The sequence below is a fragment of the Canis lupus genome, chromosome 17, assembly GCF_003254725.2.
Source record: "Canis lupus dingo isolate Sandy chromosome 17, ASM325472v2, whole genome shotgun sequence".
Lineage (NCBI taxonomy): Eukaryota > Metazoa > Chordata > Mammalia > Carnivora > Canidae > Canis > Canis lupus.
The window spans coordinates 54,368,350-54,490,245 of record NC_064259.1 but is presented as its reverse complement, the minus strand read 5'-3'; the positions used below and the strand labels follow the sequence as shown (position 1 = coordinate 54,490,245).

Below are 121,896 nucleotides of genomic sequence, written 5' to 3'. Positions count from 1 at the left end.
TAGAACAAACCACAACACTTTGATGGCTTGCAACAGTCAACATCTATTTTTGTTCACAGACTTGTGAGTCACCTATCCCAGCTGGATGGTCTAGAACAGCCTTGGCTGTCCCTTCTAATGGGCTAGCCCAAGCTGGTTTTCATGATGAGGTTAGGAGTCCAAAAGAACTAGTAGAAACACAACAGCACTTTTTAAAGCTTCTACTTTTATCATGGTGCTAACATCCCATAGATCAAAGCAAGTCACATGACCAAGTCCAAATGCAAGAGACGGGTTAAGAGGCTCCATCTTTTTAGTGAGGGGAACAGCAAAGTTACAGGGCAAAAAGGACTAGAGCTACCGATGAAGCCAATGTGCTGCTGCATGCACTGAAAAGAGAATTATTTTAGAAATGAGCATTGACCACGGAGATGATCATTGCCAATAATTCATAGTATCGGTATTCCTGAAATACATTCCACCAAATAAATGCTATACAACTTCTCATTTCTAGCTATTGCCAATTTTTCCCCTCTTTCTATTTTAGTGGCTCCATTTCTGCAGAATTAACATTGACAGAGTGATGTCGCTTCTTTTCTGGAGGGAAGGAAAAAAAAGCAGCTTTCTGTTGTCAAGGGGGAAAAAAGAAGAAAGATAAAGCCAGAGAGAGTGTTGTTCTATTACCTTGGGAATCACTGCACTGTAATTGTATCAGCCGAAAAGAATGTAAAAACGCACTTCCTGAGTCAGACGGAGAGAGAGAGCCAGGAACAGACAAAGCAACACAGGAATGTACTAACGGAAAAAAATTATTTTCCAGTTCCTGGAAGATTAATAAAAAGAAGTGGTTTTTGTTGTTGTTGTTATTTTCAGATTTGACATGCACAAATATTCCACAAAATCACAGAAATCTCGGGTACTGTGGCCTCCTGTCTGAAGCATGCAGGCCCCAAACTATTTCATCAGGGACTTTTTACCTGTCAGGCTCCATACAAGACACTTTCACATACATGGTTTTATGGAAGGGCTCACATCACCATGTGACAGGTATTACGAATCCCATTTTACAGATGAGGAAACAGGCTCAGAGGAATCAACTGACCTGGCCAAGGCGGTATGGCTAGGAAATGGCTGCCTTCTTCCTCTTGGTTCAGTGTCTTTTGTTTTGTTTTGTTTTTAATTCTAAATTCCAGTATAGTTAACATACAAGTGTTAATATTAATTTCAGGTATATAATATAGCAATTCAGTAATTCTATACATCACCCAGTGCTTACCATGACAAGCGCACTCCTTAATCTCCATCATCACCTATTTAATCCAATCCCCCAACCACCTCCCCTTTGGTGATCATCAGTGTCATATGATTTGAATCATACCAGATCCCCCAAACACCTACTTAAGAGTTAAGGATCTGTTTCTTGGTTTGTCTCTTTTCCCTCCTTTATTTTGTTTCTTAAATTCCACACAAGTGCAATCTTATGGTATTTGTCTTCCTCTGATTTATTTTGCTGAGGATTATACCCTCTAAAGCCATCCATGCGGTTGCAAATGGCAAGACTTTTCTTTATGGCTGAGTAATATTGTGTGGTGCGTGTGTATATATATATATATACCCATTCATCTGTCGATGGATAGATGGGCACTTGGGCTGCTTCCATAATCTGGCTATTGTAAATAATGCTGCAATAAACAGGAGTGCATAGATCTTTTTGAACTAGTGTTTTCATATTCTTGGGGTAAATACCCAGTAGTAGAATTACTAGACTGTGTTGCAAATTCTGTTTTTACCTTTTTGAGGAACCTCTATACTGTTCTCCACAGCAACTGCACCAGTTTGCATTCCCACCAACAGTGCAAGAGGGTTCCCCTTTCTCCACATCTTCACCAACATCTGTTGTTTCTTGTGTTGTTGGTTTAGCCATTGTAACAGGTGTGAGATGATCATACTCTTTCCATTGTATCTTCTAGCTTGCCATTCATGATTTCAGAAGGCAGAATGTGTGTGGGATAGTGTGTGTGACTGGAGGATGGAAAAGAAAAACCCCAAGGGATCAGCAGGAAGCTAGTCATGATTCTGTTTGAGCTCTTACAATTCAGGTTAAATTGAGGGTCACTCCACCCTCACCTTGGCAAGTGTTAAACTGGCCAAGATATAAGAAACCCGGGAACTGACCTACATTCTTGGAACATCATGTAGTGACCCCACAGGAAGGGATCACAGTGACCTCAGTCAACACCCTCGTGAAACAGAGGAAGAAACCGGTCCTGAGCAGGCCCAGCTGCGACCTGGCCCCAAGCTGGAGAATGATACCTAGGTCTCTTCCCACTTGCCCGGTTCCACTGGAAGCTGCCAATTAATCTAGGCTGAAGAGCTTTTCAAGGTGCATGGCACCTCCTATCTGCGGGGAAAAGCCTCAACTGGGCTTCTGTGGGCAGAGGCAAAAGCCAGCGTGTTGGGTGGGGGCGGGCTTGGGGGAAGAAGATGGGGAAATAGGGGGTGGTAGCAGAAGAGAAAAAGCAACAGAAAGTAAGGGATTCCTAGGCCATCTGCTTAGCTACTCCCTTGGCAAGGGCTAGTCCTTAAATTTCCTATCAGGGATTAAGTGAGAGCCAGCTCTGACTTTTAAAAAAAGGAGTGGGGGGCACCTGGCTGACTCAGTTGAAAGAGCATGTGACTCTTGATCTCAGGGTTTTGAGGTCAAGCCCCATGTTGCAGGTAGAGATGAAGTCCCAAGGAGAGGAAAAAGGGAGGAGGAGAGACAGGAGGCTGGCTTTGCCTGGGTCTTGGGTTCCTCCTATTCCCTTAGATACAGATGCCCATAGAGAAGCTCAGGTGCCTCCCACCCTACTAAATGGCCACATTTTCACCCTAGTTCCCAACTACCTTGTCTTTGCTCCTCTCTTCAAATTTCTGGTGGTTTCCCAGTGTCCTGTGTTCTGTTTAATTTCCTAACTCACTATCACTTCAGCCCACTGCAACCTGGCTTGGCTGCACACAAACATCCCCCCCAGATGTCACAATAGTAGACACTGCTCAGTTCTTCCCTCCGCTTGGTCTTTTGTGGCACCAGGTATGTGCACCCACTGGCAAACCTGCTTAGAACTCTTTCCCTCCTCCTCTGATTGCACTCTGTCCAGGATCTTTCCTCAGCACCCTGGGCCCCTTCTTACTGGATCCTCCTTTCAGCCCATCACTGACCCCTGGTCTTTTCCTGGGCTCTCATCAGCCCTTTGCTCTTCATGCTGCTCTCATGCCCCACCTGTATGCTGACAATCACAGATATACTACAACCCCACCTTCTCCCTTAAGTGCCACACTAACCACCTAGTGGGTGTAGAGCATCTGCACTTGAAAGTCCTCCGGGAAATGCAAATTGGAGTCCGATGCTGAAATCCTTGTCTTCTCTTTCATTGGTGGTGTCCATCGTGGTGGGATGCACCAATGACCACCCAGACCCATGCTTGACCTCCACACTCCACATCCACTTATAAAGTCCCATCAGTTCTTCCTCAAATCTTCTATGGACTCATCCTACCTTTTGCTGTTACTACTGAGGGCCTCAATTCTTCTGCTGGCCTAACGTGGTTCAATTCCTCTTCCGGCCTTGCCTGCACACCCTGCTTCCTGCTACCGGGATGATCTAACATGTCAACACAGCCATGGATTCTCCTGATTCAAATGTTTCAGTGGCTCCCCAGAAATTCCTAGATCAAGTCCAAACTTGTTGACTCAACCTTTATGAGCTGGCCCTGGCAAACTCTCCCACCACCTCACCCTTTAGACATGGAACCACTTGTACTTTTGCTGTGCTTTACCATCATTTCCAACCTTAACTGTGCAAATGCTATCCCTTCTGCTTAGAGCCTTGTCCCCTCCCTCCCTGGTAAACGCCTATTTATTTAAGGAATTTAAAATCTAGGCTTGCAAATTGTATAATTTTTATGTGATAACATGAATTATTTATGTGCCTCCCTCTCCTCCAAGACCATAAATTTCATAATGATGGGGTCCAGTGCTTACTCATCTTTCTATCTATTCAACAAATACTTGCTGAATGCCTAAAATGTACAGGCACTGTGGCTGGTGTACTGATTTAGAGCATGTACAGTGGTCTCCCCTTCCCCACAGCTTCACTTTGTGCAGTCAACCATGGCCTTTTGGAAGTAGGTGATCTTCCTGTCATGTCATCATGAGGTCAAGAGTAGCCTAATGCTAAGTCACGATGTTAACAGCATTCACAGTGCTTCACCTCATTGCGTAGGTGTGGTACCATCTCACGTCATCACAGGAAGGGTGAGTACAGGACAGTAAAATATTGAGAGAGAGAGAGAGAGAGAGAGAACCTTTGCTAATTTTATTATTGCATATTGTTTAAATTGTTTTATTTTATTAGTTATCATTGTTAACCTCTCACTGTGCCTAATTTTTATAAGCTAAAACTGCATAGGAACATATAGGAAAAAAACATAGTAAATATAGGGTCTGGTCCTATCCGGGGTTTCAGGCCTCCTCTGGGGTCCTCTGCAGGTAAGGGGGGGGCACTAATATACAGACTTTGGAGTCAGAAAGGTCTGGGTTCAAATCTTGCTTCATTTGGGCAAATTAATGTCGGTTCTAATCTCCTTATCTCTGAAAATGGGAGCTGTAACAGGAGGAACTCCATCATCTGAGATAATTAGAGCTGTTAATCAACTCACAGAAAATGTCAGGTGTAGTCGAGAACTGGAGAAAGATTCCTATGGATCTTACACAGCGTATTCTCACCTCAACTAACAGACTTGCTCACCAATCTCTGGACATAAGCCCAGAGTGACTGAACATGTCAACGCAGCCATTCATTCTCCTGATTCAAATGTTTCAGTGGCTCCCCAGAAATGTCTAGATCAAATCCAAACTCTTTCCTTTAGGTAAGGAATCTGCTGTCTGGAGCTTCCTGTCCCTTCCCTGCATAAACCAGACCTATCATACCTTGTCTAAAAGAGACTTGTTACTCACACATCCCCTCAGCAGGGGTGAGGGCAATGAGCTGGGGTAAGGGTTGCCCTCCACACCAGGTCACAAGTGAGCAGGAGACAGAGAGCAGAGTGGCAAGCACCTATTACCTTTAAGGAGCCTGGGGTAGAGGTCACTAACTTTTCTAGGGCTTGACCCCAAGTGGTTACTGTAAATGGTACCCAGGGAAAAGCAAAGCAGGAACTTATGGCAGGATTCCTAAACTCAAGTCCTTAGCTAAGTGTCTAAATTCTGGGTGTGAGCAGCACTGTCGCCCGGAAAAATGCCCAGGCATCATCACCTCATAATCCCGACAGCTCCTTCCTTGGCATTCACATTTCGTTGGTTTACATACCGTGGCCCAAATTTATGAAATCACAGGAAGTGGTACTGGTGGCGAACACACAGATCAGATGGCACACTCAGGAGAACGCCCCTCAATAGGTGGGGCTCCGGTGCCTGAGCAGTCTACAAGCCCTGTGAGGCCAGTGTATTGATCATGTCGTTCTTTCCTGTCTTTTAAGGCTTTGCTATGGTAGGGCCTCATGGATCCTGAAGACTGCCCCTGCAGGAGCCAGCCACTTCCTAGAGGGAGGGACTGATTCACTGAGAGCATGCCTTCCATGCACAGAGCCACCGATCCAGGCCCCACGTCCCTGCCACCTTCTCCATCGGTGCTCACACCCAGGACCACTGTCCCCTGCCCTACTCACCCCAGGACCAGGTGACTAGGGATAGCTCCTGTACCCCAGAGCCCACTGGAATTATCCAAAGAATCATCCTGAAGCCTGTGGACCATGACTTGCCTGTTCCTTCCCTTGAAAACCACCTTAGAGGCTGCTGTCCAGGCTTCTCCCTCCCTCTGCCTTCTGATGGGCTCTTGCCTTTCTGGTGTGGCCTCCCAGACTGTGGCAGGGCATGCCCCCTCCTCTTGGGATTTGGGACAATGCACTATCATTTCAATGGCAGTCATCTCTTGTTCCGCTGTCCCTGTTATTACCGAATAATGACAAAACCCGTGTTTTAAAAAACAGGGCACCACACACACTGGTCTATGGGCCAGAGGAAATGAGTAGCTTCTTTCTGGAAGACCTAGTTACATGGAGAGCAGTTAAGAGAGCTTTTGCTGTAGCCACCTTGGGATGACTTGAGGCACTGAACCTGGGGCATGGCACATTGTAATAATCCCAGTGCTAGCTATTCCCATAATTAGCCCCCTGGGGCAGGGGGTGCAGAGCAGTGAATGGTCCCCGATCTCATGCTTTCAGGCTTCCAGAGCATTTGTCAGGGGACCTTCCCCAGCCTAGAAGGGCAAAACAAAAATGCTTCCTGGGCCCTGAAACAGAGGTACAAGCCAGGCAGGTAGGAGAGGTTTCCAGGCAAGCGAACAGTATGTGCCACAGCCTGCAGAAACAAGTGAGTGGCAAGGTCCCTGCACTAACCAGCACAATGCCTGGGCACCCAGTAGGTGTATAAGCAAATTTCTGACTTGTTTTTCACATAAACTGAGGAGGGACAGTTTCAGTAGTCAGCAGAGGCCTGCTCAAACCCAGCTCTGACTGTCACATTCTGAAGTGAGCAGAATCCTTCCAGTTCACCCAGAAGCTCGCGGCGATGGGTGTGCCCACAGGAGAGCATTCACTGTGCATTTCTAAACTGCATGCACCTTCTCTGTGTCCAGAATCGCCAACCTCCAGGCAAGGTGAATAAACAGGACACAGACCTGGCCCCTGAAGACCTCACAGTGACAGATGCTCCCTGCCCGGGGCACAAGCCGGGGTTCACAGGGGGCAGAGTGGCAGTGCCGGGGGACAGGGTGCTGCTGGTAGGGGGTGGAGAAGGGAGACCAGCAGGGAATTGGGGCTCTCACTGTTCCCTCCTGTCCATCTGGGCTTCTCCGGAAGCCAGCAGCTGGGAGAGGAACACTGCTTTTCTATCACAGGAGTTGGTACTCTCTGGACCTGTTTGGCTTCAGACAGGGTCATGAGTCAGAAGAGCCGCTGTGTTCCAGTCACGATAGGGTCATAGAACCTCATGTTTGTTTCCTCATCCACAGAGAGGAACAACACCTAGCTTCCCCCTTTCACGACGAGGGACCCATAAGGTCATGAGAATATTCACCAAAGAACTAGGAAGCCCTACTAGGCAACAGGACCCTGGCCTCCGCTTTCCACTCGGCGGGGACCCGGTACTGATCCTGCTAAATCCACTTCTTTTGTCTTTAGTGAAAATATCCAGCACTATCACAGTATTCAGAGAGACCGGAAGGTGCTAGAGATGCACCTGGAATTCAGCTGCAGTCCCTCATGCAGAGGAAATGAAAGGGTACAGAGACCAAGATCAAGTTGCTCACACAACTTCAATTTAAATTAAACTTCCTTTAATGAAATAAAAAACAAATGGTGCATTGCATAATATTTGTGGTCACAGTATAAAACAATACAATTAGTTCATATAACATCAGAGATGGACAAAAATACACAAGACCCTTTCTCTGCCTATGTGAAATCGGCAGATCCTTATGTGCCACGCTAAGAAAGACAAAGTCAAACTTTTTTCTCCTAGTGATCTGCGCACAACTATTTATCACTGAGAATTTGGTCAAACAACAGAGGAGAACTTACCCAAAATCCTAGTCCCCTTCTTCCTCTGTTGTCATCGGTGAAGCTAAAAAAAAAAGTTCTCTGAAAGTAGCAAGTTGTGTAGTATTGCTTAATATTCCTGCCAAAAAAGGCTCAGTCTTTGGCTCACAGATGTCAGTGACAAAATCATGGCTGCAGGCAGTCTGCAAAGCAAGAAGCAAGAGCCACCGGGGAAAACAGACAAGGGTCTGGGCAGGAGGGGGCATCCTTTGCCAGGATCTTAGGGGAAAACCACATGGGTAGGGAGGGAAACACACAAATAAATACATTTCTAAATTAAGATGTAAATCCAGTTGGTGAGTCAGAGTTCCACCGTCCCATGAAAAATCTGAAAAGTTGTTAAAAAGTCAGAGTTTGCATTTTTTTTCTTTTTTTAAAAAGTGAAAAGTGTATGCATGTAAACATTACAAAGTAAACAATTTAAAGTAATTTCGAGGCTTCTGTCTGAACATTGCTCAGGCTCTTTCTGGGGATATTTTTATAATTAGGAAAAAAAAAAAACCCAAACTTTTTATAAAGTTTCTTTTTCACTAAGAAGTGCAATTTCATCTGTGTGAACTGTGGCTAGCTGCTTCTTCCATTCATACCAGTGCTTCTGGCGGGAACCCCTCCCGGAAGAGCACTTTGTGGGGAGCCCTATTTGGTACAGCAAAAGAGTGCATCTCACACTTTTAAAAGGACACACATCCCAGGCCAGTTTTGGTCTCTGGGAGGATTGTGGTCCCTGGTAGAAGACCCTGGGATTTCTTCCTCCTCCATACAAGGCCCAAGGCGACTTGGAATTTGGCCCAATGATCAGAGGCTGGGGTCGGGGTCAGTGCCTGAACCTCCCTAGTCTTGAGCTACAGTGGCAGTTTGCAAGGAGAAGGTACAGCATGTGAGCACACGTTACTCTTCTTACTGCCAAGTGTCCGGTGTGATCCATCCATGGTTTTATGTCATACCCAGGGCCACCTGGTCACACCCACAGCTAAGTACCCTCTCCTCTTACCAAGAAGGGCCTGCACACACTACGACAATCCTGAATTTTCATTAAAAAGCGATTAACTGTGTGGGTTCAAAGGGCACTGGTGTCACTAACATAGCACCTATATATATGTTCTCAGTTTCCTTCCTGTAAATATAATCACCTGTGACCCACCTCCTCTGAAACAGCATGGATAAGAAAGGACTGGTAGGAAAGACCCAAATCTAGTGTTCTCCAGGCCTCCTCGTCTTCCTCTGGTCACCCGCGCTCTGGTGGGGCAGACATGGGGCCTGAAGCGCATCTGTGCTGCTACTGTTAGTGCAGTGTCTACCACAAGTGGTCCCCCTAGGTGGGTGGGACACAAAGGGGAAGCTGGGTGGCAATCTGCCCCTCCCCGGGGCACAGAGATTGAGTGTGTGTGTGGGGGGAGACTCGGTGACAAGCGGGCAGCACAAGCAAGGGAGGTGGAGGGGACGATGGCGAGCCAGGGGTGGGGGAGTGTGGCTCGTCCGGCCCATTATGACAAAGAGCCGCACATGAATGGCCATCATTTTGTATGACTTTATTGCTCAAAACAAATGAATCTTTTTTCCCTTCGGAAGACAGAGCAGTGTTAGATCCGTCAGAGCCGGGATAAAAGCGCAGAGGATTGCAATGCAGGGCATGAGTCACCAGTGAGCCTCAGAAAACCCCACTGGGATGCTTCCGAAAGGCCAGTGCTATGCAGGGGCACATGCCTTGGGGAGCAGAGGATCTCTTTTGGTCCGCGTCCTACTCCGGGTATGAGCAATTGGGCAGAATGGATTGCTCTCAGATCTACTTTGTAGGCTGTTCACACGGCAGGTAAATTGCTGGTTTCCTTCGTGTTCCTAACAGGAAAGCAAACATACCACAAAGCATACCCTTTCTCACTAACCCCCTGCAGGGGATCTTACAAAGACCTGAAGGGCTGAAAAGGTCACGGAAAATGCATGGTCTTCATCCAGGCAATTTCTGATTCTGTGAAGTCAGGCAGTCTCGCAAGCAGCAGCAAGCCTTCAGGAGACGGAGCCCGCGCAGCCCGTGAAGGACGTGGGGCGTCTGCAGGTGCCGCCGCCAGTCCCCGGTGGCCAAAGCCTCTGCCACTCACCGAGGGCAAGGGATGGGGACGAGGTGGCTTTGTCCTCCAGATGCCATCCCCGGGAGCCACAGCCTCTCTGCAGCTCGCGTGAACTACGGACATTTAGCTCCTAGGACCCCCTTGTGTCTGCTTTCCCTGGGGCCCCATGACCTCAGCACCACTGGAGGGAGGGCCCACTCCTTCCCTTGTCCCCAGTCTCCTCCTCCCTGAGGCCCTCTTTACTGCCCTGGACAGAGAAGGCGGTGTATTTTTCTTCATATTCATGTTCATTCTTAAGGCTAAGGTGGCAAGATAAGGTGCTTGGTGGAGAGCCAAATTCTAGATTCCAGGGCCATGTCAGCACACTCACATAAAAGCAAATATAAAAGAAATGGAAAGGGGGCAAAGTAGCAAAAAAAGAAAAAAAAAAAAAAAGCCTTTGGGCTCAGTAAGAAGTTAGATACTGCAAGTTTAGATTTCAAATGTGGTCTAAACCCCTGAAAATACGGGGATGGGTAGGGTGGTCAAAGCCACCAGTTTAGCCTTCAGCACAGGTCTATGCAGGCCAGGGGGTTGCAGCCGGCGGCACTCCCGACAGGCAGCTCTGCTCTCCCCACCTCCCCAAGACCAAGAACTCTGAGAGCCATCATCCTCCCTCCCCGCAACCCCTCAAAACCAAACATACTAACGCACACAGGTCAGAGATCTATAAACCGGTAGGAGAAAAAAATTAGACAAAGGGTAACCATTAAAAAGCCGCAGCTGGGAAGACACACACGTGATTGTTCTACCAGAAAGTGCCGTGGGAAGAAGAGCCATGTGCTGGTAAACGTGTCCGCGCTCAGGACTGGACATGCAGAGGAGAGAGAGCGCCAGGTCCCACCTGAGATTAGAGAGGACTGGGTTTTAGTGTCACACACTTCGCATGAAAAGCTTGCTGTCCTCTTCCTGCCCATACCGCTCCTGCGCCGCCTCGGTGGCCGCTCCCCCCGCTGTGGTCCTAGTCCATCTCCATGGACATGAGCCGGCGGCGCTCGCGCCTCGTCTCCTGCACCTCCTTCTTGCAGCACCAGTGGGAGCTGCAGTACCCGATGAGGCAGGACAGGAGCCCGATGACAGTGGACAGGCCCACGCCGATCAGCAGCGGGTACTTGAAGGCGTTCAGCACTGGGAGGGAGCGACAGAGGGATGCCAGGTTAGGCCTCGGGAAGCCCACCGCCTAGCCTCACCTCCACATCCCATCTTGTCTCCCCCAGGGGGCAGCTCGGGCTCAGGCTGTATCTAGCACCTAGTGCGGTGCTAGAGACAGGAGCCCTCTGAGCCGTCCACAAAGTGAGCAGATGACACCGGACCCCGATCCGTGGGGGAGAAAACAAAAAAAAAAAGGAAAAAGGATTTCATTTGATGTCTGCGAGTGTTGGCTTGCTTTTTAGGGTTTTGGCAGGAAATGGATCTTTAAAAGTCAGTATAAGGGCACCGTGCGTTCGACAGCAGATGCATCCTTAAAAAAAAAAAAAAACTGTTCATAAATCAATTCTGTGCATCAAATAACTGAAGTGTGTTGAGGGGAGCTATTTTAAGTAACACTGTAGTAAATTATCTAGCAAAGTGAATAATCGCTCCCTTGTATGGGAAATCTGGGTTTTCATATGGAGCTACTTCAAGCAAGGAACTTCTAAGATGCAAATAGGGTATAAATGACGAAGTGTCAGGAATGCACAAACACTACACAGATTGCACACATTCAAATCCCAAATCCCTTCTCCCAGAAGCACCAGTTCTCCTTGGGCGGTGGCTGGCATGCTGGCTGGTGCCTGACATTTAATGTGGCTCACCTTTCAAAACAGCCCTATGAGAGACTGTTACCCCACTGCATGAGAGAGGAAACAAAGGATCACAAGGCTAAGTCATCTGTGGACAAGCTGGGTTCCCATTCCAGTCTCCTCCAAACTGACATCTCAACAGGGAAACACACTCAAAGGCTCTCCTGATCCTCAGAGGTACTGGGGCTTTTATTCTCTCCATGGAATCTCCCCATTCTCATTTATTCTGAAGCTTTTTGCAGAGAAGACATATTTCTCATTAGTCAAGGAACAACTGCCCCCACTCTGGGATGCTTGGGGAACAGGCGGGTGGGGAGGGGACCCTCTGAGCACCTAGTTAGAATGACTCTGGTGGTCAGCGTGAGCTAACAAAGCAGAGAGCCCCATTCCTATCCCCAGGTTCCTGAAAGATCCCCCTCCATGCTAATGACACCAGGTGTAGCCTCCCTTCTCAAGAAGCAAAACCAAGAGCGGGGCGGGAGTGGCAGGAGCCCACTCACTGCTCTCTGGGGGGACCAGAGCCCATTCTCTTGATGACGTTCTCTGCCTCTGCCTAGCAGTCCATGCTGACCCCATACCAAGGAACATGGGTTTGCACAGGATTTGCAGAAAGCATCAAAAATCTTTCCAGGGAGTCTTGAGAATCATTCCCTGGTGGTGGCTCCAGCACTGGACATCATACCTGGGGAGGCCTGTTTGCGCTCCTTCTGGGTACAGGCCCAGGCCAGGTCTAGAGCGAGCAGGCTGTGCTGTGGCACATTCCTCAAATGGTAGCAACCTGAATCCATCAGTAGCAGCATGGCACAGACACTCAAACAGCATGTCATTCTTACCATCCATCTTCACAGTCACGAAGATGGGCTTGGAGTAGATCTCTGCCTCCTTCTGCCAGGAGCCTGTCGGGGACTTTACCCACGGAGTCACAGAGCAGTAGTAGTTGCCAAAGTCCTGGTCCTCAGAGCCATGCACCTGCAGCAAGAATTCTAACACGCTCACACGCTCCAGGCTGAGCTCACTCTTCCAGTCTCTCTCGGCTGTGGTCACGATGCCCTTTCGATCCAGGGATGATAGGAGGACAGGAGCCTTGTCCAGACCGAAGGAGTGCACGGCAAACCAGGACACGTCAAAGGCCATGTCATCTGTGGATTGATTGCAGACCAGGCCGAAAGCCTGGGTCAGTGCAACGGGCAGAAATCCCACCTATGGCTAACACGCATGCACCTCTCCAGGGGCCAGCAGCTGCCCCCCATGCCTTAATCTCTCAGATTCCTCCCAACCCCACAATGAAGGTACTACCACGTGCCCTGCCTACCCTGTTCGAGGTCACAGGGCCAGGAGCAGCGCACACAGCTTCACCCAGGGAGTGCAGCTCCACAGTCCACCCTCTCAACTGTGCCGCCGCCACCACCCAGCCCATGGAATGCCCAAAACCATCCCCCGCAGGGGACACGGGACACAGAGCTGGCAGGCGGCAACACTTCAGGCTCTGCCTCCCAAAGCAGGGCCCTCTGATGTTTCAAGCAGAAGAGCCCAAGACCAGGAGGACGCTAACATAGTCTAGGACAAAGGGTACCTCAAGGGGAACCATACAAAATCGAGTTATAAGGAGGTTAGGTTTCAATGTTCGCTGTGGTTTTTCCCCTACAGATGTGCTGAAGTCCAAAACAACAGGAAAGACATGTCCAGCTGAGAAAGTGGAAAACAGGTGAACAGTCCCAGAGAGGACGCTGCTGAATCTCAAGGCACTCTGCAAAATTAAGGTTCTCAGGGCCTTGAATAAATTAATGTGGGCACAGGAAAAAAAGATGACTCTGGCACAAGTGGTAACTCTCACAGAACGTAAAGATAAGAGTATAGGTCATAAGCCCCTGGCTTCTTCTGGCAAGTCCCTAGTGACACCAGCTGTGGCAGGCCTGGGGCACACCCAGCAGGCCAGGAAGGACTATATGGCCACAAATACTTTTTATTTTCCATGCACTTGACAAGGCTTTCTTTATAAACATTAAATAGCACCATTTTCATTAAATAAAAAGTAACATCTACTCATTTAATGAAAATATACTAATAACCTTTGTCTGAAGGCAAATCATACCTGCTTATGTACTAAAAAGGAACATGAACAAAATGAAAAGCAAGACTTTCTATAAAATTATACAATGATGTTTCCTTCCCAACTCACTTGGAAATGTCAAGGGCCCATGCAAACCTCGATCCCACCTACAGGATGACAGCTCGCCACTCTAAGGCTCAAAGTACCTTCTTTCCCTGCCTGTGGGCCCACTGTGACCCTTGAGCAGAAAATCTGATGGTTGCCAGTGTTACGGGTCACCTCTGACCAAGAAGCGTGGCTTCCCGGGGGCAGAGGGAGTGCTGTCAACGCCCTCCCACCCTCAGGGTGCGGGAGCAGAGTGGGTCCCTAGACCCCGATTGTATGCTCATCGAAAACTCCAGCTCAGTGCTGTTGTGACCTGCAGGCGCTGGGTTGTTACTGGAGGCAAAAAGTTACTTGGGAGTAGAATCTAGCCCCAGTCTGGCCGTGCCTCATGGAGCTGTGGACAGCCTGTAGGGCCAGGCTACAGCACTAGACTCCCAGCACCGGTACTTGCTAGCCATGTGGCCTGGAGGAGTGACTTAATGCTCAGTGCCTCAGTTTCCTCAGCTGTAAAATGAATACTGCAATTTCATGCAATGAAATTTAGAATAGCACCTGCCTGGCACATAGTAGGTGCTCATGACCTGCCCACAATGAACGTCCTGACTCCACACTACGACATACACAGTCTAGGAATGGATGCTGCTAACAGGGAGGGCCTCACTGCCTGTAGCGGAGCCTCTTCGGGCCCGCCCTGGCCAGCTGCTGATGGTGTGGGCTGCTAACATTCTCACCCCTGTACCCTCTTCCGGAGGATAGGCTTCAGCTGATGGAAGCCGCCTCCTGAAGGTTCAAAAACACCCTTGCTCCCATATCATTCAGCCTATGGGTGGTGACTCACCAATGGCAGGGATCTAGAAGGCCAGTCCCTTTACTCTGTGGTACCACCCACGCCCCAGAGCTTCCCGGCAGTGGTGGTGGATAGTTAGACTTGTTCTGAATTCACATCGTTGCCTGGCTTCTTTCCCTGCTCTGTCTTGACTCCCTTGCTCCCTGGAAGCACACCCTTAATTAGTCACTTGCACGCTGGTCTCAGGCTTTGCATCTCAAGAACCTGACCTAAGACACTGACCTGCCCTGTCCCTCCCGTCCTGGCACAGAAGTGCCTGCCTGGGTGCTTGGCCCACTCAGACGGTATGTCCTTTCCAAAAGAAAATTCCTTCACAGCCCATCAGATGAGTGAGGAAATACTAAATTACAGTGTGTGCTTAATTACTCAGAATCTTCCACCCACACAGTCCAACAGTGCAAAGTTCTGGAAAACTGTGATCTGCATGATAACAGCCACCTATAGCTTCTGTAATTACACTGGAGGAAAAAGACTTTTACATGAAGGGCACACATGCTGACCCATTAATTTGCTGAGAAAGAACATTTCTTTCTTCTTTTTTTTTTTTTTTTCCTGAGAAAGAACATTTAAATAAGTTGTGTATACAGCTTACATGAGCTTCAACTGTAAACATGGTAACGTTCTGGACGGGAATCCCTGCCTGTTTCCTCTCCACTTTCACTTTCGTTTTCCCTTCTGAATCCCTCTCTGTGTCCCTGATCCTCTGCACCTCGGCTTACTCAGAACTGAGGCTCCCCACCCTGTGCCCTTGAGAACACAGCCAACCAACTGGATGGATTCTTTTCCTTTTCTTCCATCTTCTGCCAATACTTCTTTTTCCTACCTCTGCAGCTCAACCAGGTCCAGGTTCCCTGTGAGAGCCAATTTGGTATCCGTGAGCTAGTCCAGGGGTCAGTGGCCTACAGCCCACAGGCCAAATCCAGCCCACCACCTGTTTTTGTAAGCAAAGCTTCCCTGGAACAGGGTGGAGCCCATTTGCTCACATGCTGTGTACGGCTGCTTTTACACTACTGCGACAGAGCTGAGTAGTTGCTGCAGAGACCATCTGGCCCACAAGGCCAAAAATACTTCCTCCCAGGGCCCTTTCCAGAAAACAACTGCTGACCCTGAACTAGTTACCACCTGCACCCTCGACCAGAGGTCCTGGAGGAGCTGGATCTCAGCTGGTAGCCAGCTCAGCCTCCGCTCAACACAAGCTCTGCCCAGGCCCCTGCTCATGCTGTCCACTCCGGTTCCACTGCAGGCCCTCCACGCTTTGCTTATGACCTGCCCTTACTACAGAAGGCGAACCTGCTTCCAGATTCCACCCCGGAACTGCAGGTCCAGTGGTCTCCACAGAACTCTGAGTCTTGTACAATTTGGCCTTTTCAAGGGGCCAATAACAGAGAGGCCATGGCTCTGCTTGTGATGGGGCGGGTGATACAAAGCTGCCCAAGGACAGAGCGGCCCCCCAGGCAGTGAAGAAGGTTCTCCAGTCTCATTAGAAGAACGTGGTGGTGGGTACAGTCACACTCGGCAACAGACACCTTATGTGCTTTCAGTTGTTTTAAACCCCGAGGGTCTAAGAGTGAGGCAGGGACACTATCTGGTCACTGAAGCAAAAGCGTAAAACTGATGGCCCACGGCTCTACGGCATCCAGTTGGCAACACATATTTTTTTTGCAAAGAAATTGGTATATAGGGATCCCTGGGTGGCGCAGGGGTTTGGCGCCTGCCTTTGGCCCAGGGCGCGATCCTGGAGACCCGGGATCGAATCCCACATCGGGCTTCCGGTGCATGGAGCCTGCTTCTCCCTCTGCCTGTGTCTCTGCCTCTCTCTCTTTCTCTCTCTGTGACTATCATAAATAAATAAACATTTAAAAAAATTAAAAAAAAAAAAAAGAAATTGGTATATAAAGATTTCCCAGGAACTTAAACTATGACAGCACCGCCTGGTCACTTGCTACCTGTTTACTCCACTCTGTGCCTAATCACAGAGGTAACACTACCTGATACTGTATATAAGAGGACTGCTTTCTTGTCTGTCTCCTTAACCCGGCCACAAGCTCCATGACGACAGACGTGGACTGTTTTCATCCTTTCCCTATTCCCAGTACCTGCTAACAGAAGCAGCTCAATAAATCATCTGCGTGAATAAATGCATCAAAGACAAAGTAAAGGAGTGGGACTCTGCCAGCAGGTTTTAAACCAGCTTGAGCTTGAATCGGCCCTGGAAGTGGCCCACCGACCACCTTGGCAATTCCGAGCCCAAGGTCTGGATGTGTTTCCAAATCATCCAACAGATGGATGCATCCATTAACAGTATTTCTTAAGCTCCCCCTGAGTACCCAGTACAGAGTGAGGCAGTTTGGGGATTCACGCAGCCCAAGCCCTGACCTCCACGTCTGTGTCATGGTGACATGAGATGCATTTATAGAAAGCAACAAGGGGGGGATCCCTGGGTGGCTCAGTGGTTTAATGCCTGCCTTCAGCTCAGGGCATGATCCTGGAGTCCTGGGATCAAGTCCTGCATCGGGCTCCCTGCATGGAGCCTGCTTCTCCCTCTGCCTGTGTCTCTGCCTCTCTCTCTCTGTGTGTCTCGAATGAATGAATGAATGAATGAATGAATCAATCAATCAATCAATCTTAAAAAAAAAATAGGGCAGCCCGGGTGGCTCAGTGGTTTAGCACTGCCTTCAGCTCAGAGCATGATCCTAGAGACCCAGGATCGAGTCCCGCATCAGGCTCCCTGCATGGAGACTGCTTCTCCCTTTGCCCCTCTTTCTCTCTCTCTCTCTCTCTCTCTGTGTCTCTCTCAGAAATAAATAAAATATTTAAAAAACAATAAAATTAAATTAAAAAAGAAAAAAGAAAGCAGCACGGGGTAGGGGAAGGAGAGAAGATGAAATACCTGGATCCAGTGCTCCTTCAACAGTGATGATACAAAACAATCTGATCAGATCTCCCCGGATGACTGACGGTGTGTCCGAATGCACGGAGGCGTTAAATATAGGCCCTGGAAGAGAGTGAGAGCACCGCATTATTCCCACTCAGGCTGTTGTTTATATTCCATTCCTGGCACTCAAATGGGCATCCGCGTGTGGCCCATCTTCCCTGGAACTGGGCTGGGTGGTGCTCTCAGGTTGCTATTCTCCTCCTCAGACACGTGCATCAGGCCATCCAAATAAGCATCCTCTTTAATTACAACCACAACAGAACTCTTGCTACAGGACTACTTTTGCAGGACACCGGTGGCTCGGTGGTTGAGCATCTGCCTGTGGCTCAGGTCATGATCATGGGGTCCTGGGATCGAGTCCCACATTGGGCTCCCTGCATGGAGCCTGCTTCTCCCTCTGCCTGTGTCTCTGCTTTTCTCTCTGGGTCTCTCATGAATAAATAAATAAAATCTTAAAAAAAATTACTTTTGCTTCTGGCTTTTCCTTTCCCTCTTCTCTGATGTCCCCTTTGAAGGCCACCCCCACCTACTATCCTGATGCAGCCCAGGTGGCTTCTGGTTCTACGTGGTTCACTTTCTGACAGAGGTGGTGGGAGATCAGAGGGAACAGGACTGAAATAGTCCCACTCTGGGCCCGATGGAGTGAGTGGCCTCGCTGTGCTGGGGACAGGGGCTCTGCCATTAGGAGGCTGCAACGCTGTCAGCTGACAGACATGCCTACAATGACGACACTCCATAGGGGACAATGGGAGCACCAGAGGCATGGCTCCAGTCTGTCAGGGGAAACCGAGGCAGCACACGGGTATTGCTTCAAAACACTACCCAGACAGGATTGGTTTCACACACCTTCCTGAGAACACCCCCTTAATATTCAGTTTGCTTTGAAAGATTCTTTCCTTCTTCCAGAGGCCAAAAGATGTGTCTACCCAAACTGTGCAAGGCAAAGATGTGCCAAGGTTCTGAGTTGTAAGCATAAAAATGGCTACAAAATATGAAGTATAAAGACTAAACACATGGAGATAATTTAGTGCTAGCATTTAATAATATTTACCACAGAGTCAGTTGGATGCATTTGACTGTAGGTACAATTATTATGCTATTTGATTACGAGGCATAAATAAGTGAGTTTTGAATAAAAAAAAAAAAGTATGCTTTACATGGAAGGAATCTGGCTCCTATCCCCTTCTTAGAGAGAGGGGCAATGTACTGCATTTTTTTTTTTAAAACCCTTTACTCTTCAGTTTTAGGTGACAGTGTTACACAGCTTTAAGCCCATCTGATCCTAAGAGCCTGATATTTACCTTATTCTAATAAGAACAGGCAAACCTAAAGAAGGTTCCAGAACACCAGTGCCGTGGGATTTCCCTGGCTTTCCTGGGAAGCAAAAAGAGACAGCCCTGGACACTGATTCTGAAACTCATCAGAAGCTAAGAACACAAGTGTTACTACTTTTAAATCAGATCACCAAAAAGGAAAAAGTGCTTTAACATCCAAAAGAAATGACTGAGAAGTGTGTAAAGGTCACACAAACCAATGAGGCAAAGAGCTAAAAAAAGCTGTATTTTCACTTCACCATGAGTGGAAGACAAACTCCTCGGACTGCTTTCCTCATGCCAAGTCCTGGAATAGTTGGTGTTCTGCTGGGAAAAAGGTAACAGGCAGGTGCAGGACCCAGCAACCCAGGGAGGCGGGGCAGCCCTGAGCAGGTGGCGGTGAGAGTTCAGATTAACCAGAGAGCAGCAGAAGGGCATCGACTCCGGGAGTAGGGGAGAATGTAACAGAATGGTGGTCACAGGGCATAGGGAAAGGGATGAGAGCAGAGAGGACGAGGAAACCTGACCTACTTGTGAGCAGCCTGCCCTTTGATCAACTCCTCTCCCAGCCATGGTTCCCACAGGTCCTGACCACCTTGGATTTGCTCTGTTTATTGCAGCGAGGTGGGACAGGATCAAGCCAGTGGCTCCGCCTTGGCTCGGTGTTCATGCCTGGGGGGCACTTCCATACCTGGCCACTTGGGAGTACAGGTTAGTAGCAACCAAGGTGAGCAATGAGGACGTTTTTTTCTCTGACTAGAAATTTCATGGTAAGAAACCACAAAATGATAAAACGTAAAGACCCTCAAAATGGATTTAGGTTTCTAAATTGGAAACAGCAAAGACAGACTTACCAATTTGGACAAATCTCACTTTCTTTTCTTTACATTTCCAAAGAAAACCCAAAATGCCTTCTAGGTCACAAGTTACGGTTCTCATTTCCCCTATTGGCTGTGGATGTGGGAACAACAGAATATTTGTGCTAAGGCTCACCATGCAGACATGGATCGGGGAAAAGGCCTTCATTGTAAAATATTCACAGCAGTGGATTTCCAACAACTCACTGTTAATGTGGGTCATTATCCCAGGCTGGGAAATATTTTTATTATGGTCAATTTCTGTGGTAATGCTGTTTTTGTGAGGGATTTTGTCTGGTTAACTTCACAGATGACAGACTCCGGCACGGAGAATTTAAGTGAACAACCAGAGTCACTAGATGTCCCCCGACTCCTAGTCTGCAGAGAGTACATGGGTCACACTGAGCTTTTAAATACAAACATTGACAGAATCATGTGCTAACCCCACCCCCTAAAAAGTGCTGTACACAGTATTTTTGTGAAAGCCAAAATTGCCGACCATCTGCATGTCCATCAATAGGGTAATGGCTAACTAAATTCTAGGAGGTATCGTTAAAGTTGTTATTTACCTAGAATTTGTTTTAACATGAAAACTGCTTATTTTAGAAGGTTAAGGGGGGAAAGCAGATCACAAAACTGTATACCCAGCCTGATCTCAGAGTCATGAAGAAAACACACATTGGGAAGTTTTCCAGGGAGACAAACACCACAAATGAACAGTGTCTGGTTGGTTATGGGTAACTCTTTTCCTTCTACTTTATTGTATTTCCAAGTTTTCTCTATTCAGGAGAAAAACTTTGTTGTTATCCTTTTGTAATGGTAAACGCCTTGAACACGGTAACATTTATTCTGTATTCTCCCTGACACTTTGGGTCAGTGAAATTCACGACTCAGCAGCATCCCTTGGAAACACAGTCCTCACAACCAAGAAGCAAGCACCCCATAGCCAGCGGATAGAAAGGTGGACACCAGGAAGGACCTCTTTCTTATGTGTATCTTATGGTGTGCTGTTGATTTTTCGGAAGTGAAGACTCTTCAGTATCAAGTCAGTATTTACTGGGAGCCATTTGGGGCAAGGGACCTGTGCTACGTGGATCTGATGGCAACTTCTCCTAATTAAATTGTCAACTGGCCATGACAACTCCGTGGACTAAATAAAATAAAAATCTTAGCCAGTCTATTCAGCCTGGAAGCTACAGTCATTTTTGTTTTAAAGATTTTATTTATTTATTCATGAGAGAGACAGAGAGAGAGGTAGAGACACAGACAGAGGGAGAAGCAGGCTCCATGCAGGGAGCCTGATGTGGGACTCAATCCCTGGACTAGGATCATACCCTGAGCCGCAGGCAGGAAGCCACAGTCATTTTATCTGTTATGCAGAGATTTAAAGAATTGAAAAATAGATGCAATACCTATTCCTCACTCAGAAATACAAAAGATTTTATGTCTCCCCGGTTTCCCATAACAATTCTAGAGAAACATCAAATAACAAATGTAAAACAAGATGGAATAAACTCCTACAGAGAGTAAAACAGATACACAAATAAAAGACAAAAACCACATAATCATCTTAATCTCACTAGACACAGAAAAAGCATTTGACAACATTCAGCATCTCTTCATGGTAAAAACACTCAACAAACGGTAATAAATGGGAAACTTCCCCAACTTAATAAAGGGCATCTATGAAAAACTCAGTTATGATGACTTTTAATGGTAAAGGACTGAAAACTTTCCCCGTAAGATCAGGAACAAGACAAGGATGTCCACTTGTACGCTACTATTCAACAACATTATTCTAGAGGTGCCAGCCGGGGCCATTAGGCAAGAAAAAGAATTGGAAGGTATTCAGTTTGGAAAGGAAAAAGTAGAATTGTCTTTATTCACAGATGCCGTTTTATTGTATTTAAAACATCCTAAGGAGGGGCACCTGGATGGCTCGGTGGTTGAGTGTGTCTGCCTTTGGCTCAGGTCCTGGGGTCGAGTCCCGAAATGGGCTCTCCACTGGGAGGCTGCTTCTCCCTCTGCCTGTGTCTCTGCCTCTCTCTGTGCATCTCTCATGAATAAATAAATAAAATCTTAAAAAATAAATAAAACATCCTAAGGAATCAACCAAAAAGCAATTAAAACTAATAAGTCTAGCAAGGTTGCAGAATCCAATAACAATACATAAAAAATCAGCTCTGTTTCTCTATACTTGCAAGGAATAAATGGAAAAGGAAATTGAGAGCAATTCTATTTACAATAGCATCAAAAAATAAAATACTTAGGATATATTTAATGAAAGAAGTTCAAGATTTGTACATTGACAACTACAAACACTATGGACAGAAATTAAAGACCCAAATAAAAAGAAAGATGCTCCATGTTGATGGACTGGAAGGCAATAATGTTAAATGGCAATACTCTCCAAACTGATCTACAGATTCAACACAATTCCTACCAAAGTCCCAGATGTCATTTTTGCAGAAATCAATGGGTAATCCTAAAATTCATACAGAAATGCAAGAAACCCAGAATAGCTAAAACAATCTTGAAAAAGAACAAAGGGTCATAGTTCTTGATTTGAAAACTTACTACAAAGCTACAGTGATCAATGTGGTACTGGTATAGGAAAAGACAAATGGGGCAACACCATAGGACTGGGAGTCTAGAAAAATCCTTAAATTCATGTTTGAATGATTCTTGACAAGTGTGCCAAGACAAGTCAAGGGGAAAGGAAGAGGCTATTCAACAAGTGGTGTAAGAATGGCTGGGTGTTCACATGCAAAAGAATAAAACTGAATCCCACCCTCTGCTACACACAAAAATCAGGGCTTCTGGGTGGCTCAGTCAGTTAAACATCTGCCTTCAGCTCAGATCACGATCTCAGAGCCCTGAGATTGAGCCCTGTGTTGGGCTCCCTGCTCAGTGGGGAGCCTGCTTCTCCCTATTCCCCAGCTGGTGTGTGCATGCACACATGCTCTCTCTCAAACAAATAAAATCTTTTAAAAATTTTTATTTAGAACAGATCATAGCACTAAGTATAAGAGCCGAAATTGAAAAACTCCTTAGAAGGAAACAGAGGCATGTTCTTATAGCATAAAAACATTTTACTTAACCAAAAACAAAGTCAATTCAGGATAGACACAAAAATGCCCTTTTTTTAGTTAACCTTGCCGTACACGACTACCACCAATAACTATTAATGAACTGGTTGACAGATATATTCATCCATACCACCACAGCTCTGGCAACTCAACTAGTTGATGGGAAATCTTTTTCTAGTCCCAAAGCAAGGTGAGGCATAGGCTGGGATACTCATTTCCTGCGTGGAAATACTGGTCTATGAGCCAAGCCAAACACAGTACCCAGCACCTTCAGTCCTAGGGACCCCTAAGAGCGAAAGCCAGGGGCCTGATGCAACTGGGGTCTTGGCTCTGAACCGTACACATTTGGCAAGTTATGTAACCCTTCTGGAGACTCCGTGCCCTCTTTAATTATACTCCACCGTGTTCTCTAAGGGAGCTAAAATAGCTGGGTTTTGGTTTATCCATTAAAAATAAGAAATAAGCATTGTAGGTACACCCAAAAATTTGTACACAAAAATTCATAGGATCATTCCTAATAGTCCAAGAACTGGAAACACGCAAATGGCCACTAGGTGATAAATGGATAAAACAAAATGCAGTGAAGTATCATTCAGTCACAGAAAGGTACTGACACATGCTACAACATGGATGATCCTCGAAATAAGACCAAAAAAAGAGAGAAAACAGTATGCTACAGGGAAAGAAAACAGACATGAAGAGCATATGTTATATTCCATTAATGTAACATAGATGTCCAGAACAGACGAGTTTACAGAGATAGGAAAATAGATTCGTGGTTGCTAGAGGGCTGGGAATGGAAGGGTGTCAGCTAAGGGATACAGGATTTCTTTGGGGTACAATGAAAATACCCTACAGTTGACTGTGGTGACAGTTGCACAACTCTGAATATACTGAAAGCCATCGAAGGATACCCTTTAAATGAGTAAGGTATATGGCATGTGAATCACATCTCAAAGAGGAAAAGTGCTTAAGAAAAAACAGCCATTGGATCAAAATCCTAGGGTCGCTCTCTGGTTCAGTCTGTGGTTCAATAGGGTCCCTCGCTCACCTGCAGTTTGGAAGTCAATCTCAATAGGATTGGAGAGGCTGGTGGCTGCTTCTCGCCACAGGCTGCCCCTGACAGGAGACCAGGCTGTCACCATGCAGCGGTATAGCCCTGCATCCGAGACCTGAGTCTGGTACATTCGGTAGCGAAATTCATCTTCCTGCACTTTCTCCAACACGACGCCGTCCACCCGGGATGCGTCTGTCCAATTCTCCAGCTTCACCACAGAATCCTGGTCCAGGGAAATGATGTACTTGGTTTCGTTGGGGCTGGTGAGGTCCCCCACAGGCTTCTCAGCAGTGATGAGAACAGAGTAGCGAGGCGACTTAATATTCTTGGAAGACACTTTGCAAGTCATCTCAAATGTATTCCCTGCAGCAAAGAAAGGCTTTGGCTGCCTTGCCTTCACCACGAGCACAGAATCTAGAATGAAGTACCAGAAAGAGGTGATTGCCAACAGGACAAGTGAAAACAGATATGTGTCTGAAATGACAAGGAAATTGGACTTTATGTGCAAATTGCTGTGCGATAGCACTTGAGGAAATCAGAAGGAAAATCATGAGTGTCTGTAAGCAGGCTACAAACCACCAGGCTGGATAAAGCAGAACAGTCTGATGTGATTTAATGGGAGACTACTGGTGCCCTCAAGGATGTGAGGCAGAGCTCACTCTTCGTTGTGAAGAGGAAGAGACATAGCGGAACACAACACCCAGGTCAAGGCCGTAGGCCACGCCAGGTGCCTCCTCTCCCCTGAGGTTCTGCTGTGTGCAGGGAAAGTCTCCTGGGAAGAGCAGAGCAAAGGAGATATGGGCTCTTTCTGTTTGAATCATATGATGGTCACAGTACAGAACAGATTATTACTCGGGCAACTGGAACACATGCTCCTCAATCTAGTGATTTCCACAGAGATACTGTTTTACCATTTTGAGCAAGTGTCCATGGCTACACTCACTTTAGGTTTAAGCACATTACTCCCTGCTTCTCTGTGAAAAGAGAAATCCCGAAGCATACATACTTTAGAAGTCATCTCTATTATAACTGCTCAATGTCAGGCACTTGGAAGGTACTTAAATATTTGTTGAATGGAAGAATAAATGAAACACATTCTTTTTATCCTTTAATAAGACTATTAATTCTATAATCTGTCTGATTATACAATGAAAGTTTTATGTTGGGGTTTGTGGGAAGAGCTGTTCCACCTATTAAGCAGAACACGCGTGTTATAGCATCTTTGGTATCACTGATTCCTAAGGCTCTAGTGAGCCACCCGCACACTCTCCTGTGGGGTTGGTAACCCATTCACTCCTTCAGCGAGTACTCAAGGAGAGCCTCCCATACCGCAGTCACTGGGAATATGCTGCAGTAGACAAAGGATACAGAAATCCCTCCCCTTATGTGCTAGTGAAGGACGATGAACAAAATAAATAAGTAAAATACATGGTATGATACTGAAAGGTGTTTGACAGAGGATAAACCAGGGAAAGAGGAGAAAAAGTGTGTGTTGGGGGGTGGTGCTGGGGAGTGGCAGACAAGACAACACAATGTGAGACAGAGTGGCCAGGGATGGCATCCCTGATGAGGCACCAAGGAGCTGAGAAGGTGAGGGAATGAGCCTTGTACCCACGTGGGGAACAGCATTCCAGGCAGAGGGAAGAGGCAGCAGATGGCCAAAAGGCAGAGGCAGGTCTGGTGTGTTGGAGGAACCACGGGAAAGGCAGAGGGGATGAAGTGGAGTGACCACTGGGAAGGGTTATAGGTGAGGTCAGAAGGTAATGGGGGCCAGTTACCATAGGGCATTCAAGGGTACCAACAGGACTCTGGGCTTTGCTTTCAGTGAGACAGTAAACCTTTGAAGGTTAGGGCAGAGGAGTTTCACGATCTGACTGACATTTTAATAAGACTGCTCCAGCTGCCGAGTGCAAGGGCAGAAGCAAGGAGTGCGGTCAGGCGAGCAGTGATATAATCTAGGCAGGAGACAGTTGGTGGCTGGCTAACGGGGGAGCATGGCAGTGGCAAGACTCTATCTTGAAGAATGAGGAATTAAGGATGAAGGTTTTGGACTGAACTCACAATGAAGGTGCTGGAGAAGGCAAAAAGGGGACCAGAAGCACCATTCAGGACAGAAGTTTGAGATGCTCATTAGACAAGTGAAGGTGTCAACAAAGCAAAAGAGTGTTCAATCGGGCATTCTGGAAAGAGATCTGGGGTAGAAATGTAAATGTGGGAATTACTGGTGTGTTAAGTGTATTTCAACCCATGAAGTTAGAAGACATCACCAAGGGGGTGGGGAGAAGACATCACTAAGGGAGGGGAAGTCAACTAAAGAAGTCTGAGGACTATATCCTGAGACAGTCTCATGTCTGAGGGTCAGGGAAATGAAGAAGATCCAGCAAAGGAGACAGAGAAAGGAGTTGCTGTGAGGTGGGAGGAAGGCCCAGAGAGGGTGGCATCCTACAGCCAAGGGAAATCCAAGGTATTTCTGGGAGTGGGGGAGTGACCACCTGCATTACATCCTGCTATGTCCTGTAAGGCAACGAACAACTGGATTTTGCAGGACGTCAATCACTACCAATCTTAACACAAGGTCTAGGGGACAAGTCTGATAGGAAGCAGGTGCCAGAGAGAACAGGAAGAGAGAGAGCGGAAACACGGAATACAGACATTTCAAACACTTTGGCTATAAAAGGAAAGGAAGAGTAAAGGGAGAGGGTAGAGGGGCTTGGCAAAGGGAAAGACAGAGGGAGAAGCCAGATAAAAATTACTTTATAAAATATAAAAACGGGAACAGGAGGTCTAGCCATGTTTATATGTCAACAGAAAAGGTGCAGAAAAGAAAGGAATATTGACGACATAAGAGGGAGAGGGGCTGGCCTTTGCTAGGACACAGGCTGCGGGCTGAGCATGTGGAAGTTCTCTTCTGATTATTTCTGTTGCTTTAGGGAAGGAGAGAGTGGGACCAAGAGCTGAGAGTAAGGCTGGGAGAGGAGGTATGCAGAGAGAAGGTGGTATGTATGCCATTATCGTTTTGGAGAGGAGAGAAGTAAACAGATTATGGAAATGTAGAATGATTGCCAGGCAGTGTTGAGAGCCCCGTTGACATAAATGATCACCGATTTAAAGTGAAGCCAGTCAACACATTTAAATGTTTTCATCCAGCTACAAATGGAGGTAGGCAAGTAGCAGAGCGTTGGCTCTGAACTGGCTTGTGGTTTGGCCGGAGCGCAGAGCCCAACAAGAGCAGGACAAGGAGACTCAGGGTGCAAGGGAGCGTTATAGCTGGCTAGGACTGTGAGTGGGGTGACTGCCCATCTTACCCTCCCTTCTGCCCCTGGACATATCCAAGGATGGGAGAGGGTGCTGTTAGAAATGACACAGGGCAACAGGTGCAGACTGGACCACCCTGGACAACTGGTCCTACCAAGAGAGAGAAACGGAGGTGTTAGCAAGGCGGCAGGGCTCATGGTCTGCCAGCCTTGGGGGGTTGAATGAGTGATGCTGGAGGAGTGGAGGAAGTGATCTAGAAAGACAGAAGGTATGTTTGGAGAAGAGGATGCCTGGATGTGAGAGCACGGAGGGTTTTCAGTTGTCACAACCAAGATGATCTAGTGCAGGGTGTGAGCACAGGAGGAAATGACAGAACCAGACGGAGGACACAAGAACTCCAGAGGAGGGCTGAGGACTGAGAAAGAAAGGCTTATCTTCACCAGGGTTCCCAACCCTGGCTGTGCAGGAGAACCAGCTTAAAAATTCCATTGCCCAGGGGCGCCTGTGTGGCTCAGTCGGTTTCCACTCAGGTCTTGGCTGGAGTCTGCTGGAGATTCTCTCCCTCTCCCCATTCGTGTGTGTGCATGCGTGCTCTCTCTTAAATAAATAAAATCTTAAAAAGAAAAAATTCCAATGCCCAGATTGCATATATACCCTCACACCAACCACGATTGGACCTCTGCTGGGGCTCAAGCATCACTGTTTGCTTTAAAGCTCCTCAGGTGATCATGCTGCCTGGTCCAAGTGCGGGCCAGCATTGTACGTGGAGAGAAGCTACAAGTCAGTAGGAGTACTTGAGGGCGTGGCTATGAAACCAAAAGTTAACTGCTTCCCCGAGGGCACGAGAGGACCCAGGAGTGCAATGAGAGGAGGGGGCATGAGCTGACCGACAGGCCCCACTGTGTGAGGAGCGTGGAAAGCAAACACCTCCACTCAGGAGACCCCAGGGCAAACAGTGGGCTCAGTGGGGAGTGAGGTTGGTCACATTCAATGTGGGAAAGAGAAAGGAACATTCCAAGCAGAGCGTCAGGCAACAGGAAATTGTGCTGAGTCTGAGGGGGCCCTGTTTGGCATTGGGGGAGAGCGGGGGGTAATCAGCCAACTGAGGTGTTTCGAGGGACATGTGGTACTGCACATCTGGGTACAAGGGGGACCTCAGAGGCCTGGGCTTCCTGCAGCGATGGACCTGATGAGTCTGATACTCCAGGGCAGATAGTGCTCTGAGCATTGAGAGGAGACGTAGCAAAGAAATTGTTTCCCTCAGGTTCTTGTCACCCCTCCCCAAAACAACCTCTCTGAAGGGATGACCGGCACCTCAGGGGCAGGTGCAACAGTCTGTGGCTGCCCCCGTTTGTGGCACCACATCCAGCAGGAACTCAAAGACATGAACACACCCCAACGGCCTAAGACCACCCAGCAGAGCAATAGTGTCAAGGGCTGCCCCCCCACACACTGCGGGCACCTAGGAGACGACTGTCTACCACCCACTAAGCCCCAGCTCTCTCACTGCGATGGACCCCCCCCCCCCCCCCCAGCATCAGTATCTTAAAGAGGTTCATGCTGTTGGTAAGAGCAGCAGGCATTTGAGCTTGCAGTGTCTCGGATTCCTCGCAGGGAGACCCAGCATCTAAAAATGTGCAGTGGGACGATGTGGGCCAAAACAGAACACCAAAATGTCAATGAAGAACAAAGCACCTACCTTCAGATGCCCAAAATATGTTGACAGGTTTGGAGAAGACATCCTTGCTCTTCACCCAGCTGTCATTGCGCTGTTTGGTCCACGCAGACACAACACAGTAATAATTGCCTCTGTCTTCCTCCGTAGTCCTTTGGATCCGGAAACTGAACGTGTCCGTGTGCTCCTTAGAAAAAATAAAGTCTCCGTCCTGGGCTCGCTGCTTGCTCCTGTCTCCATACTTCAGAGTCCAGTCCCCGTTCATGACCGCAAGCAGCTCACTGGCCACCGCATCATCACTGCGCCGGTTCACCCTGTAGTACCAGGATACTGTGAAACGGACACTGGCCTCAGAGCTCTTCATGTCCACTATCCGGCACTCCAGCTCCGTGAGGTCGTCTGAAAACTCGGGGACCTTTGAAGCATTCAGGTACACCTGGTAGTCTGGTTCTGAATGAGAGACAGGGGCCAGGATTTAGAAAAAAAAAAAAAAAAATCAGATAGCAACATACTAAGAATTAGCAAGAAGAACGAGACAAGCACTACTCTTGTCCTGACAATCAGAGCCTGCCAACTACATGGATGGAAATGAAAGTCTTTGCCCTGGATTGGAAGGATCCAGAAAGAGTCTGTTACTGCAAAACTTGTTACAACAATGCTGCCACCACTATGGTCCCCAGGAAAGCTTTCAAGGCCAGAAGCCAAAGGCCTGCAGTCCCAGTCTTGACCTTTCCATGGTGGAGTGGGGGCACGGGGGTTGTCATCATGTCATCAGTTTCCCCAGGGAGTTTAGTCTTTAAGAAGGATCTGAGAAGCTCGGCGCCCACACTCTGCCAAGGTTTTGCATGGAATGCCAAGAGGTGCCTATGGACCTCGATAGTGCCTGCGGGAGCAGCACAGGAAAACCCCACACCAGAGAATATTCTAGCACTTGAGGCCAATCCCCACAGTGGCCTGGGTTCCTGCCATCCTTGGCCGCACTCTAAATGCAAGGCCCTCGGGTCATCGCTCCCCCTAACAATTCTCATTCTCGCTTTCCTGATCCTCTGACCTTTTCTGCTCAATCTGTGTCCAATGGTCAATAAACACCTGTCTTCACGCTCCCCAGATGACATTCATTTGGGAGCCACACGTTAACTGTCCCAGCCAATTCAGCCCGCTCCCTTAGGACCGCTCCACTCCCCTGCCAGATACAAACTGTGACAGGTGAGGGAGGATAGCCAGCCCCCTCCTGGCATCCCCTACCACCCGTCGCAGCCCTCCCAGTCTCCATTTGTGTGGACACCCCTCCTCCCTCTGATGTTCACTGCACCCACTTCATCCGCTTTTGCAGCTCTGCATTTCTGTCCTCACTGACCCCAAGGCCATCATCCTCCATACCTGCCAAGAACTGGTATTGGAACCTCTTCCTCGCCTTCGTCCCTCTGTCCCCAACTCTCCTCAGGTCATTCCCAATGCTTATTCCCAATTACCTGAGGATCTCCAGCCCCCACAACGTGTCACACCACTGTGGTCACCTGCTGGCAGTGGCCTTCTCCTGTTGACCGCCCTGCCAACTTCCACTCATTCTTCAATGTAACCTCCTCTGTGGTCCCCTCCTGGGTCCCCAGAATGTGGTACCCTTTCTCCATACTTCCAGAAGCTGTGGAGGGACACCTGTTCAGTAGCAGCCCCTCCTGTTATCACGCCCTGTTGAAGATCTCCTCCCCAAGCTCCAAAGACCCAGCCTTGTATGCAGGAGGCACTCAGTTACTGTATGCCGCCTGGCTTGTAGAAAAGGCCACATTTTTCTCCTGTGGTGACTGGTCTGCGAGGAGGAAACCAATTCCCCCTAAACAGAACTTTCCATCTGCCACCACTGTCTTTATTCCCATTACCTCAATCAAACAGTTTAGTTTTATTTAATGTTGCTCTTATTTACGACTCATTCAGATTATAAACTGCTGAGGTTGAGGGACCTGTTCTTTTGTGATTTATGCTTCTAATAAAACGGGTAGCATTGTGACTTTTCCAAGAATGATTCAGTGGCCAGGAAATGGAAAGAACTCAAAATCCTCATTCCTTCAAATGTCAGCTTCACAAGCATTTAACTGCAAGTGAGTGTGGACCCCATGGCATACAGGGTTAAACCGACGGGACCCGGCCGGCAAACAGGAACACGCCGTGTCTGTACAGAGACACCACAGCCGCCAGAATGTCACCCTGTCTCTTGCTCCACATAGGCGAGTGTGCTAGGGTTGTAGAGCTTGGGGGTGTCCTGCCTCCTGGGCAGAGGGCTAGCACTCCACATTGCCTCTGCCGTAACCCCGACTGTGGAGGAAATACCATCAAAATGCCCTTACACCGTCTGGTGAGTAAGACAAGGTGTTCCCAAATGACCTTGCATCCCAGGCTTCAGACCCTTTCCGCCTGTTGGACTTTGCCAGAGCAGCCCAGGTGCAGACAGGACAACCAGGTTCCTCTCACGTGGCAAGGACAGCCACGGACTGGCTGTGCACCTGGCATGATCGCATCCCTCTGTTGGGCTGCCCAGGAAGGCTGCACCATTGAGAGTGCTCAGGACACGGCAGCAGTGGCCACTGCCCCTCACAGAGCCCACCTCCCTGGGGGGGCATAACACGAAGACCCTTCACCTATTTCCCTGTTCCCCCAAACAACAAACCAAGGCAGTGAAGAGCAATGGTGAAGAGCCAGGGATCTGGAGGCAGACTGTTGGGATCCTGGCTCTGCCACCTACTCGTTGTACACTTGCGTACATTTCTTAACCTGTCTGGTGCCTCCCTTGTAAAAACAGAGACAGCAATAGTAACTAGCTCACAATGTGGCTGTGAGGATTAAGAGTTAACATATACAGGGGCACCTGGCTGGCTCAGTCAGCAGAGTATGTGCCTCTTAATCTCAGGTTGTTAAGTTCAAGCTCCAGGTTGGGTGTAGAAATTATTTAAAAATAAGATATATTTTATATACTTATATATATATAAATATGTATTTAAAATATATATGAAATGCTTAAACTGGTGCCTAACATGTGCGTATGTATATGTACACATACGTATTAATACACATATACACACACACACATATGTAGGTATTTGTGAACTACTCTTCACCATTTAGAGATTTAAAGAGGTCGGTAACATGCCCGTACAGCTCAAAAGTGGCAGACAGGAATCCGGTGCCCTATCTCTGCTACCTTTGAAGTACATCCTCACCTCTCAGATGAACCAAGCTCTCTGACTTCTTTATTTTTTTTAAGATTTGTATTTATTTGAGTGAAAGAGAGCAAGCGAGCGAGTGTATGCATGCACAAGCGGGGGGGAGGGGCAGAGGGAGAAGCAGGCTCTTTGCTGAGCCGGAAGCCTGACACGGGGCTTGACTGCAAGACCCTGGGATCATGACCTGAGCCCAAGGCAGACGCTTAACCAATTGGGCCAGCCAGGTGCCCCCAAGCTCCCTGTCCTCTAAACTCTGTATTTTCTCACTACCACTGACTGGCTAATGACCTGTAGCAACATGGAATGCCACAACTGGCAACAACACTGCCACGGTACCACCACCAGGAATCTGACCCAGGAAGACAACTCCCCACGGGTCATCACCTCAGCCTGGATGACTAGCACAATCCAAATGGCCAAAGGCAATCTGTTGGATTTCTCTTCTGTCTCCTTATCAGTTACCAGCTCCTAAAAGTAAATCCTTCAGTCCTTCATGGTTTACCTCCTTCCTCTGAGCATATTCCTTCAAAGTGGTACTTTGAAAATAAAGGCTGTCAAAGTTAGAATGAAAGACGGCAGAGAACTGGTGACATATGTGGTCAGAACCCTGGGATACATGGAAAAGGTGGGCACTAGCTCCCACACCAACCACCTGAGCAGCTCTCTCCCTCTCCTTCTACACTCTGGCCTGGCCAAACCCAGGGTCAAGGCCCTGGGAACCTTGGATCAGAATCCAGCTGCTCCCCTGGGTTCTTCCTTAAGCTAGGACCCTAACATGGGCACAGAGTGGGCTTCTAGGCATCTTGGTTTCATGCTTCCATGGCATCACCATATAGCACATCTGTACCCTAATCACCTCACTTCCCACCTCCCTCTGCCAGTGCACTTGCATGCACACACACACATGCAAGCATACATGCACAATCCCACATTCAGACACACATACACCACACTCATACATGTACACATGCAAGACAACACAAGCACACATTCATACACACGCACACCTATGAACACATGCACGTATACATACATACTCTTATATCCACACACACATAAGCACACATTCATACACATACACACATATGCATGCATGCAAATATATACATCCATGCACACAGATAAGCACACATTCATACACATGCACACCTATGCAGCATGCATGCACATACACACTCTTATATCTATGCATATGCACAAGCACACATTCATACACATGCACACCTATGCACACATGCATACATACAGACTCTTATATCCACACACACATTAGCACACATTCATACACATGCACATATACACACACATGCAATACACACATACTTTATCCATACACACACAAGCACACATTCATACACCTGCACACACTTACATCCATGCACACATATAAGCACACATTCATATATATGCATACCTATGCACACATGTACACACATACACACTCATATCCACACACGCAAGCACACATTCATACACACGCATATATATACATGCATGCACATACACACTCATACATGCACGTGCATAAACACACATTCATACACGTGCATACCTATACACACATGCATGCACACACTCTTATGTCCACGCACACACAAGCACACATTCATACACATACACACATATGTATGCATGCACACACATACATATATGCATACACATATATCCATGCACACATACACACACATAGAAGCACATATCCATCCATACACATACATATATACACACATGTGCATGCAGCTGACTCCCACTCTAAACAGACATGGCTATTCTTCCTCCTAACTTCTCAATTATTATTCCTGCTGCCACACCGACCATTCACTCTCCTGAGTCACCTCCACCAGAATTGTGTGCCATCTCTGACTGTCCACTCTGAGGGTCCCTAACTCTCACACGGCTCCCATTCTGGGACTTGCACACAGTACATGCTCTATAAATATTTGTGAACAAAAGTGAAACCTCATGTACACCACCCTCATCTGGGCTCCCTTTGCCTCTGGCCAAGACAACAAGGATAACCTCCAAACCACCTCCAAGCAGAAGATATGGCTTTACCATGTCAGAATGTCAGGAGTACAGGTGGGTTCTGTGTTTTAGTGTACAAAAATTTCCCTTTATTGCTATTTTACAATTATAAATATCGTTGGCAGAGACTGTGCCTATTCTTTGAAATCCATCGTGCACACACGTCTTCTATCTAGCCTTTCCTACTAACGGAGAATGCCTACTTTGAACTCACCTGTCACACCTCGACTTCGTGTTCAACAAGCCTTCACAGAGACCCTACCTCCCACCAGGCTTATGGCTCTCCAAGGATTTTATCTCAATGCTGCCTTGATCTTTGATTATTATTGTATGTATGCCTTATGGACCTTCTCTAGGACTCTGCCCAGGGTCAGGGACTACCTACGTAATTCATCTGCATGTACTATGCCTGCAGTGCCTTGTACATAAAAGATATTAATACACTTGCTCAACTGGAATAAATTTAATACTTTGCATAAAAGTGCTCATTTCTGGGGATCCCTGGGCAGCTCAGCAGTTTGGCGCCTGCCTTCGGACCCAGGCGTGGTCCTGGAGTCCCGGGATCGAGTCCCTCATTGGGCTCCCTGCATGGAGCCTGCTTCTCCCTCTGTCTGTGTCTCTGCCTCTGTGTGTGTGTGTCTCTCTCTCATGAATAAATAAATAAAATCTTTAATAAAAAAAATGCTCATTTCTGGCCTAAGCATTTCACTACTGATTAGCACTATATCCTGCTTGATCTCATCAAGAAATCAGCTAAGAATGCAATGGTGGTTATGTTGCAAAAATGCTTATCAGTTAAGGATGCATGCTAAAGCACTTAATGTCAAAATGACATGTGTCTAGGATAGGTTTTAAATTCTTCCAGAAAAAAAAGTGTGTGTGTGTTTGCATGCATGCACGTGCACAACTGCAGGAGAGAGGAGAGATGAAATAAGATTAGCCAAATACTGGTAATTATGGAAGCTGGTACCTCTTTCTAATTCTGTGTTAAGTTTTTTTAAATTTGTATTTTGAAAAGTTAAAAAAAAAATTAACAACAGCCCACCCGCATTGTAAGCCCTTTCACCAAATACTGAGGCCAGTCTAACCATGACAGCAATACTTCTATTCTTAGAAGTAAGGACCTGCCCCCTAATCTAGCTCCAGGATGCTATCTGCTCCTATGCACACCATCTCCTAAAGCTACGGCCACCAACACTGCAACCCCTTCCCCACCCCCTGCCCAAAGCAAGACTTGGGTTTTTTTTTGGTTTTTTTTTTTTTAATACAGGTCATTAAACTCCCATGTTACCACTTTCAAAAATGGTGAAAAGCTGTCAGAATCCTTGGCTAATTTATTAAAGGAAATTCTCTGAACCTACTGTGTGCATGGACCAGCACTGAAGGTTTTCACATAGATTGCCTCCTTTTTCTTTTCTTTTTTTCTTTTTTTTCAGGTGGTATTTATTTATTCATGAGAGACACAGAGAGAGAGGCAGAGATATGGGCAGAGGAAGACACAGAATTCAGGACGTGATCCCAGGACCCCAAGACGATCTGAGCCAAAGGCAGACATTCAACCACTGAGCCACCCAGGTGTCCTGACTGCCTCTCTCACAATAATTCCGTAAAGATGGTATTATCATCATCCCTGTTTTACAATGACAGTCACAGCAGCTGGCACGGATTGAGGGCTTCTTATATGCCAGGGGCCGAGCTGTACTCTTTCCTTGCATTTTCGATTAAGCCTAACAACCTTATGACAGGTACAATTTTCATGTATGTTTTCCAAATGGAATAAAGAAAAAACAAAGCCAAACAAAACTCAAAGCCCAGACAAGTTGGGTTGGGAGCCTAAGGTCTTGCGCGACATGTGTGAGCAGAATTATGGCCGGGCTCCCACCAGGACCAAACTGCACAGCCTTCTCACACACCTGGTTATTAATGCTTTCTTGAAGCCCACTACGTCCCAAAAGGCAAGAGTGGTAATCATAGCTGAGGCACTAATCCTGAACTGTGTACAACAGGGCCCTGTTCTAATACCCATGTTGAAGCTTCGTTAGCTTGGGAGAGCTAATCAGAGGAGCAAGCTGCCTGCATGAGTTACAGGGAACAGGAGAAGGCGGGCCCTTGTCTTTGTTGATGCAGAGTTCTAGTTTCTTGAACTGGGCAGGTACTCCACCGAGGTAGAGCAAGTTGACGGTCAGAGTTGCTACTCTTGTCATTTGCATAACAATTAAATGTTCCCTAATTTTTTTTAAATGATTTTATTTATTTATTCATGAGAGACACACAGAGACAGAGGCAGAGACAAGGCAGAGGGAGAAGCAGGCTCCATGCGGGGGGCCTGATGTGGGACTCGATCCTGGGACTCCAGGATCAGGCCCTGGGTCAATGGCAGGTGCTCAACCACTGAGCACCCAAGCATCCCTGTTCCCTAACGTTTAAACAGACAAGGCTACAAAAAGTCTGTTGTGTTGGGGAGACACTTGACCCTTCCTTAGTAGAACCTTTATTATGAGGTTGTTTCTAGCATTAGCCTATTTTGGAAAAAATAGTAGTATCCTTTGGATGACCCTTATGCAGTTTTTCTATCTTCATCCTTACTTGCTGCTCCCAGAGGCAGAAGAGTGAATTACCAGATTTGGGAGCAGGGGCAGGAAGGGGCCTGGGTGTGGTCATCTCAACCCCTTCTTGGGAGCAGCAGCTTCCAGGACACACATCCCTAGCCCCTCCATGCCCTGAGACAGACTTGTATGCCTTAGTTAGGTAAGAACTTGGTGCAGGGGCACCTGGGTGGCTCAGTAGTTGAGCGTCTGCCTTCGGCTTAGGGCATGATCCCAGGGTCCTATAAGCACTATAAGTGCTATAAGCACTTCGTGCACATTATTCCACGAAACCAAGAAAAGCAAAGCAACACACCCAACACAACAGGGCTAGAAGATGGTGGAGCAGGACTCCGGGATTGGCCCACATGCTATTCTGTCTTCAGAGGTAACCGTGGACAGAGAGCTGATAATAGCGGCCCCTAATGTTCTGCAGATCTGAATCTTATCTCCCGTGGATGGCACAGAACTCTGAAGTCTCTACCAAGTACTTAGCAGATTAGCAGCTCCTTTTAAAGAAAAATAATTACCTTCCTTGCTGGCACACTGCTGGAAGAGGGGACAGTCCTCTAGTGGGGAAGAATGCAAATCAGGTTTTTAAGACTAAAAAGCCCAACTCAGCTCTGCCTCCTCCTGCTCTTGTAGCTGAAACCCACAAAACCTCCTCCAATTAACACCGCAGAAGTCTGGTACTTTGGGCAGAGACCTCAACCATAAACTGATTAGTATCCAATCCGTGCCAAAGGCTCATTTGAGACATCTGATTGCAGAGAGAGATGGCCTACTATGCAGATTAACTAGCCATTCCTCCACAGATCCTCCAGTTCTAGCCATAAACTAAATTGGATCGACACAAAGCAACGTTTGTCCTCTACGGTAACTCAGCTTCTTACAGAAACTCCTTCACACACTTAAGATTTACGCTCTCAGCTTTTATAGAGAGTGGAGACGAGAAACATCCATTTAAACAATCACTCAGCCTTTCATAAAAGAACAGTTGAAAGCACTGTCCATTATGTTATCCAATGCCCTTACCTAAAAAGGCGCATGATAAATTCAGTGTCAACAAAAAGTTTGGCTCTCCGTTTCCCTTCATCAGAGGTGAACTGTGCAATCACAGTTCTCTTTGCCCCAACTCTTCAAAACTTCAGAGGCAAATTCAGTGCTTGAGTGCAGCTAACTAATGCATCCCAACCACCTTGCGATATCTATCCTGATTTGTTTTTACCCTTTTTCATCTTGATTCTATATCTTACTTTATTTTTTTAAAGATTTTATTTATTTAGCTGACAGAGAGAGCAAGAGAGCACAAGCAAGGGGCACAGCAGAGGAAGAAGGAGAAGCAGGCTCCCCGATGAGGAGAGAGCCTGACGCAGGGCTCGATCCCAGGACCCTGAGATCATGACCTGAGCTGAAGGCAGACACTTAACGGACTGAGCCACCCAGATTCCCCATATCCCTTACTTTAAATTGGGCTTAATTTTGCAGGCCAACTTTGTGTGTGGGTTTTTTTTTCCCTCCTTCAAAAGTAGGACATAAATCCTAGTAAAAGAGGCTTTTTCTTGCCCTCTACAAAATCACCACAGCCACCCAGCTGCTGCAAGTACTCCTGGACTCGCTGGACCCATGCACAGCACTGCCCTGATCTCCATGGAACATATGAGAAGACCCAAATCAGCTTCAACTCCCTCATCTGCTCTGTGCACTAACCCCAAGCAAATAAAGACAAGAATGGCCCAGCTTTTAGGACTCAACGCTCTAGGGTTTCAGGAATAAAGCGGATTCCCAGAGCCAAAATGTTTCCACATAAGATGACAATATTTGGGACATACTTGTCTTGGAACATAATTCTCTGTAAGTCATTCTAAACATTTCTTTTGAAATAAAAGAAACAAGCCTTCACCATTCGGTAGATTCTATTTTCCAAAGACGTCTACAGTAATGTTTCCCATCTTCCATGCCCTTTTGCTGTGTGACCTTGTTACTCTAAGAGATGGGGTCTCTGGGGCGCCTGGGAGGCTCAGTGGTTGAGCATCTGCCTTTGGCTCAGGTTGTGATCCTGGGGTCGTGGGATCCAGGATCACACCCTGCAGGGAGCTTGCTTCTCCCTCTGTCTATGTTTCTGCCTCTCTCTCTCTGTCTCTCATGAATAAATAAATAAAATCTTTTTTTTTTTTTTAAGAGACATGAGGTCTCTTTCTCTCTGTCCCTTTGAAGCTGAACAGACTCTGTGATGGCCATGACCCATAGAAAGCAGCCAAAGTGACACTGTGCCAAGGCCAGGGCCAGCTTTCAACTGGCTGGGAACATGTACTTCCTGCCTCTTGGAAGCCAGTCACCATGTAAGAAGTGTGACTGTCCCAAGAAGAACATGTTATGAGAAACCCAAGCCACATGCAAAGGGCCTGGGTGAGATGCCACGTGGAGATAGGGAGGGCCAGGAGAACAGTGTCATGCACACAAGAAAGCCATATGGAAGGGGATCCCCATCTCTAGTCGTCCCAGCTGTCCCTGTGTGCATGAGTGATGAACCCTGATGTGTCCTTCCTTAAATCCTGATCCTCAGAATCATAAGCAAAATAAAGATCAGTGATTTTCAGATGGGAATAGTGGCCAGTATCTCACTCACAAGGTTATATGGAAGTCAGATATTTAATGCACATAAAGCCCTTGGACCAGTGCCCAATTTCTAGTAACCGTTTGATAAACAGTAATGATTATTTTTATCGAGCAACAAAACTCAAAGTTCTGTGTTAACACCCACATAAGGAACCAACTTCCTCAAGAACTCTTTTGTGACAATATCCCATAATCACATAACCTAGGATGGCCTACATAAACAGAGTCCTTGACGGGTCACCTGTCTTCCTGTCTTTTTTGGACACTCCTCCATCACCTCCAACAGGCCCCAAGATGCACGCGGTCAGGTATCCACATGCGTGCACCTACAGGTTGTGTATCCAGAGACAACAATCCTATGGCATCAGGCCAGGCCCATCCATCTCTGGAGGTCCTAGGGAAAGGTCTGCAGCTGTACTCCTGCCCAACTCGCCTCCTGAATGAGTGTCCAAGCAGCTGTAATGGTGTGAGTCATAGGCAGGGTTAGGAGGAGATTCAAGAGGAAGAAAGAAGAATGCAAGCGGTTTTTCTACCATTTACGCTCCCAGAAGGTTTACCCATGTGCACATATCTCTGCATATTCTCTAAGTTAATTGTCACTGCTTTCTTTGCAATTCTTGTTTTCCTGTGCACATACTTGAGCACAGCCAAGAGCTCAATTCAGCCAATGTTTACTGAGTGTGCCCTTCATGTGCAAAACGACGTGCAAGGTGCGGGTCCTGCATACCTCCCATGGGTCAGCATAAAGCAGGCTGGTGACTTTCAGGACAGTGGTTTTACTGGCACTCTGCAGGAAAACAAACAACTGGATCCCCAGGATAATAATGGAGCCTTTTCCCACAATTTAATCTCTTCATTTCTTCTCACCCTCTGGAGAACATCACCACCAACAAACCCCTTCCAGTTAAAAGAGCCCATTCCCTCCCGGAGCAACCCTCCTGCTTTCTGACACTCCCACTCCCCACCCCCACCCACGTCTCCCCCAGGCACATCTCCCCCAGGCAATGCTGGGATCAGAACGACAGCACTTCAAAGAGGCCCTCACACTGGAGTGCAGACCAGGCTTTCAAAAAAAAAAAAAAAAAAAAAAAACCAGCACCAGAGCTGATTCTAAGTTGGAGGGGGAGGGGGTACTGGGAGTCAGCGCAGGGATTTGACAGCAGCACACAATGCACGGAGGATCAGAGCCGTGAGACAAATTCAGCTCCAGAGATGAAAAATCTTCTTTTCGGTGCTGACAACATCTGTTTTATTTTGAAGGTTGCTAAGGAGAGTTCTAGCTGGGCCAACATTGTTCCAGTTCAGTACTTCCTAGCGAGAGTCTCGCACAGGGTTCAGACGGCAGGAATAAAAAGCTCGCCAGATAAAGCCTGTGCCTTTTACTGTGCAGATATCAAAGAATCACTTTGCTACCAGGGATGATTAACACCCTGCCTGGTCTCACTCTGAATTGGCCAAGCTTCTGCTCACTCTCTTCTTCCACTTCACCCTGCCCCCTCGGTCCCCACTTGCCAACTCCCCCACTTTGCCAAATAAAGGCCCAAATAAAGGCGTAATAGGGAGAAACAGACAGTGAATGTGCCACTAACCCAGGAGATTTTGATGCAGAGACCAGGAAGAGCACAGCGTGAGATGCGGGTCATGGTGGGAGGATGCTCAGTATCAGACAACAGGGGAAATGATTTCTTGGCCTTTAAAGATCTGGTTCGCCCACTAACGTCAGAGGGATGCCAAATAGCCACAGGACAGCAGAGAGATCGAGCTCAAGACAGCAGGGTAGGCTCATCTCCACCTTTGGACGAGGTAGGAAGGGAAACACCCCATCCTCCAATCAACCCTGTCCTGCTTAAGGCTTAACCAGTAATTAATCACAAGATAGTGATAAAAATGAAGAACGTTGGGCCTGCAGGGCAAGCATTTAGTGAAACGAGGGGCAGGGAAGATGACAGTGGTAAAAAAGAAAGGTATGACAATTTCACATATATGGCAAGCAGTTATAAAGTGAGGACCTGGTGGCCCACAGTTGAGAGCCACTCTGCTCCTCCACTGGGGACTTGTAGCGGGTGCAAGAGCCTGGGGAAACAGGAAGGCCATGCTATTTACCTGGTATCTACAAATAAAATCATTGTGGGATTCCAGGGCATGGGGGGGGGGGGGTGCAAAAAAAACCCAAGCACATTCCGTTAGCTCAAGGAATTCTTTCTGCTCTGGACTTTAGGAAACCACCACCTCCTGCCAGAGAGCACCTCAGAGTCTAGGAAAAGGAAAGGAAGAATGGCAGTGTTCTGGCTCCAACAAAGATCCATTTCAAAGAGCCATTCAGCAGGGCCGACCCTGCAAATCTTGACAACAAAAGGAAACTATATCCTCTCAAATGAGGGTATTGAGACAACTAAGGCCACATTATCTAAACATTTCCCTTGCCTGCCAGATTCTGTTTCAGCCTTCTTTGCTCTCCTCCCCACCCCCAGCTTGGGATCTGTCCAGGCTCAAGTACGCTCACCCTGATGTAAAGAACGCCAAGATAACGCAAAAGGCACAGTGCACTGACTCATCCTCATCTCCCAGGGAAGGGAGCAAGCCAGAGAGGCTAAGAGCCATCTTCCCAACCACTCACCTAGCCTGGTCACGTCCACACTGGCAGGGGCAGACCTGGCTTCGGCCACCTTGTGCCAGCTCCTGTTGTGTCCGGGTGCCCAGAGTGCCACGTGGCAGAAATAGTAGCCAGAGTTTTCTTTGCTAACATCTCGAACCAGTAAATGGTAGGAGCGTGCATCCACATGACTCAAAGCAACGTGGGGAGAGCTCTGCACCAGGGAATCCCGGTCCAGCCGTGCCAACATGAGGGAGCCAGGCAAAGTGCCATCCGGTGTCCTGCTAAAGTACCATGTCACCTCAGGTCGGACGTCATCTGCTCGGTCTGTTGTGATGTTGCAGGTCAGATCCAGCTCCTTTCCCTCAGCCACAGACATACTCCTGGCCACGGCCGCTCGTAGAACTTAAAAAATGAAAAAAAAAAAAAATCTAGATAATCTGTGTTATGTGTGCCCCTCCTCCCCTTTAGATCATCTCCTTTTATGTTCTTATTTATGGCATTAAAGTTAGAAGGTTTTGTACCAAAACTGTAAGCGCTTGAGAAGTATTTACTGAATAAATAAAGGAAACCATAACGTATTTCTTTTCATTCCATGAAAACACTAAGAATGGGAAACACTTACATACACTTACAATATGCCAGGCACTGTTCTGAGTGCCTTGGAAATGTTAACCTTCAAAACGGCCCTAGGAGGTAACTACTATTTTTATCTTCATTTTACTGATAAGGAAACTGAAGGGCAGAGAAGTTAAGTAACTTGCCCAAGGTCACACAGGTAAAACACAGCTGAGTTGGGATTTAAAAGTAGGCTGTCTGCCTCCAGGGACCCTGCTCTTAACCGTTAACACTTGTTTGAAAAGAAGATGGACTTCACAAAACTAAAATTGTACTTTCTCCATGTGCATGATAAGACTTGGGTGATTTTACAGAGAAAGGACAGTTCAGTTCTGACTTGGGGACCAGGGATTTGGCATTGGAGGCTGGAGTGCAGGAGGTGAGGGTACAACCATCTTCTGGGTAAAAGAGTTGAAAATCCTAAACAGAAGGACCAGGAAAATGAAACCAGACAAAAATGCCTTATGAGTCAAGCCTTCAAAATGCAATGCAATGGAATAGACGTAGAGCATCATTTATTCTATTAGGCATATCTGCCTTAAAGTCAAACATAAAGCATATTCTAAAACCAAAACACAATGACTCTTGGATTATCCACGCTGCTGCCTTCTCACACGAGTGTGGATAATTAAAAGTAGACTATATTTAGATGAAGCACTGAAGTATCTAGTGTCACAGTCTCAAGGCAGATCTGGTTTCAGCATTCCCCTGTCAAAGCTTTTTACATGGAAACATTTTACGTTACTGAAGTTGTTTTTTTTTTTTTTTTTTTTTAAGAAGCCGAACATCTGTAATCAGAGTAGAAAAACATTCGACTTGTGCTAATGCTCTGGGAACAACCCCTTCGATGAGAAATAGCTAACACTTCCCAGGGGATTCAAGTGGAGGCACAGCCCTGGTCTTCATCAGTGGCTCTCCTGAGTAAGCTCAGCAACAAAGGCTGGTGGCAGGTTCAGAAAAGGCCGAACCCCACAGGCCTTGTTGCCCTTCAGAGCGGACTGCTTTCCTATGCCTATTTCCAAAGCCTGACAACATTTCCCACAAGCCCTTCAGGCCAAGTTCAAGACCCACTTTGACAAATACAGAAAATGAGATGGGTAGAGTATTTATAAAAGGAAATTTAAAAGTCTGATTTCTCACCTTCACCCACCCTCCAAATTCTTCCTCCTCCTTCACCTCCTTAAAGGGGCTAAAGGTAATTTGAGGGCATCTTTTGAGAGGAGTCCGTATGGAAACCACTGCTCCGAGCCTGCACTGTGGTTCTGACAGTCCCATGTACAATGCTTACGGTTAGGGCTGCTGGAATACTGCTGGAGTCCCTCTGTGCCAGCCGGAGGCAAAAGGTGGCTCAGGAGGGAAGGAGGTGAGTGAAGAAGGGCTAGACATGCAGCTGTGGATTGTGCATATGGAGAAACCAGATTCTTAGGTTTAGGAATATCGGCAGAAATGTCTCTTCAGTGGAAGAATTCACTTTGCAATCTTCTCTCTGCAAGTTGCTAAATAGCTTGCCACGTAACTGACCATTGTTCCCCGTATGTTCTGGATTGGGAGGGGTTCATGGTTGGGAGACAGGATGGAGAAGGCAGAAGAAAAAAAAAAGATTTCTAAGGACTCATAATGCAAGGGGGCACCCCAGACAAAGCCTGTGGTGGTGAAGATTTCTCCTATTGGATATAACTGCGTCCATAAATTAGACACCAAGATCTGGGCGTGAACCAGACCACTCCTGACATTGGGGCGGGGGGGGGGGGGGTGGTTAATCCCACATACGTAACACAGCCCCACTGTTTAGGTAGCTTTGGGCTGTTTATCATAACAGTGCTATAAGATTTTTAAGAAGCTAGCTATGGATATTGCAGGTGTTGACAAAGAGAGAAAAGCCAGCACTCTAGTGTGGTGGTTCCTAACCTGGGTCCAAGATGACAATTTAGCAAGTCTGTGACCCAGGCGGAAAAACATCTTATCGTTGTTTTGACTAATCTCTACCTGAAATATAGCATCTGCTCTCACTACGAAACTAAGTGAAAAACCACTAATGGTATTATCTGTCCCTGGAACTCTGGCCCAACAGAAATCATAAATTGTTTCAAGTTACATTGCAATTGTTGCAAATAATATCTTAAAGAATCATTTGCATTCATTGCTACTTGGGAAATTACAGTGGTTGTTAAACCTGCCACTATATATTACTTAAGGCATTAACAAAGCCCAATATTATTACTATATAAAAAAATTTGTCTTAAAATATTTTGATACCTATTCCAATACAATCATTTTCCTTTGTCATCTTATAGACAATTTACTGAACTAAAACACGTTAATTCTGAAGAGGTCTGTGGGCTTCAAAAGACTGTCAACAAGCCCATGGGACTGGACACGCCAGGGTGGCTCAGTGGTTGAGCGTCTGCCTTTGGCCCAGGTCGTGATCCCGGGGTCCTGGGATACCGTTCCACCTCAGGCTCCCTGCATGGAGCCTGCTTCTCCCTCTGCCTCTGTCTCTGCCTCTTTCTCTCTTTCTCTTTCTCTCATGAATAAATAAATAAAATCTTAAAAAAAAAAAAAAAAAAAAAAAGGCAGCAGCAGCAGCCCATGGCATAAAATGGTTACAAAACCCAGGCTCAAATGACAGCCAGATGCTATTAGGTGCCTAAGAGGTTCAGAGTTGTCAAGTCTTACACTCAATATTATGGGTTTTATGGCCTATTTGAAATAAAATATACCTTTACAATTGAAATAGCACATAAAAAGATAACTTGTTGCAAATCTGTGTTTTTTTTTTTTTAAAGATTGATTGATTGATTGATTCATTAGAGACACACACAGAGAGAGGTGGAGACATAGGCAGAGAGAGAAGCAGGCTCCATACAGGGAGCCTAACTAAGGTGGGACTCAATCCCAGGACCTTGGGATCATGACCTGGGCCGAAGGCAGGCACTCAACCACTGAGCCACCCAGGCGTCCCACTTGTTGCAAATATGAAACTCTTAACCCTTCTGACCCCGGAGAACAGTTGTGTGATGCAAGGTAAATATCCCAGTTTCTTAGGACAGATTGATCACTTCCTTAAGGGAAGGTGACCTGAGTCCACTAAGAAAGTGATTTCTTTTTTTTTTTTTTTTAAGATTTTATTTATTTATTCATGAGACACACACACACACACACACACACGGGGGCGGGGGGGAGGCACAGACACAGGCAGAGGGAGAGCAGGCTCCACGCAGGGAGCCTGACATGGGACTTGATCCTGGGTCTCCAGGATCACACCCTGGGCTGAAAGCGGCGCTAAACCACTGAGCCACCCGGGCTGCCCAGAAAGTGATTTCTGTAACCAGTAGAACCAAGACTGACCATGACGGGTAGTCCCTTTCCTCGGCAAGAGCACCTCCCACCTCACTGCTGGCTGCAGTCACCCAGGAACCCCAGTCCTGCTTTTGACAAAATCTAATTCCTGTGCAGTGGTATACCCGCAGAGTGAAGTGCTCAGGACCATGTAGCCCACAGAGGAAAAATACTCCTCACGAGTACTATCTCCTGCTTCCCTTCTCATCTGAGCTACAGAGCGGCCACATGTTCACATTTATATGCAAGAAATGAGTCTGCCCATGGTCTTCCCAGTTGACAAAGCAGGAGGACACAGCGACAGATCTGGAGATGTCAGACTCCGGGAAAACCAGGGACAACCATCCATCCACAGCAATGACCTCATCCTGACATGGTCTCTTTATGCTGTCTCTGCCAAAGCTGGAGGAGGCTCTAAGAGGCCTGGGGACATTCCTCAAGCACTTCTGACCCCGGGGCGCAGACAGAGCTGATCACCCAGTATAGGTTCTTTATTAATGCTTATTGGACACTAGGTCAATAATAACTTTTCTTTTTACGGATTTTCTAAAATGTATCTTGTATTTTCTTACTTTCTAGCAGGACTAAGAAAGTGTGTGTGTGTTTCTTCAAAAACAAAGCTTGGTTCACAGGTGAGAGGACACAGGACTTCTTGCAGGGAGACAGACCCCAGGGCTATATGCACGCTCCTGGGATAAGTGTCATACACAAAACAAGAAGAGGCCCAGCTTGAGAGAAGTCTCACCTAGCTGGGATGGCACATCTGAGGAGACTTGAAAGGCACATCTAGAGGACTGAAGGAAGACCAGACATGTGGGGTGAGCCAGTTGCACATCCAGAAATTCAGGAAACACTCCATTAAGACAAAACAAGACAAAGGGAGCAGAGTGGGGGAAGCTCTGCCCCAAAGCCCCCTCTGAACACCAGGTCAGACCTCATTGTGGCACTTAAAGGGCCTTCATCTGTCAGCCAACAACCGTCTTACAGGCGAGCGTCCCAGGAGTACGAATCCAGACAGAGGCAGCTGTAAAGCAAAGCTTAGGGCCTCGGCACCACAAATGCACCCTGGCCAAACTCACCACCATCCGACCTGGCCCCCCCCCCCCCCCCCCCCCCCCCCCCCGGCCCCTGGACGCGAGGCCTCACCCGACCTGCACAAACCTGGCCAGCAAGGCCCACGGGCCCGCCTGGGTCGTTCCCCCGCCACCCGCCAGAAACCAGGGGAGCGCGCTCGGCCCGACGGTTGCAGAGGCTCACCCGTGGGCTGGATCAGCACGGTGGCCACTTCCACGGCCTTCTCTTGAATCTCCTGCCAGCCGCCCTGCTCTCCGATCCACTCGCTGACCACGCACCGGTAGGAGCCCTGGTCCGAGGCCAGCGCGCGCGCCACCGACAGGCGGTAGCCGTCGCCGCCCACGGTGTCCAGGCGCACGTCGCCCGCGCGGTAGCGCTGCTCGTAGCCGGGCCCCGGGCGGAAGCGGCCGTCGTGGCTCAGGCCCAGCACGCTCCTCCGGGCCGCGCCGCGCCGCAGCTCCCACAGCAGCGCCAGGTGCGTGTGCAGCGGGGACGCCGTGGACGCCGCGCAGCGCAGCTCGAACGGCTCGCCCAGGCGCAGGCTCAGGTCCGGGGCGGGCGGCGGGCCGGCACCCACGCGCAGGGCATCGGCCAGCACTGCGGGGAGGAAGCACAGCCATCAGCCGCCTCGCCCCCTGCCCTGCCCCTGCCCCTGCCCCTCCCGCCTCCGTGGGCTCCTGCCCCCTCCAGGGCCCTCTGCGCCCTGGCCCTGTTCTGATGCCCACGGAACAAGGGAGGGGGGGACACGCTCTCCCACTGTAATTCGGGTGTAATCTCAGCTGACTTTCTGATCTGAACAAGGAAAAAACAAACGAAAAAGGGGGAAAAAAGAACAAGGAAGGGGAGAAAAGGAAAAAGAGGCACTAAAAGGACCCTTACTCCCACCAGCACTGGGCGGAGCACCCTCCCCCTTTTGGGAGCTATGCCTTGGGTATGTGTTTCTGCCACCCCTGAGCAAGCTACTTTACTCCCCTCTGCCTCAGTTTCCCCAGCTCTACAAAGGGATGACGACTGGACCGGTCTGGGGGGAGGGCAGTGGGGTGGGGGGAGGAGGATGACAGCTGGAGTGAGAAGCTGAGGTGCTTGGCACTCAGCAATAGTGGTAAAATAACTGGCTGGTACCGTCCAACACTCCTGTGGCAGGGCACCTGGCTACAGCAGGGAGCCTGAAGAATCGTCTACCAGCTAAAGCAACATGATCCCAAGAGGGCAAAAGCACAGCCAAGAGCTGCCTGTGGCCTGAGGCCTGGGAAATGCATTAAGAATAACTAGGGTAGGGCAGCCCCGGTGGCTCAGCGGTTTAGCACCGCCTTCAACCCAGGGTGTGATCTTGGAGACCAGGGATCGAGTTCCATGTCAGGCTCCCAGCATGGAGCCTGCTTCTCTCTCTCTCTGTATCTTAAATAAATAAATAAATAAATAAATAAATAAATAAATAAATAAATAAATAAATAAATAAATAAAAGAATAACTAGGGTGAGCAGAAAGTATGTGCAGGATAGGAACCAGTCAAAGGAAGCAGAACCCTCAACTGGGTACCCTGTATTAGGGCCATTTGGGAAAAGCCTGGCTCTTTAGAGTCTAGAATAAGGGGGCCAGAAATCAAGAAAGTATTGGTGGGGGAAAAAAAACTAAAGTAGGGATCCCTGGGTGGCTCAGTGGTTTAGCACCTGCCTTTGGCCCAGGGCGCGATCCTGGAGACCGGGGATCAAGTCCCACATCAGGCTCCCTGCATGGAGCCTGCTTCTCCCTCTGCCTGTGTCTCTGCCTCTCTCCCTCTCTGTGTCTCTCATGAATAAATAAATAAAATCTTAAAAAAAAAAAAAAAAAAACTAAAGTATTGGTGAGTGCTACTGAGGAAAGGGAAGAGATAATCAAGATAACCAGAGAGGAGGCTCTACCAAGGCTCTACACTCTTAGGCTCCTCTATGAGCTGGATAAAAGAATCCTCAAACGCTACTATTCGTTAGGTCTTTGGTTTTTCTTGAAATTCCACTTAGAAACGAATTTGTGTCCTTGAGGAAAAGAACTGCTTCATTTTTAGAAAGGCCTAACCCAAAGACAATTGTCTACTGCAAAATGAATATAATGACCTAGTATATCCGTCAGTCTGCGAGTCCAGTTAACATGACTCCGTTCTCGTAGTCAGATATCTGTCAACACATGGCTGAATGGTTTCAAGACCCACAGAGCTGACGGCCAGACAGACCGTGGGCCACGCGTGGCAGCCACCAGAGGCCCTACCTGGGCAGCCAGCCAGTCTCATTCATGGCCATCTAACTGCTTTCCTCACCCAAGAAAAGCTGCTTCTTTGCTCCTTCCTTCCTAAGACTGGAGAAGAAACAGGAAGACACTGGGGGACAGGGTCCCAGCGAATTCTCCTGCTGCCCCCTACTCCTCAGGATGAGAATTACAGGGGAGACAGGTGTGCATCTGACCTAACAGAGGTACAGTATGTGTGTGATAACTAAAAACACACATTATTTACCTGCAATGCAAGAATGTCTCACGAGACTTTTTCTAACAAAACAGCTTTAGGATTTTCTATAAGGAAGAGGTGAGGAAAGAGGTAGATTCCATGTTTTAATACCTCCATAATGGATATGGTTGTTTTACTCCCTCATGGGTCGAATGTGGGGAACAGCACCTGAGACATGGCAGGGTTCTGTACATCATTACAGAGGGGATGAATACCTGGATCAGCCCCTTCTTCTTAGATCATCACGTACATCTTCTCCTTTCCCGATCGTTACCTACACTCCCTACTCTGATATAAATACTTTTTGGAATAAGGCAGGCTACAAATAAATGTGTAATTAAGTAATAATAACAATAATCAGCTTTCTATGTTGTTGGCCCCAAACATCTTTCTATGTTCTTGCTCATTTGCCAATCAGCTGTATGATTTTTGGGCAAGTAATTAACCTCTCTATGCTCTTCCATTTCCTCATATGTAAATCAGGGAAATATCCTGCCTGATATTCTACATGGGGTTCAGAGAATTGAATGTGGGAAAAAATCTAATAGGATTTGGAAAATGGAAAAACACAAAACAAAACCCAAAAAACCCTAAACCTTCCAGATACATAAGGTTTGATTCTCTGCAGAATGAGAACAAAAAGTTAGTAGGGTTCCATCATAAGGTAGCAGTGACTACATCGTTCTTTCTCTACATACAACCCACCCAAATTCCAGAACGAGTGGGCACTTATTTTTAAGATTTTTTATTTATTTATTCATGAGAGACACAGAGAGAGAGGCAGAGACACAGGCAGAGGGAGAAGCAGGCTCCTTGCAGAGAGCCTGACGTGGGACTCGATCCCGGGTCTCCAGGATCACCAGGATCACGCCCTAGGCTGCAGGCGGCGCTAAACCGCTGCACCACCAGGGCTGCCCACAAGTGGTCACTTAAATCATGAAGGACACAAACAAAGACATGAGCTTTGAAGTATCTGATATTCCCATCAAAGTGAATGTCATCATAACCATCACCTTCTCACTGCAAACCTTAGGAATGCTGACTCTGGAATTGCTCTGAGGCCTGATACATGCTAACTCACCTCGTCCTCACAACGGTTAAGGGAAGCACTGTTTTGTAGAGGAGGAGAACGGGCCACATGGGCCATGCCATGCCCACGGCCACACAGCTGACAAATGGTAGAGCCAGCCATTGGACCGAGTGCAGGCTACCCGGCAGAGAGCTGGGCCCTGCCACTGTACCAGCCACGGGTGGTTCAGAATCGTGATGAAGAGAAAGGGCCCTCACGGGTGGCCTGGCCTAGCCTCTGCTTTGAATCAGTCAAGTAAGAGACCTCTGTACCTTGGCCAGGGGCGGGGGAGGGGGCAGAGTCCCAGAGGAGTTAAGTTTCTCAACAAAGCAGAGTGGCAGAGAAAAGTCTGGCCCCAGACAGGATGAGTGAGGACATACCTTTAACCTGTACCGTGTCCTCATAGTTGCCTTGGACGGTGGCGTCTGTGCTGGGGGTCGAACACTTGTAGTGGCCCTGGTCTGAGGGCTGAACGTTCTTTATGTGCAGCTCCACAGCATCATTGGCGGTCCTTCTCAACGCGATCTCACCCCTCTGCAGGCGCTCCCGGTACAGCTGGGCTGGGAAGCCCACCTCCCAGGTGCTGGCCAGCTCCACAAAGCCGGTCCCCGAAGACGAGAAGCTCCAGTCAAAGTTCTGCTCACTGGGGCCGTCGTAGTCGCTGACGTTGCAGGGGATGACCAGCTCGGTGCCCACCACCCGCACCAGGCTCCCCGTGGGGACTCTCACCACACGCCCTCCGCAGAGTGCTGCAACGACAAGAGAGGAGAGTCACAGGAGGTCATCCCAGTCATTTTAGTGCTCCTGCTCCCAGGCTCATGGCAAAAATGGGACACCTGGCCAGCTGGGAGAAATGGTGTGCTGCTAGGGCCTGAGCAGACAGGAGATGAATAAGCCCATTCCTAGACCCGTGAGCCAGGAATACCACCCCGAAACAAGTGCCTCGCCCAAAACAGTTTCCTAGGATTGATAGGGAAGAAGACAAGTATTAAAAGTAGGCTAACCATATAAACCTGAATAGCTTCTTACCTCCCGTAACTATTTAACATACCATTGTCACTCAATGTGATGCAGAAATATTTTAGGGTTGGTGTGAAAGAAAAGGACACAGCTAATCAAGTATTTACATTTCTGCCCACCCTGGATCAACCCTCATCCTTAGAGACCATTCCCTAGGGCTCCTGAGACCTGATTTACAATGATGGATGCCAATTTTCAAACCCTAGAGCAGCCTGCTGATAAAAAGATTTAACTCTGGTGATCTGACATTGCCTATAAATTAATATTAAAATATGACGACTCCACCAAGTATTAATTTTCTATTTTCTGGCTCATTTCCTTCTCTCTCTACTCTTCACCCTGATCTAAATTCAGAATGAGGGTAGGGAAGCACAAAGGGAGACAGTGCTTTGCCTGGCTGGTTGCTGGGCGTTGTTAGGAATGCAGCAGCTTGCTGGGGATGATGAGTTCAGTGGACAAAGCCAAGTGTTTACTGGTACTCCCTGCCCCAAGGGCACATACCTCCCAGGACTCATAGGACCCTAGGGACCCTAACACCTGCAGGTCCTTTAAGAGGTCATCTTTGCTGTGAACTTCAGTGTGATTTTGTAGTGCATTTCTTATCTGTGCAGAGCATTTCAATTTGGACCATTTTCTATGAACAGGTACAGCGCTAAGGCAAACGGGAAACCATGGGCTCTGAACTCCAGGAGACCTAAGTTCGTTTATTTATTTATTTTTAAAGCTTTTATTTATTTATTCATGAGAGACAGAGACACACAGAGAGAGAGAGAGAGAGAGAGAGAAAGGCAGAGACATAGGCAGAGGGAGAAGCAGGCTCCATGCAGGGAGCCCGACGTGGGACTTGATCCCGAGATTCCAGGGTGATGCCCTGGGCCGAAGGCAGGCACCAAACTGCTGAGCCATCCAGGGATCCCCATTTATTTATTTTTCTTAATTCAAAATTTCCTTTATTTTGTATTCCAGTGACATAACACAAAACAAAACACCTGCATTCCGCACATATTCCTCATGCTGGGATAAGGGCACATTCGTTAAGTCTCTCTAACTTCTTCAATATTAACATCAGGCATAGCTACTATGTTACTGAGAAACATCACTCAGGGCACCTGGGTGGCTCAGTCAATTGAGCTTCTGACTCTTGATTTCAGTAGTCTCAGGACTGCGAGATCCAGCCCCACCTTGGCCCTGCACTCCCCTTGGACTTGGTTTGAAGTTCTCTCTCCCTCTCCTCCTGCTCGAGTTCTCTAAAATAAATACATAAAATATTATTTGTTTTTAAAAAATCACTCAAGGGGTGCCTGTGTTTGGCTCAGGTCGTGATCCTGGGGTCCTGGGATTGGGCTCCCCGCGGGGAACCTGCTTCTCCCTCTGCCTGTGTCTCTGCCTCTCTGTGTGTCTCTCGTGAATAAACAAAATCTTAAAAAAAAAAAAATCACTCAAAAAGTATAAGAATTTTGAAAAGGATACTCAGTTTTAAAAAAATGGAATAAAATCAACACTATACTAACAATTATAATGGAAAGAAAAAGCATGAAGTCGTTAGAACTATCAGAAAGAGCTCATTCCTGATACAAATAGATTATATTTTTATAAAGGAAACAGTTATGTTTTATACAGAAATCACACACAAAATTGAGTAATTATCCCAAAAAAGCTTAGTTCCAAGAGCAACTACCACACCAGACTTACCCTCACATATAAACTCTGAAGGAGACCTAAGTTTAAATCTGAGAGACTGACCTCTCTCACCATTGGCTTCCTCAACTATGAAATAGGGCAAGAAAGATTTATTGAATTTGTGCAATAAAATGCCTGGCTGAGAGTCTGCCATATAATAAGAGCTCAATGAGATGGGAACTTCTATGATGTCTTTTCAGTTTTGTATTTTTATAATTTATTGCAGATGGAGTTATGCTTCCCCCAACAAAACTCCTATGATGAACCCTAGCTCCCAGGACCTCAACAAGTGATCTTATTTGGGAATGGGGTCACTGCAGATGTTTTCAGTTGCTGTTAGACATCATTGGTTGAGGTCATATGAGAATAGGGAGGGACCCTAATCCAATGACTAGTATCCTTAAAAAGGGAAGCCAGCACACAGACATGCATCCAGGGAGACGCCAAGTGAAATGAAGGCAGGGATGGGGGTGAAGCATCTACAAGTCAAAGAATATCCAAGATGGTCCACAAACCACCAGAGGCTGGTGAGGAGGCCTGGAGCAGAGACTCTCCATGATGCTCTGAAGGAACCGACCCTGCTGACAAGCAGGCTGCTAGTCTCCAGAGGGGCAAGAGAGCACGTTTCTGCTGGTTAAGCCACCCAGTTAGTGATTCCTTGTGACAGTGGCCCTAGCAAACTAATATACTATTGTTGCTTGTTTTCAATGATTTAATTCATGTTTTTCAAAGTCAAAGTTGCCTTTCAGTAGTTGTGAAATGAATTTATAGTGGTTGTGACCAGAGTATGTGTGTGTCTGAATACAATTAAACAAAAGAGGAAATATTAGAGTCCTCTGCATTTAGTAAGGAGTACATACTGTTTCATTAAATTTTGTTAAGTACACAAAGTTGTGTGTACCAGATTATGATGAAAACATTTATCTTAATTTGTGGTGGGGTAAAAAAGAAAAAAAGTGTTGAACACTCCTTAAAAGCCATCTTATTTTCTCCTCCCCCTATCATTCTCTTTGAAAAGAGAAAAAGGGGAATGCCTGGGTGGCTCAGTGGTTGAGCGTGTGCCTTCGGCTCAGAGCATGATCCTGGAGTCCTGGGATCAAGTCCCGCATTGGGCTCCCTATGGGGAGCCAGCTTCTCCCTCTGCCTATGTCTCTGTCTCTCATGAATCAATAAATAAAATCTTAAAAAAAAAAAAAAAAGAAAGAAAGAAAGAAAAGAAAAAGACAAGGGAAAAAGAAAGCATCCATAAGAGAGAGATGGGGAGAAGGTTAGTGTGTGCTCTGAGCAGGGGGCTCTCTGCCAGCCTGGCCGGGGATGGGTCTAGACTGCTGCCAAGTTCAAAGAAAGGATGTGGTACCCAAAAGCACTCTCTTTAAAAATAGAGTTACTGGTGCTAGCGACTCAAGACTATGGGTTACATCTCTTCCTGCAGATAACAGAACCAACCCCAAATATTCTTACAGAGTGTCTGTAGTGCTGTAGTGCTGAAACATGCTGCTTTCTTCCTAAGGCAACTCAATGCCTATAGGATGACACCCATGACCTCATACCTACTACTTCTGACAAACATGCAGCATATCCGTGCCTGCTACCCAGGGTTCCTCAACTGTTCCTCATATCTGGCTGACGCTGAATGTCCCCATCCCACGGATGGACACTGGCTGAAACCAGGTCAATCAGGATCCTCCTGGCTCATTTTTGCTGAAGCTACTCAGAAATTTTTACTTCCTTTAGAATCAGGGTACTATATGGATGATTTGTGAAAAAAGAGTCCAAGATGGTTGTGTATGAAGAACCTGAACTCACCCTCTCTCAAGGATACATGAAATCAACAGCCACATACAAATAATTTCCCTTTGGAAGATTTAAAAACTAGATTAACTGCTCTCACAACAAAAGATAAAAGGACTTCACTGAATGGTTAGGAGAGATGACACAGCCTTACAACACACCCACCCTCACTGCAGTGACATGCAAGAGGGAAGGATCTCACCAGACAGGCACTTCTCCTGGAGGAGTAAGGGGTCAGTGCCCCACATCAGGCACTCCAACCCTTTCGGTCTGCATCAGAGATGAGCTTCCAGAAACATCTGGCTAAGAAAGCCAGCTGAGCTGACATCCAAGGAACCCAAAGTGCCATAGGAAGTACCTGCAGTCTCACCTCCCTTCTAAATCCCCCCGAAAAAGCCCCAATTTCAAAAGCACCTGGACTGTCTGTAAAGGAGATTCATTTGCTGGTCTGGGGGCATCTGCTGGAGGGGCAAGGGATAGTCGGTGCTCTCTGGAGAGACAGATGCACTGGTGGACACCATTTATAGCCCTCCAGCCTACTGGTGCAGACTGGGTGCCTGGCCATACACCCTCCCACTGCCTTGCTGGGTCGGGCAGGAGTGAATGGTTATGGCACTGTCCTGCTGCCTCGCTGAGCCTGGAGATCTTGGGCGGTTGCCACAATTCCCCACAACCTGGCAGGGTCAAGTGAACATAAACAATCACAGCATTCTCTCCTCCCCTTGCTGAAGTCCATGAGTGCAGGTGGCAGTTGTGACACTCCCCCACACCCTGGCTGGGGCTGGTGAGCATTGGTGGTCGTGGCATTCTCCCATGCCCAAACTTGGGCCAAAGCCTGTATGCAGACAGGGTACTCTCCTGCTGCATCACTGAACCCCATAGGCATGCATGGTGGAGGCATTTTCCCACTGCCTTTCTTCCCCCGCCCCCCCCCCCGCCACTGCCTTTCTGAAGCTGGTGAGTGTACCCCACCCCTACAACCTCCAGTTGCTCTGCTAAAGCCAGCAGACACACAGAAGCCACACAGGAGACACTCCTTATTGGCCAGGGCCTGGTGGCCAGGGGGCTGGTGTTACTGAGTTCCAAGGGATTGTAACAATCAGAAAGACAGTTCTTAGCAGGTCAATACCCACAGGGCCCTGCACAGACAGCACACTGACACATATGCAGTTTTCCTGGGCAAAAAGGTCTATTCACTTATCCTAAAGCTTCACACTAAGGGACAATCGTCAGGTTTCCAACACACCCAGAGGCCCTAAGGGGCACTCCCAGGGAACATAAACAAAGAGATACCATTCCCGTGCACCAGACTAGCCACACTACAGCTTGATGAGACTTTCCAATGAGATTATACACTTGTGTAGAGCTCCAACTTTTGCAACTGTTACCCAGAGATCACCTGCAAATCTCCTTGGTCTGGAGGTCAGTGGGGTTTACAACTTCAGCCCCACAGGACTATACATATTTGCATACTTTAAAAACTGCTGCCTAAGGGTCTGGCTTCTCATCAACCTGAAACTCAGTGATAAATGAGATTCGTCCCCTTGGAACACTGACAGGTCTTGGCACAACCTCAACAACAGGGACATATCAAGAATAAATCAGGCAACTTAGATAATCACAAAGGTTTAAGAGACAATCAAGAACTAGAGCAAGGTTGAACAAGAAGGATCATTTTCTATACAAGGCCATTCCTTCAAGACTGAGAGAAGTAGCTGTTTCACCTAATATGCAGAAACAGAGAGCCAAGCAAAATAAAGAAACAGAGAAATATGTTCCAAACAAGAGAACACACACACACACACACAAAACTTCAGAAAGAGACCTTAATGATATGGAGATAGAAAACTTCCTAATAAAGAATTCAAAGTGATGGTCATAAAGATGCTCACCAAATTTGGGAGAAGAATGCATGAACTCAGTGAGAACTTCAACAAAGATAAGAAACTATAAGAAAGTGCCAAGCAGGGTGCCTAGGTGGCACAGTTGATTAAGCATCTAACTCTTGGTCTCAGCTCAGGTCTTGATCTCAACATCATGAGTTCAAGCCCATGTTGGCCCAGCATGAGCCTACTTTAAAAACAACAAAAACAAAACCAAAACCAAGCAGAAGTCACAGAGCTGAAGAATACAATAAATGAACTAAAATATAGAAAGGTTCAAGAGCAGACTGGATGAAGCAGGAGAATGGATTAGTAAACTGGAAGACAAACCACTGGAAATCACCCAGATGGAGCAGCAAAAGAAGAAAGAAAGAAAAAAAAGAATTAAAAAAATTTTTTCAAGAAATAATGGCCGAAAACTCCCCTGACCTGGAGACAGAACAGACACCCAGGTCCAGTAAGCACAGAGAATTTCAAATAAAATAAACACAAAGAGGGTCATACCAAGACACATTATAATTAAAATGTCAAAAGTTAAAGAGAGAACTTTAAAAGCAGCAAGAGAAGAACAATTTCTTACATATAAGGGAAATCTAATAAAGCCAACAGAAGATTTTTTAGCAGAAATTTTACAGGCCAGAAGATGGTGGGGTGACATATTCAAAATGCTGAAAAAACTTCTGACTAAGAATATCTACCTGGCGTGGTTATCATTCAGAACTGAAGGAGAGACAGTGTTTCCCAGATATGCAAAAGCTAAAGGAGTTCACTAAACCAGCCCTACAAGAAATGTTAAAGGGATTTCTTTAAGCTGAAAAGAAATGTCACTAATTAACTACAAGAAAACATACAAAAGTAAAAATCTCATGAAAAGGTAAATGTATAATAAAAGCAGTGGATTAACCACTTATAAAACTGGCATGAACGTTGAAAGACAAAAGTAATAAAACTAAAATGATAATAATTAGTTAACAAATGCATAAAATAAAAAGAGGTAAAATGTGACATCAAAACCAAAATGTGGACTGGTGGGGAGTAAAAGTTTAGAGTTTTGGAATGTGTTCATATTTAAGCTGCTGTCAATCCAAACAGACTGTTACATACATAGGACAGTAAATATATACCACATAGTAATTACAAAACACAAACTACACAAAAGAAAAGTAAATACACAAAAGAAAATGAGAAAGGAATATAACACTAAGGAAAGAAATCGTACCACAAGGAAGAGAAAAAGAAAGGAATAGAGAGGAACTGCAAAAACGACCAGGAAACAATTAGCAAAACGGCAGTAAGTGCGTACCTATCTATAAATGTAAATGGACTAAATTCTCTAATCAAAAGACACAGAGTGGCTGAATGGATTTTAAAAAACAAGTCTCATCTACACACTGCCTACAGGAAACTCACTTTAGGACACACACAGATGAAAGGTGAAAGGATGGGGTAAGATATTCCATGAAAATGGAAATGAAAAGACAGCTGGTGTAGCTATATTCATATCACACAAAGTAGACTTTAAAATGAAGACTGTAATAAAAGACAAATAGGGCCACTACATAGTGATAAAGGATTCAAGTAAGCAAGAAAATATAACATTTATAGATTTTCATGAACCCAACATAGGAGTACCAAAATGCTTAAAGCAAATATTAACAGACCTACAGAGGGAAATTGCCAGCAATACAATCACAGTAGAGGACTTTAACCAACCACTTCCATCGATAGATCTCTAGACTGAAAATCAGTAAGGGACATCAGCTTTAAACAACACATTATTGGAGCAGTTAGACTTATGAGATATTTTCAGAACATTCCATCCAAAAGCAGCAGAATACAAATTCTATCCAAGTGCACATGATATCCTCTCAAGGACAGCTCACATGTTAGGCCACAAAGCAAGTCTCAATAAATTCAGGAAGATTGCAATCATTGCAAGCATCTTTCCCAACCACACTAGAAATCAATTACATGAAGAAAACTAAAAAAAACTCTCCATATGTGGAGATTAAACAACACGCTACTGAACACCATTATTCAACAAAGAAATCAAAAGAGGAATAAAAAAATGCCTAGAGAAAAATGAACAGAAATATGACGTACAAAAATCTATAGGAAGCAGCAAAGTGGTTCTAAGAGGGAAATTCATAGCAATGCAGGCCTACCTCAAGAAACAGGAGAAATATCAAGTAAGCAATCTAACTTTATGCCTAAAGGAACTAGATAAAGAAGAACAAAAGAAGCCCAAAGTTAGTAGAAGGAAGGAAATAATAAAGATCATGAGCAAAAATAAAGGACATAAAGACTAAAAAGATAATAGGAAAAAATCAATGGGGCTAAGAACTTTGAGAAGATAAAAAAAATTTTTTTAAAGATTTTTATTTATTCAATTGTTCATGAGAGACACACACAGAGAGAGAGGCAGAGACACAGGCACAGGGAGAAGGAGACTCCATGCAGGAAGCCCCAAGTGGGACTCCATCCTGGGACTCCAGGATCACACCGTGAGCCAAAGGCAGATGCTCAATTGGTGAGCCACCCAGGCATCCCAACAAAATTCTTTAATAAACAGAACTAACTAGGCTTTACCTGGACTCACCAGGAAAAAAAGAGGAATCAAATTAATAGAATTAGAAATGAAAGAGAAGTTACAACCAATACCTCAGAAATACACAGGATGATGAGACTATTGTGAACAAATATATGCCAACAAATTGGACAACCTAAAATGGATCAACTCCTAGAAACATCCAATCTTCTAAGACTGAATCAGGAGGAAATAGAAAATCCGAAGAAGACCAATTACTAGTAAGGAGATTGAATCCGTAATCAAAAACCTCCTAACAAACAAAAGTCCATGACCAGATGGCTTCTTTGGTGGATTCTACCATACATTCAAAGAAAATTTAATACCTATCCCTCACAAACTCTTCCAAAAAATTGAAGAGGACGGAATGCTTTCAAATTCATTTTACAAGGCCAACGTTCCCCTGATAATAAAACCAGAAACTATCACCCTAAAAAAGATGAAAATTACAAGCCAATATCTCTGATGAACACGGATGTAAAAATCCTCAATAAAACTTAGCAAGCTGACTTCAACAATACATTAAATGGATCACATAGCATTCACACATACCATCATATATTATCAACAATACATTAAATGGATCACCACTATCAAGTGAGATTTATTCCAGGGGAGCAAGGCTGGTTCAATACCCACAAATCAATCAATATGATACACCATATCAATAAAATGAAAGATAAAAATCATATCATCTCAATATATGCAGAAAAAGCATTTGACAAAATTTAATATCCATTTATAATAATTAAAAAAAAAAAAAACTCTCACTAGGGACGCCTGGGTGGCTCAGTGGTTGAGCGTCTGCCTTTGGCTCAAGGTGTGATCCTGGAGTCCCGGGATGGAGTCCCACATCAGGCTCCCTGCATGGAACCTGCTTCTCCCTGTGCCTGTGTCTCTGCCTCTCTCTCTCTCTGTCTCTCATGAATAAATACATAAAATCTTAAAAAAAAAAAAAAAAAAGCCTCTCAACAAAGTGGGTACTAAAGAAACATACTCCAACAAAGGCCATATACGACAAGCCCATAATTAACACCATACTCAATGGTGAAAAGCTAAAAGCTTTTCGTCTAAAATCATGAATAAGACAATAAGAGCACTCTCCTTACTTTTATTTGACATAGTATTGGGAATTCTAGCCACAATTAATCAAGAAAAATAAATGAAAAGAATCCAAATCAAAAGACATAAAACTCTATTTGCAGATGACATGATGCTAGAGATTAAACAATCCCATTTATAATTGCATCAAAAAGAATAAAATACCTAAAGAATAAATTTAACCAAGGAGATGAAAGACTTGTATACTGAAGACTATAAGACATTGATAGGGGTACCTGGGTTGCTCAGTCAGTTAAGCGTCTGCCTTAGGATCCTGCTCAGCAGGCAGTCTGGTTCTCTCTCCCTCTGCTGTTCCCCTCCCCCTCCTTGTGCTCTCTGGCTCTTCCTCTCTCTCTCTCTCTCTCTCTCTCTGTCAAATAAATAAATAACTAAATAGATAAATAGATAAATAAAATGTTTAAAACAAAAGACATTGATGAAAAAAACTGAAGACACAAATAAATGGATAGGTATTCCATGCTCATGGATTGGGAGAATTAATATTGTTAAAATGTCCATACTACCCAAAGCAACCTACAGCTTCAGTATAATCCCTATCAAAGTTCCAATGGTATTTTTCACAAAACTAAAATGTTTATGGAATCACAAAAGACCTCAAGACTCCAAATCACCAAAGCAATCTTGAGAAACAAGAATGAAGTCAGAAGAACCACAATCCCAAATTTCAACCTATACTACACAGCTATAGTAATCAAAACAGTATGTTACTGGCATAAAAACAGACACATAGATCAATGGAACAGAACACAGCCCAGGAATAAACCCATGCATATCTGGTCAATTACTTTACTACCAAAAAGGCAAGAATATACAGTTGGTGCCGGGAAAACTGAACAGCTACAAGCAAAAGAATGAACACTCTATCTTAATACCATATATAAAAATCAACTCAAAATGGATTAAATATTTGAATGTGAGCATTAAACCACCAAGCTCCTGGAAGAAAACATAGGTGGTAAGCTCTTTGACATTCATCTTAGTGATGTTTTTTGGGGGAATCTGACTTCAAAGGCATAAGCAACAAAAGCAAAAATAAACAGACTACATCCAACCTAAAAGCTCCTGCACAACAGAGATTACCATTAACAAAATGGAAAGGCAACACACTGAACAGAAGGAGATATTTGCAAATCATATATTCAATAAGGAGTCAATTTCCAAAACATGTAAAGAACTCCTATAAATTAATAATAATAATAATAATAATAATAATAATAATAAAAGCCCAAACAATCTGATTTTAAAAAGGGTAGAACATCTACATAGACATTTTTCTAAAGAAAACATACAGATGAAAAAAAAAAGAAAGAAAGAAAACATACAGATGGCCAACAGGCACATGAAAAGATGGTCAAGATCACTGATCATCAGGGAAATGCAAATCAAAACCACAATGAGACATCACCTCCAACCTATCAGAATGGGTATAATCAAAAAGAGAAGAAATAACAAAATAACAAGTGTTGGCAAGGAAGGGCAGAAAAGACAACCCTGGTGCAGTGTTGGTGGAAATGTAAATTGTTGCAACCACAGTGGAAAATGGTACAGAGGTCCCCCCAAAATTAAACATAGAACTACCATACGATCCTACAATTTCACTTCTGGGTATCTACCTGATCTTGAGGGTATCCTGCTAAATGAAACAAATCAGACAGAAAAAGACAAATACTGTATGATTTCACTTATACATGGAATCTACAGAACAATCAAACAAAAGCCAGATCTCTAGATACTAGAGAACAGACTGATGGCTGCCCAAGGAGGTGAGGGGGTGGAGGGCTGGGGGAGGTGAAATGAGTGAAGGAGATCAAGAAATACAAACTTCCAGGGGCTCCTGGGTGACTCAGTCGGTTAAGTGTTTGCTTTCGGCTTCAGATCATGATCCCAGGGTCCTGGGATAGAGTCCCAGGGCTGGCTCCCTGCTCAGCACAGGGTCTACTTCTCCCTCTCTCTCTGCTTGACGCTCATCCTGCTTGTACTCTCATTCTCTCTCTCAAATAAATAAATAAAATCTTAAAAAAAAAAAAAGCACAAAGTGCCAGTTATAAAATAAATGTCATGGGGATATAATGTACAACATGGGGAATACAAGTCAGTGATAATGTATTAACTCTGTATGTTGACAGATGGTAACTAGACTTCCTGAGGTGATCATTTTAAAACATATACAAAGGCTGAATCAGTATTCTGTACACCTGAAACAAATATGGTATTTTACGGCAATTTTACTTCAATTAAAAAGAGAGAGAGAGAGAGAGAGAGGATTTCCTCTGAAGCTGCACTGGGCAGCCCTCCTAACTAGGAGAGGAGGCCATCTAGGGCAAAGAGGGCCAGGCCAGCAGCACCTGGGCCAGAGAGAGGTGAGATGAACGTGACCTAGTGGCCCAATGACCCAAAAGCATCACACAAGCCACTGGACCCAGCCACACCATCTAAATCATTCCATTTGCACGCACATGCACATACTTCATTCCATTTGGACGCACATGCACGTACTTCCTCCCACACACACCTCAGTTTCTTGTAATTTCACCCCTCCGCATTTACACTCCTTCAATGCATTTCTGTCACTGGCAACCCCAGGGCCTTCAAATTACTACATGACTATCCTGCACTGAAGCTGTCTGCCACCAGGGTTCACAAAGGAAGGTGCAGCCTCTTTTTTTCCGTTTAATTTTAGTGATGACCAGACAATTCTGAATCTCCCTAAGAGAGCTTTCAGTCATGTGGTGGTGGTGGTGGGGGAACCCTTGAGGCACAGGGCAGCCTGGAACTTAACCTCTTTGGAGCCAATGTTTCTCATCTGTGAAACAGAAACAGCCATACCCTCCCCTCTGCCCCCCACCCACCCCCAGATTGTTCATCCTCACCACAGGGCCCTGGGCTGGGCTGCGATGGAGCTGCAGCTATCTGCTCCACAGACTGCACTCAGAATAACCTGATCACAACCCTTCCACTCCGCTTTCTTGGCAAGGTTTACAAAGGAATTCCCTAACATGTAAATCTTGTCAATTCCTGTCCCCTTGTCAAGACTTTGACCGGGGTGAACAAGCTGCCCACAGCGCCCTCCAGCATGAGCCCACAGCCCTTATAAGGTCCCCACTCTTTCTTCCTAGTGATTGGAGCTTTGGAACCGGACCCAGCCCCTAGTCTCAGCTCTGTAATCCTTGCTCCACACGGTTGCCAAAATCGTCTCTGTAACACACAAATCATAGTCAGTTCACTGGTCCAGGTCCGTAACAGCTCCTCATCACCCCCAGGATACAATCGATCTTCCCAGCGCTCCCCCTCCCCACGTGATCACCCCAGTTCAAGCCACCATCCCTCTCCCATGAATTATTACAGCCTCCCATCTGGCCTCTGGCCTCCACTCGTGTCCTCCACTCCCAACACAGCAGCCAATGCACTATTTTAAACACTTAAGCTCGATTATGTCATCACCCTGTTGCAAATTTGCCAACCGCTCCCCATCTCAGGTAAAAGCCCAAAGCCACAGAGGTCTCACAGAACCTAGCCCTCTGCTTCCAGAACCTCCCACGGACTCCCTGGATGGTAGGCAATCATGCTCTCCCCTTATTTCAGATCTACTTCACCCTCTTACACATTCCCTGAGTGGTGCATACTCCACCTGCAGGCTTCTTTACCAGCTTCAGATCTTAATTCCTGGGTCAGCCTCTTATGTGTGCACATGCACACACATACACACCCACACACATTTGTGTACCACCAAATTTTCTTATCATTTACCACTAATACACTTTATGTGTATTTGTACATTTTTACTATTATTTATTATATGTTTTTTCTTACTAGAATATGAGTTCTACAAGAGCAGTGATTTTGACTTGCCTTGTTCATTGCTGAATGCCAGTGCCTAGAACGGGGCTTGGTACATAGCAGTTGCTCAATAAATATTTGCTTAATGGGTGAATAAAAGACATACAAGATCATTCATGGTCTGACCCATAGCTACCACCTTATCTCCTGCCATTCTCCTACTCTCTAAAGTTTATTCTCCAACAAAACAAATGACCATTCCTTTCTTGCAAATATCATGCTTTCTCGTGACCCACGGCCCCTGCTTCTGTGTCTCCTTCACCTGGAATGCTCTCCTTATCCTCCTGCAAGAAACTGCTCCAGCACCACCTCCTCTGTGAAGCCTTCCTCATCTCTCCTGGGATCACTTGGGTACTCCATGTTCCAACTCAACCTGCAAAAATACCTCCAATGCTGGCTCTGTTATTGTGCCACTGGGAAAAGTAAAGCAGGTATGAACAGATGCTTGAAAGATCAAATTCTAATCCAAAAAGATATAAACCCAAGCAGTGTCTTGCATGTAGAACAGAGACATACTCTTCCATACAAATCAAGATTTTAAATTTTGGTAACAGAATTTCAACTTGCTATGAGCAGTCTGGGACTCAGCACAGATTCCCTTTAATATTGTTAAATAACAGCTAATAATATTTTTAAAGAAATGTAACTTGTAAAAATTAAAGCATATGGCTCTTCAAATCAAAAAGAATATCTGCATAGCCACACATTGCCAATTTTTGTCAAAACCTCTTGTAACAGTTGATAACTGAGGGAAAAAGAACAAAATTTTCCTCCAATTTTCCAATCTCTACCAGTATTTCAAAGTAACAGCCTCAGACCCTTAGAGGTAACTGAACTGTGTTAATTCAGCTCTCCATAAATAATATGTCCTTACAAAGTAACAATTTTAATTTTTTTTTAAATTTTTATTTATTTACGATAGTCACACAGAGAGAGAGAGAGAGAGGCAGAGACACAGGCAGAGGGAGAAGCAGGCTCCATGCACCGGAAGCCCGACGTGGGATTCGATCCCGGGTCTCCAGGATCGCGCCCTGGGCCAAAGGCAGGCACTAAACCTCTGCGCCACCCAGGGATCCCCAAAGTAACAATTTTAAATTGTGGTTTCATTTGCTTTTAAGGGTCAATATAAGAAACCTTCACATGAAAAGAATTTCTTGGGGCACCTGGGTGGCTCAGTTGGTGAAGCACCGACTCTGCCTTTGGTTTGGGTCATGATCCCAGAGTCCCAGGATCAAGCCCCACGTCTAACATTCTGGAGTCTGCTTCTCCCTCTGCCCCTCACCCCACTCATGCTCTCTCTCAAATAAATAAACAAAAATCTTAAAAAAAAAAAAAAGGCATTTCCTTATCAGCCTTGAAATTACTATTGGGGACACTACTGTGTTGTTCAATAACCAAGAATCCGTATGATAAAACTCCCTCAAAATTCAGTACTAGAAAAAAATACCTACTGATGGACCGTTGTACATTCTTCCTCCTCAAAACAAGGAGTGTGTAGGTATCTCTTGCATTCAAGCCAGTTCACATGGCCCCAGAGTACCTTTGAAACTCAAGACAAAACAAGGGCACTCTAACATCACATCTGTGCAGTGGTATGAAGGCTTCTATGCCAAAGCATTAGCACTCCCAATTCCTAAGTGGCCCAGCACCACATCACAATGTCCTGATTCCATTAAACCCTTATAGCTAACTCTCAGCACCTTCTACTGTCTGCTAACTCCTGTCTTAAAAGAAAAAAAAAAAAGAAAAAAAAAAGGAAAAAAAATTGCCTAAGCCTACAAAAAAAGGCCCAAACAAAAAATAACAATGTAATTGTTACTGTTAACTTCATCTCTCTTTTTCTATACCAAATTCCAAGTCCTGTTTCCCCCAACTTCTATCAAAGTCACTTGTGATTTGTATCTTAGCTTCAAGCTCAGTACTAAATATGATGGTCAATGATGGAAATCATACGTTGTCAAAATTTCTAATGATTTCCTTTTTCTATCTCTATACCTTCCTCCGTCTTCCGTTGCCCTTGCACTTTTGGGTTTGTTTGTTTTTGTTTTTTGTTTTTTTTTTAACCTTACTTTAAGGTCTTTCTTGGTTGTGGATGTGTATTTCACTGTAAATTGCCTCAAATACTTTTTTGGAAAGAGAAGAGGTAAGTAGAGTATAAATTTCAAAAGATCAATAATTAAGATTTCCTCTTCTGGGAGATTTTTGCTTTCTGCTATGATGGAGCAGCTTGCATCAGATCAACTCTGGTCCTGAAAACAACTACAAAAGACAGATAAAGTGCAAGAAATAGCTAATTGAGTGCAGGGTGCATAAACAAGATATGTAGGATCAAGGGGCCAGGATCACAGAAGAACACCACAATGGCCATTGCTTTTTCTCTTGGAACATTTGCCAACTTTTAAGTGATGCAGGCCAGAAATTAAGCAGAAGTTAGTAGCTCCAGAGTATTTCAACACCTCACAGGGCTAAGAAGACAAGTAAAGTTATAGACCCCTAGAAAATCATAGTTTGAGAAGCCAGGGCCCCAGAGAGAAAGGCAACAGCAGAGAAGCAAGGCTGACATGCTGCACTGCTTTCTCCTCAAGCCAAACAGACATCATAAAAGCTACACTGGGAGGGAAAGGGTTGGGGTTGAGTAAGTGGCTGAGAAGCTAAGAAGAAAGTAAATAGGAGGAGGCTAAAAGGTTAAGCAAAGTTTTCAACCATCTCTCAGTACTGGGGAGACAAAAATTGGAATTCTGACTTTACAAAGGAAGGTAGACAATAGTAAACACTCCAGGCTTTTGGTTACAACCCTGGAAGGCCCATATGCCCTTGGAGTGCCAGCAAAGCTGAAAACACTAGCTTTCACTGACACTGAAATCCAGTCTCAAAACATCTCAATTCCTCCCTGGATCACAGTGAGCTTCTCTTTTTCTGCTGGACTACCAGAAAAAATACAAGTAAATCTTCTTAGGAAAAAGAGAACATCATACAGAGTCTCCACAGTTTTTCAGTATTCAACCAGGATTTATGAGACATTCCATATGACAGGACCAAATAACTGAATACAAGAGAAAATAAAAACAACAGACAATAGAAATAGATCCATAAGGATCCAGATATTGGTATTATCAGTATGGACTTTAAAATAAATGATTCATTTACTAAAGAAATAGACAACAGGATTTCACCCTTTACCTAAAATCTATGAAAAAAAATCAAATTGAGGGACACCTGGGTGGCTCAGTGGTTGAGCATCTGCCTTCAGCTCAGGGTGTGATCCCAGGTCCACGGATCGAGTCCCACTTCAGGTTCCCTGCATGGAGCCTGCTTCTCCCTCTGCGTGTGTCTCTGCCTCTGTCTCTGTGTCTCTCATAAATAAATAAATAAATCTTTAAGAAATCAAATTGAGATTTTAGAACTAATTTCAGAATATCTGAAATGAAGAGCTCAAAAAGGTTTGAGGGCAGGTTAGATGTAGCAGAAAGAAAGTCAGTACAAGTTATCCAAACTGAAGCCCAGGGGGCAAAACATGGATGAAAAGTACAGAAAATAGTGTACAAGACATATCGAAACAGTAGAAAAGGTTAAACATATGTGTAAGAGTCCTCCAGGAGAATGTGGTAGAATCAGGCAAAATTAACTTCTGAAGAGATAATGACCAAGATGTGAAACTGACAAAAGACATTATGCCATAGATTCCAGAAGTCCTATGGATACTACGCAGGATACATACAGAGAAAACCACACCTAGGAACATCATGGTAAAACTGTAAGAGCAAAGAAGGGACACAATTGACAGCTGACTTTTAACAGACACTGTTCATGAGACAATGGAATGACATCTTTAAAGTAATGAAAGAACCTAACTGCCAACCTACAACTCTACACAGAAAAAAAATTTCCTTAAAAGGCAAACAAAATAAATGTGCTTTCCACCAACTCCCAACAATGGAAAGAGAATTAATTTAAAAAATACTAAAAAAATACCAAAAAGGAATACTAAAGGGAGTTCTTCAAATGGAAGGAAAATGATCCCAGATGGAATCATGGAAACATAAGAAGGCATAAAGAGCAACAGAAAGATAACAGAAAGGATGGGAAAAAAAAAAAAAAAAGATAACTGTGTAAATCTACTGAAAATTGACTATATACTACAATATTACTAATGCCTTCTGGAATTTAAAATATATGCGTAATTAAAAATATATGACACCAACAACATGAAAAGTGAGAGAAAAGAGTGGAATAAATAGTACTTCATGTTCTAAGGTCTTGCATGATCCTGGAGGTGATAAAAGGACCACTACTAAACACTAATAAGTCAACAATGTATATTCTAATCTCTAAGATGACCACAAAAATGAAAGAATGATAACAAACTAATGAAAGGAGGGGAATAAAACAAAATACCTGATTAATCAAAGAATCCATCATTTCAGCTAAAATCATAAAAGCATTTCTCATTTATTTTGTCATCTGTTTACTTTGATTCATCAGCAAATATCTCTCAAGAGTAAGGTTAGTATAGTGTAAGGAGGAACAATAACATCCTATGTGTCTCTTATACCATGCACTGAGCTGGGTGCTATTTATAATTTACCTTAATTAACCCACAGAACAGAACCCTAAGGTAGATACTACCTACCTCCCCTATCATAGGACTGACAAGACAAAGGACTGAAACCGAGAAAACTGAGATTCAGAGAAGCTCAATAACTTGCTGAAGGTCACTAGAGCTATTAAATGAGGGACCCAAACCCAGATTCATCTGGCCTTTACACAGCCCTATCAAGACAAAGATAGGTTGGACTGGTCTGCTTTCGATTGCACTCTCAATATTGCCACCTTCTATTGTTTTTTTTCCTTGCTCTTGGTAGGAAGAAAAAACAGCTTGAATTTCCCTATAAAATATTTCAAATTCTCCAAGGGCAATGTGAACCAGATAGGCAGCAAAGTAACAATGAGGTTCTAAGAGGAAATATTACAGATCCTCAGTATGAAACAGCCAGACAAGAGAAACAGAATTGTTAGAGAGAAACAGAATTGTTAAAAGTAACTTCCAGTTTCTTCAAAACCTTTCCTGACCTATGGCCCTTATTATTTTAAGCAATGCTAACTCTAACATCTCACATATTCATATTCAAAAAAGGTGAAAAGAACTTTATCCCAAAATCACAAAGGAAGGACTTTTGGAATCCTATTGCTGTGACTTTTCAGCGGTATGAATAACTAAGAAGCAAGATGTCATTATTTCCAGATTACCATTTCCCTACCTTTGAAGTACTTGGGGGGAGAGGGGGATAAATAAATGCCTTCCACTTTCTTGTATTATGTAGAATGGATGGGGATAGGAAAGAAAGGCAGGCAAGTTTTTCAAGGTAAGCTATTCCTGCAATACTTGTTTCAATAATAAGTGCTTACTGGCAACCGTGAGGAATCATTACGAGAGACAAGCTAATGAAGACTAAACTGTATTTATCTACCCTCTTCCACCCCTTCACGATATCCATGGGAAATATGTAGATTTTATTTCTTGGGTTATCATCAACATTATTCTAAATCAAGACCCACAGAGTACAGCATATCTGCGAAGGATTTTTCGCAATTGTTTCTATTATTGCTCAAATTTTATCATCTCACTGAACTGCCTAGAAGCAAACAATCTGACTTTCCAACCTGAGCCATTTGTAAGATAAATATTGGCAGTTACTGAATCCATTGGTACAGGTAGAGCTGAAATATTTTAACAAAGGGCTTATGGTATTTCAGTTTGCTTTGTCAAAGGACACCTAAATCCTTCTTTCTGAGTCCTTACGAGGCCATTAAAAGTGACTGGGGGGCTATGGATTTTCACATGCAGTTCCCAGTCCACATGTGAGCCAGAGACAAGCAAAGAGAAGGTCAAAATTTGTAAGCTCTCACAGAGCCTTAACTGGAGGATCTGACTCAACAAACGAAAAACCTTTGTCTCTTCACGTCTGCCATTGAGAGCTCTGGCAGGAAGAGATCGTGCCAGCTTTCCCTAAGTGATGAAAATGCAGCAATGTACACATTAAACAAGTTACAGCCAGCAGAGAATGTGTAATGAAGTCACATATGGCAGTACTTCAAAATCCCATCTGAACGCAAATAAGGTTCTACTAGAGCAGGCCGTATAATCATTAAAGAGAAAAAAAAAAAGGTTCAGCTAAGACCTTGCTGAGGTACACTAGACAAATATAAGACAGTATTACTCATTCAACAAAGAGTTATTGAGCAAGAAGCCCATGTGCTAGAGGATATGGGAGAGAAAGGGTCAATCAGTCTCTGGATCTTCTTTTAAGAGACTCAGAGTACATTAAGGGCCATCAGGTCCATGTGAAAACTGCAATATAAGGAAACATATAAGAAACCAAAGAGGGGCACCTGGGTGGCTCAGGGCTTGAGCGTCTACCTTCAGCTCAGGACTTAACCCCGGGGTCCTGGGATTGGGTCCCACATTGGGCTTCCCACAGGGAGCCTGCTTATCCCTCTGCCTATGTCTCTACTTCTCTCTGTGTGTCTCTCATGAATAAATAAATAGAATCTTTAAAAAAGTAATTAATTAATTTTAAAAAAAGAAAAAAACCAAAGCAAGGTACTAACAAATGCCTTGGGGTTCGAGAATGACAGCATGTCCACCCAAAGGGATCAGTGGAAAGCTTCATGCAAATGTCAACATTTGGATGAGGCCTTTGAAAAATGGCTGGGAGGTGGGGCGTTGGACAGGGGACACTGAGGACAAAGGTGACTAGAGCTCAAAGAAGGAGCATGAACAAAGACCAGGGGGAGCAGGAGAGGGGGCAGGTGGGGAGCAGGGGAGTCAGGCTAGTGTACCAAGGGCAGAATGGAATGGACACATGAGAGGTCTGTCGGGAGCCCTCTACACGCGGACAGAGGACACATAAGAACCCAAACCAGGGCAATGCCAGGAATGGAAAGGCAGCAGCTCTGAGGGCCATGCTAGAAGCAACCCCAGTTAACAGACCGGTGGCATGAGGGAGACAGCATAGGGAAGCTACCAGCTGCAGAAAAAGAGCCAGGTGATTTAGGCAAGGTGAAAGGTCCACCAGGCAGTGGGGAGGTAGACCACCTAAAGGTTTCTGAGCTCCCCAAATTAACGTGGAATCACACGCATGGAGGGAAGTGGGCGAAGAGGAACCCCGCCTTAACGGTGAGGATGTGGGATCACTGAGGTCACCAGAAGATTGTACAGAGAAAAGCCGGAGGGACAAACCATAGTGATCTCCTGTATTTCAGACACAGCAGAAGAAAGAGAAAAAAAAAAATCTCAGGCAGTTAGGAAGAAAACCAGAAAAGGCTTATATTCCAGCAGCCACAGGATGCAAGGATTTCAAAAAGAAAGGGCTGAGAATACATCTGCCATTCATTCCTGGACATGCCCATCTCCTTGCTCCCGGCAGGACCTGCCTCCTACCTACCCTGCATCCTGCATGGTATCTACAGCAGACTCCTGTGATGTTCCAGTTTGGGGGGGAGGGGGGGAATGAACAGCAATGTCCAACCTGCAGAAAAGTCAAGGGAGAGAACCGCTAAGAAAAGAAAATGAATTGATGACCGCAGATCATTGGTAACCGCCACAGGAGTGCATTTGCAGTGACGCCATGTGGGATCCGCAGAGAAAGAGCCAAGGGAAACGGAAGGATCAAGGAGGCAATAAAGAGAGGGCACAACCACGAGAAAGATCCAAAGCTGGCCAGAGGAGATAAAGGGAGCAAATGGGAAGTTTATTCTGGAAAGTCAGCCTGGTTGGTTCCCTAAAGAACCTTTTAGGCCCTGTGGACATGCAGCCCAGGGTTCCTACTCATCAGAAGCTGGTGTTCTAGTTAAGGAGGAACAGCCCCAGAGGGCTGATAAATGCTCTCAACATAAAGGACCTGATAGGATAGTGACTGGGGCTGGGGGTTGAGGGGTGTAGGCTGCTTTAGCCAGCGTGATCAAGAAAGGTGACCCTCTCACAAGGTCATCTTGACCTTGAGTTCAGACCAGAATGAAGAGGAAAGGGGGAAGGGCTCTGGGGCAAGACTGTTCCAGGCACAGAGATCAGCTAATATAAAGGCTCTAAGATGGAGCAAGCTTGGTGTGTTCACAGGATAGAAAAAAGATCAACGTGCCTGGATTATAATGAATGAGGGCCAGAGGCCTTGGGTTCTGGCTGAAACGGGAAGCACATAAGCTAGGGAATGACAGACCTTGTTTTGGATGAAGTTCGCCCTGGTTGCAGTGTGAAGAAGAGATTATGGCAGGGCCAATCTAGAAGCGTGGACACGGGTATGGAGTACGTTATAGTAAGCCAAGTACAAGATGATGGAAACCAGGCCTCAGGTTGTAGTGGTGGTGGTTGTCAGAAGGGGTCGGAGTCAGGATATGTCACGTACAGTGGATCCTTCAACTACATGGGAGTTAGAGGCGCTGACATCCCCATACAGCCAAAAATACACATAAAAATTTTTGACTCTCCAAAAACTTAGGTGTTAATAGCCTACTCTGGACTGAAAGCCTTATTAATATAACATAAATAGTCAATTAACACATATTCTGCATGTTATATGGATGATATATTCTTACAATAAAGCTAGGGAAAAATATTAAGAAAATCATAGGAAAGAGAAAATACATTTATAGTACTATTATTGTAAAAAAAAAAATCCATATGTAGGGGCGCCTGGGTGACTCTGTTGGTTAAGCATCTACCTTTAGCTCAGGTCATGATCCCAGGGTCCTGAGATGGAGCCCCGCGTCTGCTCCTAGCTTGTGCTCTGTCACTATCTTGGTCTCCCTCTCTCTAATAAATAAAATCTTAAAAAGAAAAGAAAAAGGAAGAAAACTAAAAAAAAAAAAAAAAAGTCCTGGGATCCCTGGGTGGCTCAGCAGTTTAGCGCCTGCTTTTGGCCTGGGGCATGATCCTGGAGTCCTAGGATCAAGTCCCACATTGGGCTCCCTGTGTGGAGCCTGCTTCTCCCTCTGCCTGTGTCTCTGCCTCTCTCTCTCTCTCTCTCTCTTTCTCTGTGTGTCTCTCATGAATGAATAAATAAAATCTTAAAAAAAAAAAAGTTGGGACGCCTGGCTGGCTCAGCGGTTGAGCGTCTGCCTTTGGCTCAGGGGATGATCCCAGGATCTGGGATCGAGTTCCACATCAGGCTCCCTACATGGAGCCTCCTTCTCCCTCTGCCTGTGTCTCTGCCTCTCTCTGTGTGTCTCTCATGAATAAATAAATAAAATCTTAAAAAAAAAAAAAGTCCACATGTAAGTGAATTTGCATATGTAGTTCAAACCCATGTTGTTCCAAGGTCACCTGTGTGTCTCTGGAGCTTGGGGGAGGCCCAAGCAGAGACCTGTTTAAAGCCACAGGTTGCAGAGGTTCACACAGCGAGAAAGTATTTACATAAAGAAGAAAAAGGAGCCAAAGCTAGAGCCCTTACTTTTGGTAGAATTTAGGAGAAAAGGATGGGCAAAATTATAGAAAAGTTTTGAGGAAAAAGCAAGTAGCAGAGAGGGGTTGAGACCCTTACCATGGAAAAGGTTCAGAACAAGTATTAGAAGGAGGGTACTTGGAAGCCATCACAGAATGAACACAAGGAGGACTGACACACGGCAAAGACACCCTGACTTTTGGGAAACTTGGGTGGGCAGGGTTTGAGATTTTCCCCAGCAAGCTGATACAGCTCAGGCTCAGAGACAGTGGTCAGTGGAGATCACTCAACCGGAGTGTGAGGACCAGCAAAGGAGCACGGGAGAGGGTCCCGGGATGCTAACAAGCCCACTGCTGAAACATACATCACAGGGAGTAGAGTCCAGGATGGTGAGAATGGCCCAGTGAGCTGGACAAAGCAATGTCCGAGATCAAGGATCACAGTGAGGATGAAGAGTAGGTTCCAGAGACGGGAGGGGGAATTTGTTTTTTGTTTTGTTTTGACACAGGGGAATTTGAAAGGAGTAAAGGGAAGAGGTTGTGGTCACAGAGGAAGATATCAGAGAGGACAATCAAGAAGGCGAAAGACTTCTGAGTGACAACCAAGTCCAGGTATGGCCATTAAATCTCACAAACTGTGTTATTTTCCCAGGGGCTGAGATGACCACGAAGGCACTCCCTGGTTCCTTGGTGGCGCAGGCTGGCTGCCAAAGCACGAGGAAGTGGTGGTGTGCCCAACAGACCACAGGGAGGAGAAGGGTGGTCGGGAGATCTAAACCTGGTTCTCACCTAATCTGTACATGCCAGCTTCTGCCTCTAGTCTGCAGCCATTCATACCTGGAGATCTTAGAGTCTTCACACAGGGCAAGGAGGAGTAAGTATCTATAATCCCTGAGCCAAACAAGAACTCTGATATAGAAAGGAGACAGACTCTGCTGGAAGGGACAGGCTCTTCAGGACCAATCCACCCTGACTTAGCTCTTGGGGCTGAGATAACCAGCACCTGTGGCACTACAGACAGGAGATGGCAGGGAAGACAGAGCTGCAGGGCCACCAGCAACTGAGAAACACAACTGTAAGTCACTTCTTAAAAGACCGGATCATTAACTGCACTTCTTACTAGTGAAATGCTGTATCATATAACCATGATGTCACCTCCAGTTCTGTGGCCTTTGAGAGGTACTGGGAGGCCAGAGCCTTACCAAATCCTGAATCCTCTATTACGAAATTGTGAGGATACAGTGTTTGCTTGGCCAAATTGGAACTACTTTCCCAGACTCCTCCTCCCTGTGCAGTTCCAGGTTAAGAGTTAGACAGACTAGAAGAGGGTGTGAATCTGGGAGGTAGAAGCCAGGGAAGCCGCAGCCCTCATGCTCTGGCAATCACCATCATTAATGGTGATGAGAGGTGGATGCACAGGTGCTGGCCGGCACTAGTTTGTCCTTGTTTTTCTTTCTGCTCCAGGTTCCTTCCCAACTACCATCCTTACCGACCAACGTGTACCCCAAGACCACCAGATGCTTGGCTGCAAAGAGGCTGCCATCCCCTCTTCCCCACCCCACTCTGCACGGCTCCCAGGTCCCTCTGCAGGCCTCCACCTGTCCACCCGTGCTTCAGGAGGGCTGACTAGTGCTTCTCTTCTGATCCTCCAGGTCCGCTTTTCCAAGCTGTCACTTCCCCAGCTCCTCCCGTAATTGTGTAAAGATTAATCCCTCTAACACACGCCTTCTTCCATTCTATTTAGGGGGGCTCTCCTTCCCTGATGGAACCCTAACGGACACAGTACACCAAGTATTGAGCAGACCGCTTTGCCCTCAAGGACTCAGTAATTGACAGAAACCACCTTACATTTATAGCACTGCTTTATAGTCTGCAAATCCTGTTCACATGATTGAATACTCAACCTTGAGAGGATTAAATAAGGAAACTGAGGTTCAGAGAAGTCAGGTGACCAAAGGACAGGTGCAAAAACCGCTTTGCAGCAGGCCACACTGAAGAAGAACCAAAATAACTCAATACTCATGCAATGACTGGAACGATTCTCTGTCCGGGGACCAGAGGCAGAAAAGGCCTATCTATCCACAAGGATTACTCTAGAGCGTTCTATCAAATGAACAGCACTCGCGGACCAGGCACTGCCCAGCATCCGTCACTACTCAACCATTTTCAATTCTCCCCATGTTCGAACTAGTCAATGTTGTCTGCCAAGTTCTGTGGGAACACCTGGTCCTCCTTTCAGCCTCTAGTAAGGAGAATGGGGCTTCCTATTGGATTTAAACTTGCATGTGGACATGAAAGGCACCTAAGGTAGTAGCTGAAATTCTCCTCTACTCCCTACGGTGAGCAGCTTTGTCCTCTCTCCCCATTTTACTATTTCCGGTATCCTTTTCCTGCTTTTCCTTTGCCTTGTCCACCCTTCTTCCACCACAAAGCCTTCAGGCCCACCCTTAACATCTCTAGGCATGTTGCCAGATGCCGTGGGTGGTGTGGCAGTCTCTGCCCAGCTTCCCCACTGAGGCCCAGTGATGAATACAGTGTGGTAATCTGCCTTGGACAGAAGACTCTGGCTCCCTCAATCCGATTTTTCACTCCTCCACTCAGCAGTTCTTTATTGCACACCTAGTATGTGCTGAACCACATCACCAGGGAAGGTGATGAGCCAGTACCTTGCCCAGTATCAGAGCTGAGGAGAGGGTACAGGGTGGCAGCTATGCAGAAAGGCCAGGAAGAGATGAGCTCTCCAACAGTGGGAATCTTGAAATACAAGTAACAAGGACCTGAGGGGCTTAAAGCACTCTAGGGAAGACAGAACCAGGAAGGAAAAAAAGAAAACAAACAACCAGACAAATTCCCCCACGACATCAGGCTTAAACTCCTCCAGGTAACATTCAAAGTGCTTCCCAATCTCATGACTTTCTCTCCAGTCCCAGCTCTTTCCCTCTGAAGAACCTGCAAGGCAACCCTCCACTCCAACCACAAAGGGTTTTCTTCCTTCATGCAAGACCAGCACGCTCTTATAAATAGGTATAGGTCCACTTTTTACCCATTTTCTTCCTTCTGCCTAAAACAAAGAGCCCAGCCCTTCTCAGCCAGACAAAACCCCACTGATAAACAAGACTCAGTGGGCTCATGAGTCCACCCTGCGGAAGCCTTTCCTGATCCTCCCCTGCCTTGGTCCCCAGCCAGAGCTCTGAATGTGTCTGCTGAGGGTCAACTTGGCTCAGCCACTGCTAGCAGCCTGTTTGCTTATCTGCCTCCCTCATGGGACTGGGAGCCCCTCACAAGACTGGGAGCCCCAGATCATTCCCAGCTCATCACCACGTTCCCAGCCCAGCAACACGCCTGGTGACAGAATGATTGTCATCACGCCAATCTCAAGGAACTTCTGCAAACTGGAATCTTAGAAACCAATCTTTGGATCATTGTCTAGTCAGTCAATGGGAGTTACTTAATCTCATGTATATCAGAAATGACCCCAGATTGGATTCCTGGGTGGCTAAGCGGTTTGGCGCCTGCTTTCAGCCTGGGGTGTGGTACTAGAGTCCCAGGATCGAGTCCTGAGTCGGGCTCCTTGTATGGAGCCTGCTTCTCCCTCTGCCTGTGTCTCTGCCTCTGGCTCTCTCTCTCTCTCTCTCTGGGTCTCTCATGAGTAAGTAGATAAAATCTTAAAAAAAAAAAAAAAAGGAAAGAAATTACCCCTGATCATTTTTTTTTCTTTCTTTCTTAAGATTTTATTTATTAGAGAGAGGGAGAGTGAAAGAGAGAGAGTGCACGTGCAAGTGAGGAGAGGAGCAGAGGGAGAAGCAGACTCCCTGCTGAGCAGGGAGCCTGACATGGGGCTCAATTCCAGGACCCTGAGATCGTGACCTGAGCCGAATCATTTTCAAAAAAGCTGTTTGCTAAGCTCATCACAGAAAGTGAAGGACACATGGCTAGAGCAACCGTAACACACAGTAGCAGTCAAGAGACCTCAGAGTGGGGACTTCAGCCCCTTGGGATGTGAAACACAAATCACAATATTCCAAATCCCAAGTTCTGATGATCAGTTTTATTACCGCTCTTCTTTGGGGCTAGAGAAGCCAACGTATTTGGGTGCTTCGGAACCTTGTAGAAGGTTCTCACTCTGGACAAGGCACCAAAGCCTAAAAAAATGCATAGATAGGTACAGAGGAGACACAGGTAGTAATACAAACAGGCAGAGAGGATTAGGTCAGTCATTTTACCTTGTCTGTAAAGAGCACCTCTGTCTGAACTGGTCTCCAATACTCTCCCTTTTCTCCAAACTTTCAACATTTTTTTGACTCTAGCCATCCTGGACACTTCTTCAATGCCACCTCTCTTCCTGTGCATGTGTCACACCTCCACATCTAGACAGGCAGCTACAGGAGTCACGGGACTGTGTCTACGTCCTCAAGTGCCTGGAGCTTGAGAATCATGCCTGGCACAGGGTAGATGGTAAGTAGGAGTCTCGAAGGAGGCAGACAGAAAGATAAGGCACCTGCCACCGGCAGCTCTACTGCCCCTGCCCTCAGCCATGACCAGAGCTGGCTGTTGGCCAGTGATGACAAGCAGTCAAGTCTGCGGCTGGGACTAATGCAGCTGCGAGACACTTGAAGCCTGCCCTGCAAGGAAAGAAGTCTGCTTCTCCATGCTGTGGACAACCAAGACGAAGCCCAGAAAGGGAGAAGATGCCAGTTTGGGATGGGGGAAATTGTGTCGACGCCACAAAGGAGAAAGGGATGGAGGGTGTGTGGAGACAATAATGAGAACCTATGAGTCGTTTGTCCTCCACACATGCTGCCAAGGAAGAAACATGGAGAAACTCTCACGAGGAAGCATGAAGACTTGTCCATCCTTTTGTATTCATGGCGGGGGGCGGGGGGGGGACACTCTCTTTTCTCCTACTCTGCTCCTCAACACTCGATTCTAGAAATGGAGTCACAAGCCATTCTCTCAGGAATAGTGGAGTAACAAAAAAAAAAAAAAAAAAAAAAAAGCTAGCAAGGACACATGGATAACCTCTGCCTCCTTTGCATCTCAAGATTTCATATGTGCATTTCACACAGGTGTCTTATGTCACAGGCAGCACAGATGCCATATGTACATGCATACTGCTCTACAGATGTTTTCTAAGCGCACAAATTAATCACTCACGGACTTGAACTCCTGGATACTCAGATAAATGAAAATGGACTCTGTCCTGTTTTCATGGCTGGAATGAGACAAATACCCCTCCTAATAAAAAGATCATTATCAACTGATGGCTGCGCTCTGAAGGAAGTGGCTCAATGAGCACCTGTGAAAAAGGAATGTGTTCTGGGCCACCTTGTCCTGGATCTGAATGTGTCATCCTCTCTGGGGCAGCGAAGCTGGACCTGGGCTCCAAAGAATCAAACAGATGGAATTAATTCCAAGACGACATATCAACAAAAGGGGAGTGCTCCATACCTAGATTATGTGGTCATTTCCAAGGGCATGGAGTGAGGGTCACCTGGGAAAACATCAAGAGGAGTCCTCAAAACCTGACTGTGTGTTCCTTTCTTCACACTGCTCTGTTTTGAGGCTCAGGTGCCCTCAACAAACATGCTGGACAGAACACAGAGCTTGCCTTAGCACTGCTGTTTCCTCAGGACCAAACTTTCACCCAGGTCTGTAATGACTCCCGTGGGTCCTCAGGCTGCAAATGGAGCTACCTCTGTGACACTGCAGAGGTGTGCTGACAAAGCCCACCTCCTCCAGTTACCCACAAGCCAGGTACAAAATGACACTTTCTGGGACTTGTACTGATGTCCTGAATGCAGCTTATTGGTGGGATAAACTGTTATTAAAGTGGAACTCTGAACAGACCGCATGATTGCATAAACCTGGTTTCCACAGAAAGGCATCTAAAATTCCCCATCTTTCCTCTAAAACTTATCTGTGGCTCTTATCAGGTGTTAGGCCTTTGAAGAAACACTCTGATCAACTACCTAAGGGTACTATCGGTGATTGTTTTGTGAGCCATTATCCTTGTAGGAAACAATCCCAAATAGGATTATGGCCTGACTTATCACCTTAATTTAGCAGGCTACTTCCTGTAGGCCCCAGCAGACCTCACCGGCCTTGTGCATGCAGGCTCTGAGCTGCTCTGTGGGTGCTGACAATGCTGCCAACACCTTTCAGGGTGACTTTGCTCACATTCTGCTTCTCCGCCAACCTCCCCTCCTAAGAGTTTAATATCCATGTCCCCTGAGGTCTCTCTTACTGTTCCAGTTTAAGTCAGTTAATTCCCAGCTGGAATGCCAACCTGCCCACGCCCATCATCTCCCACCTCTAAGAAATGGCACTGGTCATCTTCCACCTGAAATGCTCTGCACTGCTTCTGGCTCACATGGCTTTCGAGTCCCACCTGCTCCGTGGAGCCTTTCCATAATAACAGCTCCTGGCCTTGCTTCTACCCCTGATTCTGACAGCCCCATATGCACAGCTATCTAATGATTCAACCGCTTCGATGTTTGAAAAACACCAACAATCAATTCTGTTATAATGGGTTCGGTCTCCAGGTTGGCCCCATTTCCTAATTCCTTTGCCATCTCCCAGTGTCAGAAACACAGTACACAATCCCTAAATGCTGCTGAGGTCCTAAAAATTAAGATCACAAGAAAGAGCAGAAATGTCTTATATTGTAGAATAGGGTGGTGCTTGGGCACAAATGATTTATTCACAACCATATTCACTTTGCGCGACCTAAGCACCCACCGAGTGCCCGGCTCTGGGCTAGGCACTACGGCCTGAACTTGAAACTTACTGGATGAATTTCTCAATCGAAGATGATGGACTATAATGTCTTCTAATAAATAAGAAAACACTTGGACATGCCAGCCTTCGGAAAATGGAAAAATGAATAGCTGTGCCAAAAGTGTTTTTTTTTTTTTTTTTTTGGTTTCGTTTTTTGTTTTTTTTTAAGTCCTCACTGCAATCTAAGTAAAGCAGCAGCAACACTGGACAGACACCAAATCGGCTAATACTCTGCTTTGAGGACATCCTAGGGGACAGTGCGTTTATGATGCACAACGCACCCCTTCACCTCCGAGATTGTGCAAGCCAGCCAGCCACTTTTAACATCTGCGAGAACTCACTCCCTAGAAGGCTCTCCGTAAGCCTGAGAAATCTTCACATCCAAGATGAGAGAGAACACCACTAGGTCAGCAGCAAGAGTTCCGTCCCAAAGTAGCCAGGCTGCAGCAAAGACCAAGGCCAGAAACACAGCTCCCTAGCAACAACGTGGAGGTTACACCCTTTTAGCTAGTGTTGCAGCCCAAATCACTTCTACCTCCCCCTTCAGACTAAGAGAATGAAAAGGAAGAAAGTCCCCAAACGTGAGGAACACATTTCTCAGCCAATTAAGGCTATTGATTGGAAACGTCTGAATTTCGACTCTCCCATCCTTTAGGAAAGTGGAAAATCCAAACTAGTGTCAATATTTGGACACATTTTAAGATGTCTTTGTCTCTTCTGTGTGGAGAGTATTCGGAAAAGGAGAGCCTGAGCAGCAAAACCATGTGCTAGGCTCTCCCCTAGACTTGAAGGCTAAAAGGGGAAAGAAAACACAAGTCACCTTTCTGAGGACTGAGACTTGATTATTTCAACCCCAACTTACTTCCGGCTGATTTCCTCAAACAAAATTTGCCCCCCCCCCCACCCCCGGCGAAAAAAATTAGTAATAAGAAAAAGTCTGCCATCTAGAAATGCCAATTGCTTTCTCTGTTTCTGCGACTGCTCCCAGAGGTCCATCTAAGGTTGCAGGGAGCCTGGTGGTCGGACACCTTCATAACCTGAAGAACCGCCGGAAAAGATGGCCTGTTTCCCGGCAAGGGAAGAGGATCTGGAAGGAGAAAGTAGTTGCCGATATGGAACAAAACAACAAAGTATTCTCAAGCCCTCTGGGCACCAGCCAACCCTCTGTGGAGAGGTGGCAGGCAGGTGAGAGGTGAGAGGGGCACGCTGCAGATAGGTGAGTGCTGCGGAAGATGCTCTAGGAGCCAGGGACTCCAGGGCTGGACCAAGCAGCCTATACGGCCACTAGTGGGGCTCAGCGTGGACTTGAGGAGTTCTGGAGGTGGAAGGGGGCCTTCCAGGTCAACTAGCCCAGGCCCCACTTGACTTAGGCTAAGAGCTAATCAGCAGCTTGTCCAGAGTCACAAAGCTAGTGAGTGGAAGGTCAAGGGCCAGAATCTACGCCTCCTGTTTTAAAAGACAAGGAAACAAATGTTATCACATTTTGGCTAATTGTATCAATCCCGCTCTTATGTTTTGTTTTCAACCACATGCTTGACTCTGAGCATCTGTACTGATGGGGAGATGCAGAACAGCACACTGTGGTCCTGCATCCAGACTCTGGAGCCAGGCCTGAGGGTCTGAATCCCAGCAGCTCTGTCAGGTACTATAACCTTGAGCAAGTTATTTCATGTCTCTGCAACTCAGTGTTCTCATCTATCAAATGGGGGTAATAACCACCTACCTCATGGGTTATGAAGCCCTCCTAAATGAGTTCCCATATGCTAAGTGCAGTGCCTGGCACAAAAGAAGGGCTATGTAAAAAGCAGGAAGAAACTTCTTGGGGAGGAAATAACCCCCATGTTGGTTTCTCCCCAGCCCTGAGTTCATCTTAGTCTCAGGTTACTGCCTTTTCCCTACAACACCAGAACATAATGCATCTAAAACTTTACACCACCGTCTCTGCATCCACCCAGGCCCAACCCAGTCAGTCACGAGAGGTAAACTGGCCAAAATGCCCAGAGAGGTAAAAATTGGCCAAGTGTCTATATTGGCTACTGCCCGCTCAGCCTACTGCCCCCTCAGATTTCCACTTCCAAGACCATGGATTCAGAAGTTACCTCTTTGGAGCCTCACCTCCTACCTTCCCAAACCACTCACTCCTGTGAGCCTTTGAATCTTTTTTACCCTCCAACCTTCTGCAATTCATCAGGCCTTCCAACCTCACTTACCTGCCTGTCCTAGCCATACTCCCTAGCCAACCGTCTCCATGACGGCTGTCACTAGCTCCCTACAGATTCCTGCATCCCTCATCCCATGGAGAGATCATACCATATCCCTCCCCTGCTTCCAGGCTGCCAAACTTGATATAACAGTCATGAAACCAGGCCAATTGCCGACATGACAGACCTACACTAATCCCATCCTTCGTGGCCAACTAAACACCTGCCATGTGCCCATAGAGCCCTCCCCGGCCCACTTTCCTCTAGCTCTGACTCTGACCATGGCCTTTGCCTCAGAGTTCAACAAGGAAGCCGAGGCCACAAGATAACCTATATGATGAGCTCCCTTCCAGGCTAGGGCTTCTCGAACTTTAGTGGGCATTCAAATCCCCTAGGGATCTGGTTTAAATGCAATCTCCGATTCAGCAGACTGGACTGGGCCCTGAGATTCTCCCTGGGGCTGCCAATGCTGCTGTCCCCCAGACCCCACCTTGAGGAGCGAAGTCTGAGGGAATCACATAAAATGTAATGTTCGCATTGTTCTAGATACGTTCTTCTTAGTCTTCCTGACAAACCTGCAAGACAGATACCCATCTCATATTACAGATGCAGAAACTGAGGTTCAGAGAGGTTAAGAAGCCTGTCCAGGGCCGGAGGGCTGCTAGAGGGCAGATTCCAAAGCCTGAGGCCTACTTTTCCTCTATGTAAGGGATTTCCAAGAGCAGAAACCATTTTTAAAAAGCACATGGAATGGCTTATTTGTAACATGAAATCTTCTTAGCTGATGAGGAGGAGATAAAGATGGGTTATGAAACGGCCACAGAGTCCCTGTGCTGGAGATTCCACTAACAGCTGAAGGCCTAAAAGCAGCTATTGAAAGTAGGTTAATTCCACCAATCAACATGGAAGAAGACATCCAGGAGAGCAGGGGGAGAACTTTCCACTTGTGCAGAAACTGAAAGGGAACACACAGAGAACCTCTAACTGGCATGTCTGGGAACTCTGTGGCCATTCTTTGGGCTAAAAAGGTTGAAAGCAGAGCTGAGACCATGTTTCCCACACAGTACTGCTCCCAGCATATTCGCCCTCCACCTGGCCCTTCCCTCCTCTCTGGGAGATGACCTGGCACTCTGACCTTCAAGGCCAGGGGTACCTGGGAATACCCCCCACTGCCCCACCTTCCCTGAGTGCAGACTCACAGTCCTCCCCAGCCTGGGCCTCCCCGTAGGCATGCTGGAGGCCCCGAGTGCTGTTCAAGTCCCTGCACCCCAAGCTACTCCCCTCACGGTGCTCTCCTATTGGGACCACTTGAAAAGGTGGATTGTGGCGTCTGCTATGGCTCTGCTCACGCCTCCACATCAGTGAATGCTGCCTCTTCCTTCACTGTTGAGTTAGACACACAATCTCTCAAGCCAGGGCTCCTCTTCCTCTTGATCTTCCCACATTTTCGGCAGCATGTGACCAATCCCTTTTAAGGAGCCTCCTTAAACCGTCTCTGCTGGCTTTTGATAGAGTGCTCTCCTGGATCTTCCTGGGTCCCTGACTATGCCTCCTAGAACTCTCCTTTCCTCTCCTTTCCTGGTCCTGCCCCCTCACTGCAGCCATTCCCAAGAACTTGCCCTTGACCCTCACCTCAGTCATCCAGGTGGTGCCACGCTTTGGGGTGATACCACCCACCAAAGCTCTGTGCAGCAACCTGTCCCACCCAGGATCGCCCACCTGAGTCAGCTCAGTTCACTGAGGAATCAGCACTCAGAATAGTGCCTGGGCTGCATACTCTTGGGGGTCACTGAATGAATAAATGACCTCCTTGCCAGGTCACTGGGTTGCTCAACCTCCATCCGCAAACAGCTCATCCCCAGGCCAGGCCAGGCCTAATAGGCTGTGGTTCACCAGGTAAAAGAGATAACTAGCAATCTCCATCAGATCAGAGCACACACAGGAAGTGATAATATCCATATGACTCTCTTCAGTAAACAGGGCTTCTGGTTTAGAGGCAGCTCTTACCTCTAAGCTCCAGGAGCTGAGGGCCTCAGCATCATGACACACCTACCCTATCATGGCCCACAGGCTGCCAAATTCTGGTCCAGTCCAGCTCTAAGTAACGACAAAGAAGAGCCACTGTCAGGATGTTCTTGGCTTGGTGTCACTTTTAAGGCCCGTGCGGTAACCCAATGGGTCTGTACACTGCTTCTGGTTCATCAGGATTCAAAGGTAGCACCCATTCTGAAACATGCCCTGAACCCTTAAACATAATTCTGTTCTTCACGGTGCTAAGCAAAATTCATCCTCGACAGAGCAACACTAGCCAGTGTTTCCCGATTCCCCTGAAATACCCTTAGTGATGTAAATGCTCACATTCCAGCTGCTTATAAAGGTGCGAAGCAGGATGCAATTAAGGTCTCAGAACATCATACTTAAACTTGAATCATGCTGCTTAGCGACTCCATAATCTCACACGAACACTTAGCGAGTATTGTGGAGAAACCAGCACTCACAGAACACAAACGTGTACACAGTGTCATTATCTCCAGTCTACTGGAAATCACATCGCTGGCCCACAACAGTATTCACTACTGCGTCTAATTCTGTTGCTTTGCAAAGACTGTACAGTTGGTGTGGAGGAAAAATATTCCAAGATCTGAAAACCACTAACTGTGCCAACTGCAGCGCTTCGCCTTTTCCAGAAGATAAATTATGAAGAATTTTTGCCAGTTCAAGTTATTTTCCCAAAGCAGAGAGTCGAATGGCCTTGCTACCCTGCCTTTAAGAAACCGATGCAATTAAACTGAATAGCTCTGAACTGCCCTGACAGCTTCCCCCCAACTTCATTTGATAAAGTGAGACACAGACACACAGTGACAGACAAGCACACACCTTATTTAACTGCCAGACACGGCACCGATATGAAAATGTACATTCAATCTACAGGGTAAAAATCCGCTCAGCAGCTCATCACTGAAACAAAATAGCCATATAAATGCCGACCAGCCCCACTGCCTTGTAAGGAACGATCACTGACAACTACGGTCCCTATTCAGCAGGCTAATAAGAATAATTATAGCCAGGGCAGGCATTAATCAGCTTGGCAGATACAGGAATTCTGTTAACAAGGCTAAAATGAGTGCCAAGGAATCTCTGAAGGCCACAACACTTCAAAGACCGTTAAGCTGGATGGATTCACTAGGGTTCCTCCTGCCAGCCTTCCCCCTCCTTCAGTCCTTTCTGGAGGAAGCTGCCTTTTGGTCCCAATTCTCTGAGCAGGCGTGGTGACCTGAGAGGGGTTGCAGAGTCACCACATCTGGGAGGTGGTTCCTGGTCCAGCCCCTCCAGGAACCGCATCTGGACTGTACTCACCCCCCGCCCCTCACCCTCCTATTTTCAACTGTGCTCCGGCCGTCAAAACACGACCACCCTTTTCTGCAGAAACTAGTCTCAAGCAACGCACAGTGTAAGGTTATGGCGAACATTAGTCAATGTTTTTTCCTTAGTACAGGCAGAATGGAATCCCGTGACCAAATCCTGGCTCTGCCACGGAACAGCTGTACAACTCTGGGCACGTGATTTAACTTTTCCAGGTGTCACCTTCCTCATGTGCAGTATGGAGAAAAGTGCAGCACCTTTCTCAAAGTGTTGTAAGGATTAAATAAGAGAAATCAAATAAAACCTGATGTTCAAGATTTACTATCTAAATGGCAACCATCATTACTCCATTTGGTACAGAGGCCTCTGCAGAAACTAAGAGAAAAGAACAAACAAGACATTGAGCATATGAACACGTGCACGTTATAGGAGTGGCTTAGCCTGGGCAGCGGAGGATGTGCACATTTTCTTTTCACCTTACATCCTTTGCAACGACACGGAGACTGCTAGCTCTCCCCTCAAATCCGTTCTTTTCTTCCACAGCCGGGGTGCTCTGAGGCTGCCAGGCTACTTTGCATTTCTCGGCTTCCCTTGCAGCTAGTGTGAGGAGACTATGTTTTCCTGAATGGAATGTGAACAGAAATGATGCATGCCCCTTCCATGCCTGGCCTGTGAAACCTCCATGCATTCTCCTCCACGCTGTTTCCCCCTTATGGAGCTGGAGAGGGGATGAGGACAACTGAAGTGATCTTAGATGGGTGGAAAACAGGGGAGCCGCCATCAGCCTGGGAGCCAAAATGGCTCCAAGGAGCAGGGATACCACAGAAGCTTTTCATCTGAAGCATCCCCTTGGCACTGTTATGAAAGACACTTTCATTGTTTGAACAGTTATGCTTTGAGTCTCTTTCTTTGTTAAAGCAGCTTGGCCTACCTAATTAATAGAAAACTCTTCCTATTTGAATTTGAAAATATAGATGTAGTGCTTTTGTCATTTAAAACGATTTCAATGGATTCGAAAGAATTTTTTTAAGACACAAATAAAGAGAATATCTTAATCCCTCCCCATGATCCTCCTACCTTTCACTCTCTAATTCATGCTGCATTCTAGTGAGGACTGGCCTCCTCAAGCACATCAGTGTGTTGTGTCAATCTCACCCTGAGAGCTTTTAACGGCCACCTATTACCCACAGGTAAAGGGATATACAGATGTATTCATTCAGTCAGCCAGCATTTACCAAATACCTACTATGTGCCAGACACCCAACTAAACAGGACGGATATCCTGCCCCTGGTGATATAATCAGGGTGGGGATTTAGACCAGAAACACACAATTATACACAGTGAGATAAGTAAGTGACATGACAGGAAAAGTACAGGCAGCACTCCCAAAACCAATGAATCCACCCCCCATGGCCCAGACTTCTCAGCCCTGCAGGAAAAGCCTACCCCAAATCCCTTTCCAGCAGGCTCTCCCATTACAACCTCCCCCCTCCCATCTCCTGTGCCATGGAACTTACTTGCCCTTCCTGAATAAACTGAGCACTTTCACTCATCCACACTTTAATGCCCTTCCACAAGTGTGCATTTCCTGGAACGCTCTTCCACCCTTCCTTTCAAAATTCTAATTATCCTCAAGGCTCAGCTCAAATGTCACCTCTTCAGCAAAATCAACCCCAAGTCAAAATTCATCATCATCCTTCCTGCTTCCTACCAGCACTTGGTTTCTCTGTCAGGTATTTCATTTTGTCTTGTAGTTAGCTGTTTTATTTACTATCTGACCATCCACCTGCACCAACCACTCAGGGAGACCTTTGTCTGGGACATTCTGTGGACTCTCACGGGGATTCAAGAAATGCTGTATTGAATGGATGGACAAGACAGGTCAGGCACAGGCAACTGAAGTGAAAACCTGCTCCAGGAAGCCGAGTGGGTTCTGATGGGATCACTGAGAGGCAGACTTAGGAAAATTTTAAGGAGGAAGCGAACTTTAGGGGAAAAGAAAATACACAGGTGAGAAGAAAGAAGCAGGAGGGATGTTCCCAGATCATGCAAAAGGGAAAGGCCAGAACATTCACACAATGAAACTTAGAATAAAGTGTTTGATTCGGAGGGAGACAAACACAAGGGGCAGAAATGTCCTTGGAAGAAAAACCATAAAATAACCGACAAGCAAAGTTGGGACTCCCCCTTCCCCCAAACTGATCCTTCTGGAAAATGATGAACTAAGAAGGAAGGGAGGCTGGAAGGAAAGGTCAACCAGGGAGATGTTAGAAGTTATCTGTGGGGAGCTATAGCTATAGAAACAGGAAGAATGGGAAGACTTGAGTCTGTGCTGGCGGAAAAGCCACGAAATTGAGGGACTGTGTGAATGTGGAGGTCAGAAAGAACAGTGGCGGCAAGATTATGCCCAGGATGCAATACAAGAGGAAAGATGAGCTTGTGTATCAACATATTAAGTTTCAGGAGCCAGTACAACATGGAGGGCTTCCCAGAGGTCACAAAGAAGCCACACCGAGTGAGATGCTGAGGGCAGAGCCATCATCTGGAACACCAAGTCTGAGAGCTGTTAGGTGGAAAGGCACTGGCTGGTGACACCTCAGATATTCCTGTTAACATGAAATGCCCAGCCACTGCAGGATACCCTGGTGCACGTATAACCAAGACCTGTCCAGGCTTTCCTACTTCTATTTTGGCTTTTGCCCATCTCTCTTTGCCCTTTCTCCCTTTTTCTCCCTCATTCATAGCTACTCAAGGGCATTTGTTTCAAATTTCTACATGGGCCCACCAACTGGGCCGGCACATGGGTTGTATACTGCACAACTCTAGGGGGTCATTCCCACTGGCTGCAAACTAAATAGCAGCTCCTAGAGTTGTGCGGTGCACAATCTGTGCAACCATGGGCGACGGCCTGGTTTGACCCAGACACATCAGCCAATTAATGGGCATGAACTATCACAGCAAAGAGAGAAGTTCAAGGGTCCCGGGAGGAAAGGGAAAGCCCTACGAGACCATACAAGACATGCTACAAAACTAAGCGAAAGATCTGGAAGCTTTCTGCACATGGTTGCCACTAGAGCAATATGACTGGATGAGGTCTCTTGAGAAGTGAATTCCAGAAAACCCTTCAAAGACGAAGAAAGAAAACACGGTCGCAGCTAGAAAGGCGGGCCCATCAGCAGCAGGAGTCATAGGGGTTGAGACAATGCGGGCCCTGGTGTCAGCAGGATGGGAATGGCTGTGGAAGTCTTCCACTGGGACCCTCTGACTGTAAGTGCAAAGTAGTCGATTGCCCTGTGTGCAGCTGGGGCCTGGCTGGGACAAACAGCACACACCATGCATTCTGCAAAAGATTCAGATCTGCCTTCCTCAGAGGCCTGGAAGGGAACTCCCTGGGCAGGTCACAGGACTCCTTCAGTTCTGGCTGACACAGACCAAAGGGATCCAAGAATATTAAAGAATATCAAAGCACTGGGGTCAGCCCTCCAGCACCTTACAAACATGTATTTCTAGGGCTGACGGCTGCATCGTTATGTTAAATAACCATATTACCATAATCATGTGTATATACACGAAAATGGTGTCTGTGTGTATGGGGTAAGAGGAAAATGGAGAGGAAGAAAGAGGGGAAAAAAAAAAAAAATCAAAAGATTCCTTGGGCGGGGGGGAGGGTGCTGGGTCAAATCACCAGGAGGCACCCAGGCTTGGGGAGGGTGGAAGACAGGGGACCGTGCAGGGACGAAAAGTAACAGGTAGGAAAAGTTGGAGAAGCCAAGGCAAGGCCCCCGGGTCTTTGTGTGCAAATGTGCAGCCAGGCAGCTTCCAGAGGAGCGGAGGAAAAAGACTGAGGCAGAAAATCGAGCCACCGCCGACACCGCGGAGGACGCGCACGCCGGGTTTTTCCCTCAGCGCTCTGGGCCGCCCCGTGACCTTCGTAGAAGGAAGTTGGCGGGTCGTGCCCCTTCCCTGGAAAGGCGACTCGGCGTGGGCCGGCGCGGGCCGGGGACCCTCGGGCCAGGCTCGGCCCCCGCGGGCCACACCGCAGGCGCCCGCTTCCGCCCCGCTGCGGACAGGCCGGCACCGCGGGCACCTCCTGGGCCCCGAGTTCAAGGTGAGCCGGGCTCCGGGCGGCCAACAGGTAGGGAGGGCGACGGCGGGCGGGCCTCGGGCCACTCCCCCCGGCACAGGTGGGGCGCGGCGCGGCCTGGCGGGGCCCTCCCGGCCGGATCGGAGCCCGGCTGCCCGCGGCCCCGCCGCCCCCGCCCCTCCCCGGAGCCGCCCCGCGCCCCCGCCCCCAGGCCGCGCGCCGCAGCTGCGCCCCCCGACCCCCCCGGCCCCCCCGGCCCCGCCGGCCCCGCGCGCACTCACCCAGCCACACGAGCGCCAGCAGCAGCGGCCTCGGCGCCAGGCGCCCCATGCTCGCCCCCGCCGCCTCTCCGCCGCCGCCGCCGCCGCCGCCGCCAGCTCCGGCTGCTCCAGTCCGCGCTCCCCGCCCGGGCCGCGCGCCTGCTCCGCTCTGCTCGCGAGCCGAGGAGTCCCAGCGCCGGCCGCCCGCGCGCCCCCCGCTCCGCGCGCCCCCCGCTCCGCGCCGCCCGCGCGCCCGCCCGCCCCCGCCCGCCCCCGCGCGCCGCCCGCCGCCCGCCGCCCGCCCCCCTCCGGCCGGGACCCGGAGCCGGGCGCGGAGCCGCCCCGCCGAGCCGACGCGCAGCCCCGACCGCTTCCCGAAAGCAGAAGGAAGAGCCGCTGCGCCCGCCCGCCCGCCCGCCCGCGCCTCCCACCCGGCGCTCCGCCAGCAACAAACACAAACTTTCCCAAGCCCCTCCCCCTCCAGGTAACGGAGGCCGCGCCCCCCGCCCCCGCCCCGCTTAAAGGGGAGGCGGAGTCGGAGCCCACCCCGCGCTGCCCTCGGGCCCCCGCCCCGCGACAGACTTTCCTCCGACCTTTAAAAGTTGGCCCGGGACGGACGCGCCTGGAAACCCCGTGCCCGAGCTCCGCCCCGGGACACCCCGCGCCGCCCCTCCCGAGGCACCCCCGCGTGTCTCTGGTCCCGCAGCTGCCCCCCCCGCCGCGCGCCCGCGCGCCCCGGTCAGCGCCCCCTCCCCAGCCCCCCGGCGCCGGCGTGCATGGACCCGGGCGGGACAGCCCCGAGAGGACAGGACCTCTCCGCGGTACCCGGGCCTCAAGGGTTCAGGTGACCCTGCCCAGGGCTTCGCGGCCACGCGGCCAGAGCACAACCTACATCTCCCCGGTTCTGCCCGGTTCTGCTCGCTGCCCTGCGGCCGGGGGGACCGCCCCTCCCTTTCCAGGGTGCCCACGGCAGTGATCGCAACACTCCCCACGAATACACCCAAGGGGGGAAACAAGCCAACCAAGTGTATAAGTAGCTACAGTTCTTCATATGGAATGTACACTTAAGACTAAATATTTGTTGCCTTAAGTGGACACAACTGATTACCAATAAAGACTCCTTTTCCCTACAATAGGGTTTTGTGCTTCTGATTTGAATACAAAAGGCCTAGTATTGAAACAAAATTAGTGTTCATTGTTTAAAACCTCACAAGGGGGTGCGCCTATAGGGAGCAACCCTGGTGCCCAGTGCCCCCCAAGACCACAGCCTTTCATTAATACATGCAAAACACATCACAGATGTTAATGGACAAACTGCCCAGATCCGGGAGAGAGGAGGACTGCTTTTACTCTGAACTATCATTATTTCCACTAACAAGCGTTCTTCTTTCCACCAACAAGTGTGTGATTAGCCAGGTATGGACCCCTATAAAAGGGACTCGAAAATCCTTTCCTGGTGGCACAACAATGTGAATATCTTAGTGCCTGTAAACTACACACTTAAAAATGGTTAAAAGGGCACTTGGGTGGCTCAGTGGTTGAGCATCCGCCTCTGGCTCACGGTGTGATCCCGGAGTCCTGGGATCGAGTCCCACATTGGGCTCCCCTCTGGGAGCCTGCTTCTCCCTTTGCCTGTGTCTGCCTCTCTCTGTGTGTCTCTCATGAATAAGTAAGTAAAATCTTTTTTTAAAAAATGGTAAATTGGGTTTTAACATGATAAAGAAAGGATTTTTATTTCGTTTGTGCCACTGAGCCTTTCCTCACACATTTCACTCACCGTGAAATCCCTTTCCACCTCCCATCCCGTGGAACTCTCTAGAATTTCTCTGGGAAGTCTTTGAATTTAATTCAATCAGCCTCAAATGCAAGCCTAATGTTAGGCCTTGGAAGATGCTGAAACTACAGAGAAGAGGAAGGCCTGGCCTTTCTAGAAGCTCCCATCTTTTCTTTTTCTTTTTTTTTTTTAATTTATTTATTTATGATAGTCACAGAGAGAGAGAGAGAGGCAGAGACACAGGCAGAGGGAGAAGCAGGCTCCATGCACTGGGAGCCCGATGTGGGATTCGATCCCGGGTCTCCAGGATCGCGCCCTGGGCCAAAGGCAGGTGCCAAACCGCTGTGCCACCCAGGGATCCCTCTTTTCCTTTCTTAACCACCCACAGCACTTAATGTCTGGACCACACATTTTGGCACTTGGTGACATTCAAGTTAGCACATGCTATGGACTAAATGTATTCACATAGACACCCCCATTCATTTATTAAAACCCTAATACCTCATGATACTTGGAGATGGGGTCTTTGGAGGGTAATTAGGTCCTAAGGTTGGGATGGAGCCCTTCTGAATGGGATTAGCGCCTTTGTAAGAAGAGACACGATATAGACGATCTCTTTACCATGTAAAGATACAGCTAGACAGTATCTGTCTGCAAGCCATGAGGAAGACCCTCACCGGGAACTAAATCTTGGACTTCTAGGCCTCCAGAACTATGATAAATAAATGTTTCTTGTTTAAGCTGCCTAGTCTATGGCATTTGCCATGGCAGCTTGAGCCCACTAAAACAACGCAACATACACACCACTCCCATGTTTGTCTAATAAAGGAATGAGTCAGTGCTTAAAACTCCTTTGTTTAACAAATAAGTATAAGTCTGGAAGTGTGCCTGGCACATAATAGGTCTTCAATAAATATTATAGAGTGAATGATCCAGGTGCTGGGCCAGACCCTGGGAATACAGAAATCAATAAGACAGTGCCTGCCCTTGACGTGTTTATGGTCTGCATTTCGTGACTTGGTAGGTGTGGCAACAAATGCAAGGTGCCAGGTGTGATACAGGGAGCAGTCAGTCCTGGGAAAGATTGTCCAGAAAAGCTGCTCAAAGGGGATGTCTGTGAGATGAGTTTGGAACCATCGGGAGATCTTCAGCTGTGAGGTGTAGGATGTGTTTACGGTAGATGTTGTGTATTTAATATGGTAGGGATTCTTCTCCCCTGCCCTCTCCACCAGGTGTTATTAAATTAATGGTGCATTTTCAATCATGGAAATAGCAGTGGTTAGTAGTTGAAATGGAAATAATAAATAAGACTGTCTCAGGCAGGGCAAGCAGAATAAGGGCTAAAGTGGATAGCCTGTTGGCAGTGGGCAGTCAGCTGTGTCATGAGAGTCAGCCCAAGACAGCCGTTTGTAGCAGAAAATGAGTGTAAATTAATAACTCAAAACTCCAGGCAGTTGGTCATAACCACCGCCCTTTGCATAGCTCTGACTACCAAAGGATAAAATCCTAAGGAAACATAACACCTGCAGCCGACCAGCGCAATTTGATAATTCACGACTCTGGAATCTGATGATGCTTTTATTATGAAAGATAATTATTTACCAGAGTGAGTAATCTCCTCTACAGGTAAGGCTTTTGCCCCAACCTTTTGTTCTCAGTTTGGTTAGTCCTCAGGCTTGCCTGGGGCAGAAGGGCTCACTCTCCAGCAACTCGGACCCACACCCATCCCCAAGGAGGTGAGCCCTACCCTGGGAGCCCTACCATTTCCTTTGCCAGATCTCAGGGACCCTGGGCGTCTCTGGTCACAACAGCCAGCCTTTGGCTCTTGATTATACATATCTGTCTATAGGCATTGCCCCTGGAAACCCGGTGAAGGTCCTCACACTCTCATTCCTGACAGATTTTCCTACTGAAATCAAGAAAGTCACCCTATTATTTAAAGTTGAGAATGGGGTGCCTGGGTGGCTCAGTCGGGTAAGCATCTGCCTTCAGCTTAGGTCTTGATCCCGGGGTCCTGGGATGGAGCCCGCATTGGGCTCTCTGCTTAGCAGGGAGTCTGTTTCTCCCTCTCCCTCTGTCCCTCCCTCTGCTTATGCTCTCTCTCTCCCTCTCTCTCTCTCTCTCTCTCTCTCAAATAAATAAATAAAATCTTAAAAAAAAAAAAAAAAAAGAAGAAGAAGAAGAGTTACAAGGGAAGAGTGAAGAGAGGAGGCCTTCATTTCCTGAAGAGTGACAGTCATTCAACGGCGCCAGTAAGACCATGGGGGAAGTTATGAAACGCCCAACCTACAGGCTTGGAAAACAGTGAGGGCCTCATCTGTTGGGAAGGAGTTAAGCATGACTCTGCCGAGGGCTGGGCTCTGTGACCTTGGGTCTCAGGCTGGCACAGGAGATAGCGGAGAAAGTGTTCTTAGATGACCAGGACTGCCCCTGATTGCACTTGTGCCAGGTCAGAAGTGTCTCCTGAGTCTCTGCCCCGCAGCATTGACTCCCCCAGGGACACAGGGCATCAAGAGTGTGGGGCAAAAAGAAGAGAATGGATGGAGGCAGGCCTTTTGCAATAAAAGCCCGCTAGAAAAGTGAGGCATTATGGCACCTGGGTGGCTCAGTAATTGAGCACCTGCCTTTGGCTCAGATTGTGATCCAGAGGTCATGGGATCAAGTCCCACATCCGGCTCCCCACGGCAAGCATGCTTCTCCCTCTGCCTATGTCTCTGCTTCTCTCTGTGTGTCTCATGAATAAATAAAATCTTTAAAAAAAAGAAAAGGAAAGAAAAGAAAAGCGAGGCATTAGTATGAAGTACAGCATATACATGGCCCTTGCCCTAGAAGAGTTTATAATCTAGATTAATGTATCAAAAGAGCAGCAGTGCTGCAAAGGAAGGGAAGCAGACTGATGCCAGTGCAAAGTGCAACAGGAGGTGAACAGGTAAAACAGGTAAGTGAGGCACGGCCACTCTGTGTAGCCTTCTGCGGCTGCACTGAAAACACCTCCTATGATGAGCACACTCAGTGGAGTCAATGATGGAGAAGAGCTGCCACATGCCAGAGGCCCAAAGTAGCGAGGGGGGCTTCAGGATGTCCGAGGAGACTCTTCACCTAAGGCCAGGGCTGCCCCACCAGGCCTGACCTTGTTGTCCTGGCAGCTGGTGTGCCACGAGGGGCCTTCCTGCCCTCACACAGAAGCACTTCACCATAGCATGGGGGAGGGAGGGAGGGGAAGGGGAGGGATGCCCTCCTTCCTTCCCCTTACCATTTCCCCCCTACCAGCCTTTCTCACCCCAGTTGAGCTCTGCTTTGGGATTCAACTGGAATATGATCTCAAGTCCTAGGCACTACATTTTTGAAATATTTGCCACCCAAAATGCATGCAGAGTAGGGCTGCTAGCTAAAATACAGGATGCCCAGTTAAACTGAATTTCAGATAAACCAGGGATACTTTTTAGGAGAAAGATGTCCCAAATATTGTCCAGAGCACCCTCATACTTAAAAAGTATTCCTCATTAATCTGAAACTCAAAGTCAACTAGGCATCCTGTATTTTTATTTGCTGAATCTGGCAACCCTCGTCCAGGGAAGTTACCTTATATGGAAATAGGTTATTCTGGAAGACTTGGAGAAGACAAGGGGGGGGGGGCAACTCTAAGTAGTTATCTTCTGATTATTTTGAAGTTTTGCATTTCAAAGGAGGAGTAGACTCGCTTCAGGGTGTTATGTTGAGTCACTGGGTAAAAATTGCCAAGAGACAGAATTGGCCTCATTTGTCATAACCAGAGTGAGCTCAGTGATGAGGGGAGCTATGTTATTTGTTGGAATCCTCTCCTCTCTAAAAAGCATTCGACCAGACACTAAATGCCTACCTGTAAGGGTAGCCATAGGGGGATTACTGCATTGAGTAGTGGGGTCCAGAGAAGCCGCTCTCAGAGGCAATCCTTTCCAACGTTGAGATCCTGTGATTTACCTAAGGCCAGCCAATTCTCTTGCCTAGTCCCTCTTCCAAAGTGAAATCTTTGTCCATTCTGCCCCTACCTTTTCTGAAACTTTGTGCTGGGCTAGGTGTCTATCCTGCAGCTTAGAGAACCTAGCAGATTCATGCAGACACCACAGCTTTATTGTGAAAAACTAGGATTACTACCCCTGCTACCTACCTACTCTCTACTGGAGATTACTCAGATAAGTTTATTCTAGAACCCATTTGCCATTTTTGGTAAACATCTCCCATTTTTAAGCACTCTGTACCTCATAACCCTCCTCAGCGAGTCACTTAGCAGAGGGGTACATTTTGTAATTTTGTCTATCTCAGAAGGTACATGGGGAGGGGCATTTTGCCAGCTAGCCACTTCACGGTACTTTACTGAATGACCTTTGTCCCCTGTAGCAGAAGCAGGCTTGAAGCACCTGTGTGAATATTTTTTTCTGGTCTGAAATCGTATCCATGCTTTGTGACATAAAGCTGGTGTGGGGGGGTGTTCTTAATCACCCATTTGCCTCTGAGTTAGGAAGAATACAAAGGTCCTTCCTGAGGAGACTCTTGGGGACCTTGCCCATGAAAACACTAGAAGTCTACTTCTGAACCATGGTAGGCTGTCCTGGCATGGCCCTGGCATCTTCACAAGAGGATGTCAGACCTGCCCCAGGTGGGCTGATTGATGGGTAGGGTAAGTGTTTCTGTGCTTAACCAGCCACCCGTCCCAGCCACCGTCCAGATGATGATTGCAAACTCACCACTCCATGATATTTTTAAAAGCCCAACTGAGTGCAACAATATTTATGGAAGATTACCTGAAGTAAATGCAGTCTGTGCATTCCTCTAGATACCCTAAGATCCCCCTGAATTATGAGTTAAGTAGACCATCAGTGAGCTTGATACCTAGCTATAGCATATTGGCACCCCCATAAAGTTGCTTTTACTGAATCCCATTTTGTCATGATGCCATCAGTTAATATTGAGGGATGGCCTAACAAACAGCCCGGTGCAGTTTGTCATTGTCTTCCCTGGAAGGACGGGTTTACAGATGCTCTTCATTACCTCAGGCAGCAGCCTCTCTACTTAGGACTCGTGGAAAATGTTTACTCTGTTCTCAGTACTACAAATGACTGTGCTTTCCCTTAGCAATTGGTTTCTTTTTACCTTCTGGACTCTGTACATGTTATAACTGGTGGGGTTTTGCTTTTCATGGTTGAGATTAGAAAGCTTTTGGTCAGATCTGTGCACACCCACCCTCCCACGCACCCCCCATCCCCTCGCAAATGAATAGGACAAAAAGCACAGACTTTGAATAACCTTACTTGCCACTTTATTTCCCCTTTCCCTCATTTGACTTTTTTTGTTGACTTCCTTTCTTTGAGGCTCATTCACATGTATAACGCAGGAACCTGTTTCCCATCCTCCCTACTACTGTAATATTCTATTCCACACCTCCAGCCCTGCAAGAAACATTTTAAATTCTAACTCCTCATTTGCAAACTAAATCCAATGAGGTAATAATCGCAATGAACTCTGCTTCCAGAGAAAGGCTGGCAAGCGATGAGGCTGAGTCGGCCACCCGAGAACTCGAGGTCCCGTATGGGAGAGGCAAGGGCATCCCATCAGGCACCCAGGAGTTCCGGAGAAAGGACATCCCTTTTGAGAACAGCAGACAGATACCTCACCTCCCCTAACCCTGGGCACAGCCTTTGTTCATCTGTCCGCACCGGCTGGCAAATACTAGACTTCACGTGCTTTCTCTAAGCACACAATGGGTGGAGGGTTGGAGGGGTCTGGGCAGATGGCACTGACTTGGGTGTGAATCATTTATTTGGGAAGTGATTTCAGAAAGCAACGATGAGGAAGCAGGGGGAGCCAGTCAGTGAGGGAGAGAGAGTCAATCAAACATGTGTTATCAAGGGAGGACTGCTGTGGGCCAACTGTGTAGAATGTGCCTCGGGACTGTCCCCTCTGTCCCCAGTGGAAGCAGAAGGTTCAAGTATTACTCCCCCGTTCTCCAGGCTCCCCACCTCCCTACCCCCTTACCTCCCCCACCCCCTACCCCTGCTGTGGCATTAATTCTTCTATCCCTCTGATTTGTACCTGTCTTAGCCTAGAGTCTTGATGAAGGCAGGTAGAGGGGCACAGGTGTGCTCCAGGTGGGTCACTAATGGCATGCACTGAACTGTCCCCCACAGCTTCATGGAAACCCCAGGAGAGGCCAAGGGATGTGACCCCCAGCATCTGCTATAGATACCCATCACTCCTATTTCCAGGGTAGTGTCCCCACCCCCCGCAAGGGGGTGGATATCTCTACCTCTTCATTTAATATGTGTCTTATACAACAGTCCTCTACATGTTCGTCTCCCCACTAATGAGCAGGAGGCTGCATTCTACTCAGCTTTGTACCCCAGTACCCAACACAGTGCCCGACACAGAGTAAGCCTGGTCAGTAAATGCATCAGCTCCAGTTTGTGTAGTTTGTAGCTCTCTCATCTGATGGAGGGTCACATAAAATTTTATTTGGGGGAAAAATAATCTAAAACCACTTATCTAGTCCAACTCCCTCGTTTTACAGATGAGGCCCAGAGAGCCTAAGTAACTTGTCTGAGATTACACAGTATATTAGAGTGATTACGGAATATTAAAATGATTCCACAAAGTATGCCAAATGCAGACAAGGGAGCCAGTGGGAGTTACAATGTAAATTATTAGCACTTCAAATGGAGGGTATGACCACTCTGTGTTGGATTTCCAGCAGGAAATTGCTTAAAATAAATTAACTTGGAAAGTTCCTGAGCTCTGATTAAAGAGGTGAATGGCTTGAATGGGGCTCTCTCTTCCAGGAGAAAAAATTCACCCTCTGTAAACACATTTTCAAGTAATGTACCAAGGACTTTGAATCAGAATGAACTTACTTAGCATTCTCTTCCTCCAACCCATTCATCTGACAGTGACAGCTATAGGGAGAGGTGTTTTAGGTTTTTTGTTTTTTGTTTTTAAGATTTTATTTATTTATTTAAGATAGAGCAAGTGAGAGAGAGAGAGAGAGAGCACAAGCAGTGTGGAGGGCAGAGGAGAGGGAGAAACAGGCTCCCCTTTGAGCAGAAAACCCCATGTGGGGCTCGATCACAGGATCGTGAGATCATGACCTGAGCCAAAAGCAGACGCTTAATCTACTGAGCCACCTAGGCACCCCGAGATGTTTTAGTTTTTAATTAAAAAAAAAAAAATGAGATGTGGATGGTATTATCTTAATAAATTGAAAAAACTCTCTGAACCCCATCACCTGTGCTCCCTCCTACCTCTAGAAAATCTGCTGCTGCAGGCTTGAACACATGTGTGAGATACGGAATGCCAGAAATAGTCAAAGATTTTGATGAAAACCGGGAAAGATAAAAGTTTACCACTCCTCACTGCATGCTAATATTTAAAAAAAAAAAAAAAACAGTGAAAAATTTTAACTTGAGCGGGCAGGGGAGATTGTGAGTCATAAGAACTAGTCGTCCTGCCAAATGAGAGAGTTAGAGCTCATTTGAACAGACTAAACTTTTCTTATTTGCCTGAACATGGGCCAATATTACTCTACAAAAGAGGGCCTGGCTTAGGGTTTTTACAGTCCCTAATACTGTGACAAAACAACAACAACAACAACAACAAAAACCCCACCAATTTGATGAGTGTAGATACCTGCTTCTCATCCGTGTGGTGCATTCTCAAAAGTTCTCCTTCCGACACTCACTAGGCCAGAAGCTCCAAAAGTCAAGTGCTAAAGAAGTGACGATGTTTTTCTTTAGGAAAGGTGGAAATGAAGGTTAAGAGGACTGAACTGGAGTCACACAGTATAGGTGAACATTCAGGCTTGCCACTTACAAAAGCCCTTTGACCTGGCAGGAGTTATTTCACCTCTCTGGGTTTCAATGAGCACATCTGTAAAATGAGGATGATAATAATATTTATGGCAAAGTGTTATTTTGGGACATGAGAAAGGATTACTTACATATTGATGAAGCAGAAGCTGTTGGTTTGTTACTCAACAATGAGTGTCCCCACCTCCTACCAAGAGCGTGCCCCATTCCCCACTGTGGAATCATCACCCCAAACTGCTCCTCCTTCTGGAGACTGCATTTCCAGCTCCCTTTCCACCTAGATGAAACAGCCGAAATTACACATAGAACTTTGAGAGGAGCAAGTTAAAAAGCAGTCATGTGGCTTTTTCATACTCTTTTCCCATCTGCTAGTTGGAAGCAGAGGCTTAAGATGACAGATCCTCAAGGTAGGAAACAAACAAGAGTCCCCAAATTTCTACATGGAGGAAAGCTGCCACTCAACGAGGAACACCTGCATTGGTCCTGTTATACTATTGAGAAATAAGCTTGGTGTTAAGTCACTGAAATGTGGGGCTTACTTATTTCAGCTGCTACAGTTATCCCAAGTAGCACAGCTTCCTCCCTTTTTTTCTAAGAAACCCCACTGTTTTTTGTTTTTAATATTTCATTTATTTGAGAGTGAGAGCACATGTGAGCATTAGCAGGGTGGGTGGTAGGGTGGGGAGCAGAAGGAGAGAGGGAAGCAGGCTCCCCACTGAGCAATGGGCCCAACCTGGGGCTCAATCCCAGGACCCTGGGGTCATGACCTGAGCCAAAGGCAGATGCTTAACAAACTGAGCCACCCAGGAGCTTCCTAAGAAACCTCACTGTTGATGGGTCTGCCCACCTCTGATGAGCCCAATGCAGCAAGGGAGGCTGGCTCCATTTGCAGTCCCAGTGGGGAATTCTTGATTGTTCTACAACTCCAGATTTCTAAAGCTCTAAACTTGAAGACTTATAACTTTAATTCCCTCATCAGTGATTGGTTGAAGCATGACCAGGTGAGAAAACTCTGGCCATCGAGATGTGAGGGCAAGTCTTCTGGAAGGGTCTTGCAAAAGTCTCTTTCTTACATCAGTGTCACTCCAGCTTTTTTTTTTATGATTACTGCTTTTTCTCATTTCTGTTTTCCTTCATTTTTAAGGTTTATTGAGGTATAATTTATATACAATAAAATTCACCACCACAATCATGGTAAAGAATCTTTACAGTGTACCTGGCTGGCTCAGTCAGAAAAGCATGTAACTCTTGATCTCAGGATTGTGAGTTCAAGCTCCAAATTGGGTGTGGAGATTACTTAAAAAAATAAAATCTTAAAAAGAAAATTCCATCTCCCACTTAAAATCCTTGTGCCCCTTTGTAGTCAATCCCACACCCAGGCCCTGGCAACTACTGATCAACTTTCTATCACTGTAGTTTCACCCTCCTAAAATCTTATATAAATTGAATCATACACATATAGTCATGTATGTCTGGCTTTTTTCACATAGCATAATGCTTTTAAGATTCATTCATGTCATTATATGCATCAGTAGTTCATTCCCTTTTATTGCTGAGGAGTATTCTGTTATATAGATATAACACAATTTGCTTATCCACTTACCAGTTGATGCACATTTTGGTTCTTTACAGTTTTTGTTTATTATGAACAGAGATAATATAAACACAGGAAAGTGTTTGTGTAGATATACCTTTTAGTTTTTCTTGAGAAAATAACTGGAAGTGGTATTATTGGATCATATGTTAAGTTTTATGCTTAAATTTATAAGACACTGCCCAACTGTTTCTAAATTAACATTTTGAAATATATTACTTGGTATTCCTCCCTAAAGCATAGGAGAGTTTCAGTTCCTTTGAGCCCTATCAACACTTGGTATTGTCAAACACGTTTAATTTAAGCTATTCCAATGGGTCTGTAGTAGGATCTCATTGTGGTTTTAATTTGCATAGTGACTATGTGGAATATCTTTTCATGTGCTTATTTGCCATCTGTCTACCTTCTTTGGTAAAATGTCTATTCAAATATTCTGCCCATTGTTAATTGAGATGTCTGTTTTCTTATTCCTGAGTTATAAGAGTTCATTATATATTTTGAAGATAAGTTCTCTATCCAATACATTTTATACAGATGTTTATTTTCAGAGTTGTGTTTCCATGATTTATCTTTTTTCATCCTTTTACCTTTACCTGTTGGTGACTTTATACTTAAAGTGCAGTTTTAGCAGATAGTATGTAGTTGAATTTTGCTCTTTTATCCATTCTAACAATCTCTGCCTTATAATTGAGGATATCTGAAACATTTATATTTAATGCAATTTCAATGTAATTGAGTTTAAGTCTATGATCCTGATATTTGTTTTCTATTTGTCTCATCTGTTCTTTTCTTCTTCTCTTTTAATTTAGATTGAATTTTATTTTGTTTTCTAGTATTGTTTTATTTCTTCTTGTGACTTTTTGCTATGCCTCTTTGCTGCTCTTTTTTAAAGTAGTTTCTGAATTTACAATAAGTGTCTTCAACTTGTCATATTCTACCTCATCTAAATATAAAATACTTACAACATCATACTTCTATCTCCTCTTCTCCTTTGTACTATTTTTTCCATTAATTTTGTTCTACATATGTCATAAATCCCAGACTACATCATTGTTATTTTTGCTTTAGACAATGACTTAATTTTTTTTTTTAAATAAGAAAAATGTCCCATATTAGTCCACATCCTTACATTTCTAGAGCTCTTCATTTCTTTGTGTGCACAGTTCACAATTTCCATCTGGTATTGTTTTCCTTCCACTTCAAAAGCTTTCTTAACATTTCTTGTACTGTAAGTCTGCTGGTGATACATTCTTTTAGCCTTTGTTTACCAAAAAAATGTCTTGTTTTGTCTTCATTTTTGAAGGATATTATTTCCCCTGGATATAGAATTCTGGGTTGTAAGGTTTCTTTTTCTTTAGGAGTCTAGAGATGTCATTTTGTTATCTCTGCTTTGCAGGGTGTTTGACAAGAAGTCAGCCGTTACTCTTATCTTTGTCTGTTTATAATGTATTTCTTTCTCTTTAAGTTTTCATCTTTATTACTGGTTTTCAGCAATTTTATATGATGTTTTCTGCTGTGATATTCTTTGTGTTTGTCCTGTCGGGAGTTTATTAAAATTTTAAGATCTGTGCTTTTATAGTTTGTAGTGAATTTTGAAAAATTTTGGCTAGTATTTCCTCAAATATATGTTTGGTCTTCATTGTCCTTTTATCTCTTTCTGAACTCCAGTGATGTGTATATTAGTCACTTGATATTATTCCAGAGGTCACTGTGGCTCTGCCCTTTGTTTGAAAAGCTTTTTTCTGTCTGTGTTTCAGTTTTGATAGCTTTTATTGCTATGTCTTCAAGTTCATTCATCTTTTCTCCTGCGGTGTTGATTATTCTGGTAAGCCCATCCAGTCAATTTTTTAATTTCCGGTATTGTATTTTCAGTTCTAGAAGTTCTATTTCATTATTTTTGTAGTAGTTTCCATATACATTTTTATTGTTTTCATGTTTTGTCTGGAATTCTCGGACATGTTTATAATAGCCATTTAAATTCCTTTTTTGAAAATTCCACCATGACTCTCACCTTTAAGTCTGATTTTTCTTTCAGTTAGAAGTCACATTTCTCTGCTTCTTTGCATATTGGTTGCTGGGTACTGTGATTGTGATATTAAGTATCTGGATTTTGCTGTCTTCCTTAAAAGAGTAATAGGCTTTGCATGAGGAGGCAATTACCTGTGAATCAGCTTAGTTTCTTTTTTAACAACTTAAATGTTTTCATTATTTGAAGTAATGTTTGCTCTTAATAGAAAAGTTGGAAATCTGGAAAGTATAAAAAAATAAAATAAAGCAGTCCAGAATATCATCCAGCAATAATCACTGTTTATGTATTTCTTTTCAATGTTTTTTTTTGCCTCTTAAGGATACATTTTATTTTTAAAAATACATAGATATTATCATAATGAATACACAGCTCTGTTCCTTGCTCTTTTCCATGTAAGAACATTTTCTCATGTCATTAAAAATCTTATATAAGCTTAATTTTTTTAGTCTTTTATTTTGAAGCAATGTTAGATTTACAGAAGAGTTACAAAGGTAGCACAGCTCCTTCACCCAGCTTCCCTTGATATTAACATCTCCATTACTATAGTACATTTATCCAGAGTTGCCAGATTTAGCAACTAAAAACACAGAATGCCCAGTTAATCTTGAACCTCAATGAGCAATTTTTTATACAAGTATATCCTAAATATTGCATGAGACAAAATAAAAAACAAAAACAAAAATCCCCCCAAAACAAAAACCTTGATTCTTTTGAGCACTTTTTTCACCATTGGTAAGCAAGTTGCTTTTAATCTAGGGTTGGTTTAGCCTTACTACTAAGGCATGACCCTTCTGGAGTTCCTAGTGAATGCCCAGGTGTAAAGAGAAGACTCTCCACTCTAGCTGGCTGGAATACAAACAGCTGTCATTCCTGTGTGAACACAGAATTAGTCAGCTTCAAGAGTTGTTTTATTGCCCAGCCTCATGCAGTTTTACTCTGAATTAATGCAGCTTAGTTTCAACCAAAGACTCAAAGTTTCCCCTTGAGCAGATTACTGGGGTTTTTTTCCGTGTGGTTTCATCTCTCCAGGATTCTGACTGCCCATTCTAAACTCCATGTCCCCAAACTCTGATCTCTGTCTCCCAAACTTAGAGAGGTTGCCATGCTCTGTGTGGGTCCCCCTCCTGCTCTGGGATCCAGAAGTGTCTCCAGGAAGAAAGCCAGTATAATTGTAGAGCTCATCTAATTTTTCCACTTCTCTTGAGAATCATCCTGCACTGCCTGTGTTCCATGCTGGAAAACAGTTTTTTTCATATATTTTGTCCAGTTTTGTAATTCTTTATGGCAAAAAGGCAGTTCCAATATCAGCTACACTTTCATGGCCAGAAATAGAAAATTCTCTTTTTTAACAAAACAAAACAAAAACTCACATACGTATATGATCTCCTCTTACTTGGATGGTGTTATGCCTGGCTGTGATGCTGTTTATGTGTAAGCCAATTTATAGACATGAAGACAAAACCAATATTATGAGAATGGCAGGCAACAAAGATGGAAATTACCTGGGTCCTTGGTGACATTGATTCACTGATCCAATTAACCCTGGAGCACGCCTCCCACCCCCACTTTGGAGACCTATTGCCACGTAAAAAAAAATGTTTTTTTCTGAAATTTTCACCAGTTGGATTGGGATTTTTGTTATTCTGCCTTCGGCTTAGGTCGTGATCAGGGTCCTGGGATCGGGATTCGGGCTCCCTGCAGGGAGCCTGCTTCTCCCTCTGCCTGTGTCTCTGCCTCTCTGTGTGTCTCTCATGAATAAATAAATCAAATCTTTAAAAAATAAAAAAATAAAAGTACCCTAATGAATAGGAATTCATGTACTGATAAAATAGTAATTGCTCAGTAATTGTCAGTAGGTGATTTTTAAAATACAATTGTAGAGCACCGTGTGCCACCCAGGTAGTGTGCTAAGAGTTTTATATAGGCTATCTCACTGACTATCATAGCAAACCTAGGAGGTACCTAGTATTAACCCCATTTTATACATGCAGAATCTGAAGATAAGACAGCAGCACATTTTTCAAGCTTACAATGTTTAGTCTACGGCACGGCCAGGATCCAATCATGGCCTCTCTGTCTTCAAAGTTACAGTTATTTAGTCTCTTCCAACATTGGTTTTCAAGTCCTTGAGCTTAATCTAGACCAAAGTCCTTTTCACTAGAAAAGAGGAAACCGATCAAGGAAAAAGAGGACCCATCAAGACAGGGGGCTAGGACACTGAGTGTTAGTCCAGACTCAATAGTGGGGAGAGCTCTCATTTGAGCCTGTGTCCTAACTTCCCCTGCCTACCCATTTCTGAGATAACAGTTTGAACATTTTCTGCAAAGTCATGACAGTTAGCTAAGGCTTAATACAAAATACCCAAACAGAAAACCTAAGCAAACAGGCACCCAGGAAATAGTAAGGTCTTCTGAAATGAGAGTCCCCGATATGCAGTGAGGTTGAGACCATCATCCAGGGCATCGAATTGAATGAAGAACTGGAAGTGGGTGACACAGGAGGTGGGAAACAGAAGTTGTGGGGGAGAGGCCCCAGAGCCTGTGTCGTGGTCCCATTATGGGCAGGAACCTGACCAGTGCTAGTTTAGAGGTACTGTCAAGAACCAAAATCCCTAAATCACACTCTCTGCCTGCTAGGAATACCAATGTCACAGTTTTAAGACATTGAGAAATATAAAAGATGAGACCCATTCTGATGGTATACAAACACTATAAATCCTTTAGAAAAACCCTTCCCTTAATCACTTAATGTAAGCGAAGGTTCTGAGAGCTGTTATCAGAGAGAGAAAGAGAGAGAGAGAGAGAGAGGACTCTGGAGCAGTAGCAGGAACAGCAGCAGGGAGTGGGGAGGGGTGATCTTGGCACAGGGCAGCATGCCTAGGCTGGGCTCTGGGAGGTCAACTGCACTTATACATCCTTCTGCAATGACACACTCCCAGCAGACTCATAACCAGAATGGGGGCATGAGGCTAAAAAAGCACATGTCTGTTCCTAACAAGTGCCTTTCCCAAAGAAGGTGGACAATGAACTTGAGTCAGCTAGTCATTGAAGACACATCAGAGGAGGGCACCTGGAGGGAGGGAGGGAAGGAGTGTGGGAGTGTGTGTGTGTGTGTGTGTGTGTGTGTGTGTGTTGGTGGGGAGTGAGCCAAGAGACATAGAGAAGGAAGGAGAGTCATCACTCTTTCCCCACTCCAATCCCAGAAAACTGCAGATGACAATAGTTTGGGTAGAACTGCCTTCAGAGGTGGGGAGGAGACAAGAGAAATCTAGGCATGACTGAGTAAAAAGAGCAATAAAAATTGCATTAGCTATGGAGGAGAACATGGAAAAATGAAAACAGAATCTGCTGGGGGGTGGGGTGGGGCTGTGCATTTTTTTTAAGTCTGTTATTTCAAAAAAGAGTTTTTGAAAAATGACATCCTGTGTTTGAGTCAGGATTCTATCTGGATAGTCCTGAGTCCCCTATTCCTGGAACCGAAGTCCCTGCCCAAGAGGCTGGTAAGCACTTTAAATTGATCCTGAGAACAAAGAAGGGAGGCTTTGCCACATTTTAATGGCCTCCAGCTGCTGGACCAGCCCCTCCCTTGGGCCTTAGCCACACCCTCAGTGGGCTCTGCTTTTTGGACAGACCGTGCTTCCCGAGGTTTGGCTGTTTGAGTTAGACTGGCTCCCTGGAAAATGTTTCTGCTAGTGTCACTAGTTGCAGAAACCATCCTGCCTTTGGCATAAGGAGCCTTGCTGGCTTTGCTTTCCTTAGGCTCTCCCGTGGGAGAAAGCCACACAGCACTGACCCGGGGCCATCTCCCTTCTCTGCAGTTGTAGAGAAGTTGTAGAGAGACTCCCTGAAAGGCATGGGCTGGTCATTGAAGAAGTGCCAAGGCCTGACAGTCCCCTTGCTAACTGGTCCACCCTGCCTGGGTAAGATGATGGCACCAACAGCCCGCCTTCCAACTTTACCTCCAGGACATCTTATGGGGGAGGGTAAGCAAAGCTAAGCCATTTTATAAACCACCAGATTTGAAAGTCATTCCTCCTTTCTCCCAACAAGGAGAACCTAGATGTTTAAATTGCTTATCTCCTGTTCTACTTAATTAAGTTCTTAAAATTCAAAGTGAAAGGAAATGGTATGGAGGCTCCTCGAGAAAGTCGTACATAGAATTACCATATGACCCAGCAATTACGCTTCTGAGTATATAACCCAAAGAATTGAAAGCAGCGACTCATACAGATATTTACACACCCACATTCACAGCAGCACTATTCACCGAGCAGAAAAGGTGGAAATGACCCAAAATGTCCATGGATAGGTGGATGGTTGAACAAAATGTGGTGTTAAGACGCGATGTATTTGGCCTTCAAAAGGAAGGAAATCCAGGCACATGCTACAACATGGAGGATGCTCTGTAAAAAAGCCAAACACAAAACCCATAAATGTCTTATGATTCACTTTTATGAGGTACCTGGAGTAGTCAAATTGAGAGAGACGGATGATAGAATGGTGGTTGCTGGGGGGAAGGGAGGAATGGGGAGTTATTATTAATGAGTATGGCACACCAGTATGGGATGATGAGAAAGTTCTGGAGATGGCTACTGGTGTGGGTTGCACAACAATGTGAATGTACTTAATGCCACTTGAAAAGTTCACCTAAAAATGGTTCAAATGGTAAACTTATGTATGGTTTGCCGAATAAAAAGACTAAATGAAACATAATACATAACTGAGTCATTCATTCAATCTGCAAGAATTTATGATGAACTTATGTGCCAGTGCCGTCCTAAGAATACAAAAGTGAGCACAAAATACTACTGCCCCCTTCCAGGGTGCCAAACTGGCCTGGTTTCCTTCCTGGACTCTGTCACGAGAATCCATAGATACAAGTCCATCTCATTCTGCGTGGCCCTTTTCTTTCTTGTTTTTAAGCCTTTATGCTCTTCTACTCTTCCGCCTTCTCCCCTGTACTTAACTGCATCTCTATGAACCTTTGTTAACACTGTGTTGTATGTAATGTAATCATTGGCTTATGTATTTATTTCCTGTTCTAGACTCTTGATTTCCCTGCCTCACTCCCTGTCCCTAGACCCTACTTCCATGAAGGCTGTGCTCTTGTGTCAGATGGGAACCTCACTCCTCAAAGTGTGGTCTGGAGACCAGCAGCACGAACATCACTTGGCAGCTTATTAACAACACAGACTCTCAGGCCCCGCCCCAGACTGATTTAATCAGAATCTGCCTTTTATAATAAAAGATCCCCAGGCAATCTGTATGCATATTCCATTTTGAGAAGCCATGGGTTAGAGGCTGTTGAGGTGAATGGTGAGCATGTGTTTGGGTTTATGAATTCAACACGCACTCTTAAATTTTTTTTTTTTTTTTTTTTTATGATAGTCACAGAGAGAGAGAGAGAGGCAGAGACACAGGCAGAGGGAGAAGCAGGCTCCATGCACCGGGAGCCTGACGTGGGATTCGATCCCGGGTCTCCAGGATCGCGCCCTGGGCCAAAGGCAGGCACCAAACCGCTGCGCCACCCAGGGATCCCTCAACACACACTCTTTATGGGGTCTGAGCACCCCCAAAGGAGGCCCTAATTGGTAGCCTCTAGAAGCATCCCCTGTGATTACTCAAGCTGGCTCTGGTCTTCCTCACAACTTTCCTTATATTATATAAGAAGTAGAAAAAAATGGGCTGCATCGGAGAGGAGTCCAGCCAGCGTGGGTGGAGCTCCATTCAGTCACTCCTTCTTCAGACCAAATCTTATAACCACAGCAAACCTGGCTTGGCAAAATCCCTAGCACAGTAACGATTTCTACATTCCAGCTGACGGTCCACTTCTCTCAGGAAAGAACTGCAAAGATTCATGCGATTTTTTAAAGGTACTCAATTAACAAGAATTTGTTAGGCTTCGACTTTAATTCCTTCATTTCACAGGAGAGCAAACCAGAGGCCAACTGAGCTTGGAGGAACCTGAGTTGATTTGCCCCCTAGGATCAGTGCTAGACCAAAATTGCCAGCACCTGGCAGGCTAAATGAGTTGTTTTGAAATATTTGTTCAATGCTTATTTAGTGACTTTAGGAATAAATTGATCTTCTATTAATAAAAAAAAATGCATCTAGAAACAGATCCTCTTGTTCATTTATACCCACTGGCCAAAACAGACTCTCTGTTTTTGGAAAAAAAAAAAAAAACTTGGCAAAATATTTTCCTCTTTTCTGATGTTCTTATTCTCGATTCAGTTTTCTTTCACAATTTTCTAAACAAGACAGCTTCATGATAGGAATACGAAAGTGTTTTCAATTTAAACAAAAAGAATTAGATCATTCCATCTCAGTAAGTAGCACTCTGTTGCCCCATTCCGGTTCAGAATTCATTTAATTGTGACTTTTGGCTTCAGGTTTGGTTGCATCGAGCATGTGTATGTGGCATATCTGAGAATAATCCACAGAGATAGGTCAATCTGGCAGCATTTTTTAGTTCGTCACTCAAGCGATGCTGTGTGTTTTCAGGAAAGACACCAATGTTCACATGACTTGGGGAGATATCTGAATTAAGTGGCAATCATTCCTATTTATAACGGTGGTGTTCTGAAACCCTGGGCAGTTGCTTGGCTGGATCTTCTTAATCTATCTCTGATTGAAATTCAGATGCTTTTGGGCATATCTGGAGGATCAAAAGCACAGGCTGCCAGCAGACAATTTGCACGAAGGGGCAAGGAGTGTTTAGACTATCAGAAAAAGAGTCATCCCAAAGAATGAGACCTACAATCCTGTGCCAAGATCTCCCGTTCTCTAGTGGCACCTCTCTGCCCTAGGACAAGAGTAGGGGCTGTTGGGATGTTCCCTAGCTTCCTGTCCCCCTTTCCACTCTTAGAATGGTGGACTTGACCCGGAATGGCAGCTCTGGCATCCAGGACTAGCTCCACGGTTCCTCACTGCCAGCACTAGCAGCAGAGCATCACAGGACCAATGGAAAAGCAGAGAAGGAGAGTGGAGGATGTCATGTGACAGCTGGAGGAGCTCGTGTGTGAGCACACATGAGTTTTCCGGAGGTCCCAAAAATAAGTAAAATAAAGGGGCCTTACTTGGAGAGCCAGTAGCAGCACTTATGAGGGTAATCCTGTTTGCATCCTAAAGCTCCTTTGTCTGATGGAATACACAGTAAGCCAGGAGTCAAGAACTCTGCTTTTCCTGGGCTGGGTGACCATTGGCAAGTCAGTGACCTCTGTGAGCCTGTTTTCAATAACTGCCTGACCCCTTCAAAGGAGAATAGAGTTTCAAGTACAAAGTACTTGAAAGTGTTTTCTTAACTATAAATGAAAGTAAGCTGTCATTACTAACCAGAAGAAATGTCAACTCCCCCGGTCATAGCCTAGAGGAAGGGGCTATAACATGAGAGAGACACCTAGGAATCCAATGTTAGAGATGTCACATTCGAGAGAACTAAGAAATGATGTGAGACAGCCAACTCACATTGTTGGCAGAAGAACTCTGTGTGAACAGCGCCCCTGGGGTTGTGCAACCCACAGCTCAGGTACTTTTCCCCCCACGTGTTTTCATATTGTACTAAAACTTGATGTGAAAAAAAAAAAAAGAATAAAACTTGATGTGAGTTTGAATCAGCTCTCCTAGAAGTCATTGGGCAGGACGGTCAATGTGGCACCTTTTGCGGGGAAAGAACCTGAGGAAGGTTTAAAAACGATGGACACAGCGTGAAGGGACATACCAACCTCCACATTCCCCTGGGTGGCGGCAGAAAAATTTAACCTGCTACCTCCTAGACCAACATGCCGTATCCTGTCTAGAAGAGGGCTTCCCCAGGCAAGGAGGAGACTCATTGGGCATAATGCAGAGTATTGCTATTATGTTAGAGTCTTGGGCTTTCTGCTAACAGCCGACAGACCGAGAAGTGTAGGTTATGGCGTGCAGTACTCCAACAGGTCCTGGCCACACAAAGCAAGGTGGAGAAACCTTTCTATGAGTTATGGTAGTAATTGAAGTGAACCTCACCCTGGTGGATCCTATCACAATGGAAATGTTGGGTGTTTTCCCAGCCTAAGTAGGGTGTGCTTTCTTTGGGAAGGAATACAACAAAATGCTGCGCTAATCACATTTGGACAAAAAGTATTGCAGAGATTTCCTTGTCTCATACAGAAAGCTGTAGCAGTTAAACCAGAAAATGCAGTCTTGGCAGGGACCACTGGGGTTCCTGGAAAGCTATGCAGTGTGGACACCTGAGGCCAGATCCTTGGAGCAGCGGAGGTATTCCCTTCTTCTCCTGGCCAGTGACGGCTGCTCTGTGGTCCACTCCCCAGGCTCTAATCGGTTCAGTTTTCAAGCAAACCATCTTCCGTCGGCCACCAAGGTCCCTTTCAGCTTTACATTTCTAGAAGTCTGTCATCAAATATCGATTGTGCGACTAAGTGTTCCATGCTCCATCGCTGGCACTCTGGAAATTATGTGCTTTTTTTTTCTTCCCCTCCCCCCTGCCCTCCCAAGAGCTTCCACATTTGAGAAGTCCATGAAAAAACTAGAGCACATTTTCTCGTTTACTCAACATCTTCTGTTAAAGCCTTACAAGCAAATTATTTTTCCAGATAACTGAAGCTGACTCCTGTAAGTGCCAAGATTTGATCTGAATCTGTTGGGATGGAAATTTTTTCAAAATGTATTGCCCAGGCCTCTACTTTCTTAAAGCAATGGTGCTATTATGTAGCTATTTGGGGTTTAATAGTTTAGGGTTGCTATTGATGTGCAATCATTTGTTCAATAAGTGTTTGGTAAGTTACCGGTTGGGCACTCCTCAGCAGGGAGGATGCACTGGTGAACAGGACACCAATCTTGCCCTCCCAGAGCTCTCAGGTGCTGTGGGAGATGGAGAAATCAGCAAGCAATCGCCGGATGGTGACGGACTATACACCAGGATAAGCAGAGAGAAGACTTGATCTAATCTTGAGGTCAGGAAGATCTTCTAACAAGGTGCCCTCAATGCTGAGAACTGAAGTACTGGTGAAAACTAGTTGAACGGGAAATGAGGAGCTAAACGGAATCCCTTAGGAAAAGGAATCTTCAAAAGCCAAGGCTAAAAGTCAACATGGAGTTTGAGGGAAGAGGCAGAGAAGCCTGGGGGGAGGAGGCCCAGTGGTGGAATGCCATGTTGGTAGTATGTACAGGGCTGCTGGTGCCCAGGCTTGAGGCCAGAGGTGTTCACAGAGCCAGGACACAAAGAGCCTAACATGTCTTTGGATACGGATTGGATCTTTGTCTTCTTTTCAGTCTGTGTATAGCACAATTTGATTAATTAGCAGAAAGATGTTAGTTGGCCACTTACCAAATGGCAGGTGGTGATAGAAATAATTGCTAACCATGAGTGTTTACTATATGCCAGGCATCACACCAAGCACTTGCATGGGTTGCCTGATTTCATCCTCATGTACCAAGTGTTAGTCTTATCCCCATTCTATGGATGGGGAAATGAAGGGTCCTGGAGTTTAGGCAGCTTGCCCACAGTCACACAGCATACTGTGGCAGGTGCCACAGATGATGAAGTATCTGGGGAGACCTTTGTAGAAGGGCATGACATTATTTTTAAAATATTTTATTTATTTATTCATGAGAGACACAGAGAGAGTGAGAGAGAGGCAGAGACACAGGCAGAGGGAGAAGCAGGCTCCATGCAGGGAGCCCGATGTGAGACTCGATCCCAGGTCTCCAGGATCAGGCCCTGAGCTGAAGGCAATGCTAAACTGCTGAGCCACCCGGGCTGCCCAGGGCATGACATTTTTATGACCTAGCTTCAGAGGTTGCACATCATTTCTGCCATCCTCTGTTGATGAAAGCAATCACAAAGACCTATCTGTGTTTAAAGGGAGGGGATTTGGGCCTTAACAGTAGGTGGGAGGAGTGTCTGTGTCACGCTGTCAGAAGAACAGGATGCACAGGAGATATCAAGGCTGCCATGTTTGGAAAATGCTGTCTGACAGGAGGTACCTTGGGAAAAGGTAGCAGTTTGAAGGCTTGATCTACTGCCCCACCGAGCACCATTGTTCAGTGTACCTGCTACAGGAACGCACGTGGCACCCTTGGCCCCAGGGAAGACCTCTGACTGCGCGAACTGAAGGAGCGGAATGTCTTCTGGATCCCCATACTGTACCTCCTGGAATTAGTTTTACTTTGTGATGCCAATATCTTATCTCCAAGGCTGGTGTGGCGAGGTACATGGCCGGTAATAATACCTCTGATGTGGATGCTCTGCGGTCTACCAAGCACGGGGAGCAGCTGAGAGTGGGGGAGGCAGCAACTAGAGCATTTGTCCATGAGAGTTGATTATATCTGAGTCACCACCTCTCCAGACAACAATGGGCTCTGCTTCGTTCAGAATTACAAGCATCTTAGTTTCTCTTGGGGGAGCTTATTTAGGATGTTGTATCCTAGAAAGGACTGGAATCTCTACTGGTAAAGTGGTTGGAGGCTCAATGTATCCCAGCAAACACGACCTCATTTGCAGGTGTTCGACCAGCCAAGCCACAAAAGCAAGAAAGTGTTAAAAACAAAAACAGACATGCAACTCAGGAATCTTGGATGATTGGATCCACTTTACGGCAGTGGGTGCACTGGGGAGTGAAACAGCGGGACAGGAGGTAGAACAGGGGACCTTGTGCAGCAGGCTAAGGCGGTTCTGCTTGCTCAGACCAGTCACTTCCAAACCTTTTTGATCATGCAGCCTGTTAGTGTGACACCTTTGGAGCACCCCTCATTGAAATGAATACTCATCACCACTGTACTAACATACGATTTACATTATACAACCTACTCGAGACTAGAAACCGAGGCAGAGGCCAAATAATTATCACATGATCTAGTATATTCTCCGTACCCCAACTGATCAATGCACACGCATGCTACCCTACTGGCTCAGATACGGGGAAAGCTTCTTGCTCTGGGGACAGACATAGTCAAGGTGGCATATAAGGAAAATACAAGCTAGTTGAGACTCAGGAAGAAGGGCTTGTTATCTGTGGGACCTGGGCCAGCCCTAGCCTTCTCCCTGGTTTTGTTACCAAGAGAACCTCTTATTCAAGTGTGAACTCACCTGGCTCCCCCCATGCTTTTCACGTCGCTTCATTCCCAGCTGCTCAGGTGGGAATACTCATTGCGATGTTCCACACACGGAACAAATTGCAGTGAGTCTCTAGACCTACAACGTTTCAAATAAAGGAAAAATCATATCTCATTCTGTCAAAGCTTTTTCTTGATCCATCCTGAGAAGGTATCTGGTCTATCTTCCTCTGTTACCATGTGCTATAATTTCTCTCATCACCAAAATCTTGATAGGTCTCTTCCGCTGGCGGCTGGTGTTGGAACCCCATGAATCACCCAGTGGGCCAATAGTACTGCTCTGCGTAGGAGAATGTCTGATAATATTGTGTAATATGCGTTCAGCAGCGTGAATACTCACAGCTGTTGAATGTTAATTCTCTCAGCAGGCTTAAACCCACGAGTACCAGTCCGCTGGAAGTCAGGCTTTGGGTTGTCTATACTAAAAGCCCTGGCCAGTCAGTTGGAGTACCCAGGCTTATACTTGCAAAAGGGGCATGGGAAGGCTGTCAGCCTATCCCCTTCCATTATTGCTACCTTTTAGTGGAGGTGCCTTTTTTTTTTTTTTTTTAACATGTCACGTTTAATTAGAGTCTATTGGGGAGGTGAGCTTCTGAAGGGTAGGAAACATCAAGCCAGCACCTTGCTATGATTTTAGGGCAGGGCTAGGACTAGACTAGGATGAGGCCAGTGAGGTGCCTTTAAAGATATGGAGATATGGAGGGGCACATGGGTGGCTAAGCTGGTTGGGTGTCCAACTCTTGTTTTCGACTCACGTCATGATCTCAGTGTTGTGGGATCGAGCTCTGCATTGGGCTCTGTGCTCAGCAGGGAGTCTGCTTGAGAGTCTCTCTCTCTCTCTTTCTTTCTCTCTGCCCCTCCCCCACACATCACCCCACCCCTGTTCTCACATGCACACATTATTTGAGGAAGAGAAAGAGAGAGAGAGTGTGAGAGCACACTCAAGTGAGAGCACAAGTGAGGTGGGGGTGGGGAAGGGCAGAGGGAGAGGGAGAAGCAGACACCCCACTAAGCAGGGATCCCAACATGGGGCTCGATCCCAGGACCCTGAGATTACGACATGAACCGAAGGCAGACACTTAACTGACTGAGCCACCCAGTCACCCCAAATAAATAAGTCTTAAAAAAATAAATAATAAATAAAAAATATAAAATAAAAATAAATAGCTATAGGGAGATGGATCTTTTTTTTCTTTCTTTCTTTCTTCTTTTTTTTTTTTTTTTTTTTGAGATGGATCATTTTTACCAGGGTTTAAGCAGAATTCCATCTGGTCTAAACATACACTAGACTGTGAGGTTTTCCCATCAGTCCAGAGGAGCTGAGCCCAGATGGAGTTGGGAATGCAGTTGGTGGTGATTCAGAGTTTTAAAAAACCTCGACCTGAGGCTAGAAAAATGAAATAGCAGAGATTAAGTAGGTTAGAGGAGCAGAAATAATTCACGTCTCCTGCATATTCACACAAGGCATTGTGGCCTTTGGCAAGTGGACAGTAGCAGTTCTTCAGCTTATGGGGAGCAGTTGAATCATATGCCTGTGTCCCGTTGGCTGAAGGAGCCCTGACCTTTTGAGCTTTGGCTCGTGGGCCATCTGTTACCAAGTTAGAAATGTCACTCCTGCAAGACCTGCTGGTCTCTGGTACACACACCACTACTGACATATCGGCGGCAATGTTCTGTTTCAGAATAAGCATCATTCTAGTCACTCTTTTGCATCTTCCAAATCCTTAGGTAAAGAAGAGCACCTATGAAATCCTTCCAGCTCACACATTTCTAACTTTTGACTATAAACCTTGAGAGCAGACCAAAGGTTATCTGAATGGCTCCAATTGCCCAGATTAAATGCCTTTCCTCTGTCTAAACACAGTTTGACATGTTCAATAAAAAGAAAAAAATGGGAGCAAAGATTGTTCTGTTTTTGTCTTTTCCTTTTGAAATGGTCACATGCTGGAAATAATCTAAAGGTCCAAAACTGGGGACTGGCTAAGTGAATTTTGGTACATCAACTTGAAGGCATGCTATGTAGCAATTAAGATAGTAAGAAACTACGAAATTAGTAAGAAAATATGACGAAAATACCCTTATAACATTACATGAAAAAGCCCACAGAATACAGAATTAAATGTTCACTCTGTGAAACGCATGAGTTCCTGTATGTATAAAATCAAAGGAGCAATTTTAGCAGTCACTGCTTTTTCTTTTCCATTTGAGCATGTTCTTCATGATGTTATTTATATAACGATATTGGTGTTTGAAAACTTCCTAAGCACTTTGAAGAAAATGAAGATGGTCTGATGAAGACAAGAGGTTTGTGCCTTTTAATGAACGTGCAGATCTCACTCTGAGAGACCAGAGCATGTCCGCTGGCTTTAACTGTCCGGCTGGAGACCTTTGGCCACTCTCTAGCCATATGACCTTGAGCATATACTGGTCTCACCTGTCAGAGAGAGATAAGAATGATGTCCATGTCATAGGCGAACGTTGGCCTACGTTAGTATATGTATAGTGCTTGGAAAGCTTCCTGGCCCAGAGTGTGCACTCAATAAATATTAGTTCTCATGATTGTATTGTGGATAAGCCATTTTCCCTAAGCCACATCAGTTTGGGCAAAAACCCTAAAAATCATAGGATTTCTCTGGCTTGACCACAACCTGGTCCTGCAGATCTTTCCTGGGTTTTTCCGGGAAGCCTCGGGGAGGTGGGGGTTATCTGGCATACGAGGGCTTCTTGCAGCTCAGCAGGCTGGCAAGAGGGAAGCCCCGCCATGCTAGCTGCAGGCTGACTGCTCACCACAGAGAGGTTGGTGATTTCTTCCAAGGACAGGGAGTGCCTGATGCTGAGGCCACAGGGCTGGCAGTCGAGGTGTCAGCTACTGCAGATGCCACAGCTGGTGCCATCTCCTGTGGATGCCCAGTGTCACATGCCAGCTGCCCCCCACACATCTCCTCTGGGCCCTGCCACCCTGTCCTGGTGAAAGCCTGGCTCTCACTTCCCACATGCATGCAGCCCCTACATGCTCCGTCTGTTAGGATGGACACAAGTCTGGAGACAGATGCTGTGTTTCTGTTCACACTGCACCTCCTCTCTGCCAGTGAGCCAGTGCAAGGGATGAAGACTACTCGTGACTGGCTCTCCCCTCTTTCCCCCAAGGCCCCACAGGCCTTCCTGCCACTCGCCTCCTGCCCTGCCAGAGGGACGAGTCCAGACTTGATCGGATCCTCACTCCAGGATGGTTTTGCTCCAGCTGGGACTCTGCGTGGCTCAATGCCAGACTGACCTCCGACCTGGGGAAAACATTCGGAGGCAGAAATGAGGCACAGATGCCTACACAGCAAGGTCAGGGATGGCCAGGGGTGGAGGGAGAGGGGGCCTCCTGCAGCTGCTGACTGGGCACTAAAGATGTGGGATGAGGACAGAGGAGGAGGCAGCTGCTGGAAAGGAAGAAGGGAGGTCCCTAGCAGATGCTAAAAAAAAAAAAAAAAAAACCCAAAAACCATGAGGCTGGTTTGCACAAAACTGCTTCAACCTCCCCCAGGGTCAGGAAGACACTAGACCACTCCACCCTGCCCCACTCATCCTTTCCTGACTTCTAATCTATACAAAAAAGAGTATTGAGGGCGGTGGGGAGTGTTTGTAAGTGTGATTGTCTCACACACCCCATTCTAGACACAGACCCATTCTCTCCAGTGATGCTCTCCCCCTGCCCATGGGAGTGGGATTGGAAATGGGGACAGTGTTCCTTAATAAAGGGGGGGGGCATTGGAGGAAAATTGGATGTTGCATAAGGGGAAGAAGATACACGTGAAAAAGCCCTGGTGGAAATAAAGTGCTCAACCAGTCCTGTATCCATTAAAGTAATAACATCTTAGCGTGGCAGGTTTATCACTCCCTTGCAGCTCCTCAGCGTGGGAGCTGTGGCTCTTTTTAAACAGGAGAACAGAGTTGTGTGTTGCGGCTCTGAGGTGGAAGGGCAGGTCTCCAGGTCCCTCTCCCCAGCCATCTTCCCATCCTCTTCCCCCAACCTTGGGCTTCTCCCAGCCTCAAGAACCATCACTAAAATTCATTTCACTCTTTAATTAGATTTCATGGAGCAAGGGATTGGGAGGGGTTTGGGGAAAGGCGTTCATCTGACCTCTTTCTGTAGCAAGGGGTAATGCTGTTGATAGGGTAGGTGGGACAATGGTTGCTATGGAGACATATTCCCAGACATACAGACACACACTCATTTTAATGCCTTTTTTTTTTTTTTTTTCCAGCAGGGGAAGGATCCGGTGCCCTATTTTTAGTGTCAGATTTCAGCAAAACAATTCACTTTCATTTCATCACACACACACTGCTGGGTTTTAAAGTAGGTCACATTTTCTAACCATATCAGGAGCTCAGATCTGTCTTGCTTGAGTAGTGCAAGGTTCCACGGAAGATTTTACTGATTGAGACGAAGATCTCAGACTTGCCTTGGTGAGGCGTTCTTTTATCTCGGTTTGACAGGCTTTCGAATAGGCAGCATGAGTAGCTGCAGGTAAATTTACATTTTAAAGACGAATGCAAAATGTCTAAGTGGCAATAACAGCGAGGGGAGGTATAGAAATTAAAAATGACAAACTGATCTGTTATTCTATTATCAGATTATCACTGATTATTATAAATATCGTCCTTGAGTGCCAATTCCTACGTAGTCCATGGGGGAAGAAATAAGTCCTGACTGGTGGCTGTCCAATTTAAATTTTTGATGTTTGTTCCAGTTTGACTGGGTATGTCAGAATATGTAAATCCAGAGTTTGGGGTTTTATTTCTGCCCTGTGCCAAGTTGCAATTTTTTAAGTGTTTCTGTCTGCATTTCTTGCTTTGTGCTCTCTGCCAAATCTCACAACCCCTCTGTGACTAGAATACCCTATTGACTGGAATGAGCACTGGACGTTCCTCAGCAGAACTCGCCTGAGGCGAGATTGTGAATTGGCTCAACATCTACAGAAGCCCTAGTCTCACCCACGCCCCTGGATCATCCCAATGCCTCCTAATTTAGGAAAGGCTACTCTCTAGTCCCTTGAAACTTGGAATATATTAACAAAGCCCTTTTGTTTCTAATGGAGGAGTTATTTTTCACACTGATGACTTCTGGCTTCCCTTCCGTAACACGGGGGCGGGGGGACTGCCTGTGTGTAATAGAATCAAAGGGTACCTCGTGGTCCACAGCCTTAAAAATAATAGCCTGATAGAAAGAGGACGACTATAATGAAGTCATCGAGATATAACATTGACAGTGTCATCCCAGGTAGTAGGAGTTCAGCTGATTTTTCTCCTTCCTAACTCTGTATTTTTCAAACTTAGTGGAGCACACATTGTCTTCTTAATAACAAATAAAAAGCAAAAATGATTTTAAAAAAGGCAAAAATGATAATCTCATCTCGAATGACTATAATGTACTAATAATGGCTGTGCTATATGCTTATAGATTTTATTTATTTATTCATGAGAGACACACACACAGAGGCAGAGACACAGGCAGAAGGAGAAGCAGGCCCCCTGAGGGGACCTCGATGCCAGACTCGACCCCAGGACCCTGGGATCACGCCCCGAGTCAAAGGCAGATGCTCAACCACTGAGCCACCCAGGCGTCCTGGGAATGGACATTCTCTTATATGGATGCTCTATTGTCATTCTCATGAAACTCTATTAGTTAAAAACTTTGAATTTTGCATAGCAAAATAACAATCTGCTGTGCAGGTTGTGGGTAGGTTCTCTCAAGACCTCTTCAGAGGCCAGGGTCTGGGAAAAGAGACAGCCTATTCACTAATAGGCTGTCAGCCTATTAGTCAGCCTATTCACTAATATTAGTCCAGCTGCTTTGTTTCTGAAGATGGCCTCGTATGGTCTGGGACCCGAAATCTCTGGAGCACCTATCCCCATCAGTTATGTCAAAGGGAAATTCATTTCTTTTGTCTTAGCATGATTAAATGCTTAGGTCTATTCCAGGAGCCATGTTGCCCATCTTAGCTAAGACATAAGTTGGTATTGGGATTTGGGGTTTGGGGAGTCTTGTCATTACACAATCCTAAAATCCTTGAATAGCAGGAAGAGTAGAAAAAGCTACTAAAGCTAAATCTATCCAATTTATAAGATGTTAGGACAGTGAGAAGGGATACGCTTCCCACCTTTTGCCTGCCATTTAAATTGACTAGCAGTCTCGTGGTTTGGGAACTTAAAAGTGAAGAAGATAGATATTCTGACACCCGCCCCTGCCCAAAATATCCATTCATAAGCAGTGGCTCTAAAACCGTAGTAAGTTTCATTCTGGTGAGTGCCGTTAAAAGCTCTCTGCTAGACGATGGGTGACAGCTTAGCTGTTAATATCCAATTAAAGGTATCGCTTTCCTTCTAAAATGTACTGTTTTGGGGTAGCTCAACTAACTGCTGTTAAACTGGAGGGAGGGATGGGCAGAGGACAAATGTCTGTAAGTAAAAACCTGAGTCTTCACCTTCAAACACCATTTTTAGACAAGATCTTGGGCTGTTGTTCCTTATGCATGGGACTGATGGAAGGCAAATGGAAGAGAGGCCTACCGAGTTTTGAAAGAATTGCATTCCCAGAGGAACCATAGACCGAATCTGCAAACGCCAATGACTGTTCAGTGCCAAAGCAAGCCTTGTGCCTCCACCACCCTCCACCTTCCAAAACAAGCTATGAAAGCTGTGCAGAGTGCATACTCCCTGCTCCATCCCTCAGCTAGGGCCATGAGAGATAATGGACACAGGGGAGCCTCCCAGAGGACAGTTGGCTGGCCTCTTCTGTTTGAGAAGTTGGCCTCTTCTATTCTTGCTCAGCAGGATTTGATCATTGCTGTACACTGCGACTTCTTGGGCTTTCCCATTTTCTGAATGGTAGTTTTAATGGTGGTTTTCAGGTTCTAACTCCATCACTGTGTATGTAGTGTGGTAGGGGGCAGATAACTAGTTTTTAATTGATGGTTTGCAAGACCATGGAACATCATCTCTGGACTCACGCCAAGAGACTATGCATCATCCACTGATTTTAATTTTAAGCTGGAGGTAGTCCCTTGATACAATTTTGGTGTTTCTTCTTTTGGGGAGGGAATATATCCCGCATGTAAAAGAAGGGTACCCATATATTTTGGGGAAGTCAAAGGGGCAAACTATGGCAGAGACTGCTAAATTGTCTGAAAACATTTGTTTTCCTTGATTTTAGAGTGTT

At 46.0% G+C, this 121,896-nt stretch overlaps 1 protein-coding gene across 1 annotated transcript; it reads right to left on the bottom strand.

Moving 5' to 3' along the window:
• Window positions 1-7,337: 7,337 nt before the first annotated feature.
• PTGFRN (prostaglandin F2 receptor inhibitor) lies at window positions 7,338-90,751 on the bottom strand. Its single transcript, XM_025453400.3, has 9 exons — window positions 90,368-90,751; window positions 50,685-51,053; window positions 46,940-47,353; window positions 41,750-42,130; window positions 28,713-29,138; window positions 23,753-24,172; window positions 17,398-17,502; window positions 12,339-12,644; window positions 7,338-10,849 (listed from the first exon to the last, which is right to left on the bottom strand). Exons 1-9 carry the CDS (start codon window positions 90,414-90,416, stop codon window positions 10,683-10,685), a joined length of 2,637 nt encoding a protein of 878 aa, XP_025309185.1. The 5' UTR covers window positions 90,417-90,751; the 3' UTR covers window positions 7,338-10,682.
• Between the last annotated feature and the right edge of the window lie 31,145 nt (window positions 90,752-121,896).

Bases quoted from the DNA above. Each gene is read 5' to 3' on its own strand.
- PTGFRN (XM_025453400.3), bottom strand. From the start codon at position 90,416: ATGGGGCGCCTGGCGCCGAGGCCGCTGCTGCTGGCGCTCGTGTGGCTG. The intron at 51,054-90,367 runs GTGAGTGCGCGC...TTGTCGTTGCAG, and splicing joins GCTGGCGCTCGTGTGGCTGG to CACTCTGCGGAGGGCGTGTG. The intron at 12,645-17,397 runs GTATTTCATCTT...ATCAATCCACAG, and splicing joins TGAAGGAGCACTGGATCCAG to ATGACATGGCCTTTGACGTG.